The sequence below is a fragment of the Oncorhynchus gorbuscha genome, linkage group LG12, assembly GCF_021184085.1.
Source record: "Oncorhynchus gorbuscha isolate QuinsamMale2020 ecotype Even-year linkage group LG12, OgorEven_v1.0, whole genome shotgun sequence".
Lineage (NCBI taxonomy): Eukaryota > Metazoa > Chordata > Actinopteri > Salmoniformes > Salmonidae > Oncorhynchus > Oncorhynchus gorbuscha.
The window spans coordinates 72,191,989-72,296,476 of NC_060184.1; the positions used below are offsets into that span (position 1 = coordinate 72,191,989).

General features: G+C 41.3%; 3 protein-coding genes, 1 long non-coding RNA gene and 1 pseudogene across 14 annotated transcripts in view; 2 read left to right on the top strand and 3 right to left on the bottom strand.

Moving 5' to 3' along the window:
• Window positions 1-3,180: 3,180 nt before the first annotated feature.
• Window positions 3,181-15,909, top strand: LOC123991367 (clavesin-1-like). Its single transcript, XM_046292885.1, has 6 exons — window positions 3,181-3,713; window positions 5,492-6,056; window positions 6,445-6,619; window positions 10,788-10,898; window positions 11,322-11,554; window positions 15,020-15,909. The coding sequence occupies exons 2-6, from the start codon at window positions 5,668-5,670 to the stop codon at window positions 15,099-15,101; spliced, it is 990 nt and encodes a 329-aa protein (XP_046148841.1). The 5' UTR covers window positions 3,181-3,713; window positions 5,492-5,667; the 3' UTR covers window positions 15,102-15,909.
• Window positions 15,769-58,495, bottom strand: LOC123991364 (aspartyl/asparaginyl beta-hydroxylase-like). Of its 8 annotated transcripts, none has more exons than XM_046292878.1 (25): window positions 58,377-58,495; window positions 46,799-46,981; window positions 45,294-45,338; window positions 44,026-44,094; window positions 31,296-31,364; window positions 28,192-28,218; window positions 28,061-28,102; window positions 27,095-27,136; window positions 24,749-24,781; window positions 24,633-24,665; window positions 24,442-24,477; window positions 24,256-24,309; window positions 23,990-24,169; window positions 22,586-22,627; window positions 21,841-21,926; window positions 21,640-21,726; window positions 21,289-21,439; window positions 20,896-21,032; window positions 20,574-20,672; window positions 20,329-20,418; window positions 19,973-20,110; window positions 19,097-19,232; window positions 18,860-18,951; window positions 18,354-18,487; window positions 15,769-18,006 (listed from the first exon to the last, which is right to left on the bottom strand). In XM_046292878.1, the coding sequence occupies exons 1-25, from the start codon at window positions 58,414-58,416 to the stop codon at window positions 17,856-17,858; spliced, it is 2,196 nt and encodes a 731-aa protein (XP_046148834.1). In that variant the 5' UTR covers window positions 58,417-58,495; the 3' UTR covers window positions 15,769-17,855. The 8 variants fall into 8 exon arrangements, with proteins under 8 accessions (XP_046148834.1, XP_046148835.1, XP_046148833.1 ...); XM_046292879.1 differs by having other exon boundaries at window positions 23,990-24,148; window positions 45,294-45,341; XM_046292877.1 differs by having other exon boundaries at window positions 45,294-45,341.
• Window positions 58,496-60,765: 2,270 nt separating this feature from the next.
• On the bottom strand, window positions 60,766-75,838 carry LOC123991368 (WD repeat-containing protein 48-like). Of its 3 annotated transcripts, none has more exons than XM_046292887.1 (19): window positions 75,761-75,838; window positions 71,595-71,735; window positions 71,090-71,165; window positions 68,879-68,961; window positions 68,462-68,591; window positions 67,310-67,398; window positions 66,688-66,789; window positions 66,224-66,448; window positions 65,608-65,682; window positions 65,292-65,394; window positions 64,571-64,668; window positions 64,364-64,471; window positions 64,159-64,255; window positions 63,946-64,038; window positions 63,540-63,645; window positions 63,217-63,304; window positions 62,776-62,852; window positions 62,408-62,603; window positions 60,766-62,156 (listed from the first exon to the last, which is right to left on the bottom strand). In XM_046292887.1, exons 1-19 carry the CDS (start codon window positions 75,806-75,808, stop codon window positions 62,061-62,063), a joined length of 2,031 nt encoding a protein of 676 aa, XP_046148843.1. In that variant the 5' UTR covers window positions 75,809-75,838; the 3' UTR covers window positions 60,766-62,060. The 3 variants fall into 3 exon arrangements, with proteins under 3 accessions (XP_046148843.1, XP_046148842.1, XP_046148844.1); XM_046292886.1 differs by having other exon boundaries at window positions 71,090-71,168; XM_046292888.1 differs by lacking the exon at window positions 75,761-75,838 and adding an exon at window positions 71,941-72,238.
• Window positions 75,839-89,137: 13,299 nt separating this feature from the next.
• The window catches only part of LOC123991369, a 191,672-nt pseudogene continuing 176,321 nt past the window's right edge, over window positions 89,138-104,488 (top strand). Inside the window, exon 1 of the transcript XR_006830786.1 lies at window positions 89,138-89,565. The product of XR_006830786.1 is annotated as a sodium channel protein type 4 subunit alpha-like (transcript). The remainder of the gene's footprint in view (window positions 89,566-104,488) is intronic.
• Window positions 94,406-104,488, bottom strand: part of LOC123991370 — a 47,271-nt gene continuing 37,188 nt past the window's right edge. The window contains exon 3 of the long non-coding RNA XR_006830787.1: window positions 94,406-94,722. This is a non-coding gene — a long non-coding RNA (uncharacterized LOC123991370). The remainder of the gene's footprint in view (window positions 94,723-104,488) is intronic.

Below are 104,488 nucleotides of genomic sequence, written 5' to 3' on the forward strand. Positions count from 1 at the left end.
TACAGAGCATGGGATCTCTCCAGAATATAGAGCATGGGATCTGCACCACAATACAGAGCATGGGATCTGCACCACAATACAGAGCATGGGATCTGCACCACAATACAGAGCATGGGATCTCTCCAGAATATAGAGCATGGGATCTGCACCAGAATATAGAACATGGGATCTGCACCACAATACAGAGCATGGGATCTGCACCAGAATATAGAGCATGGGATCTGCACCAGAATATAGAGCATGGGATCTGCACCAGAATATAGAGCATGGGATCTGCACCAGAATACAGAGCATGGGATCTGCACCAGAATACAGAGCATGGGATCTGCACCAGAATACAGAGCATGGGATCTGCACCAGAATACAGAGCATGGGATCTGCACCAGAATACAGAGCATGGGATCTGCACCACAATACAGAGCATGGGATCTGCACCACAATACAGAGCATGGGATCTGCACCAGAATATAGAGCATGGGATCTGCATCAGAATATAGAGCATGGGATCTGCACCACAATACAGAGCATGGGATCTGCACCAGAATATAGAGCATGGGATTTCTCCAGAATATAGAGCATGGGATCTCTCCAGAATATAGAGCATGGGATCTGCACCAGAATATAGAGCATGGGATCTGCACCACAATACAGCGCATGGGATCTGCACCAGAATATAGAGCATGGGATCTGCACCAGAATATAGAGCATGGGATCTCTCCAGAATATAGAGCATGGGATCTGCACCAGAATACAGAGCATGTGATCTGCACCAGAATACAGAGCATGGGATCTGCACCAGAATATAGAGCATGGGATCTGCACCAGAATATAGAGCATGGGATCTGCACCACAATACAGAGCATGGGATCTGCACCAGAATATAGAGCATGGGAACTGCCCCAGAATATAGAGCATGGGATCTGCACCAGAATACAGAGCATGGGATCTGCACCAGAATACAGAGCATGGGATCTGCACCAGAATATAGAGCATGGGATCTGTATCGAAGGAGCAGAGGTCCTGGCTGGTATTCCCAGTGTTACACAGTCATGTACATTGCTTATGGGCCTTATCAATGGCTTAAATCTAAGGTACCCAAAGAACTGAAATATACCTTTGAGGTGTTGCAAAAAGTATTCTTGGAACTTGATGATCTCAGGACGTCCCCACGGGTCTAAGCTCTAAAGATGACGTTACTTGTTTTCAGAGATATCTAAAGATATCTATGAGAACTCTCAAAGGGCCACTCACAAACTGTGGTCTAAACCCTACTCAGTAAGCCGAACAGCTAGTTGCTAGGTGTTATAGGACCTACATTATGCTCTTTGTAAGGTGAAGTCATAAGAGACATTGTCAATTCCTGTTTTTTTAAAAACCTGCTTTGTTTTAAAACTTACTCCATATGCACTAGTGGATATCTGAGACTACTTGTCAGATGCAGCAATCTGGATGTAACTTTACCTAAGGAGGCAAGGTGGAGTTATACCCAGAATGCTAAAACCTGTCAAAATAATATATCCATACGGGCTTCACTTGTGCATATGGAGTCAGGTTTAAGGGACAATTTGGCATATATTGTGTAACAATATGTGCAATGTACGTTTTGAAAACCCATGTTTTCCTTAATCTAAAACAGTTTGAAGGAGGTTGTATTTGAGCTAAAGTTCATATTGTGCTTTGTGTAAAGTATGTTAAGACAAATCATTAATTTACGTTTCTGTTCAAATATTGCTTTGTTGTTAAGGGGCACACAGACCACCAGAAATGTCTTGCCAAACTGTACAAGATGTGAGGTCAAAGTGCTAATTCCAAGCTATCACCTAAACTTTATGCAGTTGTGAAGATCTAAAATGATTTGTTGTCAGGTGCAAGCAATCTGGATGTAACTTTACTTAAGGAGGAAAGGTGGAGTTATACCCAGAATGCTTACAGATTACAAAATACGATTGTCTAAGGAGTAGGGTTTAAGGGACAATTTGAGATTGAAGTTTGAAGAAATTATAAAATTTGAACATTTATTTTATTAAAAATAAAGGTGTGGAAGTTTGATGTTGAACACTGTTGTATCTTTTTGCATATTCCCTTGTATAGAAATAATATATTTGTTGTAAATTATCCCAAGTATATTGAGGTAACTATTTGCATAAACTTTTTGAGTATATATTTCAATAGTAGGAACCCAATTTAAATACATTTGACTAACCTGCATACCATAAGTAACTGAGCAAAAAAACATTTGACTAACCTGCATACCATAAGTAACTGAGCAAAAAAACATTTGACTAACCTGCATACCATAAGTAACTGAGCAAAAAAACATTTGACTAACCTGCATACCATAAGTAACTGAGCAAAAAAACATTTGACTAACCTGCATACCATAAGTAACTGAGCAAAAAAACATTTGACTAACCTGCATACCATAAGTAACTGAGCAAAAAAACATTTGACTAACCTGCATACCATAAGTAACTGAGCAAAAAAACATTTGTAGATAAAACATGGAATATCAATTGCCATACTGAGTAAATTCAGCAAATTAAACGTACAATATTAGTTCTGTAACTGATTACATTAAGTGTATCAAACTTATAACATTAGTTCTTGGACTTGAATGATTTAAGCAGGTAAAAAAAGAAATGTTCTGAACCTGATAAAATGAAGTTGAATGAAAGGAATTTTGGAGATCCAGTTAGTTGTTTGCACTTCATATATTTGAGTTTGGAATACACTAAAAGCGAAGTATATTATACAAAAGGTCCTCCTTCTTTGTTTTACTTAAAAAGCTGATGCAAATAGTTAAGTAAAAGGGGCACAATGTTTTTTACAGTGCGGGTTTATTCTGTTTTTCTCTCAAATCATATTCAAGAAATAAAATCATTTTAGAAAAATGTCACTTGTAGTCTAGTTGGAATTGACTAAATTTAAATGAAATTGACCCCGTGAGTAGCCTAACCCATCCTATATACAGTACTTTAATAAATTATATATTATGCTTATTTTGGCATTGTGCAATAGGCTATAATAAATTACATTAGGTCTAGTGTAAAGGCAAAACTAGGCTTACTTGTCAAATGGGGGAAAAAATATTAACTGTACATGAACAGGACAAGGATGCGATGCGCGCGTCCATCAGAACCCATATTCTAACCAACTAGGCACAATTGCGGCAAACGGAATTGATGGAGACTGCGTCCATTTTTTATTGGAGATTTGAAAATACCATTGGGATGAGAATAGCCTATGGTTTATGTCCTGAGAATGGTGTGATACTTTGCGGCACACGGCATTGAGCACCGCGGGGTGATTCGCCTCCTCTGTGGGTCTCTATCAATATGTTCTCAGTTTGCGTCCTCTTGGTCCGCCTCCAGGCAGAGCGCGTACAACCCTCATCGAAGCAGCTACAGCCGCGCATGGTCGCCAATCTGTCTCGTTTATGGGTCACAGCATCATTTTAGGCAGCCTTCACCGGAGGATAGCGAACATTTGGACAAAGCAGTCCCTTACAGGATTTCAAATAACATTTTACCGGGTATTCTTTCAAATAATTATTATCTTTTTCATTATTTAGGCCAACGTTTCCTTGCCAACTGGATATTTTGTCTTTCTTGAAACCCCCATGGCCAGTCTTTAAATCAATGAAATGATACGTCTGCTGTGCGGTCCTGCGCGTCATCGGACACCTGGCTGGTTTTACAGGGCGTGGTGTTCATGTAAGTATTCCATTTATCTTAATGTGGATTTATAAAATCTGTATAGAAAACGGATGTATCGATATGTGGCATGTTTTTACGGGTACATGGCAGGTCGTCCCGATTCACATTGTGGTGGTGCAGAACGTCATGTGACGCAATTAATCCCTGAACGACAGATGGATGGAATAGGTATTTTTATTATTGAGCACTGGCATAATATTTGTCGCAGCGTTTGCCCCATTAATTGGTGAGCATCACAGTCACCCATTACCTGCTTGTGTACGTCAGTCTTGCTAATGATCCTTATTAGTAACATGTACAAAAATAATACAATACGGTTTATGATAATAGCCTAATAATTATTATTAGTGTTATTACATAACATTCATAAACTCTTTTGTTAATCATATTTGAGTTTATCATATAAAATGCATATATGATTTGCCTACATTTTGGCACACTTCATTGTAACGAATGCAAATGCGTGCCTGTTATAATTGAACTCTGATCTGATGACTATGCACAACAAAATATAGCTCATGGGTTTCTCCATGAAGTCAGCAATACCCGCCAGTGTCTGTATGTCATTGAAATGGTCAGCCCTTATACATGTCCCAAACCTGGGCACTGTTGGAAGAAGAAAAAGAAAATAAGAAAAAAAGGGATTTTAACTTCCTCCCTTTCCGTGGAATATGTACTGATCTGACATGATTTGACCTGTAATAGATACCGTGCTTGATTTGGGCAGGAGCTCAACGGAACTGAGTACCCACACCTCAACATCTCTAACTGCTTGAGCTCCTGCATTATAGAATATTAGCTCAAAAGTCTTGTGGAGCTCCTGCACCTTAATATAACCAGTGCAGGCACCCAAAATGAGTACCTGAACCTACTTCAGTCCAAGTCAGCACTGAATAGATATGAGGTGGAAACACTACTTCCTCCTATCTATACTGAACAAAAATATAAACTCAACATGTAAAGTGTTGGTCCCATGCTTAATGAGCTGAAATAAAATATCCCACAAATTTTCCATATGCACAAAAAGCTTATTTCACTCAAAAGTTGTGCGCAAATTTGTTTACATCCCTGTTAGTGAGCATTTATCATTTGCCAAGATAATCCATCCACCTGACAGGTGTGGGCATTTCAAGTTGCAGATTAAACGGCAGGTGCAGGGGTGCACCTGTGTAAGGCCACTCTAAAATGCGCAGTTTTGTCACACAACACAATGCCACAGATGTCTCAAGCCTTGAGGGAGCATGCAATCGGCATGCTGACTGCAGGAATGTCCAACAGAGCTGTTGCCAGATCATTTTAATGTTAGTTTCTCTACCATAAGCCTCCAACGTCGTTTTAGAGAATTTGGCAGTATGTCCAACCGGTCTCACATCCGCAGAGAACGTGTAACCACGCCAGCCCAGGACCTCCACATCTGGCTGTATTTCTGTCTGTAATAAAGCCCTTTTGTGGGGAGAAACTTATCCTGATTGGCTGGGCCTGGCTCTCCAGTTGGTGGGCTGGCCCAACCATGGCTGCGCCCCTGCCAAGTGATATGAAATCCATAGATTAGGGCCTAATTAATTAATAAAAAATGACTGATTTCTTTATATGAACTGTAACTCAGTAAAATCGTTGAAATTGTTGCATGTTCCGTTTTGTTCAGTATCCGTGCTTAGCCTATAGGCCTACTCTAAGGAAGAGAAGAGAAAGGATGCATGCGATTCATTTTCAAACGGGATCCTGGGATTTGTGCACTGGTGGACCAGTTATGCTAAACCTCTCTGTCTTTCTAGGCTAGACACTACAGGAGACACAGATCAGGTGTTGTACTGGAGAGACACGTGTGCCGGCTAGACGCCACTAACAGCAATGTGCTGTACAGCAACCAAGACTGTTTCCTAAGCAGGTGTAAACAATAGTAGTTATACAAAACACAGATATATAGAGAGTGTGAACTCGACAAAGAAAAATGACTCACTTGCAAGCGGGCCTGAGCTCGGAGACCACAGAGAAAGCTCGGCTGGAGCTCAACGAGAACCCCGACAGCCTCCACGCTGACATCCAGCAGGTGCGCGACATGATCGTTACTCGGCCCGACATTGGCTTCCTGCGCACGGACGACGACTTCATCCTGAGGTTTCTACGGGCGCGCAAGTTTAACCAGGCAGAGACCTTCCGGCTCCTGGCCCAGTACTTTCAGTTCCGCCAGCAGAACCTGGACATGTTCCAGAGCTTCAAGGTGGACGACCCGGGAATCAAGCGGGCGCTGATGGACGGCTTCCCAGGAGTCTTAGAAACACCGGATCAGCACGGCCGGAAGATACTCATCCTTTTCGCTTCCAACTGGGATCAAGGCAGGTGAGTGTACAGGTATTTTAGTAAGCACATTTGTCTCACTGAAATGACTTCAGTGATGTCTCACTGAAATGACTTCAGTGATGTCTCACTAAAATGGCTTCTGTGATCTAATTGTTTCGTTAATCAAATAAGCAATTGTGCTTTAGCTACTGATTGATACTGATTTGATAGAATACTTTGGAACATTTAGTTTGGAACAAAATAGCAAAACTCACTTGTCCAGACAGTTTACTCCAGCCCTTGTCTGGACAATGTCAATGATCAGACACATTAGAACAGAGCCGGAAAAAAAAAAATCATTGAATTATTGTAATAGTCTTGATACAGCACAGGGCTGCATTCTTCTGGATTTTATCCCAATCAGATGTTTCCTTCTCTCTCTGTGAAGGAACTCTTTCACAGACATCCTCCGAGCCATCCTCCTCTCCTTGGAGGTACTCATAGAGAACCCAGAACTCCAGATCAACGGCTTCATCTTGATTATCGACTGGAGTAACTTCTCCTTCAAGCAGGCTTCCAAGCTCACACCCAACATCCTCAAACAGGCCATCGAAGGCCTGCAGGTAGGCCTAACAAGGGTTGTGTTCAGTAGGCATGAAATGGAACAAAACAGTCTGAAACAGGGAGGTACTACAGAATCTGATCTTGTCCAATAAGAAACGCTTATTTTCATGTTACTACGGTGTGCCCTAATGAACATGACCCAGCACTGACTGGATTTAATCGACCCAAAGCAGATAGATGTTGTAGCTAGGTAATAAGCATGAAGTTGAATATACAGTAGTCCTGGTTGTATAGTACAGTTGGATTGTACTGTACAGCTATTATGTAGACATTTTCTTGAGGTAAATTGTGCTGATTGGTTAGCTGAGAGAGAAAAGGTGGAAAGTGATGAGTATCATCAGCACATTCCTACTGGGCACACACTGGTAGAACCAATGATTTTTCCACATTATTTCAATGAAATGACATTGAAACACGTGGAATATACGTTGAATTGACGTCTGTGTCCAGTGGGTTGTGTCCTGATCATATAGAGTGGCAGGAAGCCTAACGGTTAGATCGTTGGGCCAGTAAATCAAAGGTTACTGATTCAAATACCAGGGCTGACAAGGTGAACAACCTGTTCATGTGCCTTTGAACAAGGCCCTAATTTGCACAGTTCACTCTACCCATCTGGTGTAACAATTTTTGTTACTGTACTGAATGTTGAAATGAAGATGGATTGTATGGTTTTAGTCTAATCTACAGCCATATGTCTCCACGCTCTGGTTTGATTATTCAACCCAAGTCTATTCCACTAGATGTTTTGACCCATGTATTATGTGGAGCCATCGCACCCTATATGGCCGACTCTACAGTCAACTTTTTTATCGCATCATTTCAGGGTTCTTCTTTATCGGTTCTAAGAACAGACAGATAGACAGCGTATCCTGCCTTGTAGTGTAGTCTATATGTAGACTACACTATATGACTACCATTAACTAAAGATTTCTATACAATATGATGATGATCCTGACTTTAGGTCTACATACCAATGGGATGTCCTGTTGCTAAGTAACAAGGTGAAGCACAGCAGTTAGTGTATGCCCTGATTTTAAATGCTATGATAATCAGACAGTTAATACTGTGGACACATTATATGGGCAGATCAACAAGAAGACAGTGGATATATCAGGGAATATATTAATTTGAAGTTGAACAACAAATAGATAGTTAGCCCAAAAGTGTTGTGAAAACACCAAATGTTTATGGCTTATGAGAGAATTATTTAGCAATGACCATGATACGTCTCAGACGTACAACCAATCCGGCAGCAGTATTCCACTTTACATCAAACTCTATTTTTTAATTTTTTAAAACGCTTTCATAAAATGAAATCCTATGAGATGCATGATTGAATGACCCAGCATGTAACGATTATCCTCCTCGTTAGAGGAGGAGTAGGAAATAACGGACCAATGGTAAGTGTCCATGTTGTTTATTATAACCGGAAACACTGAAACAAAAACAAAAGTAGAACAAAACGCAACAGTTCTGTCAGGTACACAAAACAGAAAACAATCACCCACACCTCAAAATGGGAAAACAGGCTACCTAAGTATGGTTCTCAATCAGAGACAACGATTGCCAGCTGCCTCTGATTGGGAACCATACCAGGCCAAATACAGAGACAGAAAACATAGAACACAAAACATAGAATGCCCACCCCAACTCACGCCCTGACCAAACTAAAATAGAGACATAAAAAAGGAACTAAGGTCAGGACGTGACAGGACGTGACAGTACCCCCCCCCCCCCCCCCAAAGGTGCGGACTCCGGCCGCAAAACCTAAACCTATAGGGGAGGGTCTGGGTGGGCATCTGTCCGTGGTGGCGGCTCTGGTACAGGACATGGACCCCACTCCACCATAGTCTTGGCCCACTAAAGTGGTGCCTTTGGAGCGGCGACCCTCGCCGCCGACTGGGCCTGGGGACCCTTGCGGAGTGAAGGGCGACTCCAGCAGCTTAAGTTGGAATCATTAAAACTCATTTTCAACCACTCCACACATTTCTTGTTGACGAACTATAGTTTTGGCAAGTTGGTTAGGGCATCTACTTTGTGCATGACAATTCCAGTGGGTCAGAAGTTTACATATGCTAAGTTGACTGTGCCTTTAAAACAGCTTGGAAAATTCCAGAAAATGACGCCATGGCTTCAGAAGCTTCTAGTAGGCTATTTGACATCATTTGAGTCAATTGGAGGTGTACCTGTACGTATTTCATGGCCTACCTTCAAATTCAGTGCCTCTTCGCTTGACATCATGGGAAAATCTAAAGAAATCACCCAAGACCCCAGAAAAAAAATTAGCAGACCACAACAAGTCTGGTTCATCCTTGGGAGCAATTTCCAATAATAGTACGCAAGTATAAACACCATGGGACCACTCAGCCATCAGGAAGGAGATCTGTCTCCTAGAGATGAACGTACTATGGTGCGAAAAGTGCAAATCAATCCCAGAACAACAGCAAAGGACCTTGTGAAGATGCTGGAGGAAACAGGTACAAAAGTATCTATATCCACAGTAAAACAATTCCCACATCGACATAACCTGAAAGGCCGCTCAGCAAGGAAAAAGCCACTGCTTCAAAACTGCCACTGCACATGGGGACAAAGATCGTACTTTTTGGAGAAATGTCCTCTGGTCTGATGAAACAAAAATAGAACTGTTTGACCATAATGTCCATCGTCATGTTTGGAGGTAAAAGGGGGACGCTTGCAAGCCGAAGAACTCCATCTCAACCGTGAAGAACAGGGGTGGCAGCCATCATGTTGTGGGGGTGGTTTGCTGCAGGAGGGACTGGTGTACTTCACAAAATAGATGGCATCATGAGGTAGGAAAATGATGTGGATATATTGAAGCAACATCTCAAGACATCAGTCAGGAAGTTAAAGCTTGGTCACAAATGGGTCTTCCAAATGGACAATGACACCAAGCATACTTCCAAAGTTGTGCCAAAATGGCTTAAGGACAACAAAGTCAATTTATTGGAGTGGCCATCACAAAGCCCTGACCTCAATCCTATAGAAAATATGTGGGCAGAACTGAAAAAGCCTGTGCGAGCAAGGAGACCTACAAACCTGACTCAGTTACACCAGCTTTGTCAGGAGGAATGGGCCAAAATTCACCCAACTTATTGTGGGAAGCTTGTGGAAGGCTACCCAAAATGTTTGACCCAAGTTAAATCATTTATAGGAAATGCTACCAAGTACTAATTGAGTGTATGTAAACTTCTGACCCACTGGGAATGTGATGAAATAAATCACTCTACTATTATTCTGACATTTCACATTCTTAAAATAAAGTGGTGATCCTAACACCTAAGGCAGGGAATCTTTACTAGGAATAAATGTCAGGAATTGTGAAAAACTGAGTTTAAATGTATTTGGCTAAGGTGTATGTAAACTTCGACTGTACATGGTTTTGTCATGGGGACTACATTGTTGGTCTTGCACTGCAATCATTAAAGGTGTCAATTGCAAGGGTGAACGGGACATGTCCAAGCAATGCGTTGTTGCAGTACTGCACACTGTAGATGGCTTGCACAGTTTCAAACAGCAAGGAAAATCCTCATCAACTATCAATCAATAATCAATAATCAATATATTTAAGCAACAAGGCTTGAGAACCTGGGGATGATTGTGTGAAGGAGCAGACTTTAGGAGTGTGTAATCATAATACTATTCTGTTTCGGGGGCTTTTACGTTTATAAAATGGTTGCCAACATATAAAAAAAGATGAACAACATGATTTCATTGACAATGTTATTTTAATGAGTAAATGCGTTTTATTTCATCCTTCCAGCATACAGTATAGCCTGGGCAAAAGGCAGTCGTTTAGTTCTGATATTCGGAAGTTGCTAGCCAAACAGGCTGGTTGTCCCTTCCGTTCTAAGCAATGCGCTTGGCCTGCTCCCCCCAGTTCATTTTGCTGCAGGCTACTGTGCTGTCAAAAACCTTTTCAATAAAATAAGGAATGCCATTTCATTTAGCTATAATAACAGAGAAGAAAGAGGAACTGGGTTAGCCTACCATTTAATATATATATTTATTATGCTATTGAATTTCTAAAGTCTCTCTATTGCAACTAACATAAAAGAGAGTGAGCAGAGTTTGAAAGAATATTTAGTAAAACAAATATAGCAGTATTTGAGTATCTCAACCTATTTTCCCCTCCTTGCTTCACTACAGGACAGCTTCCCTGCTCGCTTCGGTGGGATCCATTTTGTAAACCAGCCCTGGTACATCCACGCCATGTACACCATCATCAAGCCTTTCCTCAAGGACAAGACAAGGAAAAGGGTATTTGCCTTTTCACTGCTTGGTCACTTTCTCTAACCCCTCCTGTTCTTTCTATTCATTCCGTTATAACTGCCTCAGTTGCAGTCCTGTTGAATGGTCTGGTAGAGGTAGAACACGAAGCCAGATAGAGAGATGTTAAATACCTTTACTAGTTGAATAAAATGAAAGGTGACACAAAGTGGATGTATAATTTAGTACTTCAACCTTTCCTCAGGGTAGTGCAGGTTAGATCAATGGAAATGCTAAAAGCTATTTTGTAATACAGCTTCCTTCAAAGAGTTTAATTATTTTGGGGAGGGGTGTGTGATTACACTGGTTAAAAGGGGAAGTAAGAGAACAAGAATTTTGGATAGTTATGAAATGTATTGGCCAGGGCTCCCATAGAATGAGAACCCCTAGATAAATAAACATTCTTCCCAACAGATTTTCCTCCATGGGAACAATCTCAACAGTTTACACCAGTTAATTCTACCCGATTGTCTACCGTCCGAGTTCGGTGGTACGCTGCCGCCGTATGACATGGGCATCTGGGCACGGACCCTCTTAGGGCCCAACTACAACGACGAGACGGAGTACACACTCACCTACGACGCCCTCCACGTCAAAGAGAACTATGGTGGCGGAGACAAGGAATGTGCCGACAAACTTCTGAAAAGGTGAGCTACAAAAAAGGTGCCAAAATTCAACTAATTTTCAAGCGTGAAAATATCCATGGGAATATATGGGATTTGTAGGAATTTAATGGAATGTTTGGATGATTCCCTCCCCTCACAACCTTAGCTACAGTATAGTAGTGCAGAAAACGAACAAAAAGCTAAACAAAGTTAGAGAACACAAACGATCAATCCAGAGCGGTCATTCTTCTTCGTTAGTATAGACATGCCGATTGTTTGAAGTTTGTCAGGGCAATTACGCAGTCCAAAGGCTTCCAGATAATGACCGCTATGGGGCCGATTACTGACTAGTGTATTCCCTAACAATTACCCCTTTCAGTACGTGGTCATTACACTTGAGATTTTCCGACTGCTGTCTCCTAAACAGCTCAGAGACCCACTGCAGTTTGCCATTAATTCTCGCCCCCCCCAGATAAAAAAAGACTCCTCTCTGAAACACAAAGGTTACACCAGAGCTATGTTTAGAGCAGTGGAGGCTGCTGAGGGGAGGACGGCTCATAATAATGGCTGGAATGGAGCCAATGGAATGACATCAAAACACACGGAAACCATATTTGATGCATTTAATACCATTCCACCGATTCCGCTCCAGCCATTACCACAAGCCCACCCTCCCCAATTACGGTGCCACCAACCTCCTCAGGTATAGAGGTACTGTATATGGCTCCGGGTAATATTTATTTTAGGTTCAGAGCTATTGGACATCTATAAGAATGAGCATGAATGAATACAGTATACAGTACTGTAGATGGACGCTTTGTCCTAAAGCAATGGGGAAACAGAACATCTTTGAGAGAAGAAGAAGATCTGCAATCAACAGAAAGCCATGTAAGATCAGGTCTCGGGAGAGCGGGCTCCTCGGAATTGATTTAATTAAAAAAGCACATATAAGACCCTCTTCCTGACCCCAGCTAGTGTCTGCTCCAATCCCAGGGATCCCCAGTCACATTCGCTTGCCACGATAACACAGGGGATGACAACTGGAGGGAATGGGGCGTAGATGGGGGGTTGGTGCAGAGAACACGAACCAGCTCCCGTTCATCATGTTGTTTGATTAGATTAGGGTTCACACTATATGGGCCAAGCTGCAAAGTCAAAATTCACTAAATTATGAAAATGTATTAGCATGGAAATTATCTTTTAGTCCTTAATTTAATGGTTAGGGTGAGGCACATGGTTAGGGGTATGGTTGAGGTTTTCTTTCAAAATCTGATTTGTTTGGAGAAGCTGCCACACGACTGGCTTTGTAGCTTGGCCCAATAGTGACAACCATTGATGAGGGATCCTCAAATCAAATCAAATGCTTGCCTGTTATTGGTCATCATTGTCATTAGTGCATCCTGTTATCATAGTAGTCATGAGCAATGAGATGGCATGAGCCCCTGGATGCAACGATCAGATGGATAAAACAGATTATTGAAGATTGGGTCGTTTCTGGGTTGGTTGAATATGCCTAATGTTCTATGATTAGATCAAGGAGGGCTTGTTAGCCTTTGATTGCCGCTGTTTTGCTCCAGTGTGGACTAAGTAGGCCATTTTTCCTGTAGTCCTGCAAGGCTGTGCAGCAGAAGGGCCTGACAGATGTAAGATGTAAGAGAGAGTAAGGCTGCTAATGACCAGTGAAGGACATCCTCCCAGAAACAAGATGGCAGAATAAACTAATCTCACTGATTGTACTGACTAGTATAATTTTGCTACGATTTGATAAGCTCCAGATGTAGAGACCCGGTTATATAATCCATTATAAACTGGGTGGTTCGAGCCCTGAATGCTGATTGGCTGAAAGTTGTGGTATATCAGACCATATACCGCGGGTATGACAAATCATTTATTTTTACTGCTCCAATTACATTGGTAACCAGTTTATAATAGCCATAGGGCACTCCACCATGCATAAGAACAGCCCATAGCCGTGGTATATTAGCCATATACCACACCCCTTCAGGCCTTATTGCTCAAGTAGAATAGGTTGACCGATGCATATACACCGAGTATAGAAACATTAGGAACACCTGCTCTTTCCTTGAAATATACCGACCAGGTGAAAGCTATGATCCCTTATTGATGTCACTTGTTAAATCCACTCCAATCAGCGTAGATGGAGAGGAGATAGGGGCGGATCCTTAAGAGGTTCACCTTTCTCCCCCCCCAAGAATGTAAGCTTTCTGCCAATATCAGATATGTCTGTGTCTTGGGCAATGTTCTTGTTACTTACAACCTCATGCTAATCACATTAGCCTATGTTAGGACACCGATCCCAAAGAAGATGAAGGGTTTTTAAGCCTTGAGACATGAATTGTGTATGTGTGCCATTCAGAGGGCGAATGGGCAAGACAAAATATTTAAGTTCCTTTGAACGGGGATAAGGTAGTAGGTCCCAGTTTGAGTGTGTCAAGAACTAACATTGCTGGGTTTCACACAACAGTTTCCCATGTGTATCAAGAATGGTCCACCACCCAAAGGACATCCAGCCGACTTGACACAACTGTGGGAATCATTGGAGTCAACATGGGCAAGCATTCCTATGGAAGCTTTCAACACCTTGTAGAGTCCATGCCCCAACAAATTTAGGGATATTCTGAGGGAAAAAATTGGGTGTACATGATCCGTGAAGCTCTATGTAGGTTTTATAAAGGATTATGGTGCGGCTTTATTAAGCCTTATAAAGCTATACTTCTACATTGAGATATAATGTGAATTGGGACCTTTCACTGACATAAGCATTTCATTTTGCGAGTCGCATTCAACTATATATTTGAGGCAAAATTGAAAACATTCTATTTAATACTATATTTATCATGTTAAATCGGATAGATATTAAAACAAAGCTAATTTTGGAATATCTAAATATCTCAGTACTCTCAATGCGACAGGACAGGAGACAGAAGGACATGTTTGTGCCACTGTTTGTCTGTCTTTCTGTCTGTCTGTCCTTCCTTCCCTTAGCAGAGAGAGTTCTGGGTAGGCTCCATTTCCACCAGCTGGTGATTCTAATCAGTGGGCTTACAAAGGGAGATGAGAGGAGAGCTAAGCTCCCCACTGGTGTTAAACAGCACAGAGCAGGGATTTAGTCTTAGCCCCATCGGATTTCCCTCCTCAGCTGGGTCATTAAGGTCATCTTTAATGGACCAGTCATAACCTAGCATGTTATAAGTACTTCCTGGTAGCTAAAGGAGACAAGAACATAGAGGCTTTGTGATGACGCATGAAAATGAGGGTAGAGAAGAGCACAGGGAGGAGTGATTATGGACGAGGGGTATTACATCATGCATTTTACCATTGGCAGTGTGCACTTTTCCTAATCTGGATTTCCCCCCAAAATGGTTGGTTTTCAGTTTTTGTTCAGACATGGCCCCTGATGGACTTTCTCCATTATACTACTTATAGTAGCCCACCTGTGTCTTACAGGAAATGACCATCTCTTACTGTTGTTGTTGTTTATCTCAGGTCCCAGTCAGCCGTGGAGCCGGGTACCCTACGACAAGGAGACAGGGAGAACACGGCACAGCCGCTCCTGGCTCTGGACTGATCTCTCCTGTCCGTCCACATTGGATCCAAACCCCTCTCATTAGGATTCCAACCCCACTGACTCCAAAACCTAAATCTGAACTTTGAGAAAGTCAAAAACTGACTCAAAAAGGAGACTCTAAACCCTTGTTCACATGGAGCTGCTGTACTGAAAACCTCTCATCTCTTGACTCTGAGCCAGTGGCAGTTTCAGATCAGGACCTTCAAAATCTGTGCCATCCACTTTCACTGGCAAACCTGTCCGTCATCAGCCATCCAAATCAATGCTGATAGGAGTAGAATGATTAAACGAATGTCAGTGTTACCAGTACCACTAGGAGGGACCGACTGACCGAGTTAAATGTCAAAGTGTCTCGTGAACAAAATGCCAAACTGTATCTTACTGTTTTAGGGGATGTCGTTTCTATGAAAGTCAATATATTTCAAGATTGTATATTTATCAGGGCAACTGCACTATCAGTGTGACCTCCATCGAACTGCAATGTATTTAAGTAATCTTTAAAAGAATGTATAGAAAAAACATTTTTAGTTGTGTGCTAATTGTGTGTGAATGTTCAGGTTGTCATTGAAAATCACACAAAGGAGTAGAATTTCAAATGAGAGGAATCAGCATTACAATATACAAATTAAGCTACCTATGTATTTAATGAAACTACACAACATTCTGATCACGTGACACCATTTTGACCAAATTGTTTAATTTACTGGGGGAAAAAAAAGCTTTACAATTATTAATAGTAACTGATTACAACACACAAAATAGAATTGAAAGAAACATGACTTATTTGGCAGGCCAGTTTCAACAGCTCAGTGATTTCAACATCATAAAAGTATTAACTTCCTAAGATGAGTGATAGCAATTCATAACAGAGGACCACAAAGGGTGAAATCTCAAACAGCGTGGCTTTGTAAAGGTGCTGGATTTGTTACCCTTGTAACTAAGGGAATCATTTGAAGCATGGAGGAGATAGCTTGAATGTGTCATCGTCATAACACAAACTGATAACCACAAATACCCCGAAGACACCAATGACAATGTTGAAAGGCAATCCATTGAGCCTAAGGTTTTGACTTCATCTCTTTGGATTGTGTCTTCACATGCTCCTCTGAAGTAGGGGTAAAATTATGTTAGCCAAGTTTGCCACACATATTTCTCACTTGGAAGCTCATTATGAACAGTTTGGGACCTCAAACTCGTAGTTTTGACGAGTCCCTGGGATTGCCAAGAATTTGTTAGTCCAGAGTTTCTAATAGCACATGAACGCTGCATAATACCACCAGTCTGATTTGGACATAATATATGTTTTATTGTCACATACACCAGAGAGGTGCATTTCATTGCTGCAGTGAAGCTTGACTACCAATGCTCATAGAGAATGATAGAACATGCTTTGGCATTTTTCTTTTGAATAGCAACAACATTGGTCAGGCAAAGCCCCTCTAATCAGCTCTGCTATACATGGAATGCAGCAGACCTGGGTCCAATACTTTCAAGTATAGCCTATAGCTTGATTTAGCCTGGGGTTCTCCTTTTAGGGAGCATTCCATTGGCTCCATTGTACAAGGCAAACTAAATTAAGCGCAGCGGAAGTATTGGGAAGTATTTGACCAAGGTATGGAATGCCGTGTGACAAGTCTTGCATACATTCAACATGCTCCTGCTGAAGTTTTACAGGGAAATTGTCATTTTATAAAACATAAAATGTTTATGCATCTGACAAATACATGCCTTCAGTCACATGTTCATATTTGACACATTTAAGAATGTAAATACACACATTGTAAGATTTTAAATGCCAAAAGACAAGCCTGTTGAGTAGAATGTCTGTGTGCGCTCCTAGGTCAAGGCGCAGTTCAAAATAGTGTATATTGTTAGCGTACAAAAATAAGATGTATCAGTCAAGATTCTTGGCAATATTAATTCTGCAATAAAAACATTCTTGGCATTGTGATTTCCTATCCATTGATCCAAAGAGACAATCCTACAAGTGAAATGGAATGGCCTAATAAGCAGTGTGTCTGTATTACAATCCCCCCCCCCCAAATACAGTAAGAGGCAGGTTACTTTATAAAGTTATGGAAATTGCAGGACATATATTCACAAATCACGTTAGAGAAACAACAGATTTAGGTTCCCACTTTTCAGCTAGCAGAAGTTTAGCTAGTTTAACAACATCTTAAAAAGGAATCGTTTTCTGTGTTTTAACCCACATCATTTACTTACCTCATAAGTAATCGAATACATTTTCTTGAGGTAAGAAATTCATTAAGATCGGGGTAAAGACCTGAAAAACTATCCATTTTAAGTATCAGTAAGTGTCCAACAGTAAAGTCAATAACTGCAATAGTACAGCTTCGTGCGGTTACCGTATGTTAGGTATGTTTCAGACATATAGCACTTCGGTTCCCTAATGAAAACAAAAATGCACTTGTGACAAATTTACAACACAACCTACGTGATATTCAACCCACACCTTAACATTATTAAAAACAATTCACATTTATGCCTAAAAACCTACTTGGCGAGTACCACAGTTAGCAGTCAGTGTTCCCAAGGGTCGTTGTAAGGCTTTTTCCAATCTGAGAGGCCCTTTAGTAAACTCTTCAAGATGGAGCCAAAATGGCACCCTGGACTGAGCAGAGGCAAGTGTCACAATTGTCCCGTTTGACCTAAAATGGCTGGCTGTGGGGTCAATACTTGTGAGGGAATGGGTTGACAGATACCTTGGACCTGTCAGTCAGTCTGTCGGACAGTCTAAATGGGGGAGAGAGTCTGCCGTTGGTACTGGGTGAGCTCGGGGTGCCACACGTCCACGATGAAGATGAGCCGGTAACTGTCGGCGTCCTGCCACACCTCATGCTCAAAGGAATCATCAAAGATGAGCACTTTCCCCTCCTCCCAAGCCCTGGAAGAGAACAAAAAACAAACCATAGCCTTTCTGTTAATGAAGCCACATGGATGAGTTTATAAGTCCAATGGCAGCTCCTCCAGTTAGTTTGGTATAAAGCTGAGGGATGGGACTGGGGAAACGTAACCACTCAAATTCATAGGCGGAGCTCTGGATGCAAAGACTTACAGTCCACAAGATCAGACAAGATAAAGTTAAAGACATTTTTCAGCAATACTTAGTCTTGAGTGATATTAGGTACTGAGCACTCCTATGGTAAGTCTCACACTGTACCAAAAACTAACAAGTGGGTGATGTTATTAGATGTAAAAAGGCTTGACGTTGATGGCAGTGGAAGGTGTTACCTGGTATCGTTGGTGCACCTGATCTTGCAGCCCGTCTTGGGGATGACCAGGCCCAGGTGCATGCGCAGGCGACAGTTGGTGGGCCCCGTGTGGGGCCAGACATGAGTACCAGGCTGCATCACCGAGAACTTGATCTGGAGCCCAGAGAGACAGAGAGAGAGAGTGGGGCGGTCATACACCCAGAGAAAGTGAACACATCTGAATTTAAAGTATTAAAATTAATTATGTTTAAAAAAAAATCTCACTTGTTTTATTTTTTTAAGCAACCTATTAGCTCAAAGGCACATTGGCCAACCACATTCACAAAATACAAACATTTCCTATTTTTGCAACATAAATTTTAATAAATTGCAGTGAGTGCAGCATAGTGCCTTTATAACTCCATCCATCTCCAGCAGGAGCCTGCAGGGCCAGACTGTCTGTCCATCCCCTGCTCTACAGCAGTGGTGGCTGGCGTGAAGCCTAATAGTTGGCATGTCATTCACGTCTGCGGAGGGGTGACCTACCTGTCCTCTCTTGCAGCCTGTAGCCTCTGGGTAGCGCTCCAACAGGCCACAGGTCTTTGGAACACTGCGGCAGGACTCCCCTGCCTTCTTGCCTGCATGAGAAACAAGGAAATAGAAGCCAGGTTCAGACACCACTAACCCCTAATCCTAAGGCACTTTTTTATTTCAATTAAGTTCAGTGTATTTGTACAATAGGAACTTGCCAGGTGCTAGTTGTGATGGGTTTGATTGCTTTACCTTGCTGCCAGAGGGTGAACTGGCCCCACTCCCCTTTTTCTCTGAGGTTCTCCTCCTCTGGAACAAAGAGGCCAGTGGTTTTATCCATCACAGACTGGGCCTCGTCCCTGATGATCCTCCAGTTCCTCTCCAGGGTCTGTTCCATAGACAGAGGTAGGACACGTTAGTTTATTTCTACGGTCTTCCTCAGGTACAGCAAAGGGTATACATGGTCAGCTTTATGCCCGTTTAAAACTCAAACGAAGAAGAAAGCTACTTTAAGACGCAGGCAGCCCTCTATGTTCAATCAATCAAATATATTTTATAAAGCCCTTTTTAAGCAGTTGTCACAAAGTGCTATACAGAAACCCAGCCTAAAAGCCCAAAGAGCAAGCATTGCAGAAGCACACAGCTAGCAAAAACCTAGGAAGAAACCTAGAGAGGAACCAGGCTCCGAGAGGTGGCCAGTCCGCTTCTGGCTGTGCCAGGTGGAGATTATAAGATTACATTAGGGAAAGGGGGATACCTAGTCAGTTGTATAACAATGCAATAACAGAAATGTGTCTTCCGCATTTAACCCAACCCCTCTGAACCCAACCCCTCTGAATCAGAGAGGTGTGTGTGTGTGTGTGTGTGTGGGGGGGGGGCGCCATAATCGACATCCAGGTCGTCGGCGCCCAGGGAACAGTGGGTTAACTGCCTTGCTCAGGGGAAGAACGACCATTAAAGCCAGATCGTTCTTCAGATGTCCCTGCCCATGCTGTCACAGAAGTGATCAATGGAACAGAGAGGAAGTAATCGCTCTAGGCTTTATTGAACTCTGTGACATTGATCAATCAACTAGCAGAGAGAAAAGACAACCCGCTGAGACATTATCACGTCTACCATCATCAGTACCTTGACTAGATCCATATATCCAGTGTCCTTGGGCGTCCACCACGGCTGGGCTTTGAGACCGTCCACATTATAAAGAGATCGCTGCCATACGGAGGCAAAGTGACCTCTCTGGTGCCCTCTCTCATACCACTTGTAGGCCTGAGAAAGGAGAAGACCATGGGGCATGTAGTATTCAAAAACCAACACATTGGAACTCAGTATTTTCAAATGATCTGTTTTTTCTTATTGTCAGAAGAAAAAGAGTAATCACAAGAAGTCATACTGTTACCATACAAAGTGAAGTTACTCTAGTGAATACTGTTGGTGTTGAGTCAGTATTGGTGTAAGCTTGGTGTCTGAGTTTGATCTTAACTCACACTGTCGTCTCCCATTCTCTGTAAAGCGTCTCCGAGGTGGAAGTAAAACCTGCCGTCGTCTGTGCCAGGGTCTCCTGATTCCAAACCATCCTGCAGTGCAGAGAGAGGGGGTTCAGTGCAGAGAGAGGGGGTTCAGTGCAGAGAGAGGGGGTTCAGTGCAGAGAGAAGGGGTTCAGAATCAGAAGAGTGGTTTGAATCTGTGTGATCATGATTCATGTATTATTTATAAAACACACAGTACTTACCCTGAGGAATGGGATGCTCTCTGCTATCTTGTTTTCTGATTTGAGGATGAAGCCGTAATGGACTTTAGCAAAGCCGTCACTTGGTGCAGTGGCCAACACCTACCGGGGAAACATCATTCAAAATCAATTGTTAATCAAACAAGAACACTCATTGAAGCTTCCTTACTGAAAGTGGCCACATTTCATTTACTTGTAATCTTGCAAATTACGATCACATTTCAATTGGGTTTGCTGAAGCACAGACATGGGTGAAAAAGTGCAACACAATAGCAATCCATTTTCTACACATTGTTTCACCAATATGGTGACAACTTTGGCTCACCTCCTCGTAGACCCTCTTGGCACTGTTGTTGTCTCCGATGAGCAGGTGGGCCACACCCAGATCGTTCTTCAGGGCCATGTCCTCAGGGAAGATCTGTACCAGTTTCTCCAACGTGGCCAAGGCACCCCTCATACGACCTACACCAGAGAGAGAGAGAGGGGGGAGTCACCCTATGTACAACCAGACTCCCCAGAAATCTCGGTTATAAAAAATATATAATAAATAAAATCTACATGAGAAAGACAACCACTACAACCCCTTTTCTATTAATCTGAGTCCAAATTGGTATTCAAACTTAGTACACAGGAGAAATGGCCAATATAATATCCTCTCTCCCTTCAAAAATATGTGTTTGTGTGCAGTCACTCCAGCATGCTGGGACTTGTGTATTACCGAGGAACTGCTGACGCTCAGCCCGTTTCTTCAGTGTGGCCTTGATGAGGTCAGGTGTGGCGTTGGGCAGCTCTGACGCCTCCTTGTATGTGCCGATGGCCTTCTGCAGCATGTCGTTGCTGAGCATCTTCTCTGCCAGGCCATCCTCAGCCTGAACTCACGTAGCACACACACAATGAGCCCTACAACATTTCAGGTATTTTCCCTATTTGTACATGGGTGCAATTTGTTTATGCTCATAGTATACAGTATTTAAGAATTTTGTTAAAGTGTAAAACACTAAGTGTTAAACGGTTACAAATTGTTCAACCAGTTCAAAATAAACCAGGAAAATTGAGACGTTGTTCTCACCAGGGCTTTCCCATAGCGACATCTGGGACTCTGAGGATACTGCAGCACTAGAGTTTCAAAAGCCCGGACAGCCTCTTCCACTTTCCCCTGGGTGGTGAAACAAGACAACAGATCAGCATGGATTCAGCCATTTACTTTCAAGATAACAACATGTTCATTAAAACCTTGCACAGGCTTATAAAGAGGACAACACCAGACTACCTTTTTACGTAACTTCTCAGCAGCGTCAATCTCCGTCTTGATCGTTTTCTCAAATTTATTCAAGAGTTTGGGCTTCTTCTTTTTGGCTGAAACGAAGAACAGAACCTCACTGAGGGGTTGGTTGGATCATTCCAACCAACCATTCCAACCAGGGGCGGCAGGTATCCTAGTGGTTAGAGCATTGGGCCATTAACCGAAAGGTTGCTAGATCGAATCCCCGAGCTGACAAGGTAAAAATCTCTCGTTCTGCCCCTGAACAAGGTAGTTATAACCCACTGTTCCTAGGCCGTCATTGTAAATAAGAATTTGTTCTTAACTGCCTTGCCTAGTTAAACAAAAAAAATGGAAGTGTGTGTGGCTGCAACCTCAGCATGTGACTATTGTATGCAGTTTCTCAGTGAAAATGGCACACTGTAATCACGGTTATTTTCTACTCTGAAGTCACTTCCTCATTGTGACTCATTTCAATGACATCAGTATTCACAATTAAACGACTGACACAGCGTAATGTCGACGGAGGACAATAACTACAATACTATGGTGCGGAAGTGAACAACCCTCCTGCAGAGCTTCGGCGTGTGCACGATTTTGCTACAGGCCTACACTTAAACACCCGATTCAGTAAATCAAGGTCCCCGAGGAGGAGAATTAGTAGGTGCTCTCCAGGAGGGTCGACCACCTATTGCTATCTTGCTTCTGTAAAACTCATGTCCGCCATAAAAATATAGATAAAATAAGCAATTACCTTTTTCTTTAAGCTGATCCTTGGGATGGTCCTCAGCATTTTCTGAAAGATATACAAAAGGGAAGAAAATGACAGCTAGACAAATGAATGCTGGCAACATACTGTGGCAGCACAAATAACAAATATTGAATAAAGATTTTCAGATCCATGTAACTAAAGCATGGTCTAAAAAACATCACAAGATTTTCAATAGTTCTTATAAAGACACATTTAAGCCCCAAGAACAGATCTGGTTTAAAAAGCATAATGATTTTCTTGGGAAAAACAAAGGTTTATTTAAAGGATTATATTGAGAATAAACTGGTGTCCACCAACACAGTAAAGTAAACAATAACACCAACAGCAGCAAACCAATGATTTATATATAGTAGACACTAAATGACTGTGCTGAAGCCACCATCTTGGCACTCCCCTACCATGAAATGCATGTATTAATGTCTACATTGGTTTTTGCCATGTTTATTTTATTACAGACACCCTACTTTTAAATTATATTTTGTGAGCTAAACATAAAAATTATATATGTAAATAATAAAACATTTTCCTCAAAGTATATTTTTTGAAAGTTCTAATATTACGGTACCCACTTCACCCAAAACAAAAAATACACGTCATTTTGTCCTTGAAACATTTAACAGAAATACTGTAGAATTCTATTCATTCTTAAGGTCATTCTTGCTCGTTCTGGGGAGGGCCAATATGGCCGACCAGTGGCTTCAAAGTCTCTCACTGACCAATACATAGCATTACAAACACTCTGCAATAAGCCACTTGACATTGTAGAGGTCTGTTTTTTCATGACATTGGATACAGGCCATAGGCCAGGGATCTGGGGGGCTTTTTAAAGTGCACTGCACACTTCCATCTTCAGACCAGTGGGTTTTTTCCCTACTGCTGTGTAGGCAGGGTTCGTCACACCACAACATTGTCCTTGCAGTTAATGACCACAAGAGGATACTGACGGGCCGGTTTAATCAGTCAAGGCTTATTTAAGAGGAACTGTGTGACTTTGATACCTAGTCATGTAGTTATACAGGTCTATTGAACATCTTACAGCCAACTCATTAAATGTCAATAAGTGACAATTTTTTAAAATGTGTTTTTCCTTCAGGGGGTGCTGCAGCAGCTATGGGAACCACCCCCAAAAAAAACATCCGGCACAAATGTTTACTGAGAATAAAGCGTGAACGTGTGTGTTGTTGGTGTGCCGACGTTCTGAATCTCCCTATGGTGTTTTGTCCTCTACCACCACTGGCTCCTCAGCTACAATCCACACATACAGGTGAGCAGATACACTGCACTTACAGTAAGAAATCAACACTATTCACAGGAGCTCTAAGTGAGAATGTTCCTTTAAAAAGCAATGGTTTGAGACTATGGTATAACACGTGTTATACTCCTAACCTTTCAGTTCTGGAACAAATTTAGCTTCCAGTTCCGGAACAGATTCCACCTCTGGTTCCACGTCAGCTTCCACCTCTGGTTCCACGTCAGCCTCCGGTTCCGGAACAGATTCCACCTCTGGTTCCACGTCAGCCTCCGGTTCTGGGACTGATTCAGCCTCTGCATTGTATCGCAGTTGTACTAAAGATTAGATTTCAGTGCCATATGTAAGATTGGGGACTTATCTAATATATTCCATTGGTGTGTTTGTGTGTGCATGCATGCACCTGTTTCCTTTGTCTCCGGGGAGCCTGGTTGGTTGTTGTATTGCTTTGATTCTTCTGCAAGACAAGCAAATAAAACACGTCATAAATACACTAAGTAGATACAGACCATTCACAACGTCTAATAAACACACCATCACCAATGGTCATATGGAAACGTATACATGTAGAATCAGTACTGCAGCTTACCTAGTGTCTGCTGTGGCTGTGCCTTCTCAACCAATTCTGAAAATATACATCCACTATTTATTTAGTGCAAAAATGTCTGCTTAGTATTCAGTGCAAGGTTACAGTTAAGACCAGTTAACCAAGGAGAAGGCAAGGAAGGAGAGTAGAAGAGTATTTGGCCAATGAATAAATCAAAACATTCTGAATCTCACCTCCTTTCGTGTCAATGGCATCGTTTTCATCCTCTAAAAAATAAATGCAAAACAGACTCATGTAAGTATGAATGAGTTAAAGACACATGGTAAAACAAAATTGAAGACATACTAACCATAAGGATGTGTTGCGTCATCTCTACTATCATCTAAGGAGAGACAGGACAGAACATTTAAAAACGTTAACTATCACGCTAAAACACAGAGCAGCTTATAAAGGGTACTGGTACAATACGTATTAGGGATGTAACGACTCTGGATTCAAAATGTTTAAGATGCAATCGTAACAGTCCCACTGATCCCAAACCGATCCAAATGTAGCGGTCAGAAAATCGACTCAAACGTTACTAAAATGTTTTGCTTCTATTACTTTCCGCCTACCTTGTGAAAATGAGTCATCTTTTGTGACAACTGGTGCATCCTCTCCTTCAGTGTGGAACTAAGCACGTAACTGTGTTGAGTGTCATTGATCTACATGTCATTTTGCATGCTGAACAGCCCTAGGCCAGGGTTCCACAACTGGCGGCCTGTGGTTCTCTTTGTTCTCTTCTGTGGTTATATTCTTTGGCCCCCCCAAGTTCTGAGCAAAAAATAATCATAAATATATAAAGTACCAGACAGAAGTTGACACACCCACTCATTGCAGTGTTTTTCTTTTTTTTGTATTATTTTCTACATTGTAGAATAATAGTGGAGACATCAAAATGATTAAATAACACATTTGGAAACATGTAGTAACCAAAAAAAACTCAAAATATATTTTATATTTGAGATTCTTCAAGTTGGTTGAGAGAATGCCAAGAGTGTGGAAAGCTGTCAGAGACAAAGGTTGTCGACTTTGAAGAATCTCAAATATAAAATATTTAGATTTGTTTAACACTTTTTTTTGGTTACTACATGATTCCAAAAGTCAATACCCTTTGCCTCGATGACAGCTTTCCACACTCTTGGCATTCTCTCAACCAGCTTCATGAGGTAGCCGTTTCAATTAACAGGTGTGCCTTGTTAAAAGTTCATTTGTGAAATGTCTTTCCTTTTTAATGCATTTCAGCCAGTTGTGTTGTGACAAGGTAGGGGTGGTATACAGAAGATAACCCAATTTGGTAAAAGACCAAGTCCATATTATGGCAAGAACAGCTCAAATAAGCAAAGAGAAACGACAGTCCATCATTACTTTAAGACATGAATGTCAGTCAATACGGAAAATGTCAAGAACTTTGAAAGTTTCTTCAAGTGCAGTCACAATAACCATCAAGCTCTAAGATGAAACTGGCTCTCACGAGGACTGCCACAAGCATTTCGCTACACTCGCTCTAACATCTGCTAACCATGTGTATGTGACAAATAAAATTTGAAAGGAAGACAGAGTTACCTCTGCTGCAGTGGATAAGTTCATTAGAGAGTTAACAGCCTCAGAAAACGCTGCCCAAATAAATGCTTTACGGAGTTTAAGTAACAGACACATCTCAACATCAACTGTTCAGAGAAGACTGCGTGTGAGTCAAGAAATACAAGCAATGGACATTAGACCGGTGGAAAATTATTCTCTGGTCTGAGTCCAAATGTGATATTTTTAATTCCAACAGCAGTGTCTTTGTGAGACGCAGAGTAGGTGACTGGATGATCTCTGCATGTGTGGTTCAGACAGTGAAGCATGGAGGAGATGGTATGATGGTGCTTTGTTGGGGACACTATCGCAATTTATTTTTAATTCAAGGCACACTTAACCTGCATGGCTACCACAGCATTCTTCAGCAATACGCCATCCCATCTGCTTTGTGCTTAGTGGGACTATAATTTATTTTTCAAAAGGACAATGACCCAAAATATACCTCCAGGCTGAGTATGGGCTATTTGACCAAGGAGTGCTGCATCTGATGACCTAATTTGAATCTCAAATATATTATGATTTGTTCAACAGTTTTTTGGTTACTACATGATTTCATGTGTGTTATTTCATAGTTGATGTCTTTACTATTATTCTACAATGTAGAAAATAGTAAAACTAAAGAAAAAAAACCTTGAATGAGTAGGTATGTCCAAACTTTTGACTGGTACTGTATCTAATAATCTTAAAAACGGGAGAGATGCATCTCTAATGAATATATATATATTTTTTTAGATTTCTTGAATGTTTTTGTAACTAGGCAAGTTAATAATGAATTATTATTTAGAATTACCCAAACCAAACCCGGATGACGCTGGGCCAATTGTGCGCCGCCTTACGGGACTGCCAATCTCGACCGGATGTGATACAGCCTGGATTCGAACCAGGAACTGTAGTGACGCCTCTTGCACTGAGATGCAGTGACTTAGACCGCTGCGCCACTCGGTTACAGTAAGAGTATGTAAAAGAGCCTATTTTGAGATTTATTATAACATGTTGTGCATGCCATTGCTATGACATAGCATGTGATTTATAATTGTTGTCACATTTCATTAAAAGGAGATGTAACACATACCTGGGATAAAATCATCCAATATCGGGGGGAGAGAGACAGCAGCTGAAATGACATTGACATGAAGCGTGAGGAAGAGAGAATAAATACTGAAAATTGGAAGGCAGTCACACCATACTGTACAGCAGAAGCTTTTTTAACTAGGGTTAAACTGAGCTTGATGGCATTTCAAACTAAGCCGGTTTGCAGTTACGTGCTTTAGCCTATTGCTGTTGTGGCCATTGACAGGTACAGAATGCTTTTATTGGTAGGTAGTGGGCCAATCCAGGGCTTCCCCATTATTACTTTCCCCAGGCGGGTCGTATCAGTGTGTACAGTTGCAAGAAACACTCCGGCAGTTGCCAGAAACACTCCGGTTCTCAAGGCCCCCAAAGCAACATCCAGGGTCTAGTTAAGAAACATTTTCTATGGGAATAGGAGAGGAAGCACTGGGCCAAGCAGGTTACTGGTCCTGCCATTGCTTTGACTTCTCCAGCCTTTTCAGAAGGATGAGCCATCACAGTAGGGTTAAAAGGTATAGTATTAAATGAATGGAGCCTAGCAATTGCCTCATCTTTCCAAAGGTATTATCATAACCTGTGCGGCAGAGCAATCTCAATACAAAAAATAAATCAATGTTACGATAAGATCTCTGAATCTGAATAGCAGCTTTTTATTGAATTCCAAAATCGGGATGATAAGAACGAGTGACACGAAATAATGGATAAAGAGGCTGGTGCCGATTTAGTATCCATCCAAAACGGATCGGGCCAATGGTTCTTCTATGGGTTCATACTTTGAGGGCTTGCAGAGATAAGACAGCCAAAGTTGAAATTACTGATCATGGATGTGTAATGTCTTCTACGGGCATTTGATCAGTCTCTGTGTGGCCGGCACCAACGATGCTACATGACTGAGGTGAGTGGAGAGAAGAGCACTACAAGATCTTGACTACCTCTATCATTCACTATTAGTCGGAGTCACACAAACCTTGGATTTCAGATTCCACATCCGTGTTCTGAGATCCATCAACTGTTATGAGTAACGACATTAAATTGGTCAGTGGATAGGCTAGTGAATGTTACAGTCTCATGGTTAAGACAGAAAGAGAGAAAATATACCATCATCATCAGGAGGGGGGACAGCATCTGGAAGGAACAGACAGGACATGTATTGCTATTGCAAATGGACAGAAACCAATTATATTCTGTGATTCCATTATTCTGCAATGAAGCACAGCAACAGAGTGAGTGGAATATATTTTCCTCAAGAGTCACAGTACACATATCTCCCCACTGAAACTGTATGCCAACAGACTGACATGTTGATGGGACTATGCTTAGCTACACATGGAGGAAATGGAACAGCAGTTGATATAAGCCATGATGACAGTATGTAGCAGGTGATAATGATGTTTACATTCGTACCCTGGTGGGATTGGGACAGACCATGTTTTATCAAGAGGGGTATTCACCTTCCTCTACCTGGACAGCAGCCCCAGAGAGCCTCAAATGAGCCTGCTTTAACCTCCAGTTTCCCCTCAAAAGAATCCTCAGAGGTAGCTTCCGATTTGACTAGAGCTCCCTCAGCATTCGGACTCCCCCCTTCAAGGGCCTGCAGATCCTGTGAGGGGGTTTGGTGGATGCTGCTCTTCTTCCTCAGTCCTCTCTGTTGTCTGGACAACTTCCTTAACAATGGGCTCGGCTCAAAAGTTGAATTTTACAATCCAATGACATTTGTTTAGGGCAGGGACTCTATCCTTATGAAGACATGTTTGTCAAAACGCATCTGTCGTAAGTGGGAGTTTTACCCTCTCTTTGAGATACAAACCACAGCTTACATTGATTTTTGTCCTTCATTTTTAGACGAGTTGACAGTACTGCAAGGCCAGGCAGTGTAGCACGACTCCATCATTTGTTTTTGTAGCTGTATGGGGTTCTGCTGGCCGGAATTCATGCATACGTTTTGTCATTCAAATACCTTCCCTTTGTGACAGTCGCTGACCAAATACCAAAGTCATGCTAGAGAATGTGTACCGGTTGTGGGTCGTTCCACGGGTCCTACAGTGCAAACTCTGCCCATCACATCGAATAAGGATTTCCAACACACCTATACTAGGTGGTGTTTTAAGATGTTTATCTGTGTAACGAAACATTGGTCCTTCTGTAGCTCAGTTGGTAGAGCATGGCGCTTGTAACGCCAGGGTAGTGGGTTCGATCCCCGGGACCACCCATACGTAGAATGTATGCACACATGACTGTAAGTCGCTTTGGATAAAAGCGTCTGCTAAATGGCATATATTATTATTATTATTATACATTGTAGAATAATGGCGAAGACATCAAAACTATGAAATAATACACATGGAATCATGTAGTAACCAAGAAAAGTGTTAAAAGAAATCCAAATATCTTTTATATTTGAGATTCTTTAAAGTAGCCACCCTTTGCCTTGACAGCTTTGCACACCTGTGGCATTCTCTCGACAAGCTTCATGAGGTAATCACCTGCAATTCACCTCAATTAACAGGTGTGCCTTGTTAAAATGTTAATTTGTGGAATTTCTTTGCTTCTTAATTCATTTGAGCCAATCAGTTGTATCCTGACAAGGTAGGGGTGGTATACAAAATATAACCCTATTTGGTAAAAGACCAAGTCAATATTATGGCAAGAACAGCTCAAATAATCAAATCAAATGTAATTAGTCACATGCGCCGAATACAAAAGGTTTAGACCTTACAGTGAAATGCTTACTTACGAGCCCCTAACCAACAATGCAAAAACAAAAAATACAGATAAGAAAAATAAATAAGTAACAAGTAATTAAAGAGCAGCAGTAAAATAACAATAGCAAGACACAACAGCCCATCATTACATTAAGACATGGTCAGTCAATCCAGAAACATTTCTTGAACTTTGAAAGTGCAGTCGCAAAAACCATCGAGCGCTATGATGAAACTGGCTCTAATGAGGACCGCCACAGGAAAGGAAGATCCAGAGTTACCTCTGCTGCAGAAATTGCAGTCCAAATAAATGCTTCACAGAGTTCATGTAACAGACATCTCAACAACTGTTCAGAGACTGCGTGAAATCAGGCATTCATGGTCAAATTGCTGTAAAGAAACCACTACTAAAGTACAACAATAAGAAGAGCCAAGAAACATGACCAATGGACATTAGACCAGTGGAAATCTATAATTTGGTCTGATGAGTCCAAATTTGAGATTTTTGGTTCCAACCGCCTTGTTTTTGTGAGATGCAGAGTAGGTGAACGGATGATCTCCCCCGTGTGGTTCCCACCATGAAGCATGGAGGAGGAGGTCTGATGGTGTGGGTGTGCTTTTCTGGTGACACTGTCTGTGATTTATTTAGAATTCAAGGCACCCTTAACCAGCATGGCTACCACAGCATTCTGCAGCGATGCTCCATCCCATCTGGTTTGCACTTAGTGGGACTATCATTTGCTTTTCAACAGGACAATGACCCAACACACCTCCAGGCTGTGTAAGGGCTATTTGACCAAGGAGAGTGATGGAGTGCTGCATCAGATGACTTGGCCTCCACAATCACCCGCAGCCAACAAGTGCTCCACATGTGGGAACTTCTTTAAAAGACTGTTGGAAAATAATTCTCAACCAGGTACACCTGAATGCCAAGAGTGTGCAAAGCTGTCATCAAGACAAAGGGTGGCTACTTTGAAGAATCAAAAACATGTTTTTGTGGTTGTTTAATACCTTTTTGGTTACTACATGATTCCATGTGTGTTATTTCATAGTTTTGATGTCTTTACTATTATTCTACAATGTAAAAATAAAGGAAACCCCTTCAATGAGTAGGTGTGTCCAAACATGTGACTGATACTGCAGCCGTAGGACAGGACAAATACATTTTCTCTTAACAAATAAGCCCAGAGGGCTTCAGTTGAGTGAGAGTTACACCCACTCTAACCGGTCCTCGAACAAAATAAATGTAAAAAAATCTGGTGAGGATATGTACACAGGAGTCTTTGACATCACAGTATTTTTTTCAATGTAGTATCACAACCTCATTGTCTCTTGGTCAGGCAAGATGGATCAAATCACATTATGCATCTGTGTTTTTTGGGTAAGAAGAGTATGTTTGTGTGAGTAAGATAATACCTTCCTTTATGCAATATGAATGGACACTAAGTTTGGCCCTTGCATGGAATCCTTGAAAAACAATCACTCAAGAAGGTGTGGTCTTACCTGGTTCTTTCACAGCAGATTCCTCCTTGGCTTCCCTCAGCGACACAGAAACCGGCCTCTCCTTCAGTCCTGTTAGTTTGGAAATGTTCATGTGGGCATGTGAAACATTAGGTTAAAAAAAGCAGCCATTTCTCACCATCACACAACTCTAGAAACCCAATCTCAGCTAGTCTATTTGAAACACAGACAAAACAATAACTATTACACAAGAGTATCAATTTCAACTGTCAGGAATATGATTGATTTAAATACATTCATATGTTACAAGAAGTGAGAATAACCAAAGAATTAGGTATTTTGTATAGCCCGACCGATATATTGGCTCATCGATATTAAAAATTGGCCTTGTACCGATATATCGCTATCAGCCGATAACCAATATTCTATAAATAGGATGACAAAAGGAATCACTTGTCTGAACACTTGCGGTCAATCTCATCACATATCATTATTCTCACAATGTAAGAAATCAATATCTGAAGCATAGTGATTAGACAATTGCTCTTTTGGATGCCAACTTATGAGAAGTCAGTGTAGAAAATGTCACTTTTTATTTCCCTGCAGTAAAAAAAAAAATGTTTTGTCCCCCTCCCAAAAAATCTTTATCGGAACCAAAAAAAACACATTGATCGGGCTCTGGTCTTTTGAACCACAAGGCCAATAAATGAAAGAATAGTTTCTGTAAAGATTAAGGGAAATGAAATGAAAGTCATCAACAATGCACAACTGACTTGGGTTTACAGTTTGACGTAACAGTGCCTGATCCAGCAGGTATGGGAACACTTCCATGGGCCATTAGTTACACACATGGATATAACATCCTGAACTATTAACCCCCTCCCAACTTGATTGGTTGTTTTAAAGGGATCCTTTGACAGTCCTGGCCATGCCCTAAGCAATGTCAACATTGACATTTTATCAATCACATATCAGGGCTACTGGCAATCTGATCGAAAAGGGCACTACTCCTAATGTAAAGAACAAAATATGTACTACATGCTTGAAGATGAAACAGGTTGGGGTTGGGCTACAACATTTTGTATAATATATAATAATAATATAATAATAATATATAAATAATATAATAATAATAAAATAATAATATATAATATAATATATGCCATTTAGCAGACGCTTTTATCCAAAGCGACTTACAGTCATGTGTGCATACATTCTACGTATGGGTGGTCCCGGGGATCGAACCCACTACCCTGGCGTTACAAGCGCCATGCTCTACCAACTGAGCTACAGCAGAAAGTTGCTATAGATAAAGTAGTTATAGCTATTGAAGGAGCACACACCAATTTGAGAACTGATCTTTAATAATCAGAGGCTTTACATTGAGGATACAAGCTTTCCTTATCTGGTATAATTGCATTTTTGGAACAAAAACTAAGTCAGTAAAGATATGCTTCAACAAATAACCTGAAATTGGTGTTTCAGCAGTACTACCAGCACCTAATAAGATTTATGCTTCACAAAATTAAGAAATAGCCTACATATAATTATGAAAATACACCTCAGCTGTTTCAAACACAAAGACACAAAAAAAGATTTAAAAAAGGTAGTGTTTTTTTCTGTCATCCAATTTCTAAATAATACCTTTACAGCAACAATAACACAGTACAGGTAGGATTTACAACTGGTAAATGGCAATAACAGTGGTCTAAAGAGTTGCTAGGTTTTTCCACCCGGAGAGTTTCACCCTCTCACTAAAAAGGCATAATGAAGTATCTACGAAAAAAAATCTATGTACAGCCTGGTTTCATAAGGCTTTTCACATAATATGCAAAGAGGTGCCCAGGTTTTACTGCAGATACATTTCTCTCTAAAGGATCAATCGTATTGTCATCACACACAAAAAAAACTACAATAGCTAGGTAACACAATAAATATTATTTAACTAGCCTATAAGTGGAAAGCGAAAACTGATAGCACACAGTTGACAGTTAACAATTGAGTCTATAGCGCTCGTATTTAAGATAGGTATTTTACAGACATTTCAATTCACTGAGAAACATCTTATACTAACACAAATATCTCTGTTTCGTTTTCAAAATGGAGATGAAAAACATTGCTTCAAGCAAATTATCTTACTTCATGTCTCTAGTCTGAGTTGATCATACTTCATGTCTCTAGTCTGAGATGATCATACTTCATGTCTCTAGTCTGAAATGGATCTTACTTCATGTCTCTAGTCTGAAATGGATCTTACTTCATGTCTCTAGTCTGAGATGATCTTACTTCATGTCTCTAGTCTGAGATGATCTTACTTCATGTCTAGTCTGAAATGTTTTTTTCTGTCATCTTTCGACATTATTCTGACATTACCACTTTTATGTTAGAAAATGGTAGGATGATGTAAATGTTTGTAGCAAAGTAAAGAACACACATGTTAGTCGTTGCTCTTATATTGCATTGTAACTAGCTTTAAAGTAGTGTACGCACTATTAGTGATTTGCAGGGTACAAAAAGTACACAAATGAAAGACAGATACCCACACACTAATGAATGCTTGGCCTGAATGTGATTGAGTTCAGCACCATCAATTATATTTGCTCAATTCCAAATCAATTCCTAGCCCCTCCTTAGACACAGGTGTATATCTGAAGGGGTGGCATAGGTGTAAACAATATGACGGAACACCCATCCGGCCAATCAGAAGAAAATATGAATCAAACACTGCATTGCATATACCTTTCTGATCCATTCAGATATACAGTTCCTGCCTTTTCTTTGAATACCGGTTCTTTTTCAACTCTGTCCTTCCCTGCCTTCTCCGGGGTTAACTGTTCCATCTTGACCTTGGTTTGACTCGGCGCTCATTCTCTAACCACTCTTGATCTTTAGCAGCCATCTCTTTGGTTTGTTGCTCCTTCACTGCCCTCTCTTTGACTACCATCTCCTTTTCAGATTTTTCTTTGGATACCCATTCTCTCTCCATCCTCTCCTTTTCCTTGGCGGCCGGTTCCTTCTCAATCCTCTCCTTTTCTGCTCCCTCTTTCTCTAGTCTTTCCTTTTCTGCCTTCTCTTTGGTTGATCACTCCTTTTCCAGTCTTTCTCTATTCTTTCCAGCTCTGCCTTCTCCTTTGCTATTCTTTCTCTGCCTTTTTCTTCTCCAATTTCTCCTTATGTGCCTTCTCAGCTTCCCTCGGTTTTTCCAGCCTCTTTTTCTACTCTCTCCTTCTCCTCTGCTTCCCTTAGCCTATCGTTCTCTGCTTGCTCATGTGCTCTCCTTTCCTCTTTTTCCTTCTAAAATTGAGCCTCTAGCATTTCCTGGGCTTTTTGTGCTGCTTCCTGCCTCCTAAGCTCCAGAGCATTGACAAATTATCTCTCACCCTCCTCTTTGGTCAGGATACTCCTCACTTCAGCCAGAGCCATTGCGGCTTCTCCTGGATCATCCTCAACTGTTCCCTTAATGCATCCTTTAATTTCCTCCCAAGTGATGTACTTCCGGCGCCGACAGAGATGGCCGCCTCGCTTTGCGTTCCTAGGAAACTATGCAGTTTTTTTTTAACGTGTTATTTCTTACATTAGTACCCCAGGTCATCTTAGGTTTCATTACATACAGTCGAGAAGAAGTACTGAATATAAGAGCAGCGTCAACTCACCATCAGTACGACCAAGAATATGACTTTCGCAAAGCGGATCCTGCGTTCTGCCTTTCACCCAGGACAACGGAATGGATCCCAGCCGGCGACCCAAAAAAACAACTTCGTAAAAGAGGGAAACGAAGCGGTCCTCTGGTCAGACTCCGGAGACGGGCACATCGTGCATCACTCCCCCCAGTATACTTCTCGCCAATGTCCAGTCTCTTGACAACAAGGTTGATGAAATCTGAGCAAGGGTAGCATTCCAGAGGGACATCAGAGACTAACGTTCTTTGCTTCACGGAAACATGGCTCACTGGAGAGACGCTATCGGGAGTCGGTGCAGCCAACTGGTTTCTCCACGCATCGCGCAGACAGAAACAAACATCTTTCTGGTAAGAAGAGGGGCGGGGGCATATGCTTCATGGTTAACGTGACGTGATCATAACAACATACAGGTACTCAAGTCCTTCTGTTCACGTGATTTAGAATTCCTCACAATCAAATGTCGACCGCATTATCTACCAAGGGAATTCTCTTCGATTATAATCACAGCCGTATGTATCCCCCCCCCCCCCCCCAAGCAGACACATCGATGGCTCTGAACGAACTTTATTTGACTCTTTGCAAACTGGAATCCATTTTTTCAACGATTTCATTGAAGATATCATGGCGAATAAATCAGGAAAAGCGAAGTCTAAGTCTAAGTATACAGATTTGCACCAGATTATAGAAGAGATTGATTGGGAAAGTGAGACAGAGTTTTTGTTTGAGGAATCTTTGAGTGAACAGTTATGATTCAAACATTGAGGAGCTGTTTCTGCAAGGACAGGGCGTACTTCTGGACTGGTAAGTGCTAATGCAGTTTTATGATTTTTTATATTTTTTTATATTATATTACGATACATGGCCCCATTCATTCTTTCCTTTACACGGATCAGTCGTCCTGGTCCCTTTGCAGAAAAACAGCCCCAAAGCATGATGTTTCCACCCCCATGCTTCACAGTAGGGATGATGTTCTTTGGATTCAACTCAGAATTCTTTGTCCTCCAAACACGACGAGTTGAGTTTTTACCAAAAAGTTATATTTTGGTTTCATCTGACCATATGACATTCTCCCAATCTTCTTCTGGATCATCTAAATGCTCTCTAGCAAACTTCAGATGGGCCTGGACATGTACTGGCTTAAGCCTCTGTACTGGCTTAAGCGTCTCTCATCTTTTTAAGTTGGAGAACTTGCACAATTGGTGGCTGACTAAATACTTTTTTGCCCATCTGTATATACACTGCTCAAAAAATAAAGGGAACACTAAAATAACACATCTTAGATCTGAATGAATGAAATATTCTTAAATATTTCTTTCTTTACATAGTTGAATGTGCTTGTACAAGCTTGCTTGTTTTCGTAATATTTGTCGATACATTTGTGTAGTCATATGATTTGTTTTGTTATCCAGATTGAAGTTTATTATCCACCAGATTGTGTAGTGCTAATATTTAGTCTAACTTACCAACATTGAGTACTATGTTCTAATCTTGAGGTGGTCTAAACAGCTGTGTTCAGTCTGCCATCTTGAAGACTTCAAGTTAGTTGGTCAATTCAAAGAAACACTATTCCCGAGAAAGACCAATACTGCGTGGATGCTTTGGAGTCTGATAAATCTGAGGACGACGTTGGGAAAAAATATTTTGGGTATTGAGTATACTGACCCCCCATTTCATTAATCCCCAATCCTTATGTAAAGCTTTACAGTGCAATATGTATGTCAATACACACAATAGGCTGACTGGGAAGGTGATTTTACACACAGTCACGCGATAAGAGCTACAATGCTAATATTTACGTAAACTCTAAACAGTTGTGTTCTGTGGGTTCACTGAGTAGACTGATACCCCATTTCATTGCCTCACATTCCAACCTTGTTTAACATGATCTAGTCTAAATAATGGCATGATTCCAACAATTGTAACCTCCTGCATCACTTTCAAAAGTGGTACTTTTATTTTGAAGACAAACCGCAAATTCCACTATTGTGCCTAATCCTTATTGTGGCTAGCTTCACAACACATAACCTGGTCCGGTCATTTGTCACTAGCCAGATGAAGCTAGCTGGCTGCTTATGACGTTAGCTTTGGGCAACAAGGTGAAGTAGCTGACTAGCTGTTTATTTTAATGAACTGAAGTTCAATAGGTGAACAACAAGAGGCTACCTAGCTAATACTTACTCACAAGGATTCCTAAATCATTGCAAAGAATAATGAAAATGACTGCAGTTTAATGGTCATTGTTTTCAGGCTGGTTGCATAGGTGCTAGCTAGGTACCAAGCTAAAAGCTAGCTACCCCAGAAGTTTCAGTCAAACAAGTAATGATTTATTACCAACGCTGTATTGTATAAGCACATCATTCGTGGCCAGTGTTTACAGACTTTGTACAGCTTTGACACTGCTACTGATAGTAGTGGTGGTGCTTGGCTTGCAAATACAGAACACACAACATTCTATAATAGAACTGTGTTATTTGACATTTATCTTTTTTGACAAGCAAAGACCCAAATGGCGTTCCATCGTATGTCGTGAAGCGAATAGCAGTGACGCTATTACTGGGTAACTCCGGTAGGGCAACATTTGTACCGGTGCTCGATCAGTCGGTGAAAACCAACATCACCCAGAACAGAGAACGGTTGATTGTCAAGGGCAATGAATTCCATTATCTTGGCGTTGATGGATTTCGCCTTTAAGTTATTTCTCTTTCAAATGACTGCTCAACTTGTTGACTGTTCGATCCACACGGCTAGGATAGGAATGCTGTGTTGCACGTGTAACGCAACATTTTACGTGGAGTCATTACGTCATGTACCTACGTTATATTGGTATGCACGTCAGCTTTGACATGTTGGCATTTTTAGATAATATCGTCCGATTCTGATATGTTCACCGATATATCGTGCATCCCTACTCACAACCATTAAAATAAGTAGGCTACCTTTTGGCTTTTCTGTTTTTGGAACAGGAACCTCAAATCTTCTCCGCTGACATTTTTTCAGAGGACAAATAGCCTTTCTTTCTAACTTCTCTAGGGTTGGGGGCAGCATTTGTTATTTTGGATGAAAAGCGTGCCCAAATTAAACTTCTACTCAGGCCCAGAAGATAGGATATGCATATAATTGGTAGATTTGGATAGAAGACTACATTTTCAAAAACTTAAAATAGTGTTGTAGTTTTATATTCAATGCCATTACAGTATCCATTGACTTAGGACTCAAATTGCAGTAGCTATGCCTTCCACTAGATGGCAGTCTTTAGAAATGGTTTCAGGCTTGTATTCTGACAAATGAGAGAGTAAGAGCAGTCTGAATGAGTGGACCCTGCCGTGTCACAGAGCTTTTTCATGCGCGCGACCGAGAGAGTGCCTTTCTTGTTTACCTTCTATATTGACGACGTTATTGTCCGGCTGAAATATTATTGAATATTTCCTATGGCATGTTTCTATGAACTTTACGGATACAGTTTGGATTTTTTTTTGTCTGCCTGTTGTGACTCCGTTTGAGCCTGTGAATTACTGAAGAAAACTGCGAATGAAGACTTTATCAAATAAATGAATGTCTTCTGAGTGCAACCATATGAAGATCATCAAAGGTAAGTGATTAATTTCTCTATTTCTGACTTGTGTAACTATTTTACTTGGCTGGTTACTGTTTGTAATGATTTGTCTGCTGGGCTATGTTCTAAAATAATTGTAAGGTATGCTTTCGTGGTAAAGCATTTTTTTTTTAAATCTGAGACTGTGGTTGGATTCACAAGAAGTTTATCTTTAAACCCATGAAAAGTTATACATTTTCAGAATTTTTATAATGAGTATTTCTGTATTTGAATTTGGCGTTCTGCAATCTCACTGGATGTTGGCCAGGTGGGACGCTAGCGTTAATAAGCGTGTGATAAATCAAGAAGAATTGATCATGCTATTCCAGAGTACACCATCACTCCAAAGTCAACCTCAGTCTCTGAAAACAACTAAGTTAATCAAGTGCGCTGCCAAGTTAGTCTTTCATAACACAAGCAATGAAACACAAATGTAACCAAACTATATCTAAATCTATATACACATACACGCTTCGGAAAGTATTCAGGCCCCTTGACCTTTTCACATTTTGTTACGTTAGTTTCATAAATTTTTTATTGAAAAAAATCCTCAGCAATCTACACACAATACCCCATAAGGACAAAGAGAAAACAGGTTTTTAGAAATATACAAAAAGGACAAATACCTATTTACATATGTATTCAGACCATTTGCTATGAGACTTGAAATTGAGCTCAGGTGCATCCTGTTTCCATTGATTGTCCTTGACATGTTTCCACAACTTGGAGTGTTAAATTCAATTGATTGGACATGATTTGGAAAGGCACACCTGTCTGTATAAAAGTTCCCAAAGTTGACAGTGCATGTCAGAGCAAAAACCAAGCCATAATGTCAAAGGAATAGTCTGTAGAACTCAGAGAAGGGATTGTGTCAAGGCACAGATCTGGGGAAGGGTACCAAAAAATGTCTGCAGCATTGAAGGTCCCCAAGAATATCATTTTTAAATGGGAAAAAGTTGGGGACCACCAAGACTCTTCCTAGAGCGGGCCACCCGCCCAAACTGAGCAATCAGGGGAGAAGGTCCTCGGTCAGGGACCAGATGGTCACTCTGACAGAGCTCTAGTTCCTCTGTGGAGATGGGGGAACCTTCCAGAAGGACAGCCATCTCTGCAGCACTCCACCAATCAGGACTTTATGGTAGAGTGGCTAGACAGAAGCTACGCCTTAGTAAAAGACATGACAGCCCGCTTGGAGTTTGCCAAAAGGAACCTAAAGACCCTCAGACTATGAGAAACAACATTCTCTGGTCTGATAAAACCAAGATTGAACTCTTTGGCCTGAATGCCTAGCGTCACGTCTGGAGGAAACCTGGCACCATCCCTACAGTGAAGCATGGTGGCTGCAGCATCATGCTGTGGGTGTGTTTTTCAGCGGCAGGGACTAGTCAGAATTGAGGCAAAGATGAATAGAGACACCCTTGACGAAAACCTGCTTCAGAGCGCTCAGGAACTCAGACTGGGGCGAAGGTTCACCTTCCTAATCACAGTGCAAAGACAACACAGGAGTGGCTTCGGGACAAGTCTCAAAGTCCTTGAGTGGCCCAGCCAGAGCCCGGATTTCAACCCAATCGAAAATCTCTGGAGACCTGATAATAGCCGTGCAGCAACACTACCCTTCCAACCTGACAGTGCTTGAGAGGATCTGCAGAGACGAATGGGAGATGTTCCCCAAATACAGGTGTGCCAAGCTTGGAGCGTCATACCCAAGGAGACTTGAGGCTGTAGTCACTGCTAAAGGTGCTTTAACAAAGTACTGAGTAAAGGGTCTGAATACTTATGTAAATGTCATATTTCCATTTGTAAAAAAATTATAAAATTAGCAAACATTTCTAAAAACCTGTTTCTGCTTTGTCATTATGAGTTATCATGTGTAGATTGATGAGGGGGAAAAACATTTTTTTAATCAATTTTAGTGTAAGGTTGTAACGTAACAAAATATGGAAAAATTCAAGGGGTCTGAATATTTTCCGAATGCACTACTGAGATGCCATTGTGCCTTGCAAAAGCCTGCAGGAGCTGCAGTTTGTCTTACATCATACACATTCACAGTCTAACCACAAAACAGAGAGGATTTAGCCTCAAAACATGAATTGGGCAGGATTGTAGAGGAGTAGGTTGGCTACCGCTGGATGAAGAAAACAGATGAACAGTCTCATTTAAAATTGAACAGTTAAAAATAATCCAGCCTCTTCCACAACTTGAGTCCGAACTCAGGTCTTCGTTGGCTACACACTAGCAAAAACTCCTATTTTCTCTCTCGCTCTTCAAAATGAGAGGCAACAGCGTAACACAAGCTAATTCAACCACAGATTTGACTGAGGTGTTGCATGTGGTTTTGTCTACTATAATTTGCTTCCAGGTCAAAACACCACAAGTTTTCTACCTCTGATCCCTGACTGCTGAACAGTCTGTCAAAAGGTGCTTTCAAAATCCCTGGCAGACACGCAAACAGAGCCAAGGGTCACAGTCCAGAGAAGGTTGATTCTCACAAAGTCTCCATGTCATGCCCACCAGAAATGGTCTTAAACACACACGCGCAAACAAACAGGACAATTTTATTCCCTAAGGAGAATAAAATCATTCTGGACAATAAATAACACTGGGAACGATACCTTTTGGTTTGGACTTTTTTCTTGTCCTCTAATTATGTCAAATGAAAGAAGAACCATTAGCTACAGTGAGTTTTTTTTTAAAGGACGCAGGGTCATGAGAGAGTTGAGCAACAAACAGAAAATGTTGACCAATGACAACACACACAGACCAACCAGGAGGAAGTACCTTTTTTAAGCCTTTCCATTTTGGGAGCAGGAACTTTGATCTCTTTTTCATCTAACATACAAACAAAACCAAAAAAGAAATTAGAGACAGCATGGACCATGTCGGAGGGGACTGTACGTGCCAATTCCAAAGTGTGCATCATAGCGCCAATTTGACAAGATCGCTCAATCAATATCAAACAGAAACCAGTCACTTATTCCTATCCTGTACAAAATGCATAAAATACTTAAATCGATGCCCATAACCGTTGACAGTGCCCATGCTTGTAGACAGACACTAAATATAAGTTCAATCAGCATTTATTCCATAGACAGACATTCAAACTACCTCACAACATAAAATATCTGAACACTGCATTTTGTTTATGTCAAGATATTAATAGGCTAGGGCAACATCTTGCAATATGCCTACTTAAAATGGCCTAAACGGTTGTCCCTCCAGTCTGAAACAGAAATACACCCCTCTTAGTCACCATGACCTTTGGTAAATAAAACTGAAACAGTCCGAAACCCCTCAGTAAATACTTAGCCCATGGCCACAAGTCAACGTGGACGACATTCCCAAACTCTGGGGTTCATGCTGACCTTTATGGGTCTGTTTAGCAAGAGATGGGTGAAGTTCAGGAACTTCTCTTCAATCCAACAATAGCATGGTGGCATATTAGCAGTTAAAAGTTTAACAAACATAAGTACCAAAACATTAGTTGCACATTCTGAGAATAGGCCCCACTCAAGTGGTCATTCACATTGCATCATTCCAACAACACACTCAGTGTTAGCACTTCCAATATGTAAGCCTAATAACATTGAGTCATAGGAATTTAAGAAAATCAGTCTTCCTTGACCTACTGCTGGGTAAAGAGACGACTTCTAGACTTAGTCTTAGGACAGACAATGCAAATAGATACAGCACGTTTTGAATTAAGTTTACATTACTACATTATTACAGAACAACAAGCTAACTAAACAAAGTTGATCAACGCTGACGTCCTCTGTTACGGAGTATAAAAACTGCATGAACTGCAGAATCTAACGTTGCTTTGCTTAAAAAGCTACATGACATCATTTTTTTCTAATTAAACTAGGAGTCACCTGAACTGCAACATCCAACGTTATCAGAAGCCTGAACAGTGTTATGTAGATGGTGAGTGAATGGTTATATAGATAGAAGAAATGGACATTACAGTAAAAGGAATTACTGTAAGGCTTAAGAGTAAAGATTAAGTGATTATTTACATTTAAAAAATGAATTACAACTAAATGCGAAACACAGTTTAACTTGGAAAAATGAAAAGATTAGAATAGCACAAAGGATTCATTCAGGTCAGAAAACAGATGAGCAAAGAATTAGTGCATCACAATGACGGTGACAAGTACAGATTGCAGAATCTTAGAAAAAGTACAAAGCATAGTCCCAAAAATCCAGGTCAATATTTCCAATGGCAAGCACCACAAGGCCAAAGTCGACGAGGACAAAAACATAATATCCTTATTTCAGACACTCTTTTCACAGAGTCCTTCATTTGACAGGATCAGCGCCAGATTCAACTTCCTCCAGTTAAAGATGGGGGGGGGGGGGTGAGGTGACCTTTGGGTGACCTTAGACCTCACCCAGTAGACTACTCTCCTTCTGCTCCTCATGGATGGCAGGCTAATAGGCGAATGCTCAGGAGCTTTTGGCTATTGATCCTGTAGGTCTAATATAACGCCCTGAACCCCACCGTCATTCTGGGACGTACCAGCATCACCCTCCTCCTCCTCCTCCTCCTCCTCCTCTGCTGTCTGACTCTCTGGAATCTCTGGATCCTTCTCTACGGGAGGAGTGATCACATCATAGAGAAACGTGAAGAAGCCGTAAAACCAATCAGAGCCTTCCTCGGCTAAAATACCGAAGATTTCCTCTAGGGAATCTGCGTTTTCATTAGTAATTTCACCGCCATCTTTGGTCAAGCCTGACGAGAGAGAGGAGAAAAACAAGGGGGAGAGAAGAGGAGCGAGAGGATAGAGGATGGAGAGAGAGGGAAGAGAAATGAATAAAGTGGATGGTAAGGCAGGAAAGAGAGAGGCGTATAAGTCGAATAGAAGAGCGGCAAGAAAACACCCCCCTTTAATAGTTGTGTAGCACTGTTGAAAGTGTCGAATAATGAAATGTCATTGCCAGCTATGTTCAGGGATTGTGGTCGGTAAGGTAGAGAGTCTTTTGTTCTGGTCTTTGATTGGTTTATTCTTTATTAGTCCCTTTATTTATTAGGATACACAGGACAAGAGCTATTAGGCTAGGCATAGTGGGAAATGACAAGTGTCAGTAATAAAGCAGTACTTTAGATACTGTACATGCGGCAGGTGAACAACGTTACAACAACCATAAACAATATTGTTGGTTTTCAGCACAAATGCACAACAGAAATGTAGACTGTCGAAGTTAAATAACGCTGTGTAGATGCTGAAACAGGACTTCAAGCTCTTTTAAAGCCGTATACTAAATTAAATAGCTACTGCTGAACAACTCTGTGCAGGAGTACTTACATGGAACTATTTGGTTAACAAAGACTTTTGTTAAAAAAAGACTGGCAGTTTTTAAAGAAACCCACTTGAGTTTTTCCCCATTGAAGTAAGCTGTTAGGTTCATGGCACTGGTACTCAAACACAAGAAAACCAAGTCAGTCATGCATGAGTAACATTTAAGAGTTCACAAAAAGGTCATTATTAGAAAATGCACTTGCCGAGTAGTACTTTGGCGTCCTCCACATCGAAGTCGCCGTCGCCATCTGCGTCATACGCTGAAAGTTTACCTGCAAATAGGGAATAGTCTTAAAGTCATATCATAAACAATGTTCATAGTACAGTCCTTTCCACAAATGAGCCTGTTCTTGGCCTTTCCATCAAAATCATTGTGTGTGTGTGTGTGTGTGTGTGGAGGTGGGGGGGGGGGTCTAGGGGACACACTTCCTCTGTAATTACAGACAGTTAATAGGTCATAGGGATACACTTCCTCTGTAATTACAGACAGTTAATAGGTCATAGGGATACACTTCCTCTGTAATTACAGACAGTTAATAGGTCATAGGGATACACTTCCTCTGTAATTACAGACAGTTAATAGGTCATAGGGATACACTTCCTCTGTAATTACAGACAGTTAATAGGTCATAGGGATACACTTCCTCTGTATTTACAGACAGTTAATAGGTCATAGGGATACACTTCCTCTGTAATTACAGACAGTTAATAGGTCATAGGGATACACTTCCTCTGTAATTACAGACAGTTAATAGGTCATAGGGATACACTTCCTCTGTAATTACAGACAGTTAATAGGTCATAGGGATTTTTTAATGTGACTCTCCTGATTTTAGTGATACTTCACTACTTGACAATGAAGTCATACTATGGTGTTCAGAGTGGAACCATATCATATCTACAGCTCAGCTCTGAATTCCTTCTGTATTTCTGAGAGGGAAGTTGTGGTCATGGTCTTCTGCAGCCGTAATATATATATATATATGAAGCGGCAACCACTCGACTAGCCCTAGGCCTACCACAGCCGAATACAAGCAGCTTGATGTAGCCAACAAGTACAGCCCCTGGATAGGACGCTAGTGGGTCGCAGGGCCTTGATAAAATGAAGCTATACCTTCAATCCAAAGAATTTGCTTCTTCAAAATCAGATATGAGAAGAAAAAAAACATTTAGTATGAGTCAAAGCTTAATAAATAAAAGGGACTAGTAAAAACAAACCAATCAAGACCAGGAAAAGAAACATCAACAAGCCATGCAAAATACATGCCATTTAGCAGAGACGTTAATCTAAATTATTTAGTCATGCGTGCATTACATTTTCGTATGGGAGGTCCTAGAGGGAACACCAGTAAGACAATTCTGTTGTACTGCATATTGTTACATTATTTTGAGGCATACTATAATGTAATCTATTCAAAACTAATAACAGATAGAATTGAAGATTGGTGATACTTGCAAGTGAAGACCATACCTTGTAACACCTCTGAAAAGTTAAAACGGAATTCCTTTGCTCTCTCTGCTTTGCAAGATTAAAAGACACACAGGAGCAGTTTGTTTATAGGGACATCAATATCAAAAGTTAATGAAACAGTAACAGTGTCAGTATTACTTCATGTTACACATTAAATTGGGTACTAAAATGTAATTACATTTTTTTTTTTTTTACAAAACCCTCTTACTAATTTCAATCGGGATTCCTCTTTCCCCCTTAAATTTTCTTAAAAAAGTCATGGCTTTCTGTCAGAAACAGATCTCTGTCTAAACCACATAATTCCTTCTCAGAATCATACAGGAACTAAGTAGTGTTCTCATGCACCTACAGAAAGCTTTGTGGTCAGAACATCATCTATAGGGGATTACTCAATTTAGGCTAAACACTGCAGGTTGAAATGTAGCATACAAACTAGGGATGCATGATATAGCGGTATGCATATCGGAATAGTCGCTAAAAATGCCAACATTGGCCCGATGTCTAGTTTAACGCTGATGTGCAAAACCGGATGTCAGCGCTGTGCATACCTATATAACGTAGGTAGATGACGTGCATACCTATATAACGTAGGTAGATGACTAATGACGCAACAAAAATATAGCGTTGACATGCATCACAGCATTCCTAACCTAGCCCACAATGTCTGCTGTGTGGATCGAGCAGTCAACAAGTCGCGCAGTCATTTGAAAGAGTAAGAAATAGGGTTTACGTGACATGTTACAGACACAGCTGGACAAGATGGAAACGAACACAGTGACAGTGCACAACGAGGAAGAGAGGCCATGGACACAGAGTTGAAAGTTCACTGCTTGACATGTATGATGAAATCCTGGTTGAGACTGAACAAATGAACAATGAAACAGCACAGTAAGTGAAATAGGTTTTGATTATATTTTACTGGTAATGGGGACATTTGTAAATGCCAACAAAATAACTTTTTGGTCAGTGTGTGTGTTTCAACTATTTCACTGTACTAGAATGCGTAAAAAGGCTGTGGTTATTGGTATCGAGTTTTTTTAGCAAGGAAAATGTCTTATCGGTGCATCCCTAATACAAAACATAACCCAATGCCCTAAATTTTACATGATATGCTGTATATTGCAATACATACATTGTAACGTTGTGCATTTTTATATTTAATCAGATATAACTTAATTCTTATTGTAACACAAAAGGGCAAGGGTTTATCAGATAACGCTTTGTTATTTACAGCCTGTTGATAGTTACTAAGAAATTACTTGTTAAAACAGTAGCCCGATTAAATAATACATGGTAATTACACTTTGGTTTCTTTGAAATTCATTGACATACCATTTTGTTGTAGTTTAGTGTACAAAATAGTGTGTAATTCTTTGAGGTGAGTATTGTAACCACAAAAGGTTCCTTTGTGAGTAACATGTCAATACCAGGTACCAGCTTAAACCGAGCTGTTAAATAAAGCATTACTGTTTATCATAGGGCTGTGGGGAGGTCAGGTGACTCACCGATGACATTGTCGTAGTCCACCAGGTCAAACCACACCACGGCCACAGAGCTCCAAACCCCCAGCAGGGCCAGCACCATGAACCAGGTGAAGATCTTTGTTCCGCTAAAACCACCACTGCTAGCCGCAACAGAAGCCTCCACTTTCACACCATTCTTATTCACCACTGCTGCAGGCTTCACCTCTGGAAAAGGACACAATGATTAGGTTAATAATTCTGACTGGAACATAGGCTACCGGGACATATCTCAGGACATATCTCAGTCATTCTTACTGGAGCATACAGTGCCTTGCAAAAGTATTCAGACCCCTTGGATTTCTTCACATTTTGTTGCGTTATAAAATGTGATTTAAAATAGATTTTATTGCAATGTTTTGTCAACAATCTACACAAAATATTATGCCATGTCAAAGTTGATGATTTTCTCAAATATAGTTTTTTTAAAGACTATTTCAAAAGAAGGTCGTTGCATAAGTACTCAGTTCCCTGAATCAATACATGTTAGAAACACCTTTGGCATCCATTACAGCTGTGAGTCTTCTTGGGTAAGTCTATAAGAGTTTTGATTGTGGAATATTTGCCCATTACTCTTTTAAAAAACGTGGAACTCTGTCAAGATGCTGGGGATCATGGCTAAACAGCAATTGTCAGGTCTTGCCATAGATTCAAGCAGATTTAAGCAGACTGAAGCAAGTTTTTCTCTAGGATGTTGCATGTGCTTAGCTCCATCCAGTTTATTTCTATCCTGAAAAACTCCCCACTATTTGCCGATGTCAAACATACCCATACCATGATGCAGCCACAACCAAGCTTGAAAATAAAGAGGCAGACACTCACTCGGTGATGTGTTGGATTTGCCCCAAACTTAAGGCTTTGCATTCAGGCCAAAATGTGTGTTTTGCACTGGCTCAATGCACACTCACTAGACTCTACCCACACACTCACTACAGAGAGTCCAACACACACACACACACATCACTACTACTCTGTTTATTATCATCCTGATTGCCTTGTCACTTTTACCCCTACCCACATGTACATAATGTATTACCTCAACTACCTCGTACCCCAGCACATTGACTCACTTCCGGCACTCCTTGTATATAGTCTCATTATTACTTTGTGACTATTTGCTTTTTTGCAAATTTGTTTTACTTTTTAACTCATATATATATATATTTTCAATTGTACCTTTATTTATACAGGTTTTTCTCATTGAGATAACATATTTTCCAATAGAGACCTGGTCCAATAGCAGCAGGGGTAACAACGTTTCAGACAAAACATCTTACATACTATAACACAACATGAAACAAAAACACATATACAGTACAACAAAAAATTTACCGTTAAAAACATGAAAGTCTTGACTAAAAACAGCTGGCCTAAAAGACACTAAATTACACTCTTCTATGATATATACATCGAGCAAGTGTTTAAAGTCCACCAACAAAAGTAGATCATCAAATTTTAAAATGTTCAGGAAAGAATTTCAGGACCACAGAGCTAAGAAACCAAAACTATTTCTAACATGACCTGTTCTAATTTTTGGTACTGTTCGAAGCAAATGAGAATGGGACCATAATGATATTGATATTTATTTACCGACCTGACTAAAAAAAGAACAGAGATAAAATGGCATTTTACCCAATATGGCCTTAGAAATCAGTGTATGCCAGTGTTTATGCCTACGCAGTATTTAAGCCTGGTCAATGACGACCAGCCAACAGCTCTGTAGAGATCACAATGACGACCAGCCAACAGCTCTGTAGAGATCACAATGACGACCAGCCAACAGCTCTGTAGAGATCACAATGACGACCAGCCAACAGATCACAATGACGACCAGCCAACAGCTCTGTAGAGATCACAATGACGACCAGCCAACAGCTCTGTAGAGATCACAATGACGACCAGCCAACAGCTCTGTAGAGATCACAATGACGACCAGCCAACAGCTCTGTAGAGATCACAATGACGACCAGCCAACAGCTCTGTAGAGATCACAATGACGACCAGCCAACAGCTCTGTAGAGATCACAATGACGACCAGCCAACAGCTCTGTAGAGATCACAATGACGACCAGCCAACAGCTCTGTAGAGATCACAATGACGACCAGCCAACAGCTCTGTAGAGATCACAATGACGACCAGCCAACAGCTCTGTAGAGATCACAATGACGACCAGCCAACAGCTCTGTAGAGATCACAATGACGACCAGCCAACAGCTCTGTAGAGATCACAATGACGACCAGCCAACAGCTCTGTAGAGATCACAATGATGTGTTAAACCATTTTGATTTGTAATGAACCTGAGGGCTGCATGATACACTGAATCCAGTGCTCTCAGGGTAGTGGCCGAGGCATACAGTGTTGTGAAAAAGAATTTGCCCCCCTTCCTGATTTCTTATTTTTTTGCACATTTGTCACACTTAAATGTTTCAGATCAAACAAATTGTAATATTACAAAGATAAACTGCATTTTGTGTTTACATGGGTTAAGTGATAAGTGTATGTATTAAAGGGAAAAAAAGCTATCCAAACCTTCATGGCCCTATGTGACAAAGTAATTGTCCCAACCTTGTTAAATCGTGATTTTACTGTGGTTAAACACATTTTTTGGAAAGCTGAGTTCAATTTCACTAGCCACACCCAGGCCTGATTACTGCCAGACCTGTTGAATCAAGAAATCACTTAAATAAAACCCGTCTGACAAAATGAAGTAGGCCAAAAGATCTTAAAAAGCAAGACATCATGCCGCAATCCAAAGAAATTCAGGAGCAGATGAGAAATAAAGTAATTGACATTATCAGTCTGGAAAGGGTGACAAAGCAATTTATAAAGCTTTGGGACTCCAGCAAACCACAGTGAGCGCCATTATCCACAAATGGAGAAAATTTGGAACAGTGGTGAACCTTCCCAGGAGTGGCAGCGACGACTCACCCAAGAGGTCACAAAAGAACCCACAACCACATCTAAAAGAACTGCAGGCCTCACTTGCCTCATTTGTCAGTGTTCACGACTCAACCATAAGAAAGACACTGGGCATAAACAGCATCCATAGCAGAGTTCCAAGACAAAAACCACTGCTGACCAAAAAGAACATAAAGGCTAGTCTCACTTTTGGCAAAAAAACATCTTGATGATCCCCAAGACTTTTGGGAAAATATTCTGTGGACTGAAGAGACAAAGATTAACTTTTTGGAAGGTGAAGTCCCGTTACATCTGGCGTAAAAGTAACACAGCATTGTGTTGTCTTGCCCCTCCACCCCTATGCCGGCATATCATGCTCAAGGAAAGCACTGCCAGGATAACAAAGGCAGTCCACTAGAGAGGATTGCACTGTTCCTTTTTTAATATATGTTTATATCAGCCAATCAGCTTTCGCTGTTAGAGCAACAATATACTGGAATGCAAAGCCAATGGACTTGAGAAGCTGCACTGATTTATTGTACTTTTAAATTGAAAACATGGCTAAAATCTATCCAAACCTGTACATGAGTTATCTGTGGTTCCTCATATGTAAGACAACAGTTGATGACAGTGTTGTTGTTGTTAGAATAATATATTGGATGTAATGTATTTGTATTTGTATTGTGGCTGTGTAATTGTCCTTAGCTCCTACAAGAAATGTTGGTTTTGTTCGATTACGTCCATATTTATGTCCAAATACCTCCGTTTTGTTCGCACGTTTAGTTCACTATTCCAAAGGCACAATGTGCGAGCGCAAAATCAAGACGAAAAGTCAAGAGTTCCATTACAGTTTGTAGAAACATGTCAAACGATGTTTACAATCACTCCTTAGGGTATTTTATTAATACATCTTCAATAATATTCCAACTGGACAATAGCGTATCATTACAGAGGAAAAAAAGGAACAACGTGCCCGCGAGACCGCACAGTAAACAACTGATTGGCCTCAGCCTAGTCCACTTGTTAAAACAGCTCTTATTCGACACCCTTCCACAATAGAAGCCTCAAACAACTTTCTAAAGACTGTTGACATCTGCTGGAAGCCTTGGGAAATGCAAGCTGGCCCCATAGACACAGCATATTGGATAGGCAATCACTTAAATGAAACTACAAACCTCAGATTTCCCACTTTCTGGTTGGATTTGTCTCAGGTTTTCGCCTGCCATGTGAGTTTTATTATACTCACAGACATCATTCAAACAGTTTTAGAAACTACAGAGTGTTTCCTATCCAATACTACTAATAATATGCATATATTAGCACCTGGGACAGAGTAGCAGGCAGTTTACTCTGGGCACCTTATTCATCCAAGCTACTCAATACTGCCCGTCACCAAGAAGTTAAGATTTTTTTGAGGAGCCGAGGGCCCATGCCAAATCTTTTCAGCTTCCTGAGGGGCAAGAGGTGCTGCTGTGCCCTCTTCATGACAGTGTTGGTGTGTGTTGACCATGTTAAGTCCTTAGTGATGTGGCGCCAAGGAACATGAAGCTCTGGCCCGCTCAATAAGGGCGTGCTCTGCCCTTATTCTTCTATAGTCCAATATTAGTATCTAACAGATATGGGCAATTTTCTGGATACGATGAGAGTATTTTTTGTAATTATTTGTGACCTAAAAAAATAAATAATTGTGTGCCACGCATCTTTCAATTAGTCATGTGCGAGGTTCTACATGGTCTAAATAAGTCAACTGGCAAGTTTGGCACAATACTGGAATTTGCAGTTTGCCTTCAAAATAAAATATGTCATTGACAGGGTTGCAAATTAATACAAATATTCAAATTATTCCAAACTTTTATTTTGAAGGCTACCCGCAAAGTCCACTATTGTGGCTAATCCTTATTGTGGCTAGCTTCACATAGATGGGTTCGACCACCATTAATCAAATAACCCTAATTTATAAGACGGTTCTTATTTTAGATGATGAAACCTAGCTATATAATTAGCTAGCTAACTATAGCTACTGAAACAGATTACGTTGTGTTATTTGACACGTGAAATAGTGTTATTTCACGTGCATATTTTTTGACATGCAAAGAGCCAAACAGAGTTCCATAGAAAACCTGGTTGAGAATGAAACAACAAAACAGCACAGCAAGTAAGTACAGGAAATAGGTTTTGATCATGTTTAACTGGCAATGGGGACATACGTAAATGCCAACAAATTAACTTTTTGGTCAGTGTGGTGTGTGTGTGTAACCTTTATTTAACTAGGCAAGTCAGTTAAGAATAAATTCTTATTTACAATGACAGCCCGGACAATGCTGGGCCAATTGTGGGCCGCCCTATGCGACTCCAAATCACGGCCGGATGTGATACAGCCTGGATTTGAACCAGGGACTGTAGTGACACCTCTTGCACTGAGATGCAGTGCCTTAACACACATAGATGCAGTGGTCTAAATATTTAACTGTGCTAGAATGCTTAAAAGGCCGCAGTTTAAACAAAAATATATGTGGTGTTTATGTGTGTCATGACTAGCCTTTCCAAGCACTACATAATTACAGATGTGAGTGCTACAGGGCGATAGACATTTAGGCAGGTTACCTTGGAACTCTTGGGAACAGGATCAGCTTGAAACATGTTGGGATTATAGACTGGGACAAGAGATTGAAAAATGGTCAGAGATCTCCAATTACGTAGAGATGTTTTCAGTGAGACCCTGAGAATGTTCCCCCTCTAACAGTTAAATACATCTATATTTTTTAAATACAGTAGAGGGGTAGTGTCACTTCATACTTTGTGACATTGGCTATTCACGAGGAAACTAGATAGCAGAGAGTTGATGGTGATATTTAATAACACCTCTCGTTTTGGATGTGTAAAGAAACAATGTGATTATCAACTAGAAAATAAATGGTCAATACATAAGGTCTTGCTGGATCCTCAAGAGGTCAATTAAGAAGTTTATGAAACATTGAAGACCAAGACTACATTTTATTGCCATTTCTGGGAGTGACTATAGTCACACACCAAAATAGGCCCATCTCAAAATGGACAGATCAATTAGGCTTATCATATCCAATTTGTAAGTCGCTCTGGATAAGAGCGTCTGCTAAATGACTTAAATGTAAATGTAAATATCAAAAAAAATGTGCCTTCGACAGCTTTGACAAAACAACTCAAATGGAGGGCACTGTACAGAAGCACAAGCTCCGCAGGAACAGGTGAAACCAATGAGAGAGGCAGTGCAATAGCTCATTAAGACCCGCTACGTTTACAAATCACAATTCCTCCATAGAAGGAAAATAAGACATTCTGGGGCCAGGGAAACAGATGTGGCCACTACATGAACAGGTACTGTAGTCATAGTGCTGTAAATGGAACTATACAACCATAAATAGAGTGAGGGTGACAATATGACCTGATGGAGGAGTGGGGAGAGTTAGAGCGAGGAAGATCATGAGTGTGAACAGGTGTTATTCAACTACTAAAGGCTTCAAAGAAACAAGGTTTAAACACACACACACACACACAGCTACCCTACTCTAACTGTACAAGTTCAAGGTCACGTTCTTCAGTTACAAACAATACAAAAATACTCTGGCCTTTGTCACAAATAACAACATATCCTGAATGTGACAGTATCCGAGCCATGACAAGTCACTATGTTCTATATATAGTCCTTTTAAACATTTAGCACACACACACACACACTATACCAGTCAAAAGTTGACATACCTACTCATTCCAGGTTATTTATTTTGTATTATTTTCTACATTGTAGAATAATGGTGAAGACATCAAAACTATGAAATAACACATTTGGAATCATGTAGTAACAGAAAAAAAACAAATATTAAATATATTTAATATACTTCCTCAAAGTAGCCACTCTTTGACTTGACAACAGCTTTACACACTTTTCACATTCTCTCAACAAGCTTCATAAGGTAGTCACCTGGAATGCATTTGAATTAACAGTTGTGCCTTATTAGAAGTTAATTTGTGGAATATTTCCTTCTTAATACATTTGAGCCAATCAGTTGTGTTGTGACAAGGTAGAGGTGGTATACAGAAGATGGTATTTTACCAAATAAGCCTAAATCCATATTATGGCAAGAACAGCTCAAATAAGCAAAGAGAAATGACAGCCCTTCATTACTTTAAGACATGGTCAGTCAATCTGGAAAACTTCAAGAACTTTGAAAGTGCAGTCGCAAAAACCATGCACTAAGATGAAACTGGCTCTCATGAGGACCGCCAAAGGAAAGGAAGACCCAGAGTTACCTCTGCTGCAGAGGATAAGTTCATTAGAGGTACCAGCCTCAGATTGGAGCCCAAATAAATGCTTCAGCGTTCAAGTAACAGACACATCTCAACATCAACTCTTCAGAGAAGATAGCGTGAATCAGGCCTTCATGGTCAAATTTCTGCAAACAAACCACTACTAAAGGACACCAATAAGAAGAAGAGACTTGCTTAGGTCAAGAAACACAAGCAATGGACATTAGACCAGTGGAAATCTGTCCTTTGGTCTGATGAGTCCAATTTGATATTTTTGGTTCAAACTGCCGTGTCTTTGTGAGACGCAGAGTAGGTGAACGGATGATCTCCGCATGTGTGGTTCCCACCATGAAGCATGGAGGTGCGATGGTGTGGGGTGCTTTGCTGGTGACACGGCCAGTGATTTATTTTGAATTCAAGGCACACTTAACCAGCATTGCTACCACAGCCTTCTGCAGCGATAGACCATCCCATTTGCTTTGTGCTTAGTGGGACTATCATTTGATTTTCAACAGGACAATGACCCAAAACACACCTCCAGGCTGTATAAGGGCTATTTGACCAAAGAAGGAGAGTGATGGAGTGCTGCATCAGATGACCCGATTAGAATCTCAAATATGTTTTGATTTGTTTAACACTTTTTTTGTTACTACATGATTCCAAGTGTTATTTTCAATGTTCTGATGTCTTTACTATTATTCTACAATGTAGAAAATAGTCAAATAAAGAAAAACCCTGGATATAAAGAAAATACAATGGAGGCTGCTGAGGGACGGACGGCTCATAATAATGGCTGGAACGGCGTGAATGGAACGGAAACCATGTATTTGATAACACTTCACTTATTCGGCTCCAGCCATTATCACGAGCCCGTCCTCCCCAATTAAGATGCTACCAACCTCCTGTGATGACTTCATCAGTATAAAAGGCAAGGTAGTTTGTGCTGTTAAATAGCTACAACGCTACCTATTTAGGTTGCTGGTGAAGGTTGCTATGTCGACTACCTTTTGTAATAGCCCTACTTTACTGCAGACACTGCTCTGTTAACCAGAATAACAGTCCCTCATCCTAGTCAATTCGATATTTTAAACTGGGTGGTTCGAGCCCTGAATGCTGATTGGCTGAAAGCCGTGGTATATCAGACCATATACCACGGGTATGACAAAATATTTATTTTCACATTAGTAACCAGTTTATAATAGCAATAAGGCACATCAGGAGTTTGTGGTATATGGCCAATATACCCAGGCACTCCGCGCGTACGAAAAGCCATTAGCTGTGGTATATTGGCCATATACCAAACCTCCTCTGATCTTATTGCTTAATGGCACCACACTGTCGGTTACCATTCAACACTTCTGAATGAAGCAGTTAAGCAGAACCATTAGCCTACAATTTATAAATCCCCTTGACCCTATCTAGGATTTCTTTAGCCAATATGGCTTCTTCACAGATAGGCTCCTCCATCACAGGTTCCTCCATCAGGGCAGATGAAGTGGGATCCATGATGAGAACTCCTTGATTTTTCCCAGTTTCTAACAAATCCCCCCTGCCTGAATGAGGCGTAGAGTGACCACTTGGACAGCTGGAACTCTATACTGGCCAAACTAGCCCAGGGGACTATTTTTTTTAGAGCCATCAAACAAATATGGGGAGGACATGCAGTGTTTGTGTGAGACATTCATCTGCCATAGCCAGATAGGACACAAGAGGGACTGTGCAGAACAAGGTACACAAAGACATTGCAGCAGAGTTGGCACTTGTCCAAACACAGAAAACATGACAGTTGCCTGTCAGTTGGTCTTTAGTGAAGATCTGGTGCAGAGATTGACATTCTCTTGAAGTTGAGCACATTACACTACAGCATTTAGAAATAGTTGTACAGTAGAAAAGTGTGTAAAGGAGCAGTTCATGACTAGGCGGACACACCCATTCTGGTGCAATACGGGCACTACCACCTTCTCACTAGATGGGTGGAGTAGTGTTTTATCAGCTTACAAACTTCCAACCATTTAACCTAGAAGTTGACTATGTAAATAATTTGGGATTTAACACAATAGTGGTTATTATAAAAAGCAGTCAGTCTCAACTCTTAGCCAATAGGACTGGCATGAATAGTATTTATATTAGCACTCTGATTACAATGAAGATCAAGATGTGCAGCTCTGTTCTGGGCCAGCTGCAGTTCACTAGGTCTTTGCTTGCACATGGCTGGATAATAATCAAGATAATACCAAACTAGACCCTGCAGGACTTGATTTTAGGAGTTTGGTGTCAAAAAAGCACAACATCTCTTTTACAGACAGACCTCTCCCCATCTTTACAACCACTGAATCTATAAGTTTTGACCATGACAGTTTACAATCTAAGGTAACGCCAAGTAATTTAGTCTCCTCAACCTGTTCAACAGCCACACCATTCATTACCAGATTCAGCTGAGTTCTAGAACTTAGGGAATGATTTGTACCAAGTACAATGCTCTTAGTTTTAGAGATGTTCAGGACCAGTTTGATTACTGGCCACCCATTCCAAAATAGACTGCAACTCTTTGTTAAGGGTTTCAGTGACATCATTAGCTGTGGTTGTAGAGGTGTATATGGGATTCTGTCCCATGTTGACTCCAATGATGCCCACAGTTGTGTCAAGTTTGCTCGATGTCCTTTGTGTAGTGGACTATTCTTGATAGACACGGGAAACGGTTGCGCATGGAAGAAATAAAAAAACAGCAGCATCGCAGCTCTTGACACACGTGCCTGGCACCTACTACCATGCCCTGTTCAAAGGCACTTCAATGTTTTGTCTTTCCCATTCACCCTCTGAATGGTACACATACACAATGCATGTCTCAAAGCTTAAAAAAATATCCTTATTTAACCTGTCTCCTCCCCTTCATCTACACTGATTTGAAGAAGATTTAACAAGTGACACATTGGGTTCGATCCCCGGGACCACCCATACGTAGAATGTATGCACACATGACTGTAAGTCGCTTTGGATAAAAGCGTCTGCTAAATGGCATGTTTTTTTTTTTTTTTTTTTTTTTTTACATCAATAAGGGATCATAGCTTTCACCTGGATTTACCTGGTTAGTCTATGTCATGGAAAGTGTTCCTGATGTTTTGTACACTCAGTGTATGTCAGCCATCATGACTGATGACTATAATAACTTCCTCTAAAGCCATTGGCTAATCTTCATGTGTTTATAATAATAAAAAATGTTAACGGCTAATCATAATTTGTGTTAACCTAATAATCATCATCCTCTTTTTCAATAGGCGAGTGCATCAGAGTAGTAGGACCATAAATGGCAGCCAAAGATTTCGGCAACAATATGTCTAACAAAGGACGTTACAGGGCATGGACCATGAAGATTAACAACGGTCAGGCATACGCAAGCCTACAACATTTTTCTGTGGTTGATGTTGCCTTGGCAGTTGTGACACCCAAGTGTAGATTCAGTGTCTCTTTCCCAATACCAGCACAGCACTGCAAACAGGACCAAGCATTAGTAGGCTTTGCCTTCCAATCAAATATTACAATCACAGTGCATGTTGACTTTTTATGGTAGCATCACATGCACTGCAGTGCGACAGACAACTTCCCATGTCTTTGCACTTCTGATTAAAACCCACTTATAGTGGGAAATATTTGCTATAAACTATGCCAGTTTGTGCAATGAAAACACAATTAAAATCCATGCATTGAGAGTTCCTTGTTATAAGTAACTATTATCCACCAGTCACAACACAGGACACTTTTCACTAGTTTAGACTCAGTCCTCAATTAAAGATACTCATATTCTAAGATAATTGAAGAGTAGGCTATTAGTGTGAAAAATGTTAGGCAACCCTTTAATGACACAAAATCCATTAAACAGTTACAGGTTTTTTTTAAAATATTTTTTAAAACCAGATATGTGCCTAGGGATGGTCTGGATGAATGACATGGTGTGCACGGGGAATATGGAATAATTTGATGACCATTCCCCACAGGCCAACATAGCATCATTCACATTCATCATCATTTGAGAAGAGAGAAACACGAAGCCTAAACCAACAACAGAAGACAAATAGCTAAACATATAAACTCCCTTCAAAATGTAGTGAAGACATTAACTAACCCGCTGACACAGTGGACAACAGTGAACGTTAGCAGCGGGGCTACATTGTATCATTGTAACATAGTTGCTACATTGTAGCGTTTCAAAATAGATTCTGCACAATTGGCTCGAGGAAAGAACATGATGAAATACATTATTCTTTGCCTGGTGGTGGTGCAGTTGCATAACTGTCAAATAAATATTTAACTAGCTAGACTTGCACAATCATTTAGCGTACGAGCTATGCTGTTAGCTAGTTAGCATTGGGAATGGTACCGACCTTTTTTGGCTTGGTTTCTGAAATTCTTCCTTGGAGCCATTGTAAATGCACGGATGCTGACTGTTCAAATAATTAGCCTGTAAACTCCCTTCTTGTTCCCTAAATTAATTTCCGATAGCTTCCTATTACCTACCATTCCAACAAAATAATAATGTCCTCATGGATACTGACTGACAAGCTAAAGTCCATGGTAACCAGTTTACTATTGAGTGATCTTAAATTCCGCCAGTCCGCGACAGGGAATGAAAGATGGGCGGAGTTTTCAGCGGATTAGTTTTTGTTGTAATTCTACCGCTTGGACCACTACTTGTTGGGAGTGCCCAGAGATTTCCGCCCTGCAGTTTTGATAACAGCGATAACAAACATGTCAGAGTGTCCCCTGTATATCGCGACATATTCACATAACATAAACATCAAAGGGGTTTAAGTGGCTGCTGAGTGGACCTGGAAGGGACAGAGAGGGCTGTAATAGTATCCAACCTGAGACAGGCGGGGATTTCTCTGCCTGGGTCCCTGATGGGGATGCCTGCAGTATCTTCTGGAGGGTCAAATACAGTGATGTATTTAAACCCTAGATTGTAAATGCTATGTATTGGCCAGTGGGAGGCTTTGAAGCCACGGATCGGCCATACTGCCACTCCACAGGGGTGGGAATAAATGGAATTCTACAGTATTTCAATTACATTTATTTTTGTATTGTTTGTTGTAGTGGGGACAGTAGAACTTTCAAAAATAGTTTACTAAAATCTTTATGTTTATCTCACATAATATAATCAATAATAATAATAAACAATCATTTAAAAGTATGCATTAAGGTGTAGGCTTGGGCGGAATCCAGATGTTCATATTGTCATACCGGGATTTACGGTAATACCAGCAAAGCACATAAGGGGCGCTAAAAATGCAAGAAAAGCCCATTGGGCCTCTATCACCAGAATGCTAACAAATGTATCACTAACTAAAAGCGAAATCACAGATGATGTTAGCTAAAGGTTTAAACTAATTGCAAAGACAAGCAAATCCAGCTCATAAAGTTATACAAGCATAGGTAGTAGCTACCAAATGTAATTTTCGGTGAGTGTTGAAATTTATAAGCGACGGTGAACGAGAGAAATTGCGCAAATTAACAAAGTTGTGATGTGTAAACGTTACACGGACCAGATGGGAAAAGAACGGAGACAAAAAAACTAAACGCTAGTAGAAAGCACACAAAAAAATGACAGCTGTACAGATATCTCATCCAGAGCTCTTTGACTTCTGGAAGAAAGCAATTATAAGATACAACAGCCTCGTCGATAGATATGGAAAGCTATGGCCTCACCCGCATGCTTTCTCTTATTGTGCTATTGACAAACAAACACCTGACTGGCCCAACTGTTCTGGGGATCTACGGTAAACGTAATCATTTAAAATAATTTGACAGATGAAATGAACGCAATCTTCTTAATCTTCTAGGGTATTGCACAAGTTGATTGCAGGTAATAACTAAAGATGTCGCAAAAAATATTAACATTTATTGAAAAACTTCAAAATTAATAGTTTTGATGGTATATTTATAGTATAGAAAAATCCTCCTGTGGCTTTTTCCAAATACCACTGGTATACGGTATACCGCCCAAGCCTATTAAGGTGTCTGTAATAGAATAAACATGGCAAAAACAAATGTAGGCGTTAAAAAACGCATTTCTATAGCTTCCAAAATCGTTTTCTACGTTGACGGGGGCTTCCCGTCAGTCATCTAGTGTATATATAAATAATTGGTCAGATTGAACCATGCGGGGTTCCCCAACTGGCGGCCATGGCCCCAATTTCAAATATTAAATCTGTTTGGGCTTCTTGCTGTCAATTTGCAGTCTACAAATTATTTGTAATTATGTTCAGGTCCCCTGATCATCCGTTCAAGAAATAAATCGTCAGGTGGCTGATTCTAGTTGATCCCTGATTGGCTCTCTGGAAACAATCTGGAGATATAGATTAAGAGAGCTTCAGGGATGACTATACAATTGCAAGAAATGTCATATATATATATACACATACACACACTGTATAGTTGAGCACTTACACGTACTTGCAGATGTACAGACCCATAGCTGACAAGAGCTCAGACCATGACAATTGCACTCCTGCTTCCAGCAACATTTGTATTCCAAGACAAATATCATATTCTACATTGCAAGTGGTAGCCTTTTCTGTCCTGGAATTCAGCAATGTGATTTCTGATCTTCAGTCTCAGATCAATGCAATTCATCTTCCCAAATTTATTAAGAGCTTATGTACCCACAATATATATTAAATTACAATCAGCACTTCAGAGCATAAGTGGTTGTGGATACAGAGGCATATAATTATTTAGTAGCTTTTTTTAATAGAGATAATTCAACAACCAAAGTTTTAGGATTAAAACCAAATAAATTCTTTATTATAATACATTTGCTATAACACTGTGAAATTCACATTGTTGGAGTTTGAGAGCACAGTCTTCATTTCGTTGGCATACAAAAAAAGTTGTGAATCCCTCCACTTTCCTCAAGAATATCCCCCCCATAAACTTTGTCAGTGTATAATGGATATAGGCCGATTTAGCAGCAGACTGTCATGGGTAATGCCAATGACAACAATTTAGCTTTGCTCTCAAATACAGTACAGTGGCCTATAAACATCCTGATTCAGTGGGTCCTTTAAATTGTACATACCTGTTGCTTCTTGACATTTGTGATTTTAATGATATATATATATTTTTACATGAGAAAGCACCCTTTTGAAAATAACATAGGTTTTGCTAAAAAAAAGGAAATATAATGTTCCTGATGATCAGAAGTACAACTTGCGCCAAGTTGCCTATAAAATATGACAGTCTATTTACAAAAAGAAAGATAAATTACCGAACCTAAGTGTTCACTAAAGAGATAGTATGGGGAATGTGTACTTGTATGTGTCCATTTGGTGAGAGAAGCTTCACACAGCAGCTTTCAATACATCAGTCAGTTGCCAAACTGAGGTAACTGAGGAATATCACACGACATACAATAAACATTGGCATGTCTTTACATTCTGTCAAGTCTTTGATTGGTTTGAATGGTCACCTGACTATCCAGAAAATGTTCCTCAATAAACCCTTTCGTAACCATGGACGAGGATGAAGGGTGGTGATAGGTGGCCGGAAACAAGCATGTTCTAGGAATGTATGGGAGGGGGGGGACCCCAACAAAAACTAAAACATACTCATGTCACAAAGTGAACCCCCAAGCATAGTGACTTTCTCGAGCTGGTTGTCACGCCTTCTCTCTCAGAAGATGGGCATGTCAATAAAAATCTTACTTACAAAAAAGGGAAAAAAATAATAACAAAAAGGAGGCAAGGAAACGTCATAAAATAAAACCTAAATGACAAAGAACCTTAAAATGCCCTGGAAATGTCTTCAGTCCATTCACTGTACACAGTAACAATAGTTACCCTCCTTTCTCCTTGTGTGTTCTGGCTGATTGGAGAACTGTGATTATTGTGTGACACTCTGGCTACGGACCAAACAAATGCTTTCTGAGGGGTTATAAGGCTCTAACAAGGAGTCGTTGAGCACAGGTTTGTGTTACTAACACATGGATCTGGTTGGATGAGTTTGAACAGTCCATGTTTGGTTCCAGAAGGTGTTGGTGGTCAGGATAGCACAAGGTGACACCGGCGACCTCACGTGGACTTCTGCCGGTAGTGAAGGGTTAGGTCTCCGCCACTCTTCCAGATAAAATGCTTGACCGTCCGCAGGTCCATGTTGGGATCCAATACCTACAGACAACGAAAAGTGGGAACATACATTAATACATTTTAGTCATTTAGCAGACGCTCTTATCCAGTTATCCAGAGTGGACTTACAGTTAGTATATTCATCTGAAAATAGCTAGGTGGGACAACTATATATCACAGGCATAGTAAGTACACTTTTCCTCAATAAAGTAGCTATCAGTAAAGTCAGAGCTAGAAAGGGGGGGGGGGTTGTTTAAGATACTCTTTGAAGAGGTAGGGTTTTTGTACAGTACCTGATCCTGACAGAGCAGCTCAATCTTCTCCTCGGCCAGCACGGCCACGTCCTCCTCCTCCTTCTGCTGCTCGCTGGGCTTGTCGTTGTTCCCCGAGGCCCCTGTCTGAGACTCGTTGTCCAGGTTTATGATCTTCTCATATACGTGTTCCATCACCTTCCTCACCTGGAGCATGTCGCTGGCCGACAGACGGTCCCTACGGAAGAACCACAACGTTGGAACATAACTGCAAGCTTAGAACATTGAACGGTGAGATAAATAGTTCAAGTGAATGATACCATTAGGAAAATGTGTTTCGCAGGGAAGGATGAACAAAGAACAATAATGGGAACAGAAAACAGATTGTCGGTTTAAAATGTTGTACTTACTTCTTTAAGGTTTTTGCACCGGAGGAAGAATGAGGCTGGAGGTAGAATGGGATTTTGTTGAATTTGGGCATATTTTTCTAAATCACAGGGAAGAATCAAACATGAGAACCATATTGTATCAACACTACACAATTAGCTATAATACTGTAATGTTAGAAGATATATAGACAGTACCAGTCACAGAAGAGTGTGCAAAGCTGTCATCAAGGCAAAGGGTGGCTACTTTGAAGAATTTTAAATATATTTTGATATGTTTAACACTTTTTTGGTTACTACATAATTCCATGTGTTATTTCATAGTTTTGCGGTCTTCACTATTATTGTACAATGTAGAAAATAGTCCAAATAAAGAAAAACCCTTGAATGAGTAGGTGTGTCCAAACTTTTGACTGGGACTGTACATGTATTATATTTATCATTAATAATAAGTCGAGAGCTCACATCCACGGTAATGTCAATGACCCACTGTGGCACGGTCTCGTTGAGCAACATGGACTCAGTTTCACCACCTGAGTCTCGACACAACAACCTGAAGAAAGAGAGGGCCGGGTGGGTGGGGTTTGCACTACTGGGACTATTCCATTGGTTCCATTACACTGGCAAAAGCTTGATTGAGTGCCGCTTAGGTACAGTATTTCAACGAAAACCAGTACTATTTCCAACCATGTCTGACTGTGACAGGGCGGTTCAGCACAGACTTCAACAGCAGCATGGATGGAAAATGTTCATATTTCATGTATTCTAAGTAATGCTGTGTATTTTACCTGAACAGGGTCCTTCCCCCTGCCTCTCCAAAGATGACTGGCGTGTGAGGGGGAACATGGAAGTAGCCATTACCTTTCTGTATCCTGCTCTCATGCTCCCCGTTCACTGGACACACACACACACACACACACACACACAGATTTAATTCAACTCAATAACATCGGAAGAATATCAAAGACTGCCTGCATTATACTTTATATTACTATTATAATATACATATTACTACAGTAGTAGATGTAAGTGTGTTTTTCAAGTGTTAATGTCACGTGCACAAGTACAGTGAAATGCCTTTTCTGCAAGTGTGTGTGTGTGTGTGTGTGTGTGTGTGTGTGTGTGTGTGTGTGTGTGTGTGTGTGTGTGTGTGTGTGTGTGTGTGTGTGTGTGTGTGTGTGTGTAACAGCGCACCGTGGTTCATCTCGGTTTCTTCATCCATAGGGTTGACGTGTGTCCGGGGCCAATACTCCAGTAAGGCCTGCAGCAGCAGTCCACCCAGGTTCACTAGAAGAGAAGACAACTCTATACCGACGGTACTGCACATATGGGACCATATTCACTTTGTGTGGGTAAAAGGTCCACTTGATCTTGCATGGCAGTACATTTTATTTTAAAAGCGCTCACATTTGGGATCAGCCCCATCAGGGCTGGAGAAGCCTGCATCCTTGGCCGACACCCACGCGGCAAAGCAGTCACTCTCATCCAGCGTGATGGTCAACATCTACCCAACGGAATATGTGCATTAAAATGAAGGCAAATCACTGTCCTACCTATTGCTATTACTGTCCAAAGCTTTACAATGTAAAAAAAGAAGGCAGGATCATCTTACCCCAGTCTTAAGATCCACAGAGAACCAGTTTGGCACATACACCATTTTAAACCTCTTTTTAATCTCTTCGTCGAACTCCATCTTTCCCAGGTCTTCCCCTTTACACGCCTGAATGAGGACAAGAGGTATTCAATCAAAAAATATGGCAAACGATGAAGAGATGGCAGAAAAGCCAAATGTAAAACACAGAAGGCAATGGGCACACACCTTTAAAATATCCCAGTATGCAACGTTGTTGTTGGTATCTTTGGTTAGTATATGTCTCTTGTCATTCAGAATGTGGCACTGAATAATGCTGGCTCCGCCTAGTGGACAGAAATACACATGACCCAAAGGACATTTATGCCTAGAACGTACAGTGTACAAAACATTAAGAACACCCTCCTAATATTGAATTGCATTGAATCCCCCCCCCCCCCGTTTGCCCTCAGAATAGCCTCAATTCGTCGGGGCATGGACTCTACAAGGTGTCAAATGCATTCCACAGGGATGTTGGCCAATGTTGACCCCAATGCTTCCCACAGTTGTGTGATGATGTCCTTTGGGTCGTGGATTGTTCTTGATACACACGGGAAACGGTTGAAAGTGAAAAACCCAGCAGCGTTGCAGTTCTTGCCACAAACCACAGCGCCTGGCACATACTACTTTTCCCCGTTCAAAGGCACTGAAATCTTTTGCCTTCTTGCCTTCACCCTCTGAATGGCAGACTTAGACAATCCATGTCTCAATTGCTTCAAAGCTTAAAAATCTACACTGACTGAAGTGGATTTAACAAGTCAATAAGGGATCATAGCTTTCACCTGAATTCACCGGGTCAGAAAGAGCAGGTGTTCATAATGTTTTGTACACTCAGTGTACAATATCTATTACATTCTAAATACCAGAATTTGCAATACAAAAATACAAACTTATGAAGTTAAATGTTTACCTTTAACCACCTGCTCGGGCTGTGTGCAGAGAGGCGTCAGGGGAGTAGTGCAGTCGTTGTCGTAATCTCCAGATGCTCGGAAATTGTGAATGCCCTTCAGAGACTCAGAGAATCATGACAGGAAACATTAAATCAGGGAGTGAACATTGCATTAAAAGTATACAGACACAAGGTTCTCTTAGAAGAGACACACAGGCTATATGGAATTCTTTGTTTCTACTGTGTTATATCCAGTTTAATTCTACCTCCATGTAATATTAACATATCAATTACTCATATAAAACCCCTGTTGTTCCACTCCAGCTTTGATGCTTACCCATTTGTTGACGGTGGACTTGGTGGTGGAGACCCAGAGGGCCGTGGGGGGGTCAGCTGAGCGGTCCAGCTCCATCTGAACCAGGGAGAGACAGAGCAGCCTTCACTTAAAGGTCCAATGCAGCCGGTTTTAGCTCAATATCAAATCATTTCTTGGTAACAATTTAGTACCTTACTATGTTTGTTTTAAATTACAACTGTAAAAAAGAAAGATGAATAGCTTCTTAGCAAAGAGCGATTTCTCAAACAAGAATTTTGGAGAGAACACCCGGCAGGCCAAAACTCCATCCTACCAAAACAGGCTGAAATTTCAGGTGGTATTTTCAAACATCTCTTACACTAAAATGGCATTATAATCACTTTCACAATTGCACAGTATTATTCCAACCTCATAGTGTGTAAATCTATATAAAACACAGGTAAATACATGTTTTTGACTGCACTGGGCCTTTAAGGCTGAGATAAGAAAAAAACATCGTAACATTATGATTGGATTGTTATGGCTCAAAATACCTAAGTCCAATAAACATCCAGGCCTAATATCTACAAGTTACAGATGTTGCAACTACAAGTTACAGATGTTGCTCAGAGTATCCCAGTAACCACACCCCTCTCACCTTGAGGACGGGGGCCTTCTCCTCACAGATGAGCATACGGAGCTCTGGGTTCCTCAGGTCAGTGCAGTAGATCTTGCGGTCACGGCCACCAGAGTAGACATGCGTGAAGGCCTCGTTGACCTGTAGGGCCCATACACCCTCATCGTGCACCCGGTAGGTGGCGATGCACCGCTGCTGCCCCAGCGACCACAACCGGATGGTCCCGTCTGAGCTGCCCGAGAGACACTGGGCGGAAAAAGAGAGCTGTAACATTAGGAAGGCGAAATCCCAGTTGAAAATTTCAGGTTGGAGGCGTCCCTCGCACTTCATTCCCTGCTGATTCCAGAAATCCTCCAAATGGGATTTTTTTTTAAATGTAGTCCTCTTTGTCCCTATATGAAAAATAAGGCTTCCACAAAAGAGGACCAGTGGCTGACATTTTTAAAGGTGAGGGACAAGATTAGATTTTTAAGGGCCATCCTTACCTGAGTGCCATCCCTGTTTAGCAGTAATGATTTGACGTTGTCAGTGTGGCCTTTCAACTTCATCAGTTTGGCACAGGTTCGAGGATCCCAAACTCTCAGTACCTTTAAAAGGGCACATTCACTCTTTATGAGGTATATGGAAAAAAAACATAGTTAATTTTGAATTGCCAAACCAAAAAATGTAAAAATATAGTTTAAGGTTTTTGTTGGTAGAACTCTTACACGCAGAGGTTTACATTTTTGTTGGTGGCAAACTCGTTCATGGTGTGTCCCACCAACAAAAACTGGCAGTAATTTAGTTAATAGACCAGTGAGAAAGAGAGTTCCAAACCTCTCGGCCAATAACCCCACTCAGACCACTCCCAGAAATTGCTCTTTGCTAAGAACCTATGTTTGTGTTTGACCATTTTAATTGAACAATCACAGTAAGGTACTTAATTGTTACCCATAATTTATTTGATATTGAGATAAAATGGCTGCTTTGAACCTTTAAACAAATCTCACTTTAGAAAATGGCAGTAAAATAAATCAGCTTCAGTTAGCTGGAAGTATTATAACAAATGTCATCACACCACTGGAAACATTAAGAATATATCAATACAAATGTGATTTAAGAACCCACCTTTTCAGTGGACCCTGACACTATGACGGTGCCCATCTGATTCATAGCCAGACTGTAAATGGAGTCTTTGTTCCCACTCAGCGAGGAGGCTGGGAGACGACAACAGCATAGTTACAACACTCAGGTCTGTCTCAAAAGACTTCTGGTTAGTCAGTGGCACTTAAAGACCCGGAAAGATACCCATGGCCATCATTCAAATTGATGTGTACTTGAGGACATTAGCTGTGTTCGAATACCCATACTAACATACTACATACTTAATGCGTATATACTAGCTAGACATCTTACAACTTCATTAACAATGTCCATTGAGAACGCACAACGACTATACCACTTAGCTAACCTAAGAATGACGTGAATAATCAAGTCAATAAACGTTGGGTAGTTAGATAGTATATAGTTAATATACTGGCAAGTTTGATGTATTAGTAGCCAACAACCTTTTAGGTCGCTAGCTAATATAATGGTACATACAAGCAACTGCTGTAATGATATGCTGTTTGTAAGGCTAGTGTGGCTAACACATTGTCAGCCAACATAAGGTGTAACGTAAGTTATTTGAAAAGGCATTACTTTACTGCTCAACATGGTCTTAACATTTGTCATAATTAGTTAAAGCAATTCATTTGTATCCGCTCTCGTCGGACTTCGGCTGCATCTTCAAATCTGGAAATGTTGTGAAGCCTCGCCCATTTACGAAGAACTGCATTATGCACGGAAATAGTGTCTACTGCTTGTATGCTTCGTATTTTGGTGAATTTAGTACAACATCTGGAAACTTTTGGCATACTAACTATATCCATACAATGACCAATAAGCCTAGTACATACTCAATTTACATCACAAATAGTAGGTTAGTTAGGTTCGTATGAGCATTTGAACACAGATATAGTCTTCAACGAGCGATTCCTCCGGATATACAGTACATCTATCTATATCTGTACAGTACAAGTAGTCCAGTGAACATTTAAAATACTCAGTCCAGGGTGTGCCTATGACATGGTAGCGGAGTTATGTTCATTAGGGCATGCAACAGAAAACATTTGGAAGAAGAAAATTTAATTAACAGTCCAGGTAATCCCTCCCCTGGTTAGTACTTTTTTTCCCGTTTGGTGCTGAATGAACATGATCCAGATGAGAGAGCATACTCACTGGTGACAGTGTTATTGGAGGCAGTCAGTGCTGTTAGTGTGTTGACGTCCCATAGGAAGATCTGTCTGTCCAGCCCCGCTGAGGCCACCAACTCCTTGTCCTTGGCATAGGCTAAGGCTTTGACATAGTCCTGTACAGACAAAACCATAGGGTTTTGATACCAAGTCTCAGTGCTTTTAAAATTAGATTTTGGTTCTGATTAGGCTAAAGCACATGATGAAATGTGCATGCTAAATGTAATACAACATTATTACTCTACAGTTGCATCGTAACTTCGCTTTAAATATGCATTGATCTCAAACGAAGATGTATGAAGACTGGGTACTATTCTTAAGATCGCATTCAGGCCTTTGTGATGCCACTTGAAATGGGATTAGAGGTGTGGTATTTTGGAGCTATCAGTATGGTATTGCTTACCTTGTGTGTTCGCAATGTGGACATGCAGAATCCCTTATGCGCATTCCAGACTTTCACTGTGGTGTCTGAGGAAGCAGATATCACTGGAATACAGAGTGAGATTATTCAGACACAGGATCAATAGGAAAAGCTAATATGGCTTTAAAAAAAGCGACAAAATTACAACTTATTTATAAAAATGGCATGCAGGCTTAACTGTATCAGACTGCAAAACATTCGAAATATATACAGTGTCTTCAGAAAGTATTCTCACCACCTGACTTTCACATTTTGTTGTGTTACAACATGAATTTGAAATGGATTACATTTAGATTTCAAAGCAGAATTATGTTCTCATAAATTAATTAAAAATAAAAGTTGGAATGTCTCGAGTCAATAAGTATTCAACCTCTGTTATATGGCAAGCCAGAATAACTTTAGGATTTTTGAATGACTACGACATCGCTATACCCACACATAATTACGTGGGACCCTCAGTCAAGCAGTTCATTTCAAACACAGATTCAACTACACACACCAGTGGGGTTTTCCAATGCCTCGCAAAGGGCACCCATTGGTAGATGGGTCCAAAAAAAAGCAGACATTGAATATCCCTTTGATCGTGGTGAAGTTATGACACTTCGGATGGTGCAAGGCCAACCACTGGGGAGCCAGGCCGAGCCAATCAGAATGAGTTTATCCCCACAAAAAGGGCTTTATTTCAGACAGAAATACTCCTCAGTTTCATCAGCTGCCCGGGTGGCTGGTCTCAGACAATCCCACAGGTGAAGAAGTTAGATGGAGGTCCTGGGCTGGCGTGGTTACACATGGTCTGCGGTTGTGAGGCTGGTTGGACGTACTGCCAAATTCTCTAAAACAATGTTGGAGGTGGCTTATGGTAGATAAACATTACATTTTCTGGCAACAGCTCTGGTGGACATTTCTGCAGTAAACATGCCAATTGCAAGCTCCCTCAAAACTTGAGACAACTGTGGCATTGTGTTGTGTGACATTTTTTTAGAGTTGTCTTTTATTGTTCCCAGCACAAGGTGCACATGTGCAATGATTATGAAGTTTATTCAGCTTCTTGATATGCTAAACCTGGATGGATTTTCTTGCCAAAAGAGAAATGCTCACTAACAGGGATGTTAACAAATTTGTGTACAACATTTTAGAGAAATAAGCTTTTTGTGCTGATGTAAAAAAAAAAAACATTGGGGGATCTTTTATTTCACTTCATGAAACCAACACTTACATGTTGCGTTTATATTTTTGTTCAGTATAAATGACAGAGTGAAAAGGAAGCCTGTACAGAATAAAAATATGACAAAACATGCATCCTGTTTGCAATAAGGCACTAAAATAATACTGCAAAAAGAACTGAGCTTTTAGTTTGGGGAAAACACATCACTGAGTACCATTCTTCATATTTTCAAGCATGGTGGTGGCTGCATCATGTTAAGGGTATACTTGTCATCGGCAAGGACTAGGGAGTTTCTTAGGATAAGGACTTTGCATAGGCAAAGTCCTAGAGGAAAACCTGGTTCAGTCTGCTTTCCAACAGACACTGGGAGACAAAAATCCACCGTTTAGCAGGACAATAACCTAAAACTCAAGGCTAAATATACACTAGAGCTGCTTACCAATACCACATTGAATGTTCCTGAGTGGCCTAGTTACAGTTTACTTTAATTGGCTTGAAAATATATGGCAAAACTTGAAAATGGAAATGATCAACAACCAACTCGACAGAGCTTGAAGAGTTAAAAAAAAAAACAGGCAAATATTGTACAATACAGGTTTGCAACGCTCTTAAGAGACTTACCCAGAAAGACTGACAGCTGTCATCGCTGCCAAAGTGATTCTAACATGTATTGACTCAGGGGGGTTGAATACTTTATCAAAAATATATTGATTTTTTATTCTACATTGATAGAGTATTTTGTGTAGATCATTGACAAAAAAATGACAATTAGATCCATATAAATCCCACTTTGTAACAAAAGAAATGTGGAAAATCAATGGGTGTGCATCCATTCTGTAGGCACTGTACAAGCAAATATCCATAAAACAGTTGCCAATTTGCATGTCATGGATATGTCCTAAAATGTAGTTGTGTTTCAGTGATCATTCTTTAATAATAAAAAATATAGGCTATCCATTCTGAGGGGTAGGGCTCTGTTTCGACACTATTCTCAGAGAACTCTGGCTCAACACATCACACGGACTCACATGTCTTCCCATTGCAACAGAGGACGATGTCATTGACCCAGTCCGTGTGGTGTTCCATCGATGCAATGTACGGGTCCTGCTGCAATAAATAAGACTTATGCTGCAATATCAGTGGGTTTATGCAAGTATTCTATGACAATCAATTCCAATAACAGCACAACAAAAAGCTTGCCGCTTTTCATTCGAACATTGACCATGGATATTGGTCTGTACATCTATACATATCAGCTCTTTCTCAATTTCTCTTTACTTGACACCTCACATCTCCCCCATATTGGAGAATAAAGTCAGAGGGCCGGGACCTTGGAGCCTCTCCTCCAATACAGTTGAAAAGTGATAGGATGCAAGCAATCCACAAATTTAGACTTAATGGCTGTGGAATCTGACTTTGTGGCTGTGTTATTTAGCAGAAACTATCACAGTGTGACCTAGAGTAAAAGTGTTCAAAGGGTCAAGATAGGATGGCATCCTGCCAGGTTAAGTGTGTAGGTGACGGACAGGTTACCTTGTGCTGGTTGACGCTCCATATCCTAATGATGGAGTCTCGGCCAGCTGTGAAGAGGCGGTTCAATGCCGGGTCGAGCTGCAGGGCGTTCACCCCATTGCGGTTATACTTCTCCACCTCATCCCTAATCACATAGGATACCTGCACAGATAATTGGATACGAGTGCAATTTGAACCACATAACAAAATGAAGATGGATTGGGATTGTTTCTGATGAATCCTTGACATTGATTTTACTGAGTTACAGTTCATATAAAGAAAATCAGTCGATTTAAATAAATTTATTAGGCCCTAATCTATGGATTTCACATGAATGGGAAAACATGCATTGGTTGGTCACAGATACCTTAAGAAAGGTAGGGGCGTGGATCAGAAAACCAGTCAGTATCTGGCCTCATGCATCGGTTTGGGCTGCGACACTTCTCCTTCACATAGAGTTGATCAGGCTGTTGATTGTGGCCTGTGGAATGTTGTCCCACTCCTCTTCAATGGCTGTGTGAAGTCTATGGATATCGGCGGGAATTGGAACACGCTGTCGTACACGTTGATCCAGGCCATCCCAAATATGCTCAATGGGTGGCATGTCCGGCGAGTATGCAGGCCATGGAAGAACTGGGACATTTTCAGCTTCCAGGAATTTTGTATACATTAGAGGTCGGCCGATTTCAAGTTTTCATAACAATCGGTAATTGCCATTTTTGGACGCCGATTACATTGCATTCCACGAGGAAACTGCGTGGCAGGCTGACCACCTGTTATGCGAGTGCAGCAAGGAGCCAAGGAAAGTTACTAGCTAGCATTAAACTTATAATAATACTTAATAATAATAATACGCTTGTCCTGCGTTGCATATAATCAATGCGGTGCCTGCTAATTTATCATTGAATCACAGCCTACTTCGCCAAACGGGTGATGATTTAACAAATGCCTAATCGTTGCACCTATGTACCTAACCATAAACATCAATGCCCTTAAAATCAATACACAGAAGTAGATACGCAGGTTTTAAGAAGTATTTAGTTAAAATAAATTAATGTTAGAAGGCAATAATAGCTAGGGACATTGTGTCACTTCTCGTGTTCATTGCACACACACAGAGTCAGGGCCATCTGGCTCGTTGCGAACTAATTTGACAGAATTTTACATAATTGAGACATAACATTGGAGGTTGTGCAATGTAAGAACAATATTTAGACTTAGGGTTGCCACCTGTTCGATAAAATACGGAACGGTTCCGTATTTCACTGAAAGAATAAACGTTTAGTTTTTTAAAATTAGTTTACGGATTTGGTTTACGAAGGCTCATATGTGTGTTTACTATATTATAATTAAGTCTATGATTTGATATTTGATAGAGCAGTCTGACTGAGCGGCGGTAGGCAGCAGCAGGCTCGTAAGCATTCATTCAAACTTTCCTGCGTTTGTCAGCAGCTCTTGGCAATGCTTGAAGCACAGCTCTGTTCATTACTTCAAGCCTATCAACTCCTGAGATATAGTATACCTAATACTAAAGGGCCTATTAGAACATCCAATGGTCAAAGGTATACGAAATACAAATGGTAGAGAGAAGTAGTCGACGCGTCATAATTCCTATACTAACTACAACCTAAAACTTCTTAACTGGGAATATTGAACAACCAGCTTTCATATGTTCTGAGCAAGGAACTTAAACGTTAGCTTTTTTACATGGCACATATTGCACTTTTACCGTAGGATTGAAGTCAGGGCTTTGTGATGGCCACTCCAATACCTTGACTTTGTTGTCCTTAAGCCATTTTGCCACAACTATGGAAGTATGCTTGGGGTCATTGTTCATTTGGAAGACCCATTTGCGACCAAGCTTTAACTTCCTGACTGATGTTGCTTCAATGCATCCACATCATTTTCCTTTCTCATGATGCTAAATTTGTGAAGTGCACCAGTCCCTCCTGCAGCAAAGCACCCCCACAACATGATGCTGCCACCCCCGTGCTTCATGGTTGGGATGGTGTTCTTCGGCTTGCAAGCCTCCCCCTTTTCCCTCCAAACAGAATGGTCATCATGGCCAAACAGTTCTATTTTTGTTTCATCAGACCAAAGGACATTTCTCCAAAAAGTACCATCTTTGTCCCCATGTGCAGTTGCAAACTGTAGTCTGGCTTTTTTATGGCGGTTTTGGAGCAGTGCCTTCTTCCTTGCTAAGCGGCCTTTCAGGTTATGTCGATATAGGACTAGTTTCACTGTGGATATAGATACTTTTGTCCCAGTTTCCTCCAGCATCTTCACAACGTACTTTGCTGTTGTTCTGGGATTGATTTGATTTGCACAAGCATTTTGCTACACTCGCATTAACATCTGCTAACCATGTGTATGTGACCAATAAAATTTGATTTGGAGGTCCTGGGCTAGCATGGTTACACATGGTCTGCAGTTGAGGCCAGTTGGACATACTGCAAATTCTCTAAAATAATGTTGGAGGTGGCTTACGGTAGATAAATGAACATTAAATTATCTGGCAACTGCTCTGGTTGACATTCCTGCAGTCAGCATGCCAATTGCACGCTCCCTCAGAACTTGAGACATCTGTGGCATTGTGTTGTGACAAAACTGCACATTTTAGAGTGGCCTTTTATTGTGCCCAGCACAAGGTGCATCTGAGAAATGATCATGCTGCTTAATCAGCTTTTTGATATGCCACACCTGTCAGGTGGATGGATTGTCTTGGCAAAGGATAAATGCTCACTAACACGGATGTAAACAAATTTGTGCACAACATTTTAGAGAAATAAGCTTTTTGTGCGTATGGAAAACTTGGATCTTTTATTTCACCTCATGATTCATGGGACCAACACTTCACACATCGCATTTATATTGTTGTTAATTTTATGATAACATGTAGGCACTTGCTGAAACTAATCAAGTGTCATAAATGGCTTGTAAACACTGGTAATGTACTGGACTAGTGAGTTTTTCAGAATAGAAAATGAATGGACATAATCCTAGAGGAAAACCTGTTTCAGTCTGGTTCTCAGACACGGAGTCAAATTCACCTTTCAGCTGGACAATAACCTAAAACAAAGCCAAATATACACTCAAGTTGCTTACCAAGACAACATTGAATGTTCCTGAGTTGCCTAGTTACAGTTGACATAAATCGACTTGAAAATCTATGGCAAGACATGAAAATGGCTGACTAGCAATGATCAACAACCAACTTCACAGAGCTCGAAGAGTAAAAAAATATATATAAAAAGGGCAAATAGTGTACAATCCAGGTGTGTAACACTCTTAAAGACTTACCCAGAAAGACTCACAGCTGTAATCGCTGCTAAAGGTGATTCTAATATGTATTGACTCAGGGGGTTTAATACTTATGTAATAAGTATCTTTCATTCATCTTTTTTTTATACAATTTATCCACTTTGACAATATAATATTTTGTGTAGATCCTTAAAAATACAAAGACAACTAAATCCATTTTTATCCCAATCTGTAATAACAAAACAAGTTCAACGTCAATGGGTGTGAATACTTTGAAGGCAATGTACATACAAACTAACATTATTGAATGGATACAGAGTAAATCATACTGCAATCAGAGGACAAGGACACTAACTTATTGAACATACTGCATGCCATCATTCGTAAAGCATGTGTGTGACAGCAGTTTGCTGACGTCGAGCAATCGCATAGGATCAAGGCTATGCAATTGTAATCGGACAAAGATAATTGCACCATCCGACTGGTTGCATACCACATTGCTAGCTTGCTAAAGGGGATGTTATTTTCTAGCGAACCAGCTAGCTCATGAAGTGAGGGTGGGCGCGGAGTAAATCTATGTCTCTAGTGACCTGAAATAACAACCCCGCACGTTCACATGCAAATCCCTTGACAACCCATTAAACACGAGACACGGTCTCCGTCAAACTAATTGAGCCATTTGCAGCGGGCCGCAGAATTTATTGAGTAGCAGCAAGCTAAACTAGCTAGCTCTCTGCTAGTAATGCCAGAGCCGAGGGAGGAGTGACCGGCGGCACTTGCCCGCCACACGTTGAGGGTTCAAAGACATCCACGGACGAGCAGGCAAAAGATACATTTCCACGTTTAAGTATCGTGTATGAATGCAAATTGAAAAATCTTTACTCTGCACGCAACTGCATGACAAGATCGATACATTAGTGATTTACCTGGACTTTTCTCCGCCCAGCAGCATTCTGCCTGTGATGAGTCGCCATCTTTACATGATGACACCTTGACGTCACTTCCATAAGGCGGTTGTCCCTAGTTACCACACCCACAAAGTCATAAACCCCGCCCATTTCTAAAATGTTCACGTTTCAAGATCCAAATTTCGTTTGATGTGGTATTTTAGTCAAACGTACAGGATACGCACAGTCAGGCGTTGGGAAGTAACGGATTACAATCCGCTACATGTAAGGGACTACAAAAAAAAAAAAACGGTAACTGTAATCCGTCACATTACCAGCAAAACTATTGTAATCAGATTACAGATACATTTGAAAAACTAGATGATTTACTTCGAGGATTATTTTGAAATTCAGAAAGGATGTTTGCGAAAAAAAAAATATTTGACACTTCTCTGTTTTCTCAATGACAGACATTCAAATCAGCATTGAAAAAAAGCGCAAATTTAAATTTGTTCCACCTGAGCGTGTCTGACCACAAGTCAGAGACCACTATGATTAAACAGCAAATGCATTTGATGGATCGCGGGAAAAGAGGAGGAATAGGTTTTTGAAGGCTACAGTCCAAGCTATGTCTTCCAATGGTGCGACTGCTGTCGACATCCATAGATTATCCAACTTGAATAAACGCTTGGCGGTAAGGATGAGAGTAGTGGTGGTCTACGGTGATACGGACATCACTTATTATTGATATCTACATAGTTCATTGATGTGAATCACACTGCTGCTCTCTCATTTAGCTACATGCTCAAACTTGCACACTTTTGATAGACTTAAAGAGGCAGTTTGTAATAGCTACATCCATTTTGGGATTTATAAAGTATATATATTCATGTAATGATATAATTTAATAGAAAGCGATGGGTTATAAGAAGCCTACATAACCAACCCATAAAGTAAAATTTTAGCATCTGTATATGGCCAGATATGTAAACTTTAACATTGATTTATCCTGCAATAGATGTAGTTAAATTTGTAACATACATGTTTGTTTTCTAATGCCTCATAAAGGGAAAGTAATCTAAAAGTAACTGAATGTAATCAGATTACGTTACTGAGTTTGGGTAATCCAAAAGTTACCGATTACAATTTTGGACAGGTAACTAGTAACTGTAACAGATTACATTTAGAAAGTAACCTACCCAACTGTGCGCATAGTATACATCATCCAACGCAATTCTTACTTGCAGGTTCCTTCTCGACAATGCAACAACAACAATAATAAATAATAAAAGATAGGAATACAAACAAAGTAAATGTCAGGTTAATGTCAGTAGAATAGAATAATAAATGTTAGCATGAGTATAATACAGGACAGCACAATTTATAGTCCAATATTTCCATTTAAAAAAAGTATATATATATATATAAAACATTTTATTGGTCACATACACGTGATTAGCAGATGTTATTGCAGGTGCAGCGAAATTATTGTGCTTCTAGCTCTGACAGTGCAGTAATATCTAACAAATTACACAACATATACCCAATACACACAAATCTAAGTAGTAATGAATTAAGAATATATACATATGGACGAGCGATGTCAGAGTGGAACAGACTAAGATATAGTAGAATAGTATAGAATACAGTATATACATATAAGATGAGTAATACAAGATATGTAAATATTATTAAGTGACTAAGATACCATAGAATAGTATAGAATACAGTATATACATATAAGATGAGTAATGCCAAATATGTAAACATTTTTAAAGGGATGAGTGTTCCATTCCTTAAAGTGTCCAGTGATTTCTAGTTTATCCCTCTAGTCTATGCCTCTAATGTACTAGTGATGGCTGTTTAACAGTTTGATGGCCTTGAGATGAAAGCTGTTTATCAGTCTCTCGGTCCCAGCTTTGATGCACCTGTACTGACCCCACCTTCTGGATGATAGTGGGGTGAACAGGCAGTGGCCCGGGTGGTTGATGTCCTTGATGATATTTTTGGCCTTCCTGTGACATCGGGTGCTGTAGGTGTTCTGGAGGGAGGGTAGTTTGCCCTCGGTAATGCATTGGGCAGATTCTCCCCTTTGGAGAGCCTTGCGGTTGCAGACGGTGCAGTTGCCGTACCAGGCGGTGATACAGCCCGACAGGATGCTTTCAATTGTGTATCTGTAAACATTTGTGAGGGTTTTAGGTGACAAGCCACATTTCTTTAGCCTCTTGGGGTTAAAGAGGCTCTGTTGCGCATTCTTCACCACACTGTCTGTGTGGGTGGTCCATTTCAGTTTGTCAGTGATGTGTACGCCAAGGAACCTTCCACCTTCTCCACCCTGATCCTGTCTATGTAGATAGAGGGGTGCACTCTCTGCTGTTTCCTGAAGTCCACGATCATCTCCTTTGTTTTGTTGACGTTGAGTGGGAGGTTGTTTTCCAGGCACCACACTCCGAGAGCCCTAACCTCCTCCCTGTGGGCTGTCTCGTCATCGTTGGAAATCAAGCCTACTACTGTTGTGTTGTCTGCAAACTTGATGACTGAGTTGGAGGCGTGCTTGGCCACACAGTCATGTGTGAACAGGGAGTACAGGAGGGTTCTGAGCAGACACCCTTGTGGGTCCCCAGTATTGAGGATCAGCGGAGTGGAGGTGATGTATCCTACCTTCACCACCTGCGGGGCGGCCCGTCAGGAAATCCAGGACCCAGTTGCACAGGGCGGGGAGGGTACTATGGTATTGAATGCTAAGCTATAGTCAATAAACAGCATTCTTACATAGGTATTCCTCTTGTCCAGATGGGATATGGCAGTGTGCGGAGTGATAGCAATTGCATCGTCTGTGGATCTATTGAGGTGGTAAGCAAATTGAGTCTAGGGTGGCAGGTAAGGTAGAGGTGATATGATCCTTGACTAGTCTCTCAAAGCACTTCATGATGACAGAGGTGAGTGCTACGAGGCGATAGTCATTAAGTTCAGTTACCTTTGCCTTCTTGGGTACAGGAACAATGGTGGCCATCTTGAAGCATGTGGGGACAGCAGACTGGGATAGGGAGAGATTTAATATGCCCCTAAACACACCAGCCAGCTGGTCTGCGCATGCTCTGAGGACGCGGCTAGGGATGTGTTTTGGGGAAGGGGGGGGATTGGGGGGCAAGTGTTTAAATTTAGCAGTATAATAGGAGTCTGGTAGCAGCAGTTGTGATGTGTGTGTGTAGCATGAATGTATGTCAGAGGAGGCGGGTGGGATGAACTATAGGAGGACGGGTTTATTGTAACATAAAAATCAAAACACTGAGATTAACAAGGAATTATTTGGGGCTTGAATCTATCCTGCAATCTGTTGTACTGGAACTATTTTATTACAAGCAAGTACTGTATATTCATGACGTCATGCAAAGATGATTGAGCAAGTCGGTCCGGGTGCATCCGTTGTAAACAAGTCCAGTGAAGACAGTCTCCTGTCTTATGTTACTTAATGTTTCACCATCTGCAGCTCTGCATACTGTTGTGTCTGCTTCTTGATGACATCAAGCTTGGTTGATGAACTGCATCCTCATGGGCCTTGGTTTCATTGGTCAGCTCTGTGATCTCTCGTGTAACAGCTGCCTGGGAGTGTTTGGAAAGGGTGTTTTCTAAAACAAGCTGTTTCCACGGCTCATACTTGGCTGTAGGGTTAAAATGCATTATGCGCATCAACAGTCTCTGACACCTCAAAGGTACTAAGTCAAGGTCATTACAGTGTATCAGTGGAATAAGATGTTTGTGATCACTCTGCAGTGTGAATGTATCTAGGCCATACAGATATCTGGTAAACTTCTCACATGCCCAGACTGCTGCGAGACACTCCTTTTCCATCTGTGCATAGTGCTTCTCTGCATCTGTGAGAGTCCCGGGGCAATACTATTCTGGCTTTAACTGTATCTGGAGTAGGACCTAGCCTATGCCATAACTACTGGCATCTGCACTGACTATGGTAGGCTTTGTCATATCATAGAATGCCAGTACAGGTGACTCTGTGATGAGTTGCTTTACCTTCCTAAAGGCGTCCTCCTGCACTGCACTCCACATCCATGTAGCATCACTCTCGAGCAGGTTGTTGAATGGTTTGTTGACATCGGCTAGACCCGGTAGGTACATGCCTATGTAGTGAATCATACCCAGGATCCTTCTCAGATTAGACACATTACTTGGCGGCAACAGCTGGGTGATGGCCTGGATCTTGGCCTCATCAGGTAAAATGCCATTCTCATCGATGCAGTGTCCTAGGTTGTTAAGCCGTTTCTGACGCAGTAGACATTTGTCTGGGTTGAGCTTCAAACCTCATATGTCCAGTGTGTATAGGGTTTTCTGGAGTCTCACCTCATGATCCTCTGGAGTGTCTGAGAAAAGAAGTATATCATTCATGTACATATCCACACCTTCTTGGTCCTTCAGGAGGTCCTCGGTCATCTCACGCTAGAAGATTTCTGGGGCACTAGAGATTCCAAATGGAAGTCTGTTGAAATAGTACCTTCCAAAAGGCGTTATGAACGTGGTAAGCTTGGCACTCTCTCTGCATAGTGGAATCTGCCAGAAGCCACTTGCTGCATCTGAAAGAGACAACACCTTGGCACCAGCAAGCTTTGGCAGGATATTGTCTATGATGGGTAGAATGTATTTCTCCATATTCATTGATTTCTTTAACCTTCTCAGGTACAGCGCATAACCCTCAGTTGGTCTTTGTTCTTCTTGGTTACCAGGACCATAGGAGGACACCGCTCTGTAGCCTCCCTGAATGCTGTGATCACACCACTCGCTACCATGTGGTCAAGCTCCCTATTTCACTTTGGGGAGGATGGGCATTGACACACATCTGGCTGTGGGGCAACGCATCATCTTTCAGGCTTATTTTGATTGGTAATCTTGTTGGGTGCAATAACCTTGTTGGGTGCAATAACCTTGTTGACCACAAGGGAGTGAAAAACAACCAGGAAATGCCACAGCTTCCTACAGTTGCGGCATTCAGCATTCTTAGCAGCACACCTGTCCTCTTAAGCATGTGCCTTACCACATCTGAAGCATTTGCGTCCTATCATGTTCACATTGTGTCTTTTGCTTTGGCCCCTTTGTTATGTCCATGCCCATTTCTGTGTCTCTGTTTTCCATTGTGCTACTTGCGTTTGTATGCTACTACATACTCTTCACTGAGCTGTGCACCGTTAGCATCAGCCACTCGTTCGCTAATATCCTCCTTTACTTGCTCTGACTGCCTCACAAGCTCTACCGCTTTGTCGAGCATCAAGTCAGGCATTAATTGAAGCTCCTCTGACCACTCCTTCTCTAATATCCCTATGACCAACCTGTCACGGACATTTTTGTTCTTGACAGTGGCTAAAGCACAGGTATCAGGTAGCTCGTGTAGGCTTCTGATGTATTCCTCGGTGGGTTTTGCGGGATTTTGGGTGCACCGATGAGAACGGGCTCTTTCATGAATAGTGTTCACTTTGGGCACAAAATAATTGCCCAGTTTACCCATGACAATCTCAGAATCGTTCTGATCCTCAGAATACGTGAATGTCTTGTTCAGCTTCTTTCCCCAGCGAATAAAGCAGAGTGCAAACCTGTTACTCTCCATCCTCTTTGTTTAGCTTAGTTGCTATCCTGTAATAATGAAATCATTGGCGCCATTCTGGCAGGTGTTCTTGGTGACCGAAGTCAAAGTTTTCTGGAGGTGGAAACTTCATTGATCATCTCCTGACAACATGTAGTGTTATGCATTATATGAATAATGCGAATATCACTTTGGTTGACTTTAATGAAACAATAAATAACAACTCAGGAGACTGAGCGGCAGAGCTGCAGATGGTGGAACACTATGTGACAGTATGCAACCAAAGGGCCAGAAAAGGTAAACGCCCACTAGACCTCCCGACAGAACCTCCCAACCTCACAAGGACTAGTGTTGTATGGTAATAGAATAGTGGTGTCTCAAGACATGAGAACTGAGATGTTAAAGACACAATGGCCAGTGCCAGGAGTGAGCTAGAGGTAGTGTGTGGTGGCCTGGATTAACTAGTCAGTACATGCAAAGAGTGCCATGAGTCCAGACTTACTCAGAGGGTGGAACCTCTGATCACCACTCCACTCCCCAGTCGCTCATGGGAAAGAGTAGCAGCTGACATACAGTACCAGTCAAAAGTTTGGACACTCGTACTCATTCAATGGTTTTTCTTTATTTTTTTTACTATTTACTACATAATAAAACAATAGTGAATACATTAAAACTATAAAATAACACATATGGAACCATGTAGTAACCAAAAAAGTGTTAAACAAATCAAAATATATTTTATATTTGAGATTCTTTAATGTACTCACCATTTGCCTTGATGACAGATTTGCACACTTTTGGCATTCTCTCAACCAGCGCCATTAGGTAATCACCTGGAATGCATTTCAATTAATAGGTGTGCGGTGTTAAAAGTTAATTTGTGGAATTTATTTTCTTCTTAATGCGTTTGATCAGTTGTGTTCTGACAAGGTAGGGGTGGTATACAGAAGATAGCCCTATTTGGTAAAAGACCAAGTACATATTATGGCAAAAACAGCTCAAATAAGCAAAGAAAAATGACAGTCCATCATTGCTTTAAGACATGAAGGTCAGTCAATCCAGAAAAGTTTCAAATATAGAAAAACCCTTGAATGAGTAGATGTGTCCAAACTTTTGACTGTATGTGAACTCAACAAGCAACACTACTTGGTAGTTGGGGACTGTTTCTCTCTCTATATATAGAAATAGTTTACCTCAAATACATGTCAGGAGAAACTACAAGAGCTAAACTGAAGAACATCTTCGCCAGGTGGGGATGCTCAAATATTCTAATTACAGACAATGGTCCCCAGTTCTCAGGTAGAGACTCAGGACTATGATTTCAAACACATTACCACCAGCCCCCACTACTCCCAAGCAGATGGTGAAGCAGAGAGAACAGTGCAGACAGCCAAAGGGATCCTGAAACAGGCTGACCCATTCCAAGCTCTCATGACCTACAGAGCAATGACACCGCCAGCCACAGGTGTGAGACCAGCACAGTTCATGCTTGGCAGACAGCTCTGCACCACAGTCGGAATCCACGCCACCTGAAACCCCTCCCCAGTGCTTCAGAGGGTGGAGAGAAACACCCAGAGTGTGACACGGAGTTGTACCTACCTGTTCCAGATGCCGACCCAACTCCTGTCACAGCACCACAGACTCCAGTGCACTTGACTTCTCGTGGCAGAGTTGTCAAACCACTTGACAGAGAGTATGTGCAATAATTAACACACAGCCTGCATTATGAAGCAGAATAACCTCACCCAGCTCACCTTAGAGTAGAATCTAGTTAGTGTTGAAGAAACAAGAGACTGACTGTTTTAAGGAAAGTTCAAAACAGAAAATTAGTTGATGTTTCATGAGTTGTTGAATTTTAAAGTCCGAAAAGTTTGTTTTACGAAGTCATATGTTAAGGAGACAAAAGTTTATTACAGAGCGAAACAGTGTAAACATTTTAGAAACACGTCTTAAAAGACTAAAAGAAAGGGTGATGTGTTGGACTGGAGCAATTTTATTAAAGCACATGGCGCAAGGATATTCATGAGGTCATCTAAAAGGTGATTGGGCAAGTCGGTCCTGGTGCAGCCGTCGTAACAAGTCCAGTGAAGACAGTCTCCTGTGTTATGTTAATGATTGTTTCATTAAAGTCAACCAAAGTGATATTCGCCTCCGGATTCATCATATAGTGCATAACAGTACCTGCCTGGTTTGCAATTTCAACAAAAGGCCTACATTTGTCTGTGTTCTGTCTGGATTTTATCACAGATATGTCCTTTCATTTCTGTCTTGGACTATTTATCCAGTCCCTCAAGGGGACTAGGAATTTAGTGCCCTTAAATGTAGCTGCACACCCTGAGGTGCTATGTCATGTATTGTCATATCTTGTCCCTGTGCTTTCTCTTCTCTTCGTTTCCCCCTGCTGGTCGGATTAGGTTTCTTTCTCTCTCTATCTCTCTCTCTCTCTCTCTCTCTCTCTCTCTCTCTCTCTCTCTCTCTCTCTCTCTCTCTCTCTCTCTCTCTCTCTCTCTATCGTTCCGTTCCTGCTCCCAGCTGTTCCTCATTCTCCTAACGACCTTGTTTACTCTCTCACACCTGTCCCCTCTTTTGCCCTCTGATTAGGTCTCTATTTCTCTCTCTGTTTCTGCTTCTGTCCTTGTCGGATTCTTGTTTGCTTTGCCCTTGTTCCGTCCTGTCGTAATCTGCCTCTTCATCAGATACTGCGTGTGAGCAGGTGTCTCTATCCTCTACGGCCCGCGCCTACCTGAAGGGACCTGCAGTCTGTTGCCGCTAGCCCTGCAATTCTCCTCTACTACTAGAAGGTGGACTCTCCTGTAAAGATAGAGGATTTATGTTTTCCCTGTTTGGACATCTCCTGTAAAGATTGAGGATTTATGTTTTCCCTGTTTGGACATTAAAAGACTCTGTTTCTGTTAAATCGCTTTTGGGTCCTCACTCACCTGCATAACATGCTAGTCTCTCTATACAGAAGGGTTGGCTCCCACTATGTACCATTGATCCTAGGTCTGGGTTTCTGAGACTATAGAAGTGCCTATATTAAAGTAAGTGAATTGAAACGGTGAACTTATTGGTATGTTTGAATTCATTGTTTTGTGTGCTCTGATTAGTTGCAGGTGTGACTTGGCGAATGCACCTCCACCTGTTTCCTACAAAAAGGTGGTGCAGTTTGTTCTCTGTAATGAAACTATCTAGTGGTGTTTTATTTACTTCTTAAATTATTTTAAATTATTGGGTTGTTTGCCGCTCTAGGTAAACCAAAATACTTTAAAGTACTACTTAAGTATTTGGGGGGGGGGTATATGTAGGCTACTTTTCTTTACTATTTATATATTTTTAAAAACTTTTACTTTTACTCCACTACATTCCTAAGGAAAATAAATACTTTTTACTCAAATACATTTTCCCTGAAATCCAAATGTACCAAACTGCATCCAGGGGTAGTTAATGTAAATCCGGGAGACTGTAAGGACAGACGGTGGGAGACGAGAAGCAAGTATAGGGAGTGAATATTTAATAAATAACCGACATGAAACAAAACAAAAACATCATCTGGACAGGGGGAACAAAATGAAAATAATGCTGACACGGGGATGAAACTGAGGAATAGACAGATATAGGGGAGGCAATCAATAAGTGATGGAGTCCAGGTGAGTCCAATGAAGTGCTGATGCACGTAACAATGGTGACAAGCGCCCTTCGAGAACCAGAGAGGGGGAGCGGGAGCAGGCGTGACAGAGACTCCAATTAGTATGAAATTTTATGTTTCATATGGTATGTATTCATTTGTAGATTTCCATCATCCATTTTGTATGATATGTTCTGAATTACAATTTGTACAATATGTTAATAATTTGCAAAACGTATGATATATTACAAATTCCAATTTGTTGTGGCTAACGTTAGGTAGGTGGCTAACGCTAATGTTAGTGAAGTGCCAAACATTAACTAGGCAAGGGGGTTAAGGTTAGGGTTATGAGTTAGGGTTTTTATTTTTTATTTTATTTCACCAGGTAGGCCATTTGAGAACAAGTTCTTATTTACAACTGCGACCTGGCCAAGATAAAGCAAAGCAGTGCGATGAAAACAACAACACGGAGTTACACATAAACAAACGTACAGTCAATAACACAATAGAAAAATCTGTATACAGAGTGTGTAAATGAAGTAAGGAGGTAAAGCAATAAATAGGCCATAGAGGCGTAATTAGTAGTAAGTGATTGCAATTTAGCAATTTACACTGGACTGATATATGTGCAGATGAGGATGTGCAAGTAGAAATACTGGTGTGCAAAAGAGCAGAAAAACAAAAACAAATATGTGATGAGGTAGGTAGTTGGTTGGATGGGCTATTTACAGATGGGCTGTGTACAGCTGCAGCGATCGGTAAGCTGCTCTGACAGCTGACGCTTAAAGTTAGTGAGGGAGATATAAGTCTCCAACTTCAGTGATTTTTGCAATTCGTTCTAGTCATTGGCAGCCGAGATCTGGAAGGAAAGGCAGCGGCCAAAGGATGGTGTTGGTTTTGGGGAGGACCAGTGAAATATACCTGCTGGAGCGCATGCTACGAGTGGGTGTTGCTATGGTGACCAGTGAGCTGAGATAAGGTGGAACTTTACCTAGCAAAGACTTATAGACGACCTGGAGCCAGTGGGTTTGGCGACGAATATGTAGCGAGGACCAGCCAACGAGAGCATATAGGTCGCAGTGGTGGGTAGTATATGGGGCTTTGGTGACAAAACGGTTGGCACTGTGATAGACTGCATCCAATTTGCTGAGTAGAGTGTTGAAGGCCATTTTGTAAATGACATTGCCAAAGTCAAGGATTGGTAGGATAGTCAGTTTTACGAGGGTATGTTTGGCAGCATGAGTGAAGGAGGCTTTGTTGCGATATAGGAAGTCGATTCTAGATTGAATTTTGGATAGGAGATGCTTAGTCTGGAGTCTGGAAGGAGAGTTTACAGTCTAGCCAGACACCTAGGTATTTATAGTTGTCCACACATATTCCACATACACAAGTCAGAACCGTCCAGAGTAGTTATGCTAGTTGGGCGGGCGGGTATAGGCAGCGATCGGTTGAAGAGCATGCATTTTGTTTTATTAGCATTTAAGAGCAATTGAAGGCCACGGAAGGAGTGTTGTATGGCGTTGAAGCTCGTTTGGAGGTTTGTTAACACAGTGTCCAAAGAAGGGCCAGAAGTATACAAAATGGTGTTGTCTGCGTAGAGGTGGATCAAAGAATCAACAACAGGGACATCATTGATATATACAGAGGAAAGAGTCCGCTCGAGAATTGAACCCTGTGACCCCCCCCATAGAGACTGCCAGAGGTCCGGACAACAGGCCCTCCGATTTGACACACTGGCAGTCATTAGAAACCAAGTCTGTTGAGTCTGCCGATAAGAATACGGTGATTGACAGAGTCGAAAGCCTTGGCCAGGTCGATGAAGACGGCTGCACAGTACTGTCTTTTATCAATGGCGGTTATGATATCGTTTAGGACCTTGAGCATGGCTGAGGTGCACTCGTGACCTGCTCGGAAACCGGAATGCATAGAGGAGAAGGAACGTGGGATTCGAAATGGTCGGTGATCTGTTTGTTCACTTGGCTTTAAAATACGTTAGAAAGGCAGGGCAGGATGGATATAGGTCTGTAACAGTTTGGGTCTAGAGGCAGGGCAGGACAGGGCAGGATGGATATAGGTCTGTAACAGTTTGGGTCTAGAGGCAGGGCAGGACAGGGCAGGATGGATATAGGTCTGTAACAGTTTGGGTCTAGAGGCAGGGTAGGGCAGGGCAGGGCAGGATGGATATAGGTCTGTAACAGTTTGGGTCTAGAGGCAGGGCAGGACAGGGCAGGATGGATATAGGTCTGTAACAGTTTGGGTCTAGAGGCAGGGCAGGACAGGGCAGGATGGATATAGGTCTGTAACAGTTTGGGTCTAGAGGCAGGGTAGGGCAGGGCAGGGCAGGATGGATATAGGTCTGTAACAGTTTGGGTCTAGAGGCAGGGCAGGACAGGGCAGGATGGATATAGGTCTGTAACAGTTTAGGTCTCAGGGCAGGGCAGGGCAGGGCAGGGCAGGGCAGGGCAGGGCAGGGCAGGGCAGGGCAGGGCAGGGCAGGGCAGGGTGGATATAGGTCTGTAACAGTTTGGGTCTAGAGTGTCACCACCTTTGAAGAGGGGGATGACCGCGGCAGCTTTCCAATCTTTAGGAATCTCCGACAATACGAAAGAGAGGTTGAACAGACTGGTAATAGGGGTTGCAACAATTGCGGGAGATACATTTAGAAAGAGAGGGTCCAGATCTGCTAGCCCAGCTGATTTGTACGGGTCCAGGTTTTGCAGCTATTTCAGAACATCTGTTATCTGGATTTGGGTGAAGGAGAAGCTGGGGAGGCTTGGGCAAGTAGCTGCGGGGGTGCGGAGCTGTTGGTCGGGGTTGGGGTAGTCAGGAGGAAAGCATGGCCAGCGGTAGAGAAATGCTTATTGAAATTATTTATCAAGTTGATTAATAATGACTTCCATGTGATATAGGCTTAGTATCTCTGTTTTGCAGATGGCTCGCCAGCATCTTAGGACCAGGGTAGCAGTGATGCTGACTCGTAGGCCTACTGTAATGTAAACTTGTCAGTGCAATTTACAACAGGCTGTTCGTACTCTTTACCAGCAGAGGGGGTAATGAACTCAGGTTAGGAATACATTTCAATGCGTTGATTCACTAGGGCTGCGTTTAGACAGTCAGCCCAATTCGGATCTTTTTTTTCCTCACTAACCAATCACATTTGATCTTTTCATTTCAGATATTTTTCAAAGCTGATCTGATTGGTCAAAAGACCAATTAGTGAAGCAAAATATCAGAATTGGGATGCCTGTACAAACGCAGGCCACAAGGCATCGACACACATAGCACGTCTCTCCAACCCCGTTCCCGGGGAGCTACCCTCCTTTACGTTTTTATCTCCAACCCCAGTTGTAACTAACCTGATTAATCTTATCAACCAGATAATTAGTAGAATCAGGTGCGCTAGATTAGGGTTGGAGTGAAAACCTATAGGATGGTAGCTCTCCAGGAACAGGGTTGGAGAGCCCTGCATTATAGGCTACCCACAGGTGTGGTCGAATTTATAGAATATTGTATTATTGACTCATGTTGTTCTAACCATTAAGGATCAACTATAGCACTACGTTAAATCAACCCAGGATTAAAAAACATGTTTTTGTTCCCATGAAAACGTCATGAAAACGTCATAATCCTGATTGGCCTCATAATCCGCGAGTCTAGTTTTTCAAAACAACATTGGTCCTAATGTTAACTTCCTGAAAAGGGTTAAGCTAGCTAATTATATCGGGAATTCCACAAGTCTCCATCAAGATGAGGCAAAGACTCACTAATAGTTGAGTTAATAATAATATTCAAGATCAATCAAATGGCATAACCCTTTAATCCTATAGGGCTAGGGCTAGGCCTATATTTCAACTGTCGGCTATTTAAAAGCGCAATGTGCTTTTTGTGACACGTCTAAAGCTAGGAGGATTACAGACTCATCATAAGGAGTCTTTAATAAAACTGTTTCATTATCCAGACTTTCTTGCTCATCCTCATTCCGTCTCTACATTATTTAAACTTAGTAACCTATTATTGCATGCTCCGCTATAACTTTATTAGCCTTGTGCCCTCCTGAAGAACACAGCTGATGATGTGTTGTACTGTCCGAACAGCACAGACAAATTGGAGTAGGCGTTACCTCTGAACGTCTGACTTCCTCACTTCGCGGCTCAAGGGCAATCAAAGGGTCCGGACTCGTTTTCCGAGACAGGTTACAGAATCTCACCGACGCTTCTTGCGGTAAACCGTCGCGCGTAAAGTTGTTATAGACTACTTGGACTAAATCAACAGCTTTGTGGACAACGACTTTCTGCACGGAGCATATTAAATAATTTATTTGGAGTCTATTTATTGGAAAGTGCAATAAAATATAAATGGTCAACTCAACCGTTAAAAATATGCCCAATAATGAGTTGGGTTAACAACTGGTAGAATACGCGCGTTTTTTTCGAATCATTGGGTGCACCTTGCATTAACAAAACAAATGATATATTCGAAATAATTATAACACTTTTCAAATAAGGTATTCGGATTGTTTGGAATTGTGTAAAGAGTGTTCGACATGGCTTTATCTCTTCCAGTGGATGGAAATGCCAAAATTTGTTGAAATAGACTGGGGGACGCAATGCTGTAAATAAAGGAGATTCACATGTAAGTAGCCTATTTTCATCTACTTTTGCTGTCCAGTGCCGGTTCCTAACCTCAACAAAATATGTCATTAGATTCCTACTGGCCCTACGCTTTTTCTTTGACTAAACATAGCCCATTTAACCTGTACAATTCAGCTAAATTGTAGGCTATGGTTCACAAAATAGGCGTCTATTGATTTACGCTGACTGTTTTAACCTAATTTGAACCTTTCGAGGGGCCAATAGGGTATTTCATATTTTCAAATAAGCTAATGAATGTCATATATGGGATATAATTCATGGAAATTATACTTAGGTTACAATAATGTAGCTTTTTCATTACAGTTTAAGACTTAAATACATATGTTGCGTTGTTTAAAAAAAAATCATTTTACACAGTTGACTTGGCATATGAATTGGTGAAACAACTTGTGCTTTCATTTACGATTTAAAGCTTATAGGCTTGGCTATTAGTTGTTTAAGTTGTAATAATGTTAATTTGGGAAAGGGTTTTCGAAAATGCGCAACCCTTAATGCTTTGAATATGTTGTTAGGAAATCACCGTGGCGCGCGCACGGGGGATTAGTTTCCCCACTTGGTAATCATGTTTAGAAGCACTCTTTGGTTGATTACATGGGTTGAAATGAGAAGGGCACGGCAGTAGAACAAAAGGTTCAAGTCTTCAAAGTGATGACGGTGTCGTGGTTTTTCTGTTCAAATTTGGCACAAAAAAATTGGTTGGGATTTGTGTTGGTTAGTGTTACACTTGTCCTTTGTCTTTATGTGATCCAAAGAGTGATTCCAATGTATGTATAGGTTACAGTATTAAAAAACGTTTTAACATCAGATAACATCAACTAAGAGCGGCATTGGATACACCGCCAAGACAACTTATAATAAAGGACAACAGGTGTCTGCAGGCTATGCCTCGCATGCCAGGGTAGCCTCGATCTGAGCGTGCCATCGCAGTTCAAAAGCAGTGAAACTGAGATGTTTGTTCAATGTACCAGCGAGCTGTTCTCCCGAATAACTGACCTTTCGAGGTGTATGTAGTTGGCTATGTAGACGCGGAAGCTGTCGCGCGGTGGTTTTCCTGGCGACGCGAACCGCTGTGCTCTTGTCCAAGGTCCTGAAAGTCAAGACAATTAACGGGGGATTCGGTTAAAGTCGAATCTCGTACTAGGTTAAAACCCTTTAAAGCTTAAATGTTGTTTTACCTACTGTACTAAATCATTTGCTTCAACAGCTGCAAAATAACAGAGTTTAACCAGGACAAAAACAATAGAAATACAATAACTGATTAATCTTAAAAACATAATTATATAAAGATATGAATATATATTTAAAAACATGAATAAGATATAGGCTAGTATATATATATATATATATATATATATATATATATATATATATATATATATATATATATATATATATATATATATATATATATATATAATGTCTTATTCATGTTTTTAAATATATAATATATATATATATAATATATAATATATATATATAATATATATATATAATATATATAATATATTAATATATATAATATATATATATATATATATATATAATATATATATATATAAATACACAAAAGTATGTGGACACCCCTTCAAATGAGTGTATTCCTCATAGACAAATATTGGCAGTAGAATTGACTTACTGAAGAGCTCAGTGACTTTCAAAGTGCCACCCTCATAGGATGCCAGTTTTCCAACAAGTCAAATATCTGCCCTGCTAGAGCTGTCCCTGTCAACTGTAAATGCTGTTATTGTAAAGTGGAAATGTCTAGGAGCAACAACGGCTCAGCCACGAAATGCTAGGCCACACAAGCTAACAGAATGGGACCGCTGAAGTGCGTAGCGCATAAAAATTGTGTGTCCTCGGTTGCAACATTCACTACTGAGTTCAAAACTGCCTCTGGAAGCAACATCAGCACAAGAACTGTTCGTCAGGAGCTTCTTGAAATGGGTTTCCATGGATGACCAGCCGCACATAAGCCTAAAATCACCATGCACAATGCCAAGCATTGGCTGGAGTGGTTCAGCATGACAATGCCCTCGTGCACAAAGCAAGGTCCATACAGAAATTGTTTGTCAAGATCAGTGTGGAAGAACTTGTTTGGCTTGCACAGAGCCCCGACTTCAACCACATCGAACACCTTCGGGATGAATTGGAACACCGACTGTGAGCCAGGGATAATCGCCCAACATCAGTGCCCGACCTCACTAAGGTTATTGTAGCTAAATGGAAGAAAGTCCCCGCAGCAATATTCCAACATGTAGTGGAAAGCCTTCCCAGAAGAGTGGAGGCTGTTATAGCAGCAATGTTCCAACATCTAGTGGAAAGCCTTCCCAGAAGAGTGGAGGCTGTTATAGCAGCAATGTTCCAACATCTAGTGGAAAGCCTTCCCAGAAGAGTGGAGGCTGTTATTGCAGCAATATTCCAACATCTAGTGGAAAGCCTTCCCAGAAGAGTGGAGGCTGTTATAGCAGCAATGTTCCAACATCTAGTGGAAAGCCTTCCCAGAAGAGTGGAGGCTGTTATAGCAGCAATATTCCAACATCTAGTGGAAAGCCTTCCCAGAAGAGTGGAGGCTGTTATAGCAGCAATATTCCAACATCTAGTGGAAAGCCTTCCCAGAAGAGTGGAGGCTGTTATAGCAGCAATATTCCAACATCTAGTGGAAAGCCTTCCCAGAAGAGTGGAGGCTGTTATAGCAGCAATATTCCAACATCTAGTGGAAAGCCTTCCCAGAAGAGTGGAGGCTGTTATAGCAGCAATATTCCAACATCTAGTGGAAAGCCTTCCCAGAAGAGTGGAGGCTATTAAAGCAGCAAAGGGGCGACCATATTCACCATATTTATTTGGTGGAAATAGCACATAATGACACAGCACTTAATGACACAGAAATGTGCAACATGTTTGGATTTGATATGTCCAGAGAATTCTCCACTAAGGTGACATCATACCACACATCAGATCGATGTTATTGCTGAAGCTTTTGCTTGTATTCCTCCAAACCCACACCATGTTCCCCTATGTCAGGTATCCAGAAGTGGAGCCTCTGACTGGGCTATGAGGAGGTTTGTTGGTTATATAAAATACCAGGCTCATGCATGCTTGCTATGGGGTTGCGCATGATTAACAGCCTTTGTATTTGCATAAAACTGTCAAAACATCATCAACGCCTTTGGCAAGACATCCACAACTCACGCTGCCTCACTTGCCTGTTTGTGTGTATATATAGAGAGATAGTTATGAATTCATAGTTATGAGTGTAAGCAAAAGCTTTTCTCAGTTGAAGTCTTGTTATTATCAGCAATAGGCACATCTGGAATGTTCTCTCAACTTGTGTGTTCTTATCGACCCCCAGCATTGTAAGGGGGAAAGAAATGAGGGCAAATGCATTCTCATATTCCAATTTCATTATTATTTAACACTACAAATGGAAAGGATGTCACTTATAAGTTTTGCCTCTTGTTTGTCTAAAGCCTACACAAGGGCTATAGCCTATGGGGAGGATTCATCCGAGGTTTCATCAGGGTCCCTATTGTTGTTTTTCCAAACGCTTCAGTGTGCCATGCTATAAATGTGGCAACGCAAAGGAGTCCAGTCAATCACAGAATGAGCATGTCCACGTTACATCTCCCAGTCATAGCATCTCTGAAAATGTATGTAAATATAACCTGCACAGAGGTCTTTTACCAAGATTGATACTTTGAGGTATCCCCAATTTCCCTTTTTTGGGGTAATGTAATTTTTGAAGAGAGTGTCATTACAATTATAATCAAATCTTGTATAATTCCAAAAATGAAAAGGACTGTTGGTACAGTAGGCCTACATTCCAAGATTTGTGTCTGTATCAAAATCCAACCACATGTCAAGCTCAGATGAACTGATTTCTGGGTAAAATATCAAGACTTCTGGATGGAGCAGACCAGGCCTGGTTGAAACATTGTATCCCACATGTATTTGTTTGTTTCAATGGTAGAAACACATAATTCTGGCATGACCAGCATCTGTTTTGCTTAAGCAAAGCAAGCCATGACTCTCCACTAGCAGATACCACCATGACTACTAGCAGACACCACTGAGGACCATGGGTTCATTATTTGTTTTGCAGCTCATGGTATTCTGTGTGAATAGACATTTCTGTGATTTTCAGACTGCTTGTTTTTTATTATCCCTTTCTTGTATTTCCTCTAAACAGGAAGAAAGGAGTCTTTCCTCTTGTTAGGAATATTTTTTATTCTGGGGAAGTGCATAAATATTTATCTTGGTATTTCACAGACGCCCAGATGTATGCCTCAAACTATAGGTCTGACTTTACTTTAGGTACACTGAGCCCTTCGTTGGCTGCGATCGCCATACAGATGTAGGATCTTAATTTGAGCCAGTCTCCTACAGCAGGAAAAAAAATCCTGCAGTGACAGGAAATGTGAATTATAATTAATGGACATTTTTGTTGCGGTTGATATTGTCACGGCAGATTTCCTCCTCTGAAGAGGTGAAACAAGGATCGGACCAATACGCAGTGTGGTAGGTGTCAATGGTTTTTAATAAGAAAAACTCAACCTGAACACAAATAAACAATAACCATGAACTAACCGAAACAGTTCCGTGTGACAAAAACACTGACACAGGAAACAATCACCCACAAAATACCCAAAGAATATGGCTGCCAAAATATGGTTCCCAATCAGAGACAACGATAGACAGCTGCCTCTAATTGAGAACCAATCTAGGCAACCATAGACATACAATTACCTAGAACGGAAACAGCCCCATAAACTTACAAAACCCCTAGAAAGGAAACAGCCCCATAAACATACAAAACCCCTAGATAAGACAAAACACATACATCCCCCATGTCACACCCTGACCTAACCAAAATAATAAAGAAAAAAGATAAAATAGTCTGACATTTCAAAGTGGAAATGATAAACTTTAGAAAAGCTATTTCAAACTTTAAATACACTTCAGGTTTTACATTTTACTGCATTGCAGAGCAGGTGTGCATAATATGGATTGCCAGGTGTATGTGTGATGATGGGTTGGCAGGACCGGTGGTTAGTAAACCGGCGATGTTGAGCACCAGGGCGGGAGTAGACGTGACAGTACCCCCCCCCGTCGTAGGGGACGGCCATGGGACCAGGAACCACTGGCCAGATGGAAACATGAAAAGAGGGAGAGATTCGGTAATTAGTGGGGAGCTATAATCTATACGTTACCTCATTGACCCGCAGGATGACCTTGAACGGCCCTACAAACCGGGGGCTCAGCTTCTTACAGGACAGGCGGAGTGGGAGGTTTCTGGTGTAGAGCCAGACGCAATCACCGGGATGGAACATGGGAGCCTCACTACAGTGGTGATCTGCCTGCTCTTTCTGGGTTCAGAGCCAGGGCTGGCTCGGGGTTCAGAGGCTGCGGTCTGGCTCGGGGTTCAGAGCCAGGGCCGGCTGATAACGCTGGAAGGGAGTCAGCCCGGTGGAGGAGTGACACAATGAAGTCTGAGCGTACTCCGCCCAGGGAAGGAATCAGGCCCACTCCCCCTGCCGGTCCTGGCAGTGACTCCTCAAAAACCTCCCCAGCTTCTGCTTTATGCGCTCCACCTACCCGTTAGACTGAGGCTGGTACCCAGAAGTGAGGCTGACCGTGACTCTCAGCTCCTCCATGAAGGCTTTCCATACCCGTGACGGAAATTGGTGGCCACTTTCAGAGACGATGTCCTCTGGAAAGCCATTGTGCCGGATGGCCTGATGGAACAGTCTAGAGAGCGTTAGGGCGACCAGAGAGAGGGATGAAACGGCAGGATTTAGAGAATCTGTCCACAACCACCAAAATAGTGGTGAAACCATCAGAGGGGAGATCAGTGACAGAATCAATGGACAGATGAGACCAGGGAAGCTAGGCACGGGAAGGAATTTCTCAGCTGGAACATGCCAGGGAGATTTAGTTTGGGCACATACGGAACAGGAGTTGACGTAGCAACTTTGGACCTCTCAGTGGTGGGGGTTCCAGTCTGATGAGCGAAATAGAGGGAGTACTGGAATAGAAAGCCACGTCATATTTGTCCGGGGGGGGATAAATGGGCATCGCTGACCTGGGCAGACTGCTGCATAGGCTGGGGTGCTGGTTCGACTTGTGGTAGAAAATCCTTCGCTAGTTGGATGTGACGCCCCTCGGGTAATGTCGAGACATTGAAGAACGCAGAAAACCTCATCCATAGCCATCCCCAGTTGCGCTAGCTGGTAGTGGTGTTGGTGAAATAGGTGTCCCTGTTCACCGATCATCTGGGAATGTCCTGATTCCCTGCTGCTTTCATTTGTAAAGGCAGAATTCTGCAACGATGACACAGGGAGTCAGGAAGCAGGTGGCGAGTTTAATAATAATAAACATAGAGCGATATAAAACAAGAGCAGCGTCTTGACATCAACACAGAACTAATACTGCCAGAATAGTGATGCTAGGGAGTGCTAGATAAAGGGGGAGTAATCAGGGTATTGATGAAGTCCAGGTGTGCCCTAATGATGGGGCGCAGGTGTGCGTATCTGCCAACAGCTCTGGTGGACATTCCTGCAGTCAGCATGCCAATTGCATGCTCCCTCAAAACTTGAAACATCTGTGGCATTGTGTTGTGTGACAAAATTGCACATTTTAGAGTGGCCTTTTATTGCCCCCAGCACAAGGTACACCTGTGTAATGATGATGCAGTTTAATCAGCTTCTTGATATGCCACACCTGACAGGTGGATGGATTATCTTGGCAAAGGAGAAATGCTCACTAACAGGGATGTAAACAAATGTGTGCCCAACATCTGAGAGAAATACTGTTTTGTGCGTAAACATTTCTAAGATCTATTATTTCAGATCATGAAACATGGGACCAACACTTTACATGTTGCGTATATATTTGTGTTCAGTGCATATTGATCACGCAGCTTCCCAAGTCCTTTTGAGGAGACAAGCATTTGTCAAGGGACAAAGAAAAGTGATTCATACCTTGTTATGGAATAACCCCTTTTGACCAGAGTAGCAGTGTTTAAATGCTGTATTCAGAGTAAGGTTAGTCATATAGCACAAGATTACATTTCACTTCGTCCCATGAGACAATATGAGTCTAATACGGTCTAATGAGATGATATCAGTAGGCCTTTATGATTGTGTGTACAAGTGGAATTAATATTTGAGAGTTTTGATTAACTCGGTCATGACATAAGAGCCCAGGACTGAATAAATACTGGTGGTCAGACAGAGATATGTGCTACCACTGTTCTAACCGGTTTGGGAATGTAAAGGCTTTGGGAGATGACCAAATCTCACCTGCAGTAACAGCAATCTGAGTCCCCTGCCTTTCCTTTGAGATTTGCAGGCCGAACGGCATTCAGTCAGAAGGGTTCAAGCGCGGTATGAACTTACAAGAATGAGTTGGAGATTTGCGGCATTGATAACGCTCAAAGGCACTATAATTAAGCAATAAGGCCAGATGGGGTGTGGTATGTGACCAATATACCACTGCTAAGGGCTGTTCTTATGTACGACGCGACGGGGAGTGCATGGATGCTGCCCTTAGCTGTGGTATATTGGCCATATACCACAAACCCCAGAGGGGCCTTATTGCTATTATAAACTGGTTATCAACATAATTAGAGCACTAAAAATAAATGTTTTGTCATACCTGTGGTATACGGTCTGATATACCACGGCTGTCAGCCAATCAGCATTCAAGGCTCGTACCACCCAGTCTATAAAAGAATGTTGATGACACATTAACATAAGACGCAGGAATAAATGCAATTCCACAGAGGAAGTCCATTGTCTGAAACCCTGTGTGGTTTTACCTTACAGAATGCCAACTAAACAAGAAGAAGAAAAGTGGAGGTTTTTATTCGCCACTGACAAATATCTTGTTGGAGTGAATCAAAAATCTGTCATTGAGGTTTCAACAGTGCCTCTTGTCAGTAGATCATTCCTAGGTACCCATCTTGATGTTTAAACCAAGTTAAAACGCGGAGTAGAGGTGGCACTTAGCTTTGAGGCCATACATCAGTGGTTTACAGACAGGGTGCCATTGTGACTTTAGTGTTCTGCTATCTGATATCCTCAGCTCCATTACTAGTTGTGGTTCAGTTGAGCTAGTTTCGCAGAGTTTCCCTTCAGATAGGTCCTTTTCAAAAGGATATTTCCCCACACGTATCTCTATCGGTTTATCTTTTCAGAAATGAAAGGAAATTTGAGGGTTAAGAAGAGCAAAGGAGGGATATTTTGTCCGTGTTAGCCATCAAACATACGTGTACATATTACCCCTACCTACATATTACCTACATATTACCTCAATTACCTTGGCTAACATGTACCCGGTACCTGTACTCGGTACTGGTACCCCCTGTATATAGCCTTGTTATTGTTATTTTATTGTTACTTTTTATTTTTTTAACATTAGTTTATCTAGTAAATACTTTCTTAACTCTTTTCTTAAAACTGCATTGTTGGTTACGAGCTTTTAAATAAGCATTTCACTGTAAGGTTGTATTCGGTGCACCTGTTGTATTCGGCGCATGTGACAAATACAAATTGATTTGATCATTCAGTACATACTTTGAACAAAGTCAAATGTGTCAGACACGGAAGGGGGAAACACTGTACATATCTCTCCATAGATTGTGACATTGCCTCCATTGTACAGGAGAGGAGACACAGCTATTTTTGGAAGCCAGTTTGGATACATTATGAATTATACACACACTGATTCTGGCATCCACTCTGGTCTATGTCGGCAGTAGCCTCAGGGGAAATATGGCCATCACACTCGTAGTATCTAGATGCACTGCGCTCCAACAGTGTTTTGTCAAGCTCTTTCCCATGTCTGACAAGCACAGGCCGTGCTGAGGTTGGCAGACTTCAATGCTAGAATAGACAGATCCTGTAGAAAAGCACAACAGTTATTATTTTTATTTTTTTTAACTCTATTTATCTAGGTAAGTCAGTTAAGAACAAATTCTTATTGACAGTTTTTGCCCAGTTGGGTATGATGTCCTGTGTGTATGTGAGATTTAGTGGGTATGTGTGTTTGTTTGTGTGTGTGTGCACAGGCGCGCGTGTGTGTGTGTAACAACAAAGTGTATGTTTGACCATAAAGTATTTTTAACACAAGGCGGATCCGGTACAAATGTATTGAAAGTACAGATGAAAACGATAAGTCAAGACAAATCAAATCAAATCAAAGTTTATTTGTCACATACACATGGTTAGCAGATGTTAATGCGAGTGTAGCGGAATGCTTGTGCTTCTAGTTCCGACAATGCAGTAATAACCAACGAGTAATCTAACTAACAATTCCAAAACTACTACCTTATAGACAGACACAAGTGTAAGGGGATAAGAATATGTACATAAAGATATATGAGTGAGTGATGGTACAGAGCGGCATAGGCAAGATACAGTAGATGGTATTGAGTGCAGTATATACATATGAGATGAGTATGTAAACAAAGTGGCATAGTTAAAGTGGCTAGTGATACATGTATTACATAAAGATGCAGTAGATGATATAGAGTACAGTATATACATATACATATGAGATGAATAATGTAGGGTATGTAAACATTATATTAGGTAGCATTGTTTAAAGTGGCTAGTGATATATTTTACATCATTTCCCATCAATTCCCATTATTAAAGTGGCTGGAGTTGAGTCAGTATGTTGGCAGCAGCCACTCAATGTTAGTGGTGGCTGTTTAACAGTCTGATGGCCTTGAGATAGAAGCTGTTTTTCAGTCTCTCGTTCCCAGCTTTGATGCACCTGTACTGACCTCTCCTTCTGGATGATAGCGGGGTGAACAGGCAGTGGTTCGGGTGGTTGTTGTCCTTGATGATCTTTATGGCCTTCCTGTGACATCGGGTGGTGTAGGTGTCCTGGAGGGCAGGTAGTTTGCCCCCGGTGATGTGTTGTGCAGACCCCAGTACCCTCTGGAGAGCCTTACGGTTGTGGGCGGAGCAGTTGCCGTACCAGGCGGTGATACAGCCAGACAGGATGCTCTCGATTGTGCATCTGTAGAAGTTTGTGAGTGCTTTTGGTGACAAGCCAAATTTCTTCAGCCTCCTGAGGTTGAAGAGGCGCTGCTGCGCCTTCTTCACGATGCTGTCTGTGTGGGTGGACCAATTCAGTTTGTCTGTGATGTGTACGCCGAGGAACTTAAAACTTACTACCCTCTCCACTACTGTCCCATCAATGTGGATAGGGGGGTGTTCCCTCTGCTGTTTCCTGAAGACATACATAAAACCAGATTGGAGTAGATTGAACAACCCAAAAAAGACAGTAATGCGGAGAAAAACAGAAAGAAAAGCATGAGACCGAGCCTCATGACAGTGCATGAGCTTTATCAAGCCCTGAGTTCTATTAAAGAGGCTACACTGCTCTTTTAGCAGGAAACTACTGTGACAAGGTGGGGAGGAGAGGATTCAAACAAGATGAATCTAAGTGGGTCGCGAGAGCGTGAGGCAATTCTGCATCCATAAAACAGACGGAAAGGGAGCGAATCAATGTAAAGGCTATTAGGATGATCAAGATCATGTCATTTTAGGACAAGAACAGGGCCAAAACAGAGTTTGTTGAATTTAGGCAAAGGCAAAGCTTCCTGTGCTGTTGTTTTGTCTCAAATATGCACATATTAGGTCAAATTTAAGGTTTGGGTTTGAAATTCCTGTATTTTTCGGCTATTACCAACTCTAAATATATCAGTAGTAGTAGTTTTTGTATTTTATCTGTATGTAGTGGCTATGTGTTTGACTATGTGTAACGATGTTATACATAGGAAATGAACAGAACTAACTAGCAGTGAGCTTTGTTTTGATTCGACATTGACTCAGTAGGCCTCAATTTAGCCTCGGGGGAATTATTACTAAAACATTATTACTAAGATGGACAATTTAATCATTTCTAATGAAGGGGATTATGAATTTCCCTAAAAGTGGAAGTGGGTGGTTTGTTATGACATACACATTATATCAAAAGAAAGCCTTAAGGATATCCAAGGGGACAAAATCAAAGGGGGGAGAATGCTGTGCCGCTTCACTTACAATACATAGTGCTCTGTCAAAGTGTATGGGGTCGAGAGTTTCAAGTTCCTTGGTGTCCACATCACCAACAACCTATCATGGTCCAAACACACCAAGACAGTTGTGAAGAGGGCACGACAACACCTTTTCCCCCTCAGGAGATTGAAAAGATTTGGCATGGGTCCCTGGATTCTCAAAAAGTTCTACAGCTGCACCATCAAGAGCCTCCTGACCGGTTGCATCACCACCTGGTATGGCAACTGCTCAGCATCTGACCGTAAGGCACTACAGAGAGTAGTGCGTACGGCCCAGTACATCACTGGGGCCAAGGTTCCTGACATCCAGGACCAATATACTAGGCGGTGACAGAGGAAGGCCCAAAAATTGTCAAAGACTCCATTCACCCAAGTCATAGACTGTTCTCTCTGCTACACTACTGCACGACAAGTGGTACCGGATCACCAAAAGGCTCCTTAACAGCTTCTACCTCCAAGCCATAAGCCATTTTTCCCCCTCCCCATCTGTCTACTGTAGAGTCTGAACTTTGCTCACGTTGGCAGAGAATTTGATCTCAATGTGTCCCCCCCGTAGCTCAGTAAACACTGTGATGGGGAGTGGAGACTCACCCTGAACTAGAGCAGAGGGGTGACAGGGTTTCTGCCCATTACACTATCACTCTGCTGCCTATTTGACGTTCTAGGCTGCACAAGTAATTGGCAAAGACAGGGTGCGCTGAACAATGATTCATATAGCTCTAATGGTATCCATATCTGTGGAATTAGAACTGATTGACTGTGGAGTATGGACGCCACACACTGACAATTAAGACAAACTATCAAAAACCACCAATCCTTTCTAACCTCTTTTCAAGCTAAATTAAAATCAACCTGAACATTGATGTCTAATTAAGCAATAAGGCCCGAGGGAGTGTGGTATACTGCCAATATACCACGGCTAAAGGCTGTTCTTATGCACGACACAACACGGAGTGGCTGGATACAGTCTTTAGTCGTGGTATATTGGCCATATATCACAAACCCCTGAGGTACCTTATTGCTATTATAAAATGGTTAACAACATAATTAGAGCAGTATAATTAAATGTTTTGTCATACCTGTGGTATACGGTCTGATATATCATGGCTGTCAGCCAATCAGCATTCAAGGCTCAAATCAGCCAGTTTATTATGAAGAACACATACTGTGCAGTGAAGGCTTAAGCGGAGCACTCTGCTAAATGACTGAGCTACAGGTAGTCTATGTGAGGGATTCTGTGAGCCATTTCTCCTCATTAATTATTACAGCATTCTGCGATGCAGGGAAGGCCTCATAAAAACACAATATGTGACCAATTGTCTTAAAAAGGACTCAATATCTGATTTGTTGATTTTCTGTTGCTTTTTTGCAGTTCATTAAGAGCTTCGGAATTGTGTATTATACACTATATTGTCACAAACGTAAAGCTGTTTTTGGGATGTTTTGGTCCAGATATTGCAAACTGCAACCTAGGCCTAAGTCTGAAGCAGCACCATAGACATATATTTTTTCTAACCAAATGTGGCATGCCAAGGGAAAACATTTAAACTGCTGTAAACTACCATCTGTGGACAAGAAGGAGATTATGGATTTGAAATAATTCTATCAGCGTTTCCTAACTGACAGTCTGATTAGATGTATCACTGTAGCTGCCTGGATGATGAGAGAGAGAGAGAGAGAGAGAGAGAGAGAGAGAGAGAGAGAGAGAGAGAGAGAGAGATGCCAAGAAGAGTGAAGAAAATGGAGGGAATATATACACTAAACGACCAAAAGTATGTGGACACCTGCTCGTCGAACATCTCATTCAAAAGTCATGGGCATTGATATGGAGTTGGTCCCCCCTTTGATGCTATAATAGCCTCCACTCTTCTGGGAAGGTTTTCAACTAGATTTTGGAACATTGCTGTGGGGACTTGCTTCCATTCAGCCACAAGGGCATTTGTGAGGTAGGACATTAGGAGGTTGGGTGATTAGGCCTGGCTCGCAGTCAGAGTTCCATTTTCATCTCAAAGGTGTTCGATGGGGTTGAGGTCAGGGCCCTGTGCAGTCCAGTCAGGTTTTTGCACACCGATCTCGACAAACCTGTACGGACCTCACACCGATCTGTACGGACCTCGCTTTGTGCACGGGGGCATTGTCATGCTGAAACAGGAAAGGACCTTCCCCAAACTGTTGCCATAAAGTTGGAAGCACAGAATCGTCTAGAATGTCATTGTATGCTGTAGCATTAATATTTCCCTTCACTGGAACTAACGGGCCTAGACCGAACCATGAAAAACAGCCCCAGACCATTATTCCTCCTCCACCAAACTTTACAGTTGCCACTATGCATTGGAACAGGTAGTGTTCTCCAAACCCAGATTCGTCCATCGGACTGCCAGATCTTGAAGCGTGATTCATCACTCCAACGTGTTTCCACTGCTCCAGAGTCCAATGGCTGAAAGCTTTACACCACTTCAGCCAACACTTGTAATTGTCCATGGTGATCTTAGGCTTGTGTGCGGCTGCTCGTCCATGGAAACCCATTTCATGAAGCTTCCGACGAACAGTTCTTGTGCTGATGTTGCTTCCAGAGGCAGTTTGGAAATCGGTAGTGACTGTTGCAACAGAGGCAGGTGATTTTTACGCGCCAAGTGCTTCAGCACTCGGCAGTCCCATTCTTTGATCTTGTGTGGCCTAGCATTTTGCGGCTGAGCCGTTGTTACTTCTAGACGTTTCCACTTCATAATAACATAACTTACAGTTGACTGGCGCAGCTCTAGCAGGGCAGAAATTTGAGGAACTGAATTGTTGGAAAGGTGGCATTCCTATGCCGGTGCCACGTTGAAAGTCACTGAGCTCTTCAGTACGGGACATTCTACTGACAATGTTTGTCTATGGAGATTGCATGGCTGTGTGCTCGATTTTATACACCTGTCAGCAACAGGTGTGGTTGAAATCGTTGAATCCACTAATTTGGCTTTTGTGTATATAGTGTATATGGTGTATATAGTGTATATAATGTATATAGTGTATATAGTGTATATAATGTAAATAGTGTATATAGTGTATATAGTATATATAATGTATATAGTGTATATAGTGTATATAGTGTATATAGTGTATATAATGTAAATAATGTATATAGTGTATATAGTGTATATAGTGTATATAGTGTAGCCAAACTGAAAATTGGACCAAGACAGTTGAATCTCTCACTTTTTTACAGTCTTAACTGGACAGTTTTGTTGGAGCCCATCATTTTATTCTTCTTTTTAACCAATGGGTAGGCTTTTACCTCACTGCCAAATAGTGTAGAATTTAAAAGAGACTCCTAAGGCATGTGAATAAGAACCAATGAGACAATGGCCATTGTCCATACTAACATACCATGTACACTTGGAATAAGCAATGTATTGAGTATGCATTTCTAAATAATATGCTAGTGCTGCTATTGGAACAGACCACGTTGTGTTCCATTGCGAAAGGTCCGCTGTTGTATTGGAACAGAGCCTATGACACTGGACAATGAGAGTATGCACAATGCATGACTCCTCCAACCTGAATGACACCTGTCACCGTACTCCAACTGTCACCAGCAACTGTGTGTGTATGTGTGTGTGTGTGTGTTATTTAGCTAGCAGGGGCGTCTAACAGGGAGTCTAATAATATCAGAGTTGACTCGTCCACCACGGGGGCCCTGGGATAACTCATGGTTGGCTTTGGCCCGGCATGGTGCGAGAGTGGCTGAAACAACACCGTCCTGAAAGGCACAGGACACAGGTGGTGACGAGCTGCTGGTTGATAATCTTTAGGCGGGGGAATCAAAGAAAAGTGATTGCTGAGAAGCGAAGTA

Bases quoted from the DNA above. Each gene is read 5' to 3' on its own strand.
- LOC123991367 (XM_046292885.1), top strand. From the start codon at position 5,668: ATGACTCACTTGCAAGCGGGCCTGAGCTCGGAGACCACAGAGAAAGCT. The intron at 6,620-10,787 runs GTAGGCCTAACA...GCTTCACTACAG, and splicing joins AGGCCATCGAAGGCCTGCAG to GACAGCTTCCCTGCTCGCTT. The intron at 11,555-15,019 runs GTGAGCTACAAA...TGTTTATCTCAG, and splicing joins GCCGACAAACTTCTGAAAAG to GTCCCAGTCAGCCGTGGAGC.
- LOC123991364 (XM_046292877.1), bottom strand. From the start codon at position 58,416: ATGGCTCCAAGGAAGAATTTCAGAAACCAAGCCAAAAAAG. The intron at 46,982-58,376 runs GTCGGTACCATT...GTCCTTTTCCAG, and splicing joins CAGAAACCAAGCCAAAAAAG to AGGTGAAGCCTGCAGCAGTG. The intron at 44,095-45,293 runs GTATGGTCTTCA...CCCTATTTGCAG, and splicing joins CTTTTCAGAGGTGTTACAAG to GTAAACTTTCAGCGTATGAC.
- LOC123991368 (XM_046292886.1), bottom strand. From the start codon at position 75,808: ATGGCGACTCATCACAGGCAGAATGCTGCTGGGCGGAGAAAAGTCCAG. The intron at 68,962-71,089 runs GTGAGTCCGTGT...TCTGTATTCCAG, and splicing joins CTGTTGCAATGGGAAGACAT to TGATATCTGCTTCCTCAGAC. The intron at 64,039-64,158 runs GTGAGCGCTTTT...CTTCTCTTCTAG, and splicing joins TGATGGGGCTGATCCCAAAT to TGAACCTGGGTGGACTGCTG.